This window comes from Orcinus orca, chromosome 10 (genome assembly GCF_937001465.1).
Source record: "Orcinus orca chromosome 10, mOrcOrc1.1, whole genome shotgun sequence".
Classification (NCBI taxonomy): domain Eukaryota; kingdom Metazoa; phylum Chordata; class Mammalia; order Artiodactyla; family Delphinidae; genus Orcinus; species Orcinus orca.
Window position 1 is genome coordinate 35,401,721 of NC_064568.1, and position 131,423 is coordinate 35,533,143.

General features: G+C 45.0%; 2 protein-coding genes, 2 long non-coding RNA genes and 2 pseudogenes across 5 annotated transcripts; 3 read left to right on the forward strand and 3 right to left on the reverse strand.

The window, feature by feature from the left end:
* The first annotated feature begins 6,116 nt into the window (after positions 1–6,116).
* Positions 6,117–67,262, forward strand: DCP1A (decapping mRNA 1A). 2 transcript variants are annotated; one of them, XM_033424606.2, is made up of 11 exons: positions 6,247–6,354; positions 6,910–7,279; positions 9,270–9,310; positions 11,565–11,692; positions 35,843–35,909; positions 40,646–40,784; positions 47,664–47,777; positions 58,077–58,826; positions 60,773–60,838; positions 62,760–62,978; positions 63,283–67,262. In XM_033424606.2, the coding sequence occupies exons 4-11, from the start codon at positions 11,611–11,613 to the stop codon at positions 63,361–63,363; spliced, it is 1,518 nt and encodes a 505-aa protein (XP_033280497.1). In that variant the 5' UTR covers positions 6,247–6,354; positions 6,910–7,279; positions 9,270–9,310; positions 11,565–11,610; the 3' UTR covers positions 63,364–67,262. The 2 variants fall into 2 exon arrangements, with proteins under 2 accessions (XP_004267967.1, XP_033280497.1); XM_004267919.2 differs by lacking the exon at positions 6,910–7,279 and having other exon boundaries at positions 6,117–6,354.
* LOC125960298 (ferritin light chain-like) lies at positions 55,122–55,855 on the forward strand (annotated as a pseudogene).
* LOC117200685 (uncharacterized) lies at positions 67,256–68,769 on the reverse strand. The gene is made up of 3 exons (XR_004482325.2): positions 68,589–68,769; positions 68,188–68,269; positions 67,256–67,521 (listed from the first exon to the last, which is right to left on the reverse strand). It is a non-coding gene; the product is annotated as an uncharacterized LOC117200685 (long non-coding RNA).
* A 10,391-nt stretch (positions 68,770–79,160) lies between these two features.
* On the forward strand, positions 79,161–106,420 carry TKT (transketolase). The gene is made up of 14 exons (XM_004267915.3): positions 79,161–79,409; positions 88,646–88,763; positions 89,577–89,690; positions 90,493–90,590; positions 94,845–95,036; positions 96,907–97,025; positions 98,498–98,691; positions 99,436–99,600; positions 100,762–100,918; positions 102,984–103,114; positions 103,721–103,804; positions 103,912–104,005; positions 105,308–105,430; positions 106,131–106,420. Exons 1-14 carry the CDS (start codon positions 79,303–79,305, stop codon positions 106,304–106,306), a joined length of 1,872 nt encoding a protein of 623 aa, XP_004267963.1. The 5' UTR covers positions 79,161–79,302; the 3' UTR covers positions 106,307–106,420.
* LOC117200684 (dihydrofolate reductase-like) lies at positions 102,277–102,984 on the reverse strand (annotated as a pseudogene).
* Positions 106,157–112,733, reverse strand: LOC125960300 (uncharacterized). The gene is made up of 2 exons (XR_007469855.1): positions 110,216–112,733; positions 106,157–110,185 (listed from the first exon to the last, which is right to left on the reverse strand). It is a non-coding gene; the product is annotated as an uncharacterized LOC125960300 (long non-coding RNA).
* Between the last annotated feature and the right edge of the window lie 18,690 nt (positions 112,734–131,423).

The window sequence follows — 131,423 nt, forward strand, 5'->3', positions numbered from 1 at the left end:
ATGGGAGAAAATATTTGCAAACAAATCAACGGACAAAGAATTAATCTCCAAAATATATAAACAGCTCATGCAGCTCAACATTAAAAAAACAAACGACCCAATCAAAAAATAGGCAGAAGACCTAAATAGACATTTCTCCAAAGAAGACATACAGATGGCCAAGAGGCACATGAAAAGCTGCTCAACATCACTAATCATTAGAGAAATGCAAATCAAAACTACAATGTGGTATCACCTCACACCGGTTAGAATGGGCATCATCAGAAAATCTACAAACAGGGCTTCCCTCATAGCACAGTGGTTAAGAATCCACCTGCCAATGCAGGAGACACGGGTTCAATCCCTGGTCCAGGAAGATCCCACATGCTGCAGAGCAACTAAGCCCGTGCACCACAACTCCTGAGCCTGCACTCTGCAGCCCGCGTGCCACACCTACTGAAGCCCGCGTGCCTAGGGCCTGTGCTCCACAACAAGAGAAGCCACGACAATGAGAAGCCCAAGCACCGCAACAAAGAGTAGCCCCCGCTCACGGCAGCTAGAGAAAACCCGCGCACTGCAATGAGGACCCAATGCAGCCGAAAATAAAAAATTAATTAATTAATTTAAAAAAAAGAAAATCTACAAACAACAAATACCTAGAGACCTAGAGACTGTCATACAGAGTGAAGTAAATCAGAAAGAGAAAAACAAATATTGTATATTAATGCATATATGTGGAATCTAGAATAATGGTACAGATGAACAGGTCTGCAAGGCAGAAATAGAGACACAGATGTAGAGAACAAATGTATGGACACCAAGGGGGGAAAGCGGGGAGGGGGAGGTGGTGGTGGGATGAATTGGGAGATTGGGATTGACATGTATACACTAATATGTATAAAATTGGTAACTAATAAGAACCTGCTGTATAAAAAATAATAAATAAAATAAAGTACACATCAAAAATAAATAAATAAATAAAATACAGAGGTCAGAGGCCTTTCTGGAGAAACTGAAGGAAAGAACTACCATCCTAATCACCTGGCAAGGACGAGGTAAGGAGTTTTATAGTAACTCCACAACCTTTTGGATATCAATCATGTAAAATAAATATCAACAGTGAAACAGCAGCATAAGGAAAACAAATTTCACTCACGTGTATCCAGTGTAATTTAAGAGTGTGCCTGGCAGAATAGTAGCAAGATACATGATCTACCTGGAAACCAAGGCTAGAAGATGCTAATTCCAGCTCAGCAAACGAATCATTATTGGACCTTGGGAAAATTAGTTAGCTTGCTTTCTCTGCCTACAAAGGTAAACAGTAATAAGCAGATACTTTCATTTATTTTTTAAATTATTTATTTATTTGGTTGTGCCAGGTCTTAGTTGTGGCATGTGGGATCTAGTTCCCTGACCGGGAATCGAACCTGGGCTCCTTGCATTGGGAATGTGGAGTCTTAACCACTAGACTACCAGGGAAGTCCCTAAGCAGATAATTTTAGAATAAATCTTTGAAATCTGAGAAAGAGGACTTCCCTGGTGGCGCAGTGGTTAAGAATCCGCCTGCCAATGCAGGGGACAAGGGTTCGATCCCTGGTCTGGGAAGATCTCACCTGCTGTGGAGCAACTAAGCCCATGAGCCACAACTACTGAGCCTGTGTGCCACAACTACTGAAGCCCACATGCCTAGAAGCCCGTGCTCTGCAACAAGAGAAGCCACCACAATGAGAAGCCCACACACTGCAATGAAGAGTAGCTCCTGTTTGCTGCAACTACAGAAAGCCCACACACAGCAACGAAGACCCAACACAACCAAAAAATAAATAAATTTTAAAAATTAAAAAAAAATCTGAGAAAGAAGGGACAGGGAGTAGAGAAAGAGAGAGGAGACAGAGATGGAGAGAAAATGGACAGGGAGAAAGTTGCAAGAGTGAAAAGATGCTGAATTCTGGGCTATACTAAAAGCGATAAGCATAGAGCCTAAGAAACAAAAAATTATATTAATAATACAAGTAAATCAATCATGATTATTTGTTTATACTTATGACAAACAAATGTTTTGTTGGCTGTAGAGCTGAAACAACCATCCCTTCTCTCAGGTTTATGTGGTAGATAGAAATCAACTTAACATTCCATTTAATCCAACAAATACTTATTAAGCCTGGCTTCTGTGTCAAAATGTGATAGTAAACAAGACAGACATGGTTCCTGCTTCACTAAGCTGATGAGACAGACAAAACATAAGTGAATATAATAACTACAACTCACAGATAAGTGCTATGAAGAAAGTGAGGAAATGAGCCATTATTATATCACAGGGATATCAGAGACAAGAATGTTCCAGGGCTTCCCTGGTGGCGCAGTGGTTGAGAGTCCGCCTGCCGATGCAGGGGACACGGGTTTGTGCCCCAGCCCGGGAAGATCCCACATGCCGCGGAGCGGCTAGGCCCGTGAGCCATGGCCGCTGAGCCTGTGCGTCCGGAGCCTGTGCTCCACAATGGGAGAGGCCACAACAGTGAGAGGCCCACGTACCGCAAAAAAAAAAAAAAAAAAAAAGAATGTTCCAGAAAGGGAGAACAACAAGTGCAAAGGTCCTGAGACTAGACTCATTTAGCACATGTCAGTCAGTGGGCTGGGATGGAAAATTTGAAAGAGCAATTCACAGAAAATGGAGATGGAAAGAAAGCAAGAGACCAGGCCCAGCGATGTCTCCTCCTAGGCCATGGCAAGGACTTGGGATTTGACACTGGAGAAATGGGAAGTCTGGGACTGACAAAGCTACACAGCTGGTAGATGTATTTTAGTGCCCTTTACCTTACAGCCCATGATTTTATTTTTTTTAAATGAAAGGTTTATTCAGGGAGATACGCACTCCATAGACAAAATGTGGGCCATCTCAGAAGGTGAGAGGCCCCAAGGTGTGGGGGTGGTTACTTTTCATAGGCTGGGTAATTTCATAGGCTAATGAGTGGGAGGATTATTCCAACAATTTTGGGAAAGGGGCAGAGATTTCTAGGAACTGCGCCACAGCCCACTTATTGGCCTTTTATGGTCAGCCTCGGAACTGCCATGGCTCCTGTGGGTGTGTCATTTAGCTTGCTGATGTATTACAATGAGGGTATACTGAGGCTCAAGGTCTAGTGGAAATCAACTTGTCCACCATCGTGGACCTAGAGCCCATGGTTTTAAATGGCAAGTTTTATTTTCTACCACAGAACCACTCAGAGTGGGAGACACATGGGTTGGACTGATTGGGTTTTAGGTTTTCATATTTTAAATTATTTTTATTAAAAAACTGTCATTCATGGAACACAACACAAATGTTACCAAAGGTCTTCCAGGAGTGCAGTAAGACTCCTTCCCACCTCTGATCACATGATCCCAGCCACCCACCTCCCCACCCCTCCCAGAAGTCTCTTCCATGGCCTTAAGGGAGTTGGGTTTTAAGACAACATTCATTCACCAGTATTTATTGAGAGTCTACTCTTTGCTGGGGCTGTGTTAGGTACTGGAGACCTAATAGACTGAGATAGAATCTCTGACCTCTCAAAGCCTATTGTCTAAAATAGTGGTCCCCAACCTTTTTGGCACCAGGGACCAGTTTCATGGAAGACAATTTTTCCACGGATGGGGTGGGGGGTGGGGAATGGTTCAGAGCAATGGAGAGCAACGGGGAGTGGCAGACAAAGCTTTGTTCCCTAGCCCACCGCTCACCTCCTGCTGTGCGGCCTGGTTCCTGGACCACTACAGGTCCGAGGCCTGGGGGTTGGGGACCCCTGGTCTAAAAGACATGGGAAAGGTCTTAAGGTTTCATTCACAAATATAAGGCAAAGTCAGGCCTCAAAGTAGATGAGAAAGATTTTCAATCCAAAATACTCACATTCTCTTTAATATATCTTAAGAGCTGTATAGGGCATCAAAGTCAACATTAACATGTTTGGGGCCATGCAAACATGCATTTCGAAGCAATTTTCTATTCTGAATATGAAAACTCCCTAAAATAACTTGGTGTTCTTCACTAGTCTAGCCCTGTTCAATCAAAAATATATATTTAATAAATAAAAAAGGAAATATCCTAGATTATTTCAGGAAATCTACATAAGAAAAAAACGAATGAATAAGGCACAAGAACGTAATGTACAGCATGGTAACTACAGGTAATACTGTATTGCGTATTTGAAAGTAGCTAAGACAGTGGATCTTGAACGTTGTCATCATGAGAAAAAAAATGTGTAACTATGTGTGGTGATGGATGTTAACTGGACTATTGTGGTGATCATTTTACAATATATACAAATATCAAATCATTATGTTGCACACCTGAAACTAATATAATGTTATAGGTCAACTCTACCTCAATTAAAAAATAAGAATTAAAAACACCTAAATTCTGTTTCAGGTGTGCCTTTGAATTCTGTACCAAGGGAATGTATTACTTATTAAAAAAATACAATTTAAAAAAAATTAGGGCACAGATTGTTTAAATGTTCCCTTGAAAGTAGGTGGGGGGGAGGGATAGTCAGGGAGTTTGGGATTGACATATACACACTGCCATATTTAAAATGGATAACCAACAAGGACCTACTGTAGAGCACAGGGAACTCTGTTCAATATTCTGTAACAACCTAAATGGGAAAAGAATTTGATAAAGAATAGATACATATATATGTATACCTGAGTCACTTTGTTGTACACCTGAAACTAACACAAAATTGTTAATCAACTATACTCCAATATAAAATAAAAAGTTAAAAAAAAAGAAAAGTAGGTAGAGGGGATGTAGGGCTCTGCCTCCACTATGAAGAAAGGCAGCCATAGTGTGGATAAAAGGACCCTGGGGTAGCAGGCAGTAGTCCCTGGATTCTAATACCAGATCCCCCCTGACTAGTGTGGAACAACTAGCCAGTGATTTCTCCACCCAGCTTCAATTAAATCAACCAGCAAATGAGGATGAACACTTTTCTACCATTAGACTGTGAGATGAAAGGAAGCCCTTGCCTTTCTTCTCTGATGAATTCCTACTCATCCCTGAAACATTAATTCAAACATCATCTCCTCCATGAAGCCTTCCTATACTTTCCTGACCAGATGAAGTTAGTGGCTCCATCCTCTGGGTTTCAAGTGAAAGGTCTCTAGCATTGCCCCTACTTCTTTCAGTTTCTCCCAGAGCTAGAAAGTTGTCTTTGAAGCTTCCAGGGGGCTACCCTTTCACAATTAGGAGTTCAATAAATACTTGCTTAATGAACGGTAAATGAATGATACATGTTTCCTTGTCTGCATTTGTATATGTAACGTGATTCTGCAAAGAATGTAAGACATGAAGTATCTTTCCATTAACAAATGGCCTTGGGATGTAAAATCATCAACAATACAACTACTATCCTTTTTCTTTTTTTTTTGGTCAAAAATTTTCCATTCCATTGTGGTATCTTTTCTATAAGAAAATGGTTTTTAACAAGTCGGCGGTGGGGCAGAGCTCCCTATACCTTACAAGCCTTGTTTTCCTCTTCAGCTAGTACCTGGCCCTTTAAAATGCCTTAAAATGCTCAACAGATGTTTGCTAAAAGAATGAGTTATTGTTTTAAAGCTTTAAACGATCCAAGACAAACTCAAGCCTTCACGGGCTCTTTCCAAGACTGGATAGAAATATTTTCGTGGGATTCAGACGAGGAAAATAAGTAAACGTGGATAATAAAAGACACTCCTGTATAGTTACAGGCGGGTTAGTTTGGCTTTTATCAAAATTTTCCTTCATAAAAACATCAAGAGAGCCGAGATCTGAGGTAATTTTCGGGGTTCCCTCCCTCCTTCCTGTCCGCTTCTCTGTGCTTTCTAAACTGCCCGTGCAGCACTGCCTTGCCACAGCGAGGTTTCCATTCTGCGGCCCTGGGAGCCTAGTCCGGCAGGAACGCTGGAGAAAGCTTCCGAGCAGCCTTGATCCGGGCGCCGGGACCTTTCAGCCAGCGGAAAAGAAGCAACTGAGTCCCGTCCTACCAGCTCGGCCACGCGGCGGCATACGCCAACCCGGACGGTAGGTCCACTGGGACCTGACGACACTGGAACCCAGCGCCCCGGGCGTGGGCGCAGCGGAGCATAATAGCTGACGTACCGCCTCGCCGCGAGGCCCGGCTGAGAGGCGGAAGATGAGGGTGCTGACGCAGCTGGGGGAACTTTGGCTCCATGGCACCTTCCTGTCCGCGACTCCGCCCCCGCCAGAGGGGCTAGGTTCCGGAATTCAAGATGGAGTCGCTGAGTCGAGCTGGGCAAGAGATGAGCCTAGCGGCCTTGAAGCAACACGACCCCTACATCACCAGCATCGCAGACCTCACGGGCCAGGTCGCACTGTACACCTTCTGCCCCAAGGCCAACCAGTGGGTGAGTGCAGCCAGGCCGTTGAAGTCGCCCGCCCGGCCGCCGCCTCTTAAAGGGGCCGCGCGGACCGTTCTGGGTGGGGGCCGATGAGGGAGGCCAGGGCGGCAGGGGCGAGGCCAGGGACTGGAGAAGAGTCCGGCTGGCGCCTGAGGGGTGTCGGCGGAGCCGGAGATTGGGCGAGAGGAGCGAGAGAAGTAGGTCCAAACATCCGGGGGAAAAGCTGATAGAGGGGAGGGTTGGAAGAGGATCAGCACCATGGGGTCCGGTTCGAGGATGTGGGCGACTTGCCTTTTTTGCAGGTGTGTTAGAGGATATGAGACTGGTGGAGTCATAAAGATGCCTGAAAGATTGTGTTTGAAGCTTTGAGGGTTATTAGATAAAGTATATATACATAATCTATAAAATAAACAGTCCTTCTCTCCCCCCAATAGACATAAATAAGGGCTCCCTTCTCAGAGGTCATTTGGATTTAGAGCTTGAAATCCAGTTAGTTTCAGTTATTGGAAGAGAGGGGTTGGGGATAAGTCCTGCATTTATCAAACTACACTGTATTTCCAGAGTTTGGAAAAGATTTCAAGGCGCTTAGAAAAATGACTTCCATGTTAATTGGATTACCTTGAAACCTTTGGAAAAGAGACCCTGTGTCTGTTCAGCAATGCTGCTGGTGATGTCACCTCTGAATGCACCCATCAGACTAAGTACTTTTTGTCTTTTTTGCACGGGAGAGGATCCGAAAAGTTGCATTCAGTTTGTTCACTGACTTGTTAGCCCGTTTGAAGCTTCGTCCGTTGTTTAAATAACATAATTAGGGAATTTCCTGGCGGTCCAGTGGTTAGGACTCCGCACTTCCGCTTCAGGGTGCCCGGGTTCGATCCCTTGTCGGGGAACTAAGATCCCACAAGCCGTGCAAGTGGCCAAACAAATAAAGGTAACGAAATTTCCCTTAAAAAAAAAAATTGAACCTTCTTGATTAACTCATTCAGCTATATAGGCTTTACTTAGGAAATAATCCGTAAATATTTGTTGGATCGAATTAATGATTGACGTTAACGTTTCAGTAAGAATTGAAATCTTTATACTAACAAAACTGAAAGATTATTATCGTAGTATGTCCTTTACAACATAGTGCAGATACATAGGTTATAGTTAATTAGTAATTTTGTGAAAAATCATTTGGCATTTATAAACAGTTAATTCAGATAAAGAGAGTTTTCAAAGTCATCTTGCTTTACTTTATCTTCTTTCCTTCACCTCCTGTAAGAGAAGGAGGTATGGGAAGCTAAAGAGAACAAAATTATAGATTTTTTTTTTAAGTGTGGCTGTTTTAGACATTGCTTTAGTTTGAATCGTTCTTAATCATTTTTCTTGCTCTACGTATGAATTTTTGTAATATGGGTTGCAGACAAATGGTGAAGATTTGGGGCATGGACTTATTATTTGGGGCATGGACTTAGGCTTTTATTTCTAGTTTGTCACAGACTTCCAATATTTTGGAATTTTAATTGTGTTATTCACCTTTAAATATGAAATACAAGCTATAATAACCTGAACTGAAAAATAAGCTGCCATTATTCATTTGGGTCATGGTACATGGAGTATAACCAAAGTCTCTTCTCTCATTGTTATTTTACAGTGAGTTGTAACTTTGCACAGTGGTTTATTTGGGCGTTTTCTTTCATTGTGAAACCATTGATTACCAATTTCTTGCACTAATAAAGTTTGAAAGGCAAGAAAAAGCCTCTGAATTTTTAGTAAGGAAAAGTTTCATTATGATGTTTAAGCTAGGGCAATACTCCTGGAAGAAATCAAGGTGGTAAATATTTTTTAAAATTATTTTTTCATCCCAGCAAATTCAATTTTATATGGCTGACATTTAAGTTTGCTAAGTTTGTTGATTACCTTAAACCATTTAGGTCCTATCTGGGCTGTGAACTGTAGACTAACGTGTTTCTTTTGCTTTTTTAAAAACATTGTAACTGTGTGGTTTTGTTTGTTTGTTTGTTTTTGCGGTATGCAGGCCTCTCACTCTTGTGGCCTCTCCTGTTGCGGAGCACAGGCTCCGGACGTGCAGGCTCAGCGGCCATGGCTCATGGGCCCAGCCGCTCCATGGCATGTGGGATCTTCCCGGATCGGGGCACAAACCCGTGTCCCCTGCATCGGCAGGCGGACTCCCAACCACTGCGCCACCAGGGAAGCCCCTGTAACTGTGTTTAAAACCTAAATACGCTCTTGTCACAGCAAGTGAAGGATGATGAGTTGTACTTTGTTAATCAAAACATTTACCTTAAGCTAAAAAAAAGTTTTTAATTATTTGTAAGACCTATAAGAATTACACTAAGACAGAGTATAGTTTCAATATTCATGATTCTTCAACACAGTTTTAAAAATAACAAACTAATTGTGTTTGACAGTAACTCTTAACTAAATTTGCTACAAAATTTGCTACTCATAAAAATATACCAAAATTCCCCAATGATGAAACAAAGTGTCCTATAAGAAAATGTTTTTTTTTTTTCCCCTAGTAACTTTGATAAACTTTAAAGGTGAAGAAATTGCTTTATACAGGAGCTTGGCTTTAAAATTAAGAAATTTGGCTATAACATTTTAGTTTTAAAAAGTGAAAGCTAATTCTAGAATTTTTCTCCTTTAAATTTTAAAAAAGGAAAGGGAAATTGCTGCAGATACAGGCGTGTTGCTAGATAGAACATTGCATATCAGTTAATACACATCAATAGAATAGAAAGGATACAAAAGAAACTGGTAATAGTAGTCTGTGGAGAAGACCTACTTGACCTGTTCAAAGTGATTAATTTTAAAATAAATAAGTTGATCTTAAACATGAAGTATCTCTTCTCCATTGGGACTCCTTGGGGTTAGATTATGGGGAAAAAAACTAATCGTCTCATTGTCTGTTATAGGAGAAGACTGATATAGAAGGGACCTTATTTGTATACCGAAGGTAAGCTTTTTTAAAAAGATTTTTTTTTAATTTTTTTTTTTTTAAATTTGATGGTGAATGGTGTCATATGGAGTGATTCAACCCTATTGTATATTTGTCTTTGGGACCTTGCTGCTTGACCCTTCAAGTATTCATCCATCCCTTGCTGTGAGATCCTTACCAAGTAATGTCCTTTCTTTGACACTTCCCGTGATTCAGAATCAAACAGAACTAGAATTTATTTAGGAACCTAGCAAAATGGAAAACATTTTCTAGTAATGAATGAGTCTAAAGCAGTTGCCTTTCTCCCTCCCCCCATATTAAGAAAAATAGAATACATTGAGAAAAATAGTTGAGAAAAAGAGAATAGATGGACTAGCTGTTGTGTGATTACTAAACAAAAAGTTATCTTCTAAGACTCTGGTTCTGTCCCCTTTCCATCTACCCGCAAAAGTTTTGGATTTTGTCAGTGTTTGTAGTAATATGTATTTTTAGTTTGAGAGTCCTTTAGAAAGCCTAGATTATTCATAATTGCACATTTTTTATTTTTAACTTTTCTGAGAATTATTGTCTTAAAACATGATTTTTAAAAAAATGATTGGTTTGTAAATGCAGCTTGTGTTTTGTTCGGCAACTTTCTTGGCCTAAAGGCAGCTGACAGGGTATGTTAGTCATTGGAGTTCCTTGTTTTCCTGGATCCCTCTTAGGTCTTGCTCTGACTGAGGTAGGTTCCTTCCTTTGGTTTCTAAAGCTTAGGGAACTCAGCAGGAGTTATTACTGATACCTGGTTCTTTTCCTGTGTGTGTGTATTGTGAGTTATCTTTTATGATTGCTTTTCTCCATTTCTCCACTGATGGTTATTAACAAGAATTTGTCAAATATTCTTCTAAATTTTGCTGTACAACTTTGAGATCTTGTCTAAAAATACTGATCTTTTTCTTCCTTTAAATGTATATGCTTTGATGTTACTTTTTATTTTTTGACATTTTGTTTGCTGTTATTCATCTTTCTCCTTTAAAAAAAAAACACTTTACCCTTCACCTACTTCATTAGTCTTCATTACCAATATAAATGTCTAGAAGCTCTTCAACTGTTGTTAGAATGTTGGTACTTGGAAAGTGCTTTGCTGGCCTTATTGTTACAGTAGAGTACACATCCACCGGTTATAGAAGATGAAATTTAGTTTAGTGAGCGACTTGATTTGATGAAATTTATGGAGGCTTACACAGTATTGATTGTAATAAAAGGAGACCAGAGAAACTCTATTTGGGAAATGTGAGAACATCTTATATACTTTGGATAAATATATACCAGGATGTCAGAATGTCGATTTGGAGAGACCTTAGTATAAAAGAAGCCTGGATTTGGAATCAGAAAACCTAAAGGATTCAGTGAAACAAGTGTATACAGAGAAACAAGTGAGAAACCGTAAAGTGTTGTATACAAGTGAGAAATATCTAAAGGATCGTATGCTGAATCATCCTGATATGAGAACCAAGGGTGTTTCTTATTGTAGGATTCGAAGCATTTTCTTTGTAACTCAGGTTTTTCCATAGTTCTCACATTTGATGTAAGAAAAATCATTGTAATGGTGGGCAATAATTATAACCAATCCTGCAACATATTTAAAATAAATTATATTTTTATTGAGCATATGTTTATTAAACATATACTATATGTCTGTCTTGGGACATATCTAAAAAAATGACAACCCTATTTTCATGGAATTTACAGTTTAGTGGAGAAGGACAATAAATACAAAAAATAATAAGTGGTATGGAAAAAGAGAGAAGAGGATTAGAGATATTGAGTTTGGGAGCATTAAAAAGGGTAGTTCTCTAGTAGGCCTCAGTGAGAACAGGACAGTTTACCAAAGGCTTGTGGGAAATGGGATAACTCTAGATTCTAGGCCAGTGGCCCAGGCAGAGGTCTTTAGGTGGAAACATACCTGTAGGAAGAATGGCAAGGAGCCCAGTGTGGCTGGAGCAGGAGGAACAGGGAAGAGGCATAGGAGATGAAGTCAAGGGGGTGCACATCACCTGAGGCCTTGGTGGCCTTAGACAGGACCTTGGTCTTTACTCTGATGGACCGAGAAAGCTTCTGAGAGGAGGAGGGGTATGATCTGACTTAGATTTTTTTGTTTACAATTTTAAATGCCAATAATACTATATAATGCAATATTGTATTCATTCTTTAAAATGGAAGTAAAGAGGTAGATAACATTTCTGCAAATGAACAATGACAACAGATTTTTTTTTCTTCTATTAAATCTAAGGTCAGCTTCACCTTACCATGGTTTTACCATTGTGAATCGACTGAATATGCACAATCTAGTTGAACCAGTGAATAAAGACTTGGAATTTCAGCTCCATGAACCATTTCTACTATATAGAAATGCAAGCTGTGAGTATCTATCTGTTAATTACAGTGCATATGTTTGCAGTTAAAATTGAGTGACTTCAGTTTCTGTCAGCACGTTATTCTTGGAAATTAAAGGTACAATAAAAAATATGGTCTATACTCTTGTGGTTATAAATGAGTCTCTTAGTAAGATCAGAGCTTTTAAATTGGGCTTCTAAAATTGAAACACTCTTTTGTATACAGTAACTTATTACATTATTTTAGTTAACTATACTATTCCATATAATAGCATTACATTATATTCCTATTGTTTGTTCTCTGAAAATAAGTTTCACCCTTTGTTTTTGTTGTAACATGTATTATTGGCTGCCCATGCCCCTGAGCAACAGAACTTAGTTTAAGAGACACAGGACAGATACTGATATTTCTGTCCACAAAGAAAGTACTATCTTTGCCCTGATTGTGGTATTTTTCGATCTGTTTATTTAGTTGAGTATCTGTTGGGTAAAAGTGCAGGGCCAAGAGCTATTGTACTTTAATGTTAATAATATAATAACCTATGGGGTAGGCAGGCAGTTAAGTCAGCTGAGACTCTGAGGTGAGTGGCGGCTATTCAGTTGAAGAGCGAGGATTGTAACCCTTTTTTCTGCTTCCTAGTCCAGGGTTCTTTCAGGCATTTTATAGACTCTAAAAATGGTTGGGTGTGGTCAGCAAAGCTAGAGTGGCCCTTTCAAGAAGGAAAGCACTAAAAAGTATACCTGGTTCCTGTACTTCAGCATGGGTATTGAAAGTATGAGTGTTTGAGGAAAGAAGATGGGCGATTTGTTTGGCATTGATGGTAGAGATATCAAAACTGGTTACGGTGGTAAGGTGATTGTGCTGTAACCATAATCTAAGGAGATTGCTGGAGATAAATTTGCTCCTGAAGTAAAAGTTTGAATTTCACTTGACTGGGAGGTAACTGGTATTGGGGGAATGTCTTCAGTATAAAATGTAAAAAACTACTAGAAATTATGCATCTTTTCATTCCCTGAATGAGAAATGACAAGGTCTGTGTTGAAGCTAGAAACCCCAAATTCTTCTCTGTAGCTCACTTTTAAGTGAAATAAAATCTGTCTCTTGACTTTTCAGTAAACTATTTGTCCAGATAATTACCTCTCTTAGATGGTTTGAATGGATTTATTTAAACTAATGTCACAGTAGAATTACTTCAAATAGCTGTTTTCTTTATGCTGACCATTCTGTTAAAGGGGAAATTCTGCAAAGTAACACAGATCTAATTTTTTTTTAAGGAAAATTGGTTTAATTCTGCTTTTTATTACCTGAAAGTTTAATCTAGCTATTGCCTCTAAGAAAAGTTTGATTGGTAAAGTAGTCAGTAGGGGAAATTATCAGAGGCCCATGGACTTGATTACCATTTAGCATAAGCCTGAAGTGAATCTCATTATATTTCTTTAACAAGTAAAGTTTCCTGTGAAGTTGAAAGTGCAAGATAACACAAATATAAGTGAACCATGATTAACCAAAATTTTTTTAATTAATTTTTATTGGAGTATAGTTGATTTACAGTGTTGTGTTGATAAAACAAAATTTAATCGGAGCCTAAAATATCTGGAAATATTTCTATAGTCCATGTGTGGAAGAAATGAAAGCAAATTGTAAAAAAAACAAGCTAATGTTAGGTTTTATTTTGTGAAAATCTAGTAAGTTTCTCATGTGTTACTTGGGATCAATACTATAGCTTTAACCGCACTATAGTGTCATAGATTGATTTGCTGTAATGATAAGACCTTAAATTGTCAGGAGTGTTTTTTATATTAATTAGAATATTCTTGAGGGAAAAAGTGCACTACTGCTTTTTATTTTAGAAAGATTTTCAACAAGAGGTTGAAACAAAGGTTTCCTTAGTTAAACAGAAGACTCACTTAACCAGGTCATTCGCTTCCTCGGTTAATTGAGGCACTGAATCATCTCAAGGGCCTTACAGTTTCTGATATTGCTAATTAGAAATTCAAGAGCACATCAGTTTGCTTTCAGACCAGAGAAAAGCCTGAAAAGGTCAAGCACAATACTGTGGATATATTAGAAACAGTCCAGAGGAGGAGCTTGGGGAAAGTATTTAAAGGAATAGCTGTATCGGGGAGAAGTGACAAAGGCAGCATAAAGTGATTCTGGGAGTGTTAAGGCCTCTCTTGAGTATATGTTTTGTCTACCTAGTCTTAAAAGTAAAAAGCAGTCTTGTCAGGTCAGCAGGCTATTGAGTTGTTTAGGTATTGTTCTTTAAATAAAAAGTTAATTAGTGTCTGATTGTGTATACAGGTAATTGTACATGATTCTGTAGCTGCTCTTCTGTTGTTTTCTTTTGGAAAATACCACCAAGACACCTGACCCATTTTACTCAAGTTACACCCTCAGATCTAGTTCCACTTAAATCAGTTTTTAGAGTTGAGAGAACATTGAGCTATAACTTTTTCCAGTTCTAAATTGTTTGTTTTGCTTTATATATATTTTTTGAGTGGTTTTTCTTGTTTGTTTGTTTTGGCCATTCTTTGCGGCTTGTGGGATCTTAGTTCCCCGACCAGGGATTGAATCCCGGCCCACAGCAGTGAAAGCGCGGAGTCCTAACCACTGGACCACCAGGGAATTCCCTAGGTTTTCTTTATACACTCCCCACACACCCTAGCCCCACCACCCCAAGAGAAATGTAAAATCTTACAGAGGAAATGCTTATGCCTTCCAGAAGCTTAGCTTTGGTGGTTCTCTTGAACCTTTTGGAAGCAGTATATTTTTGTATACTGTGCAAGGACTTTGGGCAGCCACAAGACTCCAATGAGGGTTGTGGAGACTGCAGATTCTGTAGTTATTAAGCAAAAATGATGTTCCCAGCACCTTATTTCTGATTCCCAGCTTACAGATGAGGAAACAAGAGTCCCAGAGAAGTTAAGAAATTTGCTCAAGAGTCACAAAGGTTATAAGTGACAGGCAGAAGTCAAATCTAGGTCTGTTGAGCTTCAAAACCAATGTTCTTTCTACTCTGCTACAACAATAACATTACTTCATCAATCCACATTCTAGAGCAGTGCTATCCAACAGAACTCTGTGATGATGGAAAGATTCTATATGGGTACTGTCTCATATAGCAATCGCCAGCCAGCCACATGTGACTGTTGAGCACTTGAAGTGTGGCTGGTGTGACCAAGAAAAAAATTATTTTTAAGTTTATTTAATTTAATCAATCTGCCTTTGAATAGCCATACGAGACCAGTGGCTACCATATTGGACAACAGAGGTCTAAAGCATGGATCCGTGCAGAAACACACCCTTTTGTTATGCCATACCTGAACTGAACAAGCACTTGGGAAGCTTTAGATTAGATTTTTATGCCTCTCATTTAGTAATTCCTTTTTAAAATTTACAAATGATTTCTAGATACAAAGGCTGCAGAAGATATCCCTGAGGGTGGCTTTGCCATGGTAACACTCTTCTGCGTGGAATTTAGTTTGCAGACAAGAATTCTATTCTAGGCTTTGCCATTTTACCAACTGTAACCTTGGATAAATCACTTAAACCACTGATCTGACCTGCTTATCTTAAGAGAGCACCATATATGTAAAGGTTTTTTGTCAGGCACTTACAAATATAAAATATTATAGACTTTGTCTCCATCTTGGACTTAAGCCAAATGATCTTATTAGTGAAAGAATCATAAAGACTTTAATATTATACAGGCTCTCTTATAACCTAGGCCCATAGTGTGCTTCTTTCCATCCCTTCTGATTAGCACCATGACAAGCTGGGAACTCTGTTTACCTTTACAAATATTACATTCAAATGTTGTAAGGGCAATTACTAGACAGCCTGAGGTATGATAAGTTGAATATATATAAATATATGTTAAAGATGAGAAATCTTGGAGGCTACAAATTTTTTAAAACTCATCAGTGGGTCATGGTGTGCTGGAACACACAGCCCCCTCCTGGCTAAAATTTTGTAGGATAATGTAATGCTGTTTTAATCTGTGGACACATCTCCCTTAAAAACACTTACGATAGTTTTCATTTTATCTGTGATTAGTTGAAAAATCATAATTCTTTTGCTGTGTAAACATATGCATTACTACCAATCTGCTGATCTTCTGTTTTCATTTGTGAACAGAATCCATTTTGCTAACTGGATTATAAAACCATTCTTGCGAACTCTGAATTTCGAGGAGTTATGGCATAGGCACATCAAAGAAAAACTCCTGTCCAGCAATATGATGTCAGAAAATCTTCCTCCTATAAACACTTAGAAATGCTGTATAAAATATTAAATGCATAGTATAGCCTGAAAGGGAATGGGGGCATTTTAATGGGTCAGCATCAAAGTGAAAACTGAAAGCCAAAATGGGAAGCTTGTGTGCTGACACCAGCTGCCAGCTGCTTAAAGGGTTCTTGGGGATAGGGAACGTTCCTTAACATAAGGACCCCATTATAATTACATGGGATCAGGAGACAAGACCTTGACCCCTCACGAGGTGGCTCATTGGAGCTGAGACGTGCATACCAACGTTCACCCAGGTGCCCTAATGAGTTATATATTAATAAATTAGAAGGATATCAGACATATCCCCACGAACCTAGGGGGATGACAGGCAAGCTAATCTACCTCAGTCTAGGCTATGAGTTAGAGGGAAAATGTCTCCCCTGAAAATTGTAACCATGAGCTCTCTCATGCAGATTTGAGATTCAAGTTATATCATTCATTTGGTATAATTTCTTACCCAGGCCAAAAAATTAACATAAAATTGATCATCAACTGTTGAGTACTCTAGAACATCTGGCAAAAGCAAATACAAAACTTTTCTGGAGAGAAATATTCTTAATCCAGATTGCCCAGGCATCTTATTGACAAGCCTCGTGGTCCAAAATTACTATATATACAAAGAAATAATTCAGTCAGTAAAAGTTACAATAAAACAAACAGCCAACCCTTCGCAGAAACTTTGGGTAATGAAATGATCAGATAGAGACTTTAATGGATATGAATATCCGATGTAGATTATAAAATAAAATGATAGGTAGATTTGAAAAATAACCAAGTAAAACTTCTAGAAATTAAAATTTTAGTTATTGAAATAAACTCTCTACCTGGACTCAACAGTGAATTTATAACAACTGAAAAGAGAATTGGGGAACTGGAAGAGACATCTGAGAAAATTATCCAGGATGCATTCCAGAAAGGGAAAAAATGGAAAATTTGAAAGAGAGGATAGGATAGGAAAGTCTTAGAAAGTTTAACATATGACAGAGAAGAATTTCAGAATGATAAAATATATAGAGAGGTAATATTTGAAGAGATTATGACTGAGAATTTTCCAGAATCCATGAAAGACAGAAGTCTCAGATTTAGGCAGTGAAATAAGGCCCCAAAGTAAATAGAGATAAATACACACCTGGACAGATGGTAAAACATCAAAGGCAAAGACAGAAGCAACCAAGCTTGAGATTGATTATTTACAAAGAGCACCAGTTTGACAGCATATTTAATTGCAGCTACTGAATTTGAAAGACAGGGGAATAATATATGCAGAGTACTGAGGAAAAAACAAACAATTCAGTAATTCAAGAGAGCAAAATAAAGACATTTTTCAACAAAAACAGAACTGTTGTCTCCCCAGACCCTTGTTGTATACACTTCCAAAGCAATACTGTCCAGTATGGTAGCCACTAGTCACATGTGGCTATTGAACACTTGAAATGTGCCTAGTACAACTGAGTTTTTAATTGTAAATTAATTCTTAATTTAGTTTAATTAATTTAATTTTACCAGTGCAGTTCTAAAGGCTATAGTTCAGAAATAAGGAAATTGAACACAGAAGTAATGAGATTTAAGCAACAACCATAATGAGCAAAGAAAAGAAGGTACATCAAAATAAGCATTAACTGTATAAAACAATAAAATGACTAGTTTGAGTAGAGGTATTAAAAAGGTGAAGCAGGGCTTCCCTGGTGGCACAATGGTTGAGAGTCCGCCTGCCGATGCAGGGGACACGAGTTCGTGCCCCGGTCCGGGAAGATCCCACATGCCGCGGAGCGGCTAGGCCCGTGAGCCATGGCCGCTGAGCCTGCGTGTCCAGAGCCTGTTCTCCGCTACGGGAGAGGCCACAGCAGTGAGAGGCCCGCATACCACAAAAAAAAAAAAACCAACCAAAAAAAAAAGTGAAGCAAAAATACTAGACAGCAATAATATAAGATAAAAGCTTTCCAAACATAAAGCATCCCAAGACTGAGAAGAGGGTAAATAAACTGATGAACAACAGACTTTTAAGTCAAGTGATTACCCAAAAGATTCAGGGTAATCACTGCAGAACAAAAAATAGGATGTCTTGATTTTAAGCCAGTATAAGTCAAGATAGGAAAACCATAAATAGAAACCATGGGAAATAGCCCAGTTATAATAAAATGGCAGAAATAAATAAATCAGTATTTAGAACAAATGTTAAGTGAACTGTACTTGCCAGTTAAAAGAGATTCTGAGATTGGATAAAGATACAGAATTTGCCTAAAATGCTGTTTTCAAAAAACTTAAAACTCAAAAACCAGGATAGGTTGAAAGTAAAGGGATAGAATGATATATATAAGGTAACTATTAACCAAACAAGGCTGATGTAACTATGTAAATCACACATGATAGATTCTAAGGTAAGAAACATCATCAGGAATAAAAGTTACCACATAATGACAAAAGGAGTAAATAACCTGCAAGATAAAACAATTCCAGACTGGTATTACCTTGTGTTAATATTTGTCAGAATTACATATCAAATGTTTAAAATCCATAATTATAATGGGAGAGTTAAACAGGCCACCTCAGTAATTGACAGATAAGGCAGATAATTTAATAAGGTTATGGGATATTTAAACAACACAGTTAGGCTTGATCTAAAGGACATATAAAGAACCCTGCTTCTAGCAGTTCAAGAATTTGCATTTTTTTCAAGTCTGTATAGAATTTTATAAAAAATACCATATGTAGGCTACCCAGCCACAAAAGTTATAGAGGAAAAAAGAAATCTTTTAAGTTGAAGGAAAATATAGATGAGTAGAAATTAATTGCAGAAAGTAGGAATTGCAATAGAACAGTAGAGCAAATCAACAAAACAAAAAACTCTCCCCTATAACTTGATTGATCCAACAACAACAACAAAAAAAGAGTAAGGAGAGGCATAATAGGCAATACTAGTAATAATATATACTGTATATATAGAGCAACTAAATATAGAGAATAAAATAAGAAACCACTGCAAAGAACTTTTTAAAAATAAGAAACCGCTATGAAGAACTTTCTGCCTGTAAGTTTAAAACTTGGATTATATGGACAATTTCCTGGAAAAAACACAGTGTAACAAAACTTAGGAATAAATGGACTCAGTAAAATAACTGGGTCAGTAGTTTAAAATCTCTTCCATCACATCTTAAAAAATGCTGAGAAGAATGTTCTGTCAGGTTCAGTAAATGGTACTAGAGTAGTTCTCCATATAGCAACCGGCCTCTGAGAAAGCATCCATACGATCTATACATTTCTGATTTTATCACAGGACATTTATCTCCACAGTGAGGAAATTGTGCTTCTATTATCCACTCTTCCTTCAAGCATTTGGTGAGCACCTGCTACAAGAAACATACCTCACTAAGTATGTTTCTCTTAGAAGGTTCTTTTCCCCAAGATCAATGTCAGGGGTGCTTTGATTTCCACTTCTGTGGGTATCTCTCAGGGTGAACGTGGCAACCTGGAATCTGTTATTTATATGTATGCGTGTGTGTGTGTGTGTGTGTGTGACTTAATTATGACATGCCCCAAGGCCATTTTGTAAGGTAGGTTCTGAGCAGTTTTTTTAAATACAAAATTTGGTATGTGAATCAACAAAAAAGTGAAAGCAAGCAAAACTGGTTTTTCTTTGTTACAGCTAGACAGTTCACAGTATAACCTGGTTAATTGAAAATATTAAGATAAAGGTTTGTGGTACCACTAAGCTCTGTAAAATCGATTCTAGCATTTAATGATTTTCTTTTGCAAAAACTATTTATTTTGTCCTTTACTTTGTTTTTAAACAAACAAGGTGATTATTTAATTCAGATGCACATCTTAATTCATTAATGTTTATTAAATATCTTTTGCTAAGCATTTTACCACATGGTATATCATTTTGATTAACAGTATTGTGTACTTTTAAAGAATTTTATGTATGTTTCTAGTTCTGAGATTCTGTTTTATTTTCTTAGAAAATTATAAGCAGAAGTCTTTAAATTGTGTTAGAACTTTTAATGTCAGACCTCTGCCTTCCTGGTAAAGGTCAAGATTCTTAAAGAAATATGCTACTATATTAATCCCAATGCTGCGCATATTTATTCCTGAAACAACCCTGTTAATTAGTGGTAAAAATTAATGATTTAAGATCTGTGATTTGAGACTTACCAGTTGCCAATTTGAATGATTAAGCTCGTTACAGTGAAAATGTGATCCACCAGAGGGATTGTGAGGGTATTTACGTGTTGTTTTTCCTGGTCATTTTTAACAGCAATACTGATTCATGAATTAGAAGTATACAGTCTAGATTTTCTCTTCTCACACCTAACTTTATTCTGTCCTTAGACAAGTTGGTGGTGGTGGTTTTAGCCAGAAGAGAAGCAATTATCTTACTTTGTGTGCATGTTAGACTTGACATCTTTTTACTGAACTATAATCATTTTAACAAAGACAACTCCGTGTTTCCTCCACCCAACACCTTAAGGCATGGATCTCCCACTGAATGCCACTTTTCATTTTAAAATGTTTTCTATAATCCAGAAGTACTTTTGAAAAAAATCAACAAAGCTTCACTCTGTAACCAGCTTAACAACAACAGATCACCATAACCAAACAATTGAATATAAAAATATTATCGCTATTTAATATTTTTAAGAACTTACCTCCAAAAACCTGTGCGAAGTACCCCTTCGTTTCCGTTTCACTTGTAACTTTTCCTTTATATCGGGCATCAGTCTCTTGATATAGAGCATTTTTAATTAAAATTAGATCACTAGAAAAAGCAGGGAGATTCATTTCCATAGCGTTGAAAATGTAGCTGCCAAATGGAAAGTTTTAGTAGGAGAAATACTGTAGTGTGTGTTTGTGTGTGTTTCTTGGTCTCTGCTTGTCCTTTCTCAGTTCAAGGGCAAGACTCGGAACAGTAGAGGTGCTAGGTGGCTGCTGGCATTTGGCGCAAATCTTCAGACTTAAAGCACAGTGCAGGAAATTTCCTTGCAAGAGAAGTTTACAATTTGTCAACTCAGAAAATGTGAGTTCTACGTCGAGACTGAAAGAGGAATTTATAAACAGTTTTTAAAGTTACACAGTTCATTCTTTGTGATCTTTGAATCCAGCACACTGCTTCTTACTTAGCCTGAAGAAAGGCAGGCAGTCTTCCCCCATCAGCAGCAGCTGCTGTGGTTGGTATGATTCTGCAATCAGTGAAAGAAGAAGGATCTGTGGCGCTGCATTAGTCTGGCCTTCTGAACCAAGATAAAGAGCCTTGCTGTTGCCACCTTTGTAGATTGAAGAGGTAAAAACACCATGAAAACAGTGACTTAGACTCTAAGGCTGATCTGGTGACACTGTTAGGTCAGACATATCAAAAATCTTTAATGCTTCCTGTCATAGGCCACCACTTAGTATTCTAGTAGAGCTCCATCAGGTACCTTCTTGTTAACTTCGTGAGCCTGTGAATGTGTCAGAATTTCCAAAGTAGGTTCTTTTCATTATGCCTAATTAATTACTGGCTTTCCCACCCCCCCCCCCGCCCCGCCCAAAGTAGTGTTGTCAGGGGAAAAGCAATTTTTTTTTAATTATAGTGTTATCTTAATTGTAAAGATTTAAAAAGTTAACCATGTATGCTCCACTTATTTCTTTTAGGTAATTAATGTTTTCTCTTTCAAGAACTCAAAAAGGAAAGCAACATTTACTTATAGCTAAGTGGCAGAAACTTCTTACTATGTGTTGTATAGGTTTTCACCTTGTGTTAATATAGGGAAGCACACTGTGGAGGTGAAAAATTGAAACAGAGTAACCACTTGTCCAGGAAGATTTGAAGCCACTCTGGAGTGGGCAGAATAAACCTCAAGACAACCCTCTGACATTCAGTCCCCTGGAGGGTCCAGGCAGATCTGAGCTACTTGCAAAGTCACTGCTTCTAGGCATGCTCAACTTTTTCTTTTTGTTAGAGGAAGGCATAGGATAAGCATTTACTATCAACATTTTAAAAATTAGGGCATTTGGGCTTCCCTGGTGGTGCAGCAGTTAAGAATCCACCTGCCAATGTAGGGGACACGGGTTCGAGCCCTGGTCCGGGAAGATCCCACATGCTGCAGAGCAACTAAGCCCGTGCACCACAACTACTGAGCCTGCGCTCTAGAGCCCACGAACCACAACTACTGAGCCCATGAGCCACAACTACTGAAGCCCGTGTGCCTAGAGCCTGGGCTCCACAACAAGAGAAGCCACTGCAATGAGAAGCCTGCGCACCGCAACGAAGAGTAGCCCCTGCTCGCTGCAGCTAGAGGAAGCCTGTGTTCAGCAACAGAGACTCAACGCAGCCAAAAATAAATAAATAAATAAAACTAAAAAAAAAAAATTGGGGTATTTTATACACACACATCTGGAGTTCTACCTTTTCTTGTTATGATAAAATGGCATGTATGGCCACACAGCACCTGCATTCCTGCAAGCACTAACAGTCAGCAGAGCGCTGGGTAGGGCCTGCTCACTGGAGCCTCGCTGATCCATCACACCCTGAGGTCTCTTATACCCGCTTCGGCATTTGCCTTACAACCCTGGTTTGGATAATCTCTTAGTAAATTGGTAGAAAAACATGTAGGAGAGAAGTTAGAGAAAGGAGAGAAAAGAAGTTCCCCCTTTTCTTACACCACTGTCTGACCTGTTTCCCAAACCCCTAAGTGTAGATTTTTAGAAGCCCAGGAAACAGGAACTTGGCTGCATGGAAGCCAAGGGCCATGCTTCCCACCCTTTGTTGTCCCTTGTGATACATAAAAATGATAATATGGATTTGTGTGGGACACTGGGATGAATAGACCACTAGTGGGGGTTGGATGAATCCAACATTTTGGCACACCCATAATCACTTGCAGCTCAGGGGAAGCTCTGCCTTAGGGAGTGGCAAGTACTGTGTGGCAATAGTGGCGAAAGATCCTGACAGCAGAGGTGAAACCCTAGTGTGATTCACTATTTTATTCCGGGTTGCCCATCATTAAAGAATAAAAAGTTTATAAATAGGAATCATCAGTTGTGATATTTCGGGGTTTATTTTCCTAGTCCCCCAAAACATTCAGTGGTCATTTCATGTGTCTGAATCCTATACTGAAATTACAGTGTTAAAAGGGACTTTGGAAGCAGTATTGCTATTAAATATTTTTGGACTTGATTTAATTTAGAGAGGGGAACCAAATTTAGAAACAAACCAAAGAGCTTGCAAAATAGCATTTTTAATTTCCTGGCCTAAGTCTTTTAATCAGTGTTTACTAAATGGACATTATAATTTAAATTTTAGAAGGTGTGCTCTTTCTCTGCCATGTTAGTGTTCAGTGGTGTTTTAATATGTGTGTTCTTTTGTCCAAAAAAGGTAAGCTGCTGATATAACCCAGTTACACTTACCAGCCTTACTTATAGATTCACAGCATTGCCTCACCTGCCTGTTTGCCACCTACCACAGTCTCCAGTCGTAATCCCAGGTCCGCAATCTTTGTCTCCATACCCCTTTTCATGTGTGTGTGTGTGTGTGTGTTCTAAACCCTACCCCACCTCAGAGACTTCCTCTTCTCTCTCTTTCCCAACCTTTTGATACTGATAAGGAGCCACCAGGCTTATTCTTGTCTTAAAGGAAATGATCTGTCAAGGCATTTGCTTTTTCACTTGTCAGGGCAGGCTTGTGTTTGTATCATCTACTCCATTCTTAACAGTACTTTTATAATCAGAAGGGTCTTTCTCATTCTAGGGTAAATATTTTTGGTTATGTTGAAAGTACATTTTCTTGTTTTTGTTCCCCGGTCTCGGGGATCTTTGTGGGTGTCATCTTCATAAATTTTATAATAATTCTATAACTCAACCCCAAAAAGCTTTATCAAACCCCTTTTTCTGCTTGGCACCATACTGAGAAAATCTTCAGCCTCCTCACATCCTTTTAGAAAGTAGATCAGATCTAAATAATAAATGAATAAAAAGACAACGTGCATGAGAGTGATTCCCAGCTCTGTGACAGTTCACAGAATCTCTAGAAGTCTCAAGGGATTTTATAAAGGCTCCAAATTAATTTGGGTTTCCTTGATCTTGTGTGTGCCATATGCCACTGCAGATGAGAAGCAAAATGAGGTATAACATCAAATCATAATTGACTCCTGGATCTTCAAACAGGACTCTCTAGGGAAATGGATGTCTTGCCCTTCAGCTTTTTAAAATTTATCAGTATTAAACAATCCAATAACTTTAATCTTTGTCGATTGTATTTTTCATACTTTCAAAAGAAAAGGGCTGTCACTTGAAAAGCAATGGAGAGTTTCCCTGGTGGCTCAGTGGTTAAGAATCCGCCTGCTGATGCAGGGGACACGGGTTCAAGCCCTGATCTGGGAAGATCCCACATGCTGCAGAGCAACTAAGCCCATGCGCCACAACTACTGAGCCTGTGCTCCAGAGCCCGCGAGCCACAACTACTGAGCCCGCGTGCCTAGAGCCCGTGCTCTGCAACAAGAGAAGCCGCCGCAGTGAGAAGCCCATGCACCGCAGCTAGAGAAAGCCCGCACATAGCAACAAAGACCCAATGCAGCCAAAAATAAAATAAATAATTTTTTTAAGTTATAAAAAGAAAAAAGAAAAGCAATGGAAAAGTTTAATTTTGAATATACTTTTCTGCACTTTGCTATTTTTTTATGGAAGTACAACATAAAGGTATTTAAATGTCCTGTCACACCCCCTAACTCTTCAGTAACAGCATGACTTACTTGGGACAATGGTTAACAGCCATGATAGGTGATGGGTGTCCAATAACTAAATAATTTGCTTTCATATTGATAAAAGCCACTTATAAAGCAGGATGCCATTATTATTTACCATAGCAAAATTATACGGTATTGCCACATCCCTAAATCCTCTGTGGTATAATTAATCAAGATGTTTCAGCAAGCAAATTGTTGACAAAAATGTGTTGGGCCTTAGAGTGTAAGTTCTCTTGAGGGAAGAATACTTAGCTTTGGTTTAGAGACAAGGTCTTCCATGGTTTTATCTATCTGGTGAACTTGTCTGTCTTTCCTCACCAGTGACAGTGACAGGCTTAGTGGCAGCTCCCTGGGCCTCCTTGCCAGTTGCATGCACTGAGCATTTGATATGTTGGCAGACAGAGCTGATTCTTTGATGCGTGTCTGAACCTCTACAGGTCTGCTTTTGGCAGAATCGAGTGTGACTCTTATCCTTTACCCATTAAGCTATCATTATGGCTTCCTTATCTTTATTTCTTCTGCAGCATGCCTTTGAAAGTGTTTGGCTCTTTTTTGGCCGTTTACTTGATAATGTACAAGCGTGGAAAGTGTGCATCTTATTTCTAAATTAAAGTGTATTTCTTCAAAGGAAAGGGGGTAGGGCTTAAGTAAAGATTTGTCAAAGTAAGTTGACAGCTTGGGTGGACTTACTTTGATTATTGATATGGAATTCTTTCTTAAGAGTTTCGTTTGCAAATCCCCTATGAAAACATACTTAAATGCCTCTGCTTAGCCCCCAGTAATATTGTGTGTTCCTCTCTGAGCCTGATGTACTGCATATCATCCTTTTTTCTCATCACTCTAAGTTGTATGGGGTTGTCTGTTAGAGAAATATTGGTATCTTTTGTATTTGGCATCTTGTATTTTGTGTGTTCTTTAGCCAAGGTCAGATGAGGCATATTTAGAGAAAGGTGTGTGATTGCCATATATGAAGTCTTTTCAGAACCCCAATCCAATTTACTCTATGTTGGAGCAATTCTTAGCTGCAAGGAACATAACTTAAGAGCCTGTGGTAGATAATGCTTAGCAATTATCTCCTCTGTAACAGGGTTGCTTCTGTGCTTCTTCCATTGGGATGTCAAAGGTAAGTTTAATCTGTCGACTTACATCATATAAAATATTCCAGAATTATCTATTATTCAAGGATATTAACTCTGTTTGAAGCATTGGTAGTGTTTTGAAGTTCTGTGAACAGAAGAGGGGCAATGAAAATGGATTCCAAACACAGGGAGCTATTCACAGCAGGCTGACGGCTCAGAAAACAAAAGCAAGCCTGGGCTGCTTCATGGTAGGACGCATGGCCAGATGTGGGGTCAGAGAAACCCCCTTGTGACCAGAGTAGGGAAAAAAAAAAATCCATGTTCATGATCTTCATTGATTAAAATGAAACCATTCACTTACTCTGTATATCAATGTTTTATCTCACTCTACAATGGCAATAAAAAAGCCAATTAAACTTTTATTTCCATTGAAAAGAAACTGTTAAAGTTGTGATTGGCCACGAAGTCTTTTATAGAATGTAATGACCTTAATTCAGGGTGAAACAAAAAATTCGCCATTAAAATAGCTTTCAGTGTACACTGAAAACTATGACATTAATCAAAGAAATTGAAGAAGACACATTAGACTTCCCTGGTGGCACAGTGGTTTAGAATCTGCCTGCCAATACAGGGGACACGGGTTCAAGCCCTGGTCCGGGAAGATCCCACGTGCCGCGGAGCAACTAAGCTCATGCGCCACAACTACTGAGCCTGCACTCTAGAGCCCGCGAGCCACACTACTGAGCCCATGTGCCACAACTACTGAAGCCTGCACGCCTAGAATCTATGCTCCGCAACAAGAGAAGCCACCGCAGTGAGAAGCCCACACACTGCAACGAAGAGTAGCCCCCTGCTCGCCACAACTAGAGGAAGCCCGCATACAGCAACAAAGACCCAATGCGGCCATAAATAAATAAATAAATTTATAAAAAGAAAAAAAAGATATCCCATGCTCATGGATTGGAAGAATTACTAGCGTTAAAATGTCCATACTACCCAAAGCAATCTACAGATTCAGTCCCTGTCAAAATTCCAATGACATTTTTCACCAAAATAGAACAAACAATCCTAATATTTGTATGAAACCACATAGACCCTGAAGAGCCAAAGAAATCTTTTTGTGTGTGTGTGTGTGGTACACGGGCCTCTCACTGTTGTGGCCCCTCCCATTGCGGAGCACAGGCTCCAGATGCACAGGCTCAGCGGCCATGGCTCACGGGCTGAGCCGCTCTGTGGCATGTGGGATCTCCCCAGACCGGGGCACGAACCCGTGTCCCCTGCATCGGCAGGCGGACTCTCAACCACTGCGCCACCAGGGAAGCCCCCTTTTTTTTTAATATTTTATTTATTTATTTATTTGGCTACATTGCGTCTTTAGTTTAGGAATGTGAGATCTTTCCTTGCAGCATACAGGCTCTCTAGTTGTGGCGTGCAGGCTCCAGAGCACACGGGCTTAGTTGCCCCGCGGCACGTGGGATCTTAGTTCCCTGAGCAGGGCTTGAACTCGCGTCCCCTGCTTTGGAAGGTTGATTCTTAACCATTGGACCACCAGGGAAGTCCTGAGCCAAAGTAATTTTGAGAAAGAACAACAAAGCATTACCCTCCCTGATTTCAAACTATATTATAAAGCTGTAGTAATCAAAACAGTATGGTATTGGCATAAAAACACACATAGGTCAATGGAACAGAATAGAGAGCCCACAAATAAACCTAGGCATGTATGGCTGATTAACTTATGACAGAGAAGCCAAGAATACACAATGGGGAAAGAACAGTCTCTGATAAATGGTATTGGGAGAACTGAACACACAATGGAATATTATTCAGCCATAAAAAAGAATGAAATCCTTCCATTTGGTTGGCCTTTGAGGGCATTATGCTAAATGAAATAAGTCAGATGGAAAAAATAATACCGCATGATCCCACTTATATGTGGAATCAACCAAGAATGGAGATCATAGATATAGAGAACAGGTTTGTGGTTGCCTGAGGTGGGTAGGTAAAATGGGCGAGGGAAGTCAAAAGGTACAAATTTCCAGTTATAAAATGAATAAGTCATGTGAATGTAATGTACAGCATGGTGACTATGGTTAATAGTAATGTATTGCATATTTGAATGTAGCTAAGAGAGTGGATCTTAAAAGTTCTCATCACAAGAAAAAAAATTTTTTGTAACTGTGTATGGTTGATGGATGTTAACTGGCCTTGTAATTATTTTGCAGTGTACACAAATATCAAATCATTGCACTGTACACCTGAAACTAATATGTCGTTTATACCTTAATTTTTTTAAAAAAAAAGCTTTTTATTAACAGTGGCTTCCTAAATGAATGTGTATTGGTAATATCAATATATGTTAATGTGTATTGATGAAATTCAAATCGTAGTTATAAAAAAGGATTTTTAATTTATTTAAAGTTTCTTGTGCTAGCATTTATATTTTTTATATTCTGTCAGTCTTTTAGTGTATAATTTTTAACTTATTCAGTTATTTATACTTTATTCTTTTATGTGTTGCTTTAGTCTTCAAGCATAATTAAAGCCCATTAACTCTTTTGTTTCTACAAAATATTTTACATTATTTCAACTAATGAGGCATTGGGTGTATAGCGGCAGGATTATTGGCCTAGGAATGAGAAGACCTGAATTCTAGTTATAAGGCTATTTTTCTCTGATTTATTAATGTCATGTAGTCTTTCCATGAGCTTCAGTTTTCCATCCATAAGCATACATAATGAGACTAATGATCCAAACAAAATGGCATAGATTTGTCTTTCTTTGCTTCTACCCTGTTAAGTACAACTATAAAAACCAGAAGTAACACAAAAGACAATCAGGAAAACTCTGAACAGTAGAAAGAGGAAGATGATCTGGTGCAGGACCCAGAACTCAAAGAACAACACAGCAGCAGGTTGTCTTACAACCCTCCCACCCAACAGAAGAAGGGGACCCAGGCCTGGTGTTTCTTGACCTCCAGTGTAGCAAAGGAGGGTGCCCCAGTTTGGCTCATTCCTCTCCCAGATCAAATGGGAGTCCTGTCAACAATACCAGGTGAGCCCAGCAAAACTGGCAGGAAGGATTGGAAGCCCTACTGACAATAAGTGGCCACTGGGGTAATATGTTCCCTCCTTTTCATGAAGGTGTGGTGGGAGCAGGGGAGGAGTCACATCACAACCAGCCTGGCCTGGGTAGCAGTCTTCATCTCTGAAGGTCAGAGGCTCCCCACTAAAGGCATACCAGATGGCCTAGCCATGGGAAACTTCTCTCACCCCTTCAAGCAACGCTGCCTAGGAGTCCACTAAATTCCCACCTCAAGAAATTAGGAAAAGAAGAACAAAATAAAATAACTCAAAGCATACAGAAGTAAGGAAAGAACAAAGATGAGAACAGAAAAATCAGTGACATTGAAAAGATGAAAATAGAGAAAAACCAATGAAACAAAAAGTTGATTCTTTGAGGGCTTCCCTGGTGGCGCAGTGGTTGAGAGTCCGCCTGCTGATGCAGGGGACACGGGTTCGTGCCCCGGTCTGGGAAGATCCCACGTGCCGTGGAGCAGCTGGGCCCATGAGCCGTGGCTGCTGAGCCTGTGCATCCGGAGCCTGTGCTCAGCAACAGGAGAGGCCACAACAGTGAGAGGCCCGCGTACTGCAAAAAAAAAAAAAAAAAATTCTTTGAAAAAGTCGATAAAATTGATAAACCTTTAGTAATGACTAACAAAAGCAAAAACACGACACAGATTAGCAATATCAGGAATGAAATAGTGGACGTTGTTACCCCCAAACTGGGTTTGCCTCTTGGTGGGTGTCGAGCCAAAAGACAAAACCAAGCCAAAGATCAGTAGAAGGAAGGATTTATTGTTTTTGTTTTTGTTTTTTTGTTTTTTGGGGTTTTTTTTTTTGCGGTACGCGGGCCTCTCACTGTTGTGGCCTCTCCCGTTGTGGAGCACAGGCTCCAAATGCGCAGGCTCAGCGGCCATGGCTCACGGGCCGAGCCGCTCCGCGGCATGTGGGATCTTCCCGGACCGACCGGGGCACGAACCCATGTCCCCTGCATCGGCAGGCGGACTCTCAACCACTGCACCACCAGGGAAACCCGGAAGGATTTATTATTACTTGCAGCAATTAAGAACTACTGGGCTTTCCCAAAGCAGGGTTCCCTGAACAGCAAAATTGGGGGAGTTTTAAGCTAAGGATACATGCATATTCATGAAGGGGCTTGAGTGGTCCACAGAGTCCAAGCTTCTATAGTTGATTGAGGGTCAGAAAAGGTCAACATCATCATTCCTTAGGTTTCAGTTGATCTGGTGGTTGAGCTTTTCAGGCTAGTCTTACCATTGAAACAGAACAGGGAGTCTAAGACTGATATGTTATCTTTGTTATTGTTACTTCTCTTGCCTGATAATAGCTTATTTCTGCATTCTTTTGTTCCCTTAAGATCATTAGTTACTGGGACCTGTTCAGGGGCAAGCATGATGGCCAGGCTTAGAACACAAAATGTCTTAGGCCAAAAATGGCTTCTCTTCTGTCAAGAAAGCTGTGCCTGGTTCTCTTTCTCCTGGGACCTCCTACCGTATCTGCTTACAATGTCACTACACATCCTCTGTAATAAGAGAATGCTATTAACAACTTTATACTCATAAACTTGACAACTTAGAAGAAATGGACCAATTTCTTGAAAAAAACAAACTGCAAAACTCAACCAAGATAAAATAGATAACATGAGTAGTCCTATAGCCATGAAAGAAATTGAATCCATAATTTTAAAGCTCTCAAAAAAGAAATCTTCAGGCCCAGATGGTTTTACTGGAGAATTCAAAGAAGAATTAACACTAATTTTACACAGTTTGTTCCAGAAAACAGAAAAGGAAGGAACTCTTCTCAACTGATTGTGTAAGACCAGTATTTACTCTAATACCCAAACAAGACAAAGTACAAAAAAAAAAGAAGACCACAAACCAGTATCTCTCATGAACTTAGATGAAAAAAATCCTTAACCAAATATTAGCAAAGCCAACAATATATAGAAAAGAAATATAAATTATGCCCAAATGGGCCTTATTCCAAATCTGCAAAGCTTGTTCAATATTAAAAATCAGTCACTCTAATCCACCATATCATAAGTGAAAGGCTGAATGTCTTCCTTCTAAGATTGAAAACAAGACAAGGATATCTATTGTCATCACTGCTATTCAACATAGCACTAGAAGATCTAGCCACTGCAATAAGGCGAAAAAGAAAAAAGAAGAGGGCTACAGATTGGAAAAGAAGAAATAAAACTGTCTCTATTCACAAATGACATGATTGTCTATGTATAAACTCCTAGAGCTAATAAGTGAGTTTGGTAAGGTCTGAGGATACAAGATCAACACACAAAAATCAATCAGACTTCTACATACTAACAATGAACCTGTGGAAACCCAAGTTAAAAACAATACCATTCATAATCTCTACAAAGAAAATTAAATACTTAGGGTAAACATAACAAAAAATATACAGGGTATGTGTGCTGAAAATTACAAAATGAAAGAAATCAAAACCTAAATAAATGGAGACATGTGCTATATCTGTGCATTGAAGGACTTGACATACTAAAGATGTCAGCTCTTCCCAAGTCCTGTCAAAATCCCAGCAAGGATTTTTTTAGGCATAGACAAACTTATTCTAAAATTTATATGGAAAGACACAGACCCTAGAAGCTAAAACGATCTTGGAAAAAGAAGCATAAAGTGGAGGAATTATTCTTCCTGATATTAAAGCCTAATATATAGCTGCAGTAATCAAGATGATGTGGTATTGGTAGAGGGATAAACAAATAAATAGGACAGAATAAAGAATCCAGAATAGACACACACAAATATGCCCAACTCATATTTGACAAAGGTACAAAAGATCTCTCAATAGAAGAGAGCATTTTCAACAAATAATACTGGAACAGTTGCACCAAAAAGAAAAAAAAGAACCTTAACCTAAACCTTTTTTTCCCCAAAAAAACTTCAAAATGGATCACCATCTTAAATGTAAAACTATAAACCCTTTAGGGAAAAAACAGGATAAAAATTTTTATTTATTTTATTTATTTTACCTTTGGCTGCTTTGGGTCTTCATTGCTGCATGCAGGCATTCTCTAGATAACAGGGCTTACTCTTCATTGCGGTGCATGGGCGTCTCATCGCAGTGGCTTCTCTTGTTGCAGAGCACAGTCTCTAGGCGCTCAGACTTCAGTAGTTGTGGCTCACGGGCTCTAGACCGCAGGCTCAGTAGTTGGGGTGCACTGAGCCTGCCAACTAAGTTGGGGCTTAGTTGCTCCGCATCATGTGGGATCTTCCTGGGCCAGGGCTGGAAACCTGTCCCCTGCATTGGCAAGGCAGATTCTTAACCACTGCGCCACCAGGGAAGCCCAGGATAAAATTTTGAATCTAGGGGTCAGTAAATAGTTTTTAGACTTGACATCAAAAGCATAATCCATAAAAGGAGAAACTCATAAATTGCACCTTGTCAGAATTAAAAACTTTTGCTCTGGAAGGACCTCGTGAAGAGGATGAAAAAAAACAACAAAGGAGAAAATATTTTCAAACCACAAGTCTGACAAAGGACTGGTATATTGAATATATGAAGAACTCTCAACAGTTTAAAAAACAATCCAATGGGTCAAAAGACATAAACAGACATTTGACTAGAGAGGATATACAGATGACAGGCAGATGAAAAGACATTCAGTAACGTTAGCCATTAGGAAAATGTAAATTAAATCCACCATGAGTTACCACTATGCACCTATCAGAATGCATAAAGGTAAAAATAGAACAACAAATGCTGGCAAGGATGCACAGAGACTAGATGTGTCATCCACTGTAAAACTGGAAAGCAGTTTAACAGTTTCTCTTTAAAAAACATGGAACTACTGTGACTCAGTAACTGTACTTTTGGACATTTAACCCAGAGAAGTGAAAACTTAGGTTCACAAAAACCTATACCCGAACATAGCAGCTTTATGCATAATGGCCAAAAACTGGAAACACTCCAGATGTCCTTCAGTGGACAAATGGTTAAATAAACTAGTACATCCATACCATGAAATACTATTCAGCAAAAAATGGGAACAAACTATTGATGCAAGCAACAACTTAGATGAATATCCAGAGAATTATGTTGAGACAGAAAAGTCAGTTGCAAAAAGTTGCATCTTCTATGTTTCCATTTATAATACATTCTTGAAATGGCAACATTATAGAAATGGAGAACAGATTAGTGTGCTTGTCAGGGGTCAGAGATGGGGGAGGGGTATCAAGGGAGATGGCTGTGGCAATAAAAGGGCAACAGGGATCCCTGTGGTTACAGAAATGTTCTGTATCTTTTTTTTTAATATATATTTTTAAAATATTTATTTGGTTTTGCTGGGTCTTAGTTGCAGCAGGTGGGCTCCTTAGTTGTGGCTTCCAGGCTCCTTAGTTGTGGCATGTGAACTCTTAGTTGTGGCATGCATGTGGGATCTAGTTCCCTGACCAGGGATCGAACCTGGGCCCCCTGCATTGGGAGGGCAGAGTCTTAACCACTGGCCACCAGGGAAGTCCCAAAATGTTCTGTATCTTGATTTTATCAATGTCAGTAGTCTGGCTGTGATATTATGTTATAGTTTTACAAAATGTTACCACTGGAACAAACAAAGGGCACACAGGATCTCTGTTTATTTTTTGCAGTTGCATGTTAAGCTACAATTATTTCAAAACTAAAAGTTTAATTTTAAAAAATAAAAGCATATCTGCCCTTCCTGTGCCAGACAGTCACAGTAAGTATGAAAGGGGGTGCAACCTGGGATGTGCTGTGTCACAGTGGGTGCACATTATAGCAATGAGCCATGCCTATCGCTATGTTTATTTTGACTTATGTATTCAGTATATCTACCTTATCCAGAAAGTATTTATATGTACGACACAGAGAATACAGCCAAAATTTTGTAATAACTGTAAATGGAAAGTAACCTTTAAAAATTGTATAAAAATTAAAAGTTCAAGTAAAAAAATAAATTCAAAAAGTATCTGGGGCTTCCCTGGTGGTGCAGTGGTTAAGAATCCACCTGCCAATGCAGGGCACACAGGTTCGAGCCGTGGTCTGGGAAGATCCCACATGCCACGGAGCAACTAAGCCCATGCACCACAACTACTGAGCCCACGTGCCACAACTACTGAAGCCCTGTGCTCCTCAACAAGAGAAGCTACCGCAATGAGAAGCCCACGCACCGCATCAAAGAGTAGCCCCCGCTCACCACAACTAGAGAAAGCCCGTGCAGCAACGAAGACCCAACACAGCCAAAAATAAAAAATAAATAAAGAAAATAAATTTTTTTAAAAAAGCATCTACAGTAGTTTTGGACTTACCTGGTAGCGCAGTGGTTAAGAATCCACCTGCCAATGCAGGGGACAAGGGTTTGAGCCCTGGTCTGGGAATATCCCACATGCTGCAGAGCAACTAAGCCCATCCGCCACAACTACTGAGCTTGCACTCTAGAACCCGCAAGCCACAACTACTGAGCCCACGTGCCACGACTACTGAAGCCCGTGCTCCACAGCAAGAGAAGCCACCGCAATGAGAAACCTGTGCACCGCAACGAAGAGTAGCCCCTGCTCACCGCAACTAGAGAAAGCCCGTGTGCAGAAAGGAAGACCCAACGCAGCCAAAAATAAATAAATAGAAATAAATAAATATTTTTTAAAAAGTATTTACAGTAGTTTTATATTTAGTCATCTTTATAAAGTTCATCTATCCATTCACCAGTGTTTTTCTTTATTTTTTTATTGAAGTATAATTGATTTACGATGTTAATTTCTGCTGTACAGCAGTGTGACTCAGCTATATACATATATACATTCTTTTTTATTATCTTTTTCATTATGGTTTATCCCAGGATATTGAATATAGTTCCCTGTGCTATACAGCAGGAGCTTGTTTATTATTCAGTGTTTTGTGGGGGCTTTCTTAGTGGTAATCACCATACTGGGAATAAAAGATTGGAAAAGAAGTGTGATATGGAGCTCAGCCTGGGCACTTCCATTTCACGTGTGAATAGAGTCGATCATAGGATGGGTCTGGAGTTAGTGTTTGTTTTTTAAAGCTTTGTTTTTACTGTAATGTGGTATTAATTTTATATTCTTAAATTTCAAGAGACTCATAAAGGTTCTCGTGTTTGGTTTTGGAACATGGTTTTCAACGATTAAGACACCTTTTTCCCCACATTTGACTATCAATTTGGAAAGCATTTTACAATTATCAAGTGAAGAAAAACGAAACCTAAAAGTTGCAGGTTAAATTTTATTGAGACCTTTCTGAGGACTATTGCCCAGGAGATAGCTTCTCAGATAACTCTGAAGAATGCTCCAAAGAGGTAAGGGAGGAGCCAGGATATGTAGGAGTTTTTGCTGAAAACATGTAGTTGAACATCAAAATATTACTGCTAATCACAAAAAGTAGATACCTTAAGTTAATGATTTTTGTGCTTTTGTGTGTACGGGAAGATGCAAGGTCTGGGCCCATTGAAATTATTCCTTAGATAGACATCTTAGATATGCAACTATCTAGGGCCAGTATCCAGAGCACACAATGTTTGCTGTTTGTCTCCATCCTGAATTTGCCTTAGGGCTCACCATAGGGGGGTAGGGGGCGCTGCAGTGGCTGATGGCTTGATGGCAGGCTAGGGCAACATAAGATATTTACTGGAATGGTAGGCAACGTTCCCTTTCCACACAATCAATGTTAATTCTTAGTTTAATTGGCAGCATTTTTTTTCTTGATAATACATAAAATAATAGTTTATCTTGTACTTTAGTGGTATCTTAAGCTTGATGAGATCTGGTAATGATGTCTAAAACCAACAATTTTTGCAATTTTCATCTGAATATTTTAGCTGTCCTAATTTTATTAATAATTTTATTATTAAACAGTTTGCGGGGAGGCTTTTTTTTTCTTTAGAGTAACTGTTAACAGTTTGAGGTCCTCATGGTAAATTCTGTGACATTTTATGGTGATAATATGTTACTTACATATTACCCAAGTATTGAAACCTCATTTCCCCTTATTTTTTTTTCTTTGTTTTTCAAGTGTCAATATACAGTATCTGGTTTTATGACAAGAATGACTGTCACCGCATAGCCAAACTCATGGCCGAGTAAGTATTTCTGTTTACACCATAGATTTAATTAGTGATATATGGGAGATGAAAAAATGACTTTTCCCCTTTCTCTTTGTTACTGGAGTCCACTAACTCGTATTTTCCCCTGATTTCCTGTTATTGTCAAAGTTTTGAAAAAGGCAGCCAAGCTTAAAGAAATCTAAAATTATCTATAATCCTACTACTTACTAGCATTACCCTTTTTGTCTGTTTGATTCCAGTCTTTTTCTTTACGTGTACCTTGGGTTGATGTGTGTGATTGTTTCTTACGTCCACTGAGAGAACAATGCACAACATAAAAGTTGTGAGTTAATTTTTATTCAGTGACCTTACTGAGCACTATAGCCTGGGAGATAGCCTCTCAGAGAGCTCTGAGGAACTGCTCCCAGGAGGTAAAGGAGGAGCCAGGATATATATGAACTTTTTTTTAATATACATACATCAGAAAAAAACATCTACTTAAGATGTTACCACCAAGAGGAAAATACCATAGGAAAAAATATATTTACATAATTGAAACCAGCTAAAGACTACTTTGTTTTTAAACCAAAAAGGTAAGAAAAAAAAGAATTCAAAATATGACCCTCAGCAATAGTAACAAGAATTTTAAAATACTTTAATTAAAAAAAAAAAAGGAGCTAGAGAATGGAATGCCAAAAGAATGAGGATATATGAACTTTTTTGCTGAGAAAAACATGTAGTCAAGCATCAAAAGATTACTGCCAATAGCAAAGAACAGACATCTCAAGTTGATGATTTTAGTGCTTTTCTGTGTATGAGAAGATGCAAGAATCTGGGGTCATTGAAATGATTCCTTAGATATGCATTTTAATCTAAGGACCAGTATATCCAAAGCACAGAATGTTTCCTGTTTTTCTCCATTCTGAATTCCTCTCAGGGCACACTCTCTGTGGGCAACTGCAGTAGCTATAGGCTTGATGTTTCTTGAACTGGAACGGCAAGCAACACTTTTTTCTTTACACTTACAAAAGTAAGATCATACTGTACATCCTACTTTTCATGTCAACAGCATTTTTCCAGGGCATTCTAGTATTTATAATGACTGCATTGTATTCAGTCCTGCAGACAGATCATAATTTAACTGTTAAACATGTGGTTAGAGCCATATGAACTGCCTAGCTCCAGAGGGTATCCTCTATATCCAGTGCACAGCCTAACCAGCACATGCAGTGGATCTGACTTAGGTTCTCTCCAGATATCCACTGTAGCAGATAGAACTGTGTTCAGTAACTGATAGAGAACTTCTGCACACATCCGTGGCTACTTCCTTTAAGAGAACTTATTTTTGACACAGATTCTAGGTTTAGTAGTCCCCAATCCTCTAATGGATTATGTTCCAGGAGAGTTCTTATAAACCAGAATCTTGGAATTTGGAAAGTAATTTTCATTGGATTGATGTTCTGAGGGATGGTTCATCGACCTTTCTCAGACTGGCCCACAGAAGCCACCCCTCATGTGGCTTATCTGTATTGCTGGTATTGCCATTCTGGTTTCTGGGAGCCCAAGACACTTAGGTGCTGGAGGGGCCTGAGGTGCTAGAGAGCTCTGGACAAACTGATGCAGTGGGTGGCAAGTTCTGGTGCACTTATATTTCCTTTGCAATTTTTGCCTGAATCTCCTCAGAAATGCAGACCTCTCTTTCCCCTCTGTCAAATCAAAATTCCCTTTGCTCTCCTGCAAGGTTTTTACCTACATGCCTGGGGGAAAACAGTCTTAATTTTCTTTTTAACAGTCTAATTTTAAACTAATTCTTGTAAAAGTGTAAATAATTAGGCCCAAAATCTCAGTTCCAGGTATATTTGCATTTTAAAAGAAGTGCACATGGCTAAGGCCACGTTTTAGTCCAGGACTGCTAACATGTCTCAATTGGATGTTTATCTGCTTCCTGCTTTGTTTGCTGTAGCTATGAGCCACTGGCAGGCCATGTTTATTACTGTGTGCACCCCAAGGACATTGTTCCTTATGAACTTGTGTCATTCATTTGAAAATGTGTTGTTGGCTCTCTAGAACCAGACTTTCTTTTTAGAACAACTTTTCTCTAAAAAAAAAAAAAAGATAAACTTTTTTTTACAAACCCATTTATTTGACTATTTTGTAGTTCTGAAAGTGACAGCAGAGGCAGCTTCTGATAACTTAGAAGACAAAGATTTGTTGATTCTTGGTTGTCCTGAAATCCAGAATATTTTTCTTAAATATCTATGCTTTGGAATATATTAATATATAGACTTTCTCCTGCAGATTGAGAGCTTTTGGGCCCAAAGTGAGAGAACCTGGCTCTTGCAGAACTAACAGCTATTTGCAGGAAACCATTTTGAGCTTTCTTCTCTCTCAGGGCAGGTGGTACACCTAAGGCAAGGCTTCAGAATGTAGATAAAGCAGAAGACTGAAGGCCTATCTGAAACTATTGTATTGAGCCTAGGATGAGAAAGTAGAAACAGGAAGCAGAAAGAAAAAAGAAGGACATTCAGGGTTCCTTCACTAGAAATGCCCAAAAGAGGGACATTTGCTTAAGCTTTAAGCTTGTTTTACTAGAAGCAGGGGTGGTATTGAAACTGATTAGTGAATGCCCTCATGAAACTGTTGATAGTGAGTTTTCAAGTGTCTGGCCTATTTATGGCTGAAGAGAATACCTAATGTTAACATTAACTTTGTGATAAATGGTGTTCTGGTCACCAAAGATAAAAAGGTTACTTTATCCTTCTTTGCTCTAACTTTGCCTGCATACAGCCTCTATTTGCTACATATTTGAGAATATCACCTCTCTTAACCAGAAATACAGGTAAAATTCTTTTGGGCATATTGTGCATCTAAATAAAAGTGCCCATTATTGCCCATTCTGTTAAATCTAGTTCTTATCACTGTTTTGACAGCCACAATATAATAAAAATTCTTCAAGTAAAAAATTGATTTATTCCGAAAGGTGTTACTAAGAACTGAGAAGCTATGTAGGAGAGCAAGAAGGTGGATTCAGGCTGATGTGGCCTATAACTGAGTATTAACTAATTAGTCATTTTTAATAGTACTCTTTTTTCCGATTATTAAAAGAGTGCCTGTTAATTATGGAAAATGAAGAGAAGTACAAAAAAAGAAAGTGAAATTGCTTGTAATCTACCATCAAGAAATAACCAATGTAGATCTCTGCAGTCTTTTTTTCCTTTGCAACAGGCCTCACAGTTGTCACAATACAGTATTTCTTTCCCAAGAGTTGATTACCAGTATGGATATAAATGAAACAATATTCTAATTGGTCTGATCCTCATATCACATGCCTGTCTTCTTTCAGTCTGCCATCAAGTCCATGATTCTACATTTGTTTTATAAATAATAATCCTATTAAGAGCTGTAAGAATCTAAATAGAGAAATGATACCATTACCTTAAAGCAGCGTTTTCCAAATAAGAATCCTGCTTCAAGAGAAGATTCTACGGTCAAATAAATTTGGGGAAATCTATAAGCCCATCCTTGGAGAATCATAATACATTTTAGCATGTTAAAAACTCAGAATGTTTTTGCTGTTTAAAAAAAAATCTGTTTAATATTGTTTAACCCAGTATTTTCAAATAAAAGAACCATCCCACACACACTACTGGGAGTTCCTGGACAGGCTGTTTTAAAGCAGTAAAGCTGACACTGGGTGGCCTGTTGTTGTCCTACTCCTCTTAGTCCATAAAAACAAGCCTTTTGCTACTGAATTGTTTTATTGCCTGTCATCATCACTGTCTGAAAGTTCTCAATTAATATGATTATCAAGTTGTGGCTGTACCTATAATACCCCATGGCAGGTAGGCCTATTCATTACAGTTGGGATTGAAACCTGAATGGATCTTTAAAAGAAAAAAAGACTAGTTGCTTCATTAAAATTTATTACTTTTATTTCAAGCTTGAAGAAAAATATAAGAAACAATAAAATATCCATGTGCTCACCACCCAGCTTTCAGTTTCTCACATTTTGCTATAATTGCTTCAGACTTTAATATGTGGCAGGTGAGAGAGGATGTTCCTAAGAAATGAAACCCCTCAGATAGATTTGAAGACCACAACCCTCGACTTAGACCTTGACTTTTCATGCTTTATATATTTTCAAGTGCAGAATTAGTTTAAGCAGCACCAATCAAAATAAAGAGCATCACCACAGTCACCCTAACCTCAGTCACCCACTTAGTGATTTTTTTAAGGAGAGAACAAGGGAAATCTTTTGTTTGCTTGTAGTGCTATCGTTAACTTTTGAAGATTCACCAAGACCTCCGTTTTCAAGAAGCTGATCTTTCTCCTTGCTACCCCATTATCAATACACACTCTCCCCAGGGGTTGTTCAACTGTGCAGCCTTCCTTGGTCTTGGTGGCATTGTCCATTTTCAAATTTACTTCACCAGTTAGTTTGACTGATTTTGACATACTTTTAAAAAAGAGAGAGAATGAGATAATTCAGTAGAGTTTTAAAGGTACCTACTTCTACCCACTCTGGAAAGGAATTCTGTATTTTGGGCCTTCTGACAGTTAAATATATTGGTTGGTACTGTTGTGAGTGAGGTGGTGAAGTAGGTAGTTGAATACTCCTGGGATGGGGTAGCCGAGGCTCTGTGTTTTGTATTGTGAGGACAATGTTACCATGTGGCATTCTTCCTGTATCCTTGGAAGATGGACACCAAAAGAGTTCTTGGGTCAGATTGTATCAAAAGAGGTCTTTCTAAAACCTGGTTCTCCTCCTGTAGCGTGGTAGAAGAGGAGACACGGCGGTCCCAGCAAGCAGCTCGGGATAAGCAGAGTCCCAGCCAGGCCAACGGCTGCAGTGACCACAGGCCCATCGACATCCTGGAGATGCTAAGCAGAGCCAAGGATGAGTATGAGAGGGTGAGACTCTGCATGCTGAGTGGGAGAACTAAAGGGAGGAGGAGACCTGCGGGGGGCTCGTGGGCTGGCGAAGTCACCTCCAGGGCCAGCGGGAATAAGTAGTTCAAAAAGAAAACATGTCTTATAGTTTTAAGCCTAAAAGATAAGGAAAGACATTTTCTTACCTCAGAAAATTTAGAATGCTCTTTTTCTATTCCTGTAAAATTACTGTGGGAGAAAATGATCTTGGACTGCAGGAGTTAGCCTGTAGCAGGTAGTTCTGGAAAGGTTTTATGCCTCTTCTTCCACCCTGCAGGCTCTGCTAGGTCTTAGGAATTTATGTAGTTTTTGAAAAGTACTCTGATAACTTGCACCCTGTAATACCAAAGAGTATAATTTATGATCTGTAATTGGTGCTAGGTGCACAACCCTCATTAAGCATCATTTGGAATATTACCCAAATGAGAGGCTCTTCTAGAATGCTTTTTTTTTTCTTTCTGTTTTGTATTTTAGTTTATTTATTTATTTAAGCCTTGCCACATGGTTTGTGGGATCTTAGTTCCCCGACAGGGACTGAACACAGGCCCTCAGCAGTGAAAGTGCAGAGTCCTAACCACTAGACCACCAGAATTCCCTGGGTTTTGTTTGTGTGTTTTTATTTATTTATTTATTTATTTGGCTGCGCCGGGTCTTAGTTGCGGCATGTGGAATCTAGTTCGCTGACCAGGGATCGAACCTGGGCCCTGTGCATTGGGAGCACGGAGTCTTAGCCACTGGACTACCAGGGAAGTCCCTCCCTGTATTTTAGTTTAAAAGTTAATCAATAACATTTTCTCCCCAAAGTTGAATTAAATGGAAGTTGTGGTGCATTCATTAATTTATTCAATACATACTTATGAACTGTCCACTATGTGCCAAGCAGTGGGCAGTTCCTCAGTGGTCTTCATACCTTGTGGCTTTGGAGCTGTCCTGGCTTTTCACCTGACATCGGCACTTCAAAGCCCCACGCTTCCTTGGAGTGAGGTGGAAGGTTTCCACTGCTGCACTTTGTTTCAGCAGAATTGTAATTGTCATCTTACTCTTTACTAACATTGGGTTAAGTTAAGCTTTTTTTGTTTAATCTTCACCTCACCAAAAGTTAAAGGAACAAGGTGTGAAAAACGCTAAGACTGTAGCTCCCTTAACAGTTCTCTAACACTAGCCTCTACATTGTTAACAGGTGGTCCTTGAAAAGAGGTTCTAATTGGTCAAATGAGTTAAGAAAACATTGTTAGAATGGCTTCTCCTCCCCCATCTTCTTGGGGCGTTACAGTGCTCAAGACTCTGAGAGGTCCCACAGTAAACAAAACAGTAACCTCAAGTTCCAGATTGACTTGACTACAGGACCATTTTTCACATACTGCCCTTTAACATCTCAAGAATCTAGAGTTCGGGGAACAAACTTTGGAAGCAGTGCTCTAGAAGGTAGTTGCCCCTAATTAAAAACAGTCATATTCACCGTAAACTACAACAAATCTTCATGTTCAGACACCAAAGGTCCCACCTCCTGGGCAGAGAAATGTACTTAGAGCCCATGAGAAGTTTCAGTTTGTACCAGATTCCTCAGTGTCTCATACAGAATTACGAAGAATTTGTGGATCTGTGAAAATTAATATAGGAAAAGCAGTCATCTCTACAATGAATTCCTTGATTCTTCGGAAACTAGATGAGATTAAATTCAAGAATCATTTGTGAACTTTTAGGTTACCATATATTACCATAAATTCCCTCTCATATCCTTAATGAGATATGGGTTATCTACATAGATGCCTTGTTCTGTTTTTATACAGACCTTTTGGTGTTCTGACAACAAGTAACTAATAAGTTCCGAGCTCTGTCACCTCTTCCCAGTGATGAGTAGATCAAGGTGCCACACAGGATAGGAAGTATAGGCACTGTACACTAGAGCAGACACTCCAGGAGATGGCTCGCCTTCCCCCTCAGGCTGAGAAGTGAGTAATCTCCAAAGGAAAGAAAGAACTAAAGCCTTGTTTTTCTACACAGAGCTGTAAAGGAACTCTAGGTCACATGAGCAGAATAAAAATCTGACACGGGGCTTCCCTGGTGGCGCAGTGGTTGAGAGTCCGCCTGCCGATGAAGGGGACGCGGGTTCGTGCCCCGGTCCGGGAAGATCCCGCATGCCGCGGAGCGGCTGGGCCCGTGAGCCATGGCCACTGAGCCTGCGCGTCCGGAGCCTGTGCTCCGCAACGGGAGAGGCCACAGCAGTGAGAGGCCCACGTACCGCAAAAAAAAAAAAAAAAAAAAAATCTGACACGATTTCTAGTTAATAAACATTGCAAAAGTAGAAAATATGGAAAGTGCAATAATTACCGTTGTAAAGAAAATTCTTCCATCGTGTGGAATAAATGAAATTACTGTGGTTGGATTAAGACTAAACCTTTGGGAATTTAGTTAAATCTTTGATATTTACTTCATAATATGTTCTTTCTAATTTTGAAAACCGTCCATAAATAGGTGGCGCTTCCTTAAACAAGAGTTTCGTTTCTTGTCTGCACTTGCCTATCATCTAATCAAATGGAGTTAGTATTAGCAGTGGCCCATGAATTCCCATCTTAGAGTTTGGATGGGCTCTTCTCTGGTGCTGATGGTTCCAGATGGACCCTTTATCTTTAGGTAGAGACTTGGGAGATTGATAGTTTCAAGAGCAGGGGTACAAGCTAGGCCTCAGTGATGGAATTTAATCCCAATTCTAAATCTCCCCTGTCCAGTGTATATAATACAGTGAATGAAATTCCAGACTTTTTTTTTTTTTTTTTTTTGGCTGCGTCGGGTCTTATTTGCGGCACACGGGCTCTTCTGCTTTGTTGTGGTGTGCAGGCTTTTCTCTAATTGTGACATGCAGGCTTAGTTGCCCCTTGGCATATGGGATCTTAGTTCCCCAACCAGGGATCGAACTGGTGTCCCCTGCATTGCAAGATGGATTCTTAACCACTGGACCATCAGGGAAGTCCGGAAATTCCAGACTTTTGAGTGAAGAATTTATAATAGAGACTATTTGAAAATAAAAACACTTTATAATAAACATTTTCTCCCCAAGTCCTATAGTAGTTTGTTTTAACCAACTTCCTGGGTTTTTTAATATTTATTTATTCATTCATTTATTTATTTATTCATTCATTTTGGCTGTGCCGGGTCCCAGCTGCAGCACACAGGATCTTCGTTGTGGCATGTGGGATCTTTTTAGTTGCAGCACGTGGACTTCTTAGTTGCGGCATGCGGACTTCTTAGTTGCAGCATGCAAACTCTTAGTTGCGGCATGCATGTGGAGTGGAATCCAGTTCCCCAACCAGGGATCAAACCCAGGCCCCTTGCATTGGGAGTACGGAGTCCTACCCACTGGACCACTAGGGAAGTCCCCCAACTTTCCTGTTTTTAATGTAAAGAAAGATAGCTGAAACACAGGCCTTGACTAAGGTTGGCCCATTCTGAGTCACATCTAGCCACAGGATGTAATCCTAGATTTTGGTAGGGATTTTTTTGTTCTTAAAAAAAAGGAACACTTATTTTTCTTATTATGTAAGCAGTGCATATTAATTATAGAAAACTTTATATTTTAAAATTATAATAAACGGGAAAAAAAATAATTCCACCACCTAGAAATAATTGCTACTAATGCCTTGTTATTTATCCTTCTACAAATTTGTCTAAATATGTCCCAATGTGTGTGATAATATTTAAGTACACAGTTTTATTAATTAGTTTTAAAACTACTTTTTCATTAACTTTTTTGTAACCTATTTTTTTTGCAAAGAACAGTATCTTTTTGTGACAATATTTATCTCACAGGGAGTCCCTGGGAAAGTTCATTTGGTAGAATGAAAAGCTTTTGAAAAAGCAAACTGTGATGTTAATAGTTGTATATTTTTATTTCTGTGCCTTATATAAACAATATCCTAGATTTTTCTAATTCCGTTTAAGAACTCAGAAGTATACCTTTGGTAGCTGTCTTGTTATTAATTAGCATTAATTTTCTCTTAAGATAAGTTACTTGAAATGGGATTGGTAAATCAAAGGATTTTGACATTTTTAAGGTTTTTACCAAATACTGTAAAATTATCTTCCCAAAAGTTTGTTTGTGGGACTTCCCTGGTGGTGCAGTGGTTAAGAATCCACCTGCCGGGCTTCCCTGGTGGCGCAGTGGTTGAGAGTCTGCCTGCCGATGCAGGGGACACGGGTTCGTGCCCCGGTTCGGGAAGATCCCACATGCCGCGGAGCCTCTGCTCCGCAACGGGAGAGGCCACAGCAGTGAGAGGCTCACGTACCGCAAAAAAAAAAAAAAAAGAATCCACCTGCCAATGCGGGGGACACGGGTTCGATCCCTAGTCCAGAAAGATCCCTCATGCCTCGGAGCAGCTAAGCCTGTGCACCACAACTACTGAGCCTGCACTCTAGAGCCCGCAAGCCACAACTACTGAGCCCACATGCTGCAACTACTGAAGCCCACATGCCTAGAGCCTGTGCTGCACAACAAGAGAAGCCACCGCAATGAGAAGCACGTGCACCGCAACAAAGAGTAGCCCCTGCTCAACAACAACTAGAGAAAGCATGTGCGCAGCAATGAAGACCCAACGCAGCCAAAAACAAAATTAAAAAAAAAAAAAAAAAACGTTTGTTTCTGATTGTCCATTTCTCCCAATTCTTATGAATACTGGTTACTATCATTAACAAACAAACCCAAAATAAACCCTCAAAAATAAATAAATAAACAAACAAACAAACCTTCCAAGAACAGCCCTGCATAAGTGTAATAAAATATTTGAAGTTCTGGAAACCTTTTAAAGTACAACCCATCTTATAGCTTATGTTGAGTTAAGTAAGTATTGCAGACTCACATGTCCCAAAACCAGGTGGGCCACAGTGGCACCCACAGTGAATCAGAGTGGAAGTAAAACCAACAGCGAGCCTGTCCCTGTGTCATCTGGTCAGTTGCAGCTAAGCTATAACCAGTCATTACCAAATGGGCTGGTGTGCCAAATTATTCAGCTTCTCTCTGAAAATGACAAGCCAGGATTTTTATGTGAAAACTCCCAATTTTAAAGATGCTCCTGAACATTTGCACCTTCCATCTTAAGAACTTGTTGTGAGCAGTGTTTTCAGTTTATATTGGGTTGGCCCAAAAGTTCGTAACATTTTGTGGAAAAACCGGAACGAACTTTTGGGCCAACCCATTATATTTTCTCTAATACAGTTCAGTTCCAAGGATTCCCCATAAGGTGTTGATACTGGTTGATGGTGGTGTTGCATAAAGAGGTATGTTAGAAGATAAGACAGTTTATAAGCTTTCACAGACTATTTGACCTCTGCTTAAATGCGTAACATTGAGTAAATGGTGTTCTGAAATAATACAAGGACTAAGTCATTTGAATAGGAAAAAAATGCATATTATCCATTCATTTCACATTCAGTACCTACTCCTGCACTAGGCACATATCTTTATAATATGGTGTCAAGAAAGTTAATCTGTCTCTGAACTAAAGTTTGGAGCTTCTGTTTTTAAAAAGTCTGGTCCCTTGACTGTTCTAAACTGGTTTTGGTGTCTATTTTGACACAGATAATGCTCACTAGATGCTCGATTATATAGCCTAAATATATAAGTTTCTAAAAATTCCATGTCCATCTAGTGATCTTTTTTTTAGGATTCTTTCTAAGAACAAAGATACAAGTTAACAGGAATTTTTAAACACTTTATTACAATGTTTTGTCATCTGTGGTAGTGATGTTTAGAGACTTTTTAATTAATTTATTTATTTTGGCTGTTCTGGGTCTTAGTTGCAGCATGCACGCTTCTTAGTTGCGGCATACATGCGGGATCTAGTTCCCCGACCAGGGATTGAACCAGGCCCCCTGCATTGGGAGTGCAGAGTCTTACCCACTGCACTACCAGGGAAGTCCCTAAAGACCTTTTTAATTCAATTTTTAAAATATATGATGGTATTAGAGTACTTGTACATTCATATGTCCAAAAAAATGAACCTCAACCTAAATGTAACACCTTATATAAAAATCAACTTAAAATGGGTCAGTAGATCTAAATGTAAAAAATAAAAGTACAAAAATTTAGAAGAAATATATATTTACTATATGACCCAGAATTACCACTCCTAGGAATTTACTCTAGAAAATAAAGCTTTTGTCCACACAAAAACCTGTACATGAATGTTTGTAGAAGCTGTATTCATAGTCACCAAAAACTGGAAGCAACACAAATGTCCTCCTATAGGTAAATGGTTAAAAAACTTTAAGACCGTTATGGAAAAAACCCAAACGAACTTTTTGGCCAGCCCAATACATACAACAGCTTGGATGAATCTCAAAGGCATTATTCTAAGTTAAAGAAGCCAGCATTCCATTTATATGACATTCCCGAAAAGACAGAATTAGTGTCTGTCTTTTCAGATCACTGGTTGCCAGGAGTGGAGGGAGGGCATGACTGCATTGGGATAGCACGAGGGAGTTTTGGGGGGTGATCAATATGTTTTATATCCTGATTGTGGCGATAGGTGGTACACAGATAGAACTGCGCACTCCAAAAGTTAATTCCACCATATATTAACTTAAAAAATAAAATGGAAAAGAGTACATGATAAAGTAATGCTATTTGCTTTTCCTTAAAGGGGTTATAAAAATAGTAGTTGTTACTAACACTATTGTCTAAAATCAGGTGCTCAGCTTTCTAGAAATTTTATTGTACAGGTTAATTTACATGTAGGTCCAGAGCAAACATTTGGGGGGATTTTATGCTTGACTTTTAAAATAATATTTCTAGTAACCTTGAATGCTGTTTTGTGAGCCAAAGAATAGCAAGCTTTTCACCTGATATACTTTTCCTTCTAATTTAAGAATCAGATGGGCAATTCAAATATCTCCAGTCCTGGGTTACAGCCAAGTACTCAGATCTCCAATCTGGGAAGCACCGAGACTCTAGAAGAGACGCCATCCGGGTCCCAAGATAAGGTTTGTACAGCTAAAGCCCTAACTTCACCTAAGGTAACCTAACAGAGTCAACATTTTGTAAGGATTTTAATGCAGTACAATTTTGATTTGTTGTTCATCTGTCAAAGTATGTATGTACAGGCAGCCATGTAATGTCATCCTCTTATGTCATATCCCCTGGTCCATGTAAAACTATCTTGCATCTGGATTTTGCCGTAGCCTCTTGTCTGGTTTCCCAGCATTTGCCCTTGCCACTCCCTCCCCTATTCTTAACCCAACAGCCAAAGTAATCCTGGTATAACATAAGTTAGATCATGGCCTTCCTCCAGTGGTATCTCATCTCACTCAAATAAAAGCCAGGGTCATGGCAGTGGCTTACAAGGCCCTACCTGATCTGGCCCCCCTAACCCTGGCCTCATCCTCTACCTTTCTGCCTTGCTCCCAGCCTCATTGGCTTTCCTGCCTTTCCACAAATGTGCCACACATGCCCCTGCCTCAGCACAGGCCTTTGCACTTACAGTTCCCTTGGCCTGGAAGACTTCCCTCCTAGAAGTAGCTTGCTTCCTTTCTTCCTTCAGATCTCTAGTGTCTTCCATAAAGGTGAGAGCCTCTCTCACCACCCTATTTTATTTATTTATTTTTTAATAATAAATGTATTTATTTATTTATTTATTTATTTTTGGCTGTGTTGGGTCTTTGTTGCTGCACGTGGGCTTTCCCTAGTTGTGATGAGCAGGGGCTACTCTTCATTGCGGTGCACGGGCTTCTCATTGTGGGGGCTACTCTTCATTGCGGTGCACGGGCTTCTCATTGCGGTGGCTCCTCTTGTTGCAGGGCACGGGCTCTAGGCACATGGGCTTCAGTAGTTGTGGCGCACGAGCTTAGTTGCTCCATGGCATGTGGGATCTTCCCAGACCAGGGATCGAACCTGTGTCCCCTGCATTGGCAGGAGGATTCTTAACCACTGCGCCACCAGGGAAGTCCCTCACCACCCTTTTTTTTTGGCTGCGTTGGGTCTTTGTTGCTGCGCGCGGGCTTTCTCTAGTTGCAGCAAGCAGGGCTAGTCTTTGTTGTGGTGCACGGGCTTCTCGTTGCGGTGGCTTCTCTTGTTGCAGGGCACGGGCTCTAGGCGCACAAGCTTCAGTAGTTGTGGCTCACAGGCTCTAGAGAGCAGGCTCAGTATTTGTGGCACATGGGCTTTGTTGCTCCATGGCATGTGGGATCTTCCCTGACCAGGGATCAAACCTCGGCCCCCTGCATTGGGAACACAGAGTCTTAACCACTGGACCACCAGGGAAGTCCCAGAAAACCATAGTTTTTTAATTAAACTTTTTATTTTGAGATAATTATAGATTAATATGCAGTTGTAAGAAATAATACAGAAAGATCCATGTCCCCTTTATCCATTTACTCCATTGATAACAGGTTGTAAAATACAGTACAATATCACAACCAGAATATTGATACAATATACCCATCTTGTTCACATTTCCTCAGTTTTATTCATATTCATTTGTGTGTATGTGCATGTGTTTATTGAGTTCTATGCAATTTTATCTCATGTAGAGCTTTGTATGTCTTCCACCACAGTCAAGATACAGAAGACTTCCATCACCACAAGAATCCTCTGTGTTGCCCTTTTGTTATTGCACAAACTTATATGTCACACCCTCCCAGCCTTCTTCTGGCATTCCTAACCCCTGGCAGTGACTAATCTGTCTCCAGGTCTGTAATGTTGTCATTTCAAGAATTTTCTATAAATGGAATCATATAATATATAACCTTTGGGGATTATGTTTCTTCACTCAGCATAACTCCTGGAGATTCATTGAAATTGTTATGTATATCAGTAGTTCCCTGTCATTGCTGAGTGGAATTAACATTTTTAACCATTAACCTGTTAAAGGACATCTGAGTTGTTTTCAGTTTGGGACTATTATGAATAAAGTTTCCATGAACATTTGTATATAGGTTTTTGTACATAAATTCCCTTTACTCTGGGATAAATGCCCAAGAGTGCAAATGTTGGGTAATTTGGTAATTGCATGTTTTAGTTTAATAGGAAACTGCCCTGCCATACTGTTTTCCAGAGAGGCTGTACCATTTTACATTCCCATCAGCAATGTATCTATAAAGTTTTTAGGTATGTAGATGGTAATTAATTTAAACCCATTTTGTATACCACATTCCTTTGCTCCATTTTTACTGTGTTTGGACTGAGGATCCTAAAGGTCAAACATATATTAGAAGCAATGCTGTGTTTTTAAAAAATCAAAGAAAAAAGCAGTGCTATATAAAACTTAATTTTTAAAAAATATATGTTAAGAGAGGCAGCAAGGGAAGGAGCAGATTCCTTCTGGTCTGGTTTATCAGCCAGTGGGCCAGTCACTTCCCCTTTCCTTCTGAATCATGGGATTAAGGATTCTTGGCAGTGCCTAACTCACAGACTTACTGTGAGATCCAAATGAAGAAATGGACCCCCAGAAACTCCATTTTATAGCCAAAGTGACAGCATTTTGTAAAATATTGAGATCTGGATATTGTCAGAGCCATGTCTAAAATTAGCTAAAATCCATAATCGGCCCTGCATGCAGATTGTATGTTGGTTTAGTAACACTGCCATCTAGTGCTGAGGAGCAAGTAATGCTGTCAAGCCTTACTAGTATTATATTTTATTTCAGTTTCATAATTTACTTATTAAAATTCCCTTGGGACTATTTCTCTAGTTTGTTTTGTATTGTTTTTTTGGTTCCTGTGGTTAACAATAATCGTATCTTCTAGTGTGCTCAGGGCACTATCAGGTAGGAAATCTGACATGGACACAATAAATCCAAACAGAAATATGAAGTTCTCTAAATAGCAAGAGCTATGGGGTGAGGAAGGAACAATGGAAAACCTGATACAGTTTTGTTGTTGTTTTGTTTCTTAGGGGTTTTTTAATATTTATTTATTTATTTGGCTGTGCCGGGTCTTCATTGTGGCACGCGGGATCTTCACTGCAGCATGCAGGATCTTCGTTGCAGCCCGTGTGATCGTTTAGTTGTGGCAAGCGGGATGTTTAGTTGCGGCATGTAGCATCTAGTTCCCTGACCAGGGATCGAACCCGGGCGCCCTGCATAGGGAGCTCGGAGTCTTAGCCACTGGACCACCAGGGAAGTCCCCTGATACAGTTTATTAGAATTTTTTTTGAGTACCATACATGGTGTCACTCATTGAATTCCATTTCCCAGGGGCATGGTCAGACTAAAACTTGATTTAAGTGAGGCATTACAGAACTCAGAATCCAGTCTTTAAAGATGAGTAAAGAATAAAATTTCACCTTTTCTATGGATGATGGAAGATGAATCCATGAATAAATAAGCCCAGCTACTAGAGGAATGCAGCCAGTTTTTCTTGTCAGAGGCAGAGAAGCATAGAGAGGGTCCTGTACAACTCAGAGACTATAAAGCTTTGGGGAGTTTGTGTGGAGACGCATGCTCTGCCTACTCAGCCTCTTGCGACTGATTCAGCCAGTTACATATTTCCAAAAGTTGGTACCTTTTGACTTGTATCCACCTCTTATTTATTCAAGTCTTAGCTGCACCTCTGTTCCCCAGAGGATCATATCACCATTCAGTTGAGTAGGTAACCTATCATCTACTTGATGGACATCTCAGGATGGTGGCATAATGGTTAAGAATATGGACTGTCTTGTTAGAACTAGGTTGGAGTCTGGTTCTGTTGTTGTACTTGGTCATCATCTATAAAATGGCAATAATAATAGTACTGCCCTCACCGATTAATAGAGTAATGCGTGTAAAGTGTGTAGCACAGGGCCTCATGTGTAATGAGCGTTCTGTCTATGATAGCTCTTATTGCCCTCGTAACCTCATTTATTCTGCCTCATGTGAGATACCTCTGAAACCCTAAAGCTTTACCACACACCCTATTCCAGAGAAAATGTGAGAATCTGTCTCTGGCCTGGCAGAAGCTGCAGGGAGGCAGCATGGAGAAATTGGAAACTTTCTGCTGCTTTTGCCGTCAGAGTTCAGCATTCTACCATATGGTTTCATTATTTATTTACTTATTTATATTTATTTAGGCTGTGCCAGGTCTTAATTGCGGCACGAAGGATCTTCATTGAGGCATGCGGGATCTTTTAGTTGCAGCATGCAGACTCCTTTGTTGCGGTGTTCGAACTCTTAGTTGCAGCATGCATGCAGGATTTAGTTCCCCGACCAGGGATCAGACCCGGGCACTCTGCATTGGGAGTGTAGAGTCTTACCCACTGGACCACCGGGGAAGTCCCATTTTTTAATATGAAGTAGATTTCATACCATTAGAAATACCAGTTTGGGGGACTTCCCCAGTGGTCCAGTGGTAAAGAATCCACTTTCCAATGCAGGGGACTTAGGTTCGATCCCTGGTCAGGGAACTAAGATTCCAACTAAGATTTGTGGGGCAACCAAGCCCGTGTGCCACAACCACCAAGCTCTCGTGCCTCAACGCTAGAGCCCGCCCTCGCGCCACAACTACAGAGCCCACACACTCTGAAGCCTGCACACCACAACTAGAGGGAAGCCCACGTGCTGCAACGAAAGATCTCGCATGCCTCAACAAAGATTCTGTGTGCAGCAACTAAGACCTAACGCAGCCAAAAGAAAGAAAGAAAGAAAGAAAATAAATAAATATGTATATATTTTTTTAATGGAGGATTTAGAGAGACTTTTAAAAAAATACCAGTTTTTTTCAACAGTCTTAGATGTATGTATTAATTCAGTAAATATTTATTAATATTTATTAGTAAATATTTATACAGTAAATATTTATACTTCAAAGTAAGCCCTGTTTTTCTATACTGAAATAAACATTATCATCAAACCCCATAAGACATTCACCATTCTAATCATCTTGGAAGGTAATTTATTTTTTTTAATATTTATTTATTTATTTGGCTCTGTCGGGTCTTAGCTGTGGCATGCGGCATCTTTCCTTGCGGCGTGCAGACTCAGTTGCGGCCCGCGGGCTAAGTTGCCCTGCAGCATGTGGCATCTTAGTTCCCTGACCAGGGATCAAACCCATGTCCTCTGCATCGGAAGGCAGGTTCTTAACCACTGGACCACCAGGAAAGTCCCTAGAGATACCAGTTTTTAAGTGTAAGTGTAGAAACATTTCACATGTAAATGTGGGTAATGTTAGTTGTTCAAAAGTTGATTTGTGTTCCACTAGATAGATAAAAATTGCTACCTGGATCGTGTCATTTACAAAGCCTAAGGTGTATTTCATGGTGAGGCGTCTCCATGTCCTATTGTTGGATTGCTCCTTTCATTATAACATAAAATAGTATTCTTCCCTGGAAAAGACTCTTAAGTTTCTGCAAGATAGTCCCAATGTGGTCTGTGTTTTTTAAAGTAGGTATGTCTAAATGTTGGTTTGTGCGTGTTTTTATATATATATATATATACACACACACACATATATATAAAAGAATATGGTGGTTAAGATCTACGTAATTGGGAATTCCCTGGCAGTCCAGTGGTCAGGACTCCGCACTTCCACTGCAGGGGGCACAGGTTCAATCCCTGGTTGGGGTACTAAGATCCTGCATGCCGTGTGGCGTGGCAAAAAAAAAAACTACATAATTTGCATTAATGAATAAGAATTAGTGTAGTTTTCCAGCACTTCTTTTGCCAAGCAGTCTTCACCATTTTGTTCTAAACATGATGTGTAAAAAAGGAATTAACCCAACTCAAAAATGGGCAAAGGGGTAACTTCCCTGGCAGTCCAGTGGTTAAGACTCCGAGCTTCCACTGCAGTGGGCATGGGTTCAGTCCCTGGTCTGGGAACTAAGATCCTGCATGCTGCATGGTGCAGCCAAAAAATAGTAAATAAATAAATCAATTTTTTAAACGGGCAAAGGGCTGAATAGAAACTTCTCCAAATAACATACACAAAAGGCCAACAAGAGTTATGGTAATGTAAAATGGTACAGCAGCCCTGGAGAACAGTTTGGCGGTTCCTCAAAAAGTTAAAATGTGGAATTGCCATATGATGCAGCAGTTCTGTTCCTCAGAATTGAAAACAAGGACTAAAACAGACACTTTTACACTAATGTTCTATGAAGCATTATTCATAACAGCCAAGAGGTGGAAACAAATTGTCAATCATCAGATGAATGGATAAACAAAATGTGGTATATACATACAATGGAGTGTTATTCAGCCTTTAAAAGGAATGATATTCTGGGAATACCCTGGTGGTCCAGTGGTTAGGATTCTGCGCTTCCAGTGCAGAGGGCACAGGTTTGATCGCTGGTTAGGGAACTAAGATCCCGCAAGCCACGAGGCGCAGCCAAAAAAATAATAATAAAAATAAAAAATAAAAAGGAATGAAATTCTGATACCTGCTACAACATGGATGAACCTTGAAAACATGCTAGGTGAAATTAAGTCAGTCACAAAATGACAAATATTGTATGATTACACCTAAACAAGGTAGGTAGAGTAGGCAAATTTATAGATACAGAAAGTAGAATTAGAGATTACCAGGGTCTGTGGGTGGGGCATCGGGGGTGACCGGGAGAGAAGATAGGGAGTTGTTTAATGGGTACAGAGTTTCTATTAGGGTTGATGAAAAACTTGTGTAAATCGACAGCATTGTGAATATTCTGAATGCCACTGAATTTTACACTTAGGTATAAATATGGTTAAATATGGTTAAATTGGTAACTTTTGTTATGTATATTTTACCATAACTTTTAGAAATGGGAAGGGGGAAGGAATTGTCTCTCTGCTCATCAGCAGACATTTATGATGCCAGGGATCCAAAAGTGAGTAGATCACAGTGTTCAGCCTGGGGTTGGAACCTGTGCATTCTACTACAGTTATGTGGCCTGGACAGAGAGAAAGAGACATCTGTCCCATATCAGAATTCATTGTCTATTTCAGATTACTTTGAATGGATTTGAAACATTACCAGTGAATTCTAAACAGACAGCTGTGTCTTTAATGACTCCTTGCCTCAGGGAACAATGGGGTGATTTATAATAGCACAGCCTCCATATCCCATCAAGTGGTTTTGTTATTATTTTGCATTATAGGGGATGATATTCTAAAAGGATTTAATAGATTTTTAATATCCCCACATATTATTTGATATTCTTTAAAACATATCCACACACAGATTTATCATAATTGCTGTTAAAGAGTATATGTGGGGCAATGTGCTCACCAGTCCCGCAGATCTGTCTCTTGCTTCAACAGTGTTTGGACGGAAGAGACCCAGGGACGCCTCTTGCTCCAGCCTCCGACCACCCTCCAACCTTTTTTCCAGTCTCAACCTTCAGAATCAGCCACTCAGCTATCCTTGGCCACCAGGACCAGCTAACACCATTTTTTGAGCATAACTCCTCATTACCGATCAACCCTGAGCTCCCAGATTCGTCAGAATTATTCCACCAAGGTGGAGGCTGCCATCAGCTGCCTGGTCAGCATGCATCTGCGGGCTTCCTACACCTACCTCCTCTCTGGGCTTCTATTTCAACCACGACAACGTGGCTCTGGAGGACATGGGCCACTTTTTCTGTGAATTGGTGGGGAAGAAGTGCAAGGGCGCCCAGCGTCTCTTGAAAATGCAAAACCAGTGTGGCAGCCGTGCCCTCTTCGAGGACATGCAGAAGCCATCTCAAGATGAGTGGGCTACAAACCCAGGACACTTTGGAAGCTGCCATTCTCGTGGAGGAGAACCTGAACCAGGCCTTTTGGATCTGCATGCCCTGGGTTCTGCCCACCCAGACCTCCACCTCTGTGACTTCCTGGAGAGCCACTTCCTAGATAAGGAGGTGAAACTCATGAAGAAGATGAGTCACCGCCTGACCAACCTCCGCAAGCTGTTTGGTCCCCAGGCTGGGCTGGGCGAGTATCTCTTCGAAAGTCTCACCCTCAAGCATGATTAAGAGCCTCCAGAGCCCAGCGGCCTCTGAGGAGCCCCTCTGGTGTCAGGGCTTCTGCCTGAAGCCCCTCTCTGCAGCCACTAGGCAGCTTTTTAACCACCCTGGACCCATCTCCCAAGCCTTGGACCAAATGGAAACAATAAAGCTTTTTGCAGCAAAAAAAAAAAAAGACTGTATCTGGGTTCATATAATGATGATAATAGCCAACTCCCAATTATTGAATGCTTGTTGGGCACCAGACATTATATCGAGAACTTAATTTTTACAACAGCTCTGTGAGGCAATTAGCCACAGTTGCCCTCAGTTTTCAAATGAGCGCACTACATAGAAATGCTGTAATTTTACGAGTTAACAGCTGGGACTTGAACCTAGGTACTTGTTATTTCAGACCCTAAGCTCTGCAGTTTTCCAGAAGTAAAAATGTAAGGATATTAAACCATATAAAGTCTTTTGCAGTTCTTCACATCCACAGTTTATGATGAGGTGTTAGTGCTGCCTAGTATTTAGAGTGAGACTGTGAATCTGGAAAATCCCTTGAAGTGCTAGAAAGTGTTGTGACAAGACAGTCTTACTAGTCTCGCTACAGCATTGTTAGCGGGGGCCTGAATGTGCCACATGAGAGTTCCTTCACCTAAACAAAGCCTCTCGTCACATTAACTTGCCAAGATACATTATGTTAGCTTTAATATTAATAGAATTCTCTTCATTGACTATTTTCTAAGATATAATGAATGGTTTGGTACGAAGTTGTGATTTTTTTACAACTTGAGGAGGCTCTGCCTCTTCCTCCACAACAGCTATTCCGCACTACCTACGCTGTCCCGGCCACCTCTCTCTCACCCAGCAGGTGCTTCTGCCCTGACACCAGGGAGAAAGTGCACAGCGGCGACCCCGAAACTTTTTCTGTCCCTTATGTGTAAGCTCCCCTGCATCCTCAGTCCTCCCTTCCCTGTTGTCTCTCAACAGAGGGGATCCCTAACCCCCTTCCCTTAAGAGCCTGCTGCCCAGAAGCTCCCTCTCTCTTCTTCTCCCCACCCTTCACAGCCCAGTGCCCCTGGCACCTGGTTAACACCATTAATTATTTGTCAAATGGACGCAGCAAACTTTGGGGGAAAACTGAGCTTGTTTTCCTATAGAAATGGGATCATACCATAGTGTTATCATCATTGTATTTCAGATGCAGTGTACTTTAAGGCCTTTATAGACTTTCTGGGGCCCTGAAAATCATGTGTTTTCAGTGAATTTTTTTTTCATGTAAACATATATGTAAACAACTAAGAAGTCCATACACTTTAGGGATAAAACCGTAAGTTGAGGCTGCTTGTGTTCTCAGAGTACTTTGTCTCCCATGAGAATGTAAGCTCTGTTAGGGTAGGACTCTTTGTCATTACTTCCTGGTATGTCCTTTGGGCCCAGGTCAGAGCAGGACCTGCCACCCCGTGCATACTCAGCAAATAAAGGTTAAATGAATTCAGCAATAGTCCTTGAAGGGAAGGGGCAGGAAAGCTCACAAGTGGGAGGCACGAATATTTCTCCTTTGAGTCGTTGCAGTGGCGTCAGTAAACCAGATCACTAGACTATATGTAAATGTAACGTGTTCAGGCTTAAATGCTTCGCTTTTTCTTAAGGATTCTGTGATTCGGGAGTAGGAAGGAGGAATGGCTAGCTATTTAAAAAATGATTAAATTGGGAGGGGCAAGATCGCGGTAGGGGATTAAGAGGTACCAACTACTATGTATAAAATAAATAAGATATAAGGATATATTGTACAGCACAGAGGACATAACCAATATTTTATAATAACTTTAAATGAAGTACGATCTATAAAAATATTGAATCACTATGTTGTACACCTGTAACTAATATAATGTTGTATCAGCTATACTTTAATTTTCTTTAATAGTTAATTTTATTTTCTGGTATTTGAGGCCTAGTCCTCAAGGTGCAGTGCCTACCTTTTAGTCAAAAGTCATGAAAATAAAGGTATGATTGCTTGATCAGCATTTGGTCCCTCTGTCCTCTTGAGTGTAATTTCCCTACCATGTGTGACTGACATAGGGCAATTAGGCACAATTAACTTTGAAGTAAAGTAATTGCCCCTTCACCTTATATCTGTTTGCCAACAAAAAAAAGGTGAATTCTAAGCTACCACCTAGAGTCCGGAAAATTGGAATTTTACTATTAATGCAGATTTCTGTCCACCACCTTGGGGAGACCAGATAGATGTACCTAGGCCTTAATCCTGAGAACATCTTCAGTTTGTTCCATTTCCTATTTTCAGACTCCACCCAACCTTGCTTCTGCAAACTGTTTTGGTTGATGGAAAGGAAGTTTAGATGCGCTGGTTTGCAAGAGATTTCTTTCATTGGGTGGTTTGATTTGTTTTTCAGTCTGCTCCATCTGGACACAAACATCTGACAGTGGAAGAATTATTTGGAACCTCTTTGCCAAAGGAACAGCCAACAGTTTTTGGTCTGGATTCAGAAGAAATGGAGAAGCTGCCAGGAGATGCCTCCCAGAAAGAGCCCAGCTCGTTCCTACCATTTTCCTTTGAGCCAGGAGGGGCCCCTCAGTCGGAAAACCTGGGTGTCCATCCTGCTGCCCACCACTCAGTCCAGCCTGAAGTCACCACCCCGGTGCTAATCACTCCTGCCTCCATCACACAGTCCAGCGAAAAGCAGGCCCCAAGCTATACGATCCCGTTGCACCCTGTGCTTAGTCCTACTCTACCAGCAGAAGCTTCTACTGGACAGGCTCCCCCAAGCCTACCCCGAAACACCACCATGATGCAAGCAGTGAAGACCACACCTAGACAGAGGTCTCCACTTCTGAGTCAGCCAGTCCCTGAGCTGAGCCACACCAGTCTGACTGCCAGCCAGAGCCCATTCAGGGCCCCGCTGAGTGTGACAAACACAGCCGGTACATCCCTCCCAAGCGTTGATCTTCTCCAGAAACTCAGGTTGACCCCACAGCATGACCAAATACAGACACAGTCACTTGGGAAAGGTGCAGTGGCACCCAGCTTTTCTGCAGCAGCTGGCCAGCTGGCCACGCCTGAGAGCTTCATAGAGCCTCCCACGAAGACAGCAGCAGCGAGAGCCTCCGCCTCCCTGAGCAACATGGTGCTTGCTCCCCTTCAGGTACTGGCAGGAGGGTGGGTGGCTGTAACTGGGTGGGATGAAACTGCAAAGACCTGGATTTTAATTGACAGGAGACAGTTGTTTAAAGAGACAGCTGTTGAGTGTGTCAGGAGCTAGAAGAAAGGAGAGAGAAGCCCTGCAGTGATCAGCCAGACCATTGGTAACTGGTGTTGTAACTCAATTCACTTCCCAAAGTTATTTCAACTGATAAAAGCTAAGAAACAGTATTTGTATTTTCCTTCCCGGGTGTACATTTTAGGGTTTTTTGTTTATTTTTGCCTAACAGTTCCAGAAGTTCTTATTTGACTTGGGACCACAGATCCAGATTATCCCAATCTTTGTTCCATCCCTGGCTCCCTCAGTACTCTCACTGAGTGCCTGCCTTGTGCCAGGAGCGTTAGGGCTGCCATCAGACCATCCCAGATTTGGAGGTCTGGGGTCAAATAAAGCTTCCTCAGGAAACTGATGTTCAGCTGAGATCTGAAGACTCAGTAGAAGTTAGCCAGACCTATTCTAGAGGTAGGAAGAGTATGTGGAAGCAAGGAAAATAGCACATACAGAGGCCTGGACATGAGAGGGCATTTGCTGAACTTGCACTGTGGCTGGATCTACATGGAAAGAAATGTAGGGGAGCAGGTATTTGTTGATGAGCAAAACTTTGTAAATTGTGTCAAGGAGTTAGAGGTTTGTTCTAAGGGCCCTGGGGAGTCTTTTAAGTGCTTTGAGCCAAGGGTGGCATGCCGGGAAAGGAGAAGATGGAAGTAGAATGACCCATCAAGAAGGAGGCTGGGGCAGTCACCCAGGCTTGAGCTGGTGGGGGCCTGCACTGGGGAGTGTGGACCCGTGGATTTGTTAAGAAGTAGGGTCAGTGGGACTTAGTGGTGAAGTGGGTGTGGGGGTGAAGAAGAGGCTTGTCCCTCAATTTATAAGGTCGGTGAGTTTACAAGTGAGGAAGTCAGGTCAGAGTTGGAAGTGACTTGTGCAAGATCAGAGAACTGAAAGGGAGTAGAACCTTTCAGGGTTTTAGTCTCATGCCCTTTAATAATTATAATCCCCAACTCTTAACATTTTACCAAATAATATTATATAGAAGAGCCCATCATAATAATTGAATATTATTTCTTAGTTAATGGAGTATTTTTTCCATTCCATTGAAATTCTGTACAGAAAAAGAGGAAACCTAGTGTCCCGGTTACATCATTAAATTGTCATTTTTTGCCGTTTCTGTCTGCAGTATAAGGAGGAGAGAAAATGTTCTATTTAACAGTAAGGTATCACACCCCTGCAGTGTGTCTGCCGCCACTGTTCCTGTTGTTCTGGAAGTACAACCAGCAGTGGTTGGGGATGCTACCCGCTCCAGATTTTGCCTTCTGGGATGGCACCCTGCTCTCCAGCATGCCTCCTTGCAAAGGAAGCTTACAAACATGTACATTTTCATTTATGTGGCAGTATTGAATTTTAGGACCTTGGGCTTTATTGAGTTCCAATGTATTTGCTCTGCACAGGAATGGGGATAAAATTTAACATGTGGAATTGTGACTCTGTATGAAGACTATTTAGTGCCACCTGTCCAAAGTTTAAATCACCTTATCAGGAGGTATCACACTGCCAGGATCTTGCATCTCTACAGCCTCAACAGCAAAAATAGGCTTGGGCTGTCCCAGCTCTTATAAGAGACACAGGTTTCAGCTTTTTCCTTAGAGACACTTTCAAGGCTTTGCACGCACCCCTGTTCTTGGGTGGAACTGAAGGGGGTCGGGTACTGTCCCAGAGCTCTCATTCTGCATTGTCACAAGTTCTGGTCAGCCTCTCCCCTCAGGAGTCTAGGAACCAGATCATGTCTGAACTATTCCTTACTGCTGCTAACCTAGATTTTTCCACAGTAACTAAGAAATCTTAATTGAAACTTGCTACATCTGTTCATCTTTTCTTTTTAAACGTTGCAGTCTATGCAGCAAAACCAGGATCCTGAAGTTTTTGCCCAGCCTATGATGTTATCCAGTGCCATCCCGGTAAGGATTCCCTTTTTCTGAAGAGCACAGTATGTTTAAGTTCTTCTGCTGAGTGTGAAGTAAAACATTGTCACTTGAGTGAAAAGTTTCGGCTTTCAAGCCTAGGCCCATCTTAGACGCCCCCTCCTGCTCCCCCAGGCAGAGTTCATTGCTGTGGCCTTTGTAGGCCTCAAGGCATCTGTCTGCAGTGATGTCTTCCCTGACTGTGTGTATGGGAGGGCAGGTGGGCCACAGCAGGGGCAGTCACTCAGTGTTTGTGAATGGGCGACTGCTGAGAGCAAGTCAGCCTGGTCCCTATGAGTAGGAGATTGTCTTTGCCCTGGAAGAGCTGTGGTGTCTCAGTAAACAGAGGGCAGCATCACTACGATGCTCTCATTGGCTTCCCGTTGCTCTGATGACAAAGCCTCCCAGGGCTGTGTGCTCTGGGTCTTGCTGTGTCTCCCCTGCCTCATTTTTTAAAAGTTGCCCTCATCCTCCATTACCTACCAGCCTTGACATGCACACTTACTTTTTTCAGTTCTTAAACTTTTACATTCCTTTTGCCTTTGAGCCTTTACACTGCTCCTCAAGTCTCAGAATTTAAAGTATAGCCAGCTTCTGACTGGTCTTGTTAACGGGTCTTTTCTGTAGCTTGTCCGCTGCATGGTGATCGGCGGGAGCTCTCAGCCTGGTGTTGCACCAAAAAAACAAACCAAATGGCTCAGAACCCAGAAACCACATTCTCAAAACTATGGCTAGCTCTTGGCTATTTGTAAATGAGGAGGGTGACAGATAGGAGGAAAAAAATATATAGCTCTCTGTTGATTGTATCAAAATGTGAGAGTTATTTAAAATACTAATTATTACTCTTTTGTGTATTCTGATGGTTAGCCGTTATTAGCCCAGAAGTACATCTAAATGAAAGGAGATAGATATTAGATTTATGTTTTTAAAATGTATCTTTGGGGGCTTCCCTGGTGGCGCAGTGGTTGAGAGTCCGCCTGCTGTGATGCAGGGGACACAGGTTTGTGCCCCAGTCCGGGAAGATCCCACATGCCGCGGAGCGGCTGGGCCCGTGAGCCATGGCCGCTGAGCCTGCGCGTCCGGAGCCTGTGCTCCGCAACGGGAGAGGCCACAACAGTGAGGGGCCCGCGTACCACAAAAAATATATATATTTATCTTTGATACCTGTAATGATACAATAAATACGTTGAACACCACCAAAGAAACTAAGGCTCAGGGTTTCCCTGGTGGTCCAGTGGCTAAGACTCCGCACTCCCAATGCAGGGGGGCCCAGGTTTGATCCCTGGTCAGGAAACTAGATCCCATGTGCCACAACTAAAAGATCCCACATGCCCCAACTAAGACCCAGTACAGCCAAATAAATAAATATTTTTAAAAAGAAAGAAACTAATGCTTCATATAACTGGGTTTTTTTAAATTCTCTTTTTATTGAAATAAAACTTACATATAATAAAATGCAGATTTTTTAATTGAGTTTTAACATACGTATATCCCTTGGGTAATGACCCAGCCAAGGTATGTAACATTTCCATCACCTCAGGAAGTTCATTCACGCCCTCTTCCAGTCATTTCTGTGCCCCTCATGGAAAAACTTTACATGTTTGATTTATCACAGGACTATTCTTACTGTACATACCCTGCTGTTATTTATCAGGTCCCCCTTCTGTGATGATCGGGCCTGGCTTCTCATAACAACTCTAGAGGATCCTTATCATATAAATGGACTCTTTATCCTTCAGCTAACAAGCTTCCTAACCAGATGTAAAATGCCCAGATGCTGCTCCTGAATGTTTATCTGAACCCCAAACAGTTAGCACTGGACTCTGGGCTCCAGTCTCCTGCTGCTTATGCTTGTTATCAGGCGTCCACTAATCAACGTGGCTGCTGACGGTGCAAAATGACCATTGTTCCCCTGCAGGTGGCAGGCCCCGCACTGGTTCCTGCAACAACTTCGGCAGTGTCCTCAGTCCTGCTGTCCCCAAGTGTTTTCCAGCAGACAGTTACAAGGTCCTCAGACCTTGAGAGGAAAGCAAGCTCCCCTTCTCCTCTCACTGTTGGAACATCAGAAAATCAAAGAAAGCCTTCCATTATCCTCAGCAAGTCTCAGCTCCAGGATACATTAATACATCTAATTAAGGTATGTAGGGCATCAATTTCATCTTTGAATTTCATTCTTTAAAAATAAAAAAATTGTATGACTTCTTAGAAAATCAGCTCATAAAGAAAATTCACGACTAGCCAGAACCAGTGTTTCTCTCTTCTTGGGCATATGCTCCAGGTGGAAGAATATCTGAGTGAATTCCAAAATATTAATGGTTATCTCTGGGTGGTGGGATTCTTTGGGTAATTAGTTATACAGATCATGTGTACAGCTTCTTCCTAAGCGGTTATCAAGAAAGTAAGCTCTAGTGAGGTAAATGTGACATTACCATCTCTTCCAGAATGATTCCAGCTTCCTTAGTACGCTTCATGAAGTCTACTTGCAGGTTCTGACCAAGAACAAAGACAGCCACAACCTATGACTGGAGCAGAGTCGATCCAAAGGCAGAATGGCGACCTCAGAAACAATAGGCCTCATCATGGAAACTTCTAAACAGAACATTGAGTTTTGAGAATCCTGAAATTGAGCCTATGAGAAAGAGACTCATTCCTTAAGAATGTTTTCCAAGTGACGTTCCCAGTGATAATGGAGGTTTCACTGTGAAGCATCACCAGCAGACCTTTGTTTTGACAAAAAAAAAAAAAAAAAAAAAAGACCATTGTGTTGAGTTGTGTGGGTGTTTTCATCAGATCTAAGCAAGTTTGTGAAATAAGGAATCTGATTTTCAACTCACTTTCACGTTCAAGGTCTTAAGGAAAAGGGGTCACCAGCCTTGCAGCAGTCAGAGTTCAGCCCAGTCTGCACCCCTCTCCCCTCCACTCCCCCCCTAAAAACTTGAGCATTGGGCTGGTATTCAAGTTCAGAACAGAGCAGAAGTCAGCTCTGTGCAAAGTAGCTTCGTGTTTTAAGGGTCAGAGTTTAAGCTGGCAAATTAGGACTGATTTGTTCAAGTGAAGTATGTTTTATATGAATGCCTCACTTGGGCCTTAAAAGTTCTGAAATTTCTTAATTGTGTTTTGTTTTTAAGTGTCCCCAGTGCTGCCATGTGGCAGGCTCCCAGTGTGGGGATACATTGGAATCAGGCCCTGCAGGCCCTGTCATGGTATGGGAGCAGGCGTGGCACATCTTTGAAATAAAGGCTGGGACTGGTAAGGCCCGAATTCTATCAGAAATCTTCACTTTAAGTTACTCTCCAGTGGTTTTGAAAATGTTACATTTGTGTGTGAATCATAGCCTTATTTTCCTTTTCTGTCTAAACACAGTGAGAAGTCATTGTTAATTGTTTTCCTTAACACTTTGACAAAAGGACCAGTGGACCAATCTGACAAAGCCATTCTGGTTCCATTCCTCAAGTCTACTGAGAATAGTTTTAAAGCTATGCAGAAAAGGGAGCTGTTATTCACACTGCCCTTACTTTATTATAGAATATGGAGTTAAAAACAAAGTGTGAAATTCAGAACTTTACCAATGTATTCCTAGGCTGTGAGTACTTTTGCAGCCCGAAGTGTGAAAATATGTAAAGATGCTTTGTTATGCTGCTATTGATCTGCCATGATTTATATTTATTCTTTTATGGCATGTAATGGTGATTAGTAATATTTTAATGTAGATTTTGATTTATTTCAGCAATAGTAATTTTAAGATATTCTTTGAATGAAAATGTCTTCGTTTCTATGATACAGGTCATTTTGTAGTATTTAACCAATTAAGATGCACTGCTTACTTTTCTGAGCACTATTTAATGATGGGGTAAAACCCAATTGGCTCAACCAGCTAGCATAAGGATTAGCTGTGAATAATGCTGACAGATGTAATGGTTCCTCGGGAACAATCATTTAAGCTTTAATGGTAACTCAATCATAAGTCCACAGATTTTTTTTTTTCTAGCTGAGATTTTAGAAAATTACTTGTGAATTACATACTTGTTTTAGTTTGCTCTTAGTTTTTTAGCATAAAGAATACCTTGATTGGCTTTTGTTAATCTAAACATGCTTCCTGGGCAACTTTTCTGCTTCCCAATTTAGTGTCTTCTATTGCATTTACCTAGTTATTTGTGAATTGCGCAGAAGCCAGGGAAGCTTTTAAGTTCTCATACTCCATTAGGAATAGTTTGTTTTCAAAGGTAGTGTGTAAATTCAGCAACCAAAAATGAATTGCTTGCGTGTCACCTGGGAAAGAGAAGGTACAGTAAGACGTGAAGTGTTGCTGACACCAGGAGATGGTGTCCCGGGAGCCACGTGACTGTTCTCAGAAAACAGTTGCCCTGGTAGGTTTGCTCGCATCCCAGGTGTAGTCTCAGTGGGCTTTGGTAAGTGGAAGAATCGAGGGATTCTTGTTATGATAGACATTTGAATTGAAATGATGATTTGAGTATGGACAATATTACAAGAGAGTTGAGAGAATATCCTGAAGAGGGTCTTTAATCAGATCTGTTAATTTTCACCCTTTAATCCAAGGAAAGAATATGACAGACAGTAAAGAGAATCTGTGATAAGGTTTCCTTAGTGTGAAAGTAAATTTTTAAGTGCCCAAGTCATGGAGACTTGAAAAGGGTAAACCTGTTTCAACTCCCAGATTTATGTATTCAAAGCATTTTGAAAATTCAGAAGCCAGAAGTCCCCCGTCATGATGACTAGGAAGTTCAGGCCAGAATGAGTCCCTAGAGAAGTCAGGCCAAGCCTGAACAGTTGCAGTTGGATGACCCTGGCCCGAAAGTCGCAGTTCAGTTGCCTTATTCCTCATTCAGGCTTCTGTCCAGAACCTCATGCTAGTTTAGGTTGCATGTTTACATTGCTGCAGTGACTTTACTGGAATCTTAGTTTTAAACCTTAGGTGAATCAAAATGGACACCAAAACAGAGATGCTTCTTGCTAGGTTTGCAACTTCAGGTGACCTGCATTTAGGTCACCGTGACTGTCTGTATGCCCCCCCCCTCACCTGGGTGGGTGGCACTACGTTCTTTGGTTGTAGTTGATGTGGTGTCTTTGAATGGACTCCCACCTCCCAAACAGCCTTGCTCCTTTCCTTTAAGGAAGAAGCTCCTCCTCATTGTGCATCTCTCCCGAGGTTTGTAAGGTGTGACTTTGAATCCTAGGTTTTCAAGTGACTGTCAGTTTCAGAAGCATTCATGCCGTCTGCATGTGAATGTGAGTGTCCATGGCTTACTTTGGAAGGCTTTTGGGAGTGGGGTTTTGTTAAGAGCCCAAGTTGACCTGGGTCCTTCTCTGCCGGAGGATGCACAGGCTAAGTTTAGAATATGACCCGATTTTGCATGTCAAGAATTGTTCTTTTTCCACCCATGTTTTCTTGTAAAAATTTTAAACCCCATCAAATCTTCTACTAGGTAAATATTTTTAAACCACGCAGCTTTATTACTCTCCTCCCCAAAGAATGTAGTTTGAAATTTTCTCATTTTGGTAGTAGAGGCCATAACTGCCATTGTATTACTAACAATGCAACATGAAATTGAAGGTGCCTAACTGCTTAAAAAACAAAACTAGCCATCATACTGTAACTCTGGGCAAAATGAAACACAGAGGAATGAGAGGCAGCACAGGCACGAGTGGGCTCAGTCCACGTGAGTGAAGACGAGGAATCACACGGACGTGTGTCCTGCATTCTTGCTGCGCGTTTGCTGCTGAGCACGTGTTTCTTTCTTACTTGTCTTTGGTTTTCTTCAGTTGTATTCAAAGGGCCTTCTGGAACCAATAGTGCCCTGTGTTTTCAGGTGTCTAAAACGTTAAGATCTGAAACAAGTAAAGCAACTTACACTGAGCTTTTTAAAGCTGTGCTTGAGAACATTTCCCTGAGTGGGCCGGGGCCTCAAGGAGCCTGTTTTTCAGCAAATTCAGCAGGAGAGATGTGTGCAATGTTTCACTCAGTTTTGTATTTGACATCTTCATTTGAAATGCTATGATGCAATATCGTTCACTTTGAATGGGGAAAATGCAAAATTGTGTTTCCCTTTTATCTGTGTGATTCCTTAAGAAACGTGTTTTTAACAGTATGTGTTCTAAATGGTTTTTTATTCTGTATTCCTGCTTTGGCCATGTGGCTCTCATGACCTTCAGTGTACCAGAGTCTCAGCGCCCTGAAATGTGAGCATGAGAAGCTCTGGGGTTACAGCAAGATTTTTGTTCCATGAGCGCAATACAGCATCATTAACATTTTTAATGGTATGGATTTTATACCATCTGTGTATGTTTGCAAATATTAAGTTATTACCTGTTTTCAGATGAGCATTTTTCATCCTAAATTTTATATGTTTGCAAATATATTTTTTTAATAAAAGTTCAAAACCAAGTTTTAGCACCTACTAAATTTTAATTGTGTTTTTATTGAATTTACAGAAATAGGAACTTTTGAATGAGTTGCTACACTTTTCCAGAGTCTCCTACTGCTGAGAGGGAGTGAGGTGAGAGAACAAAACAACTCCGTTTATTCCTCTGAGTTTTCCCCAGATGGAGGGTACAGGTCTAATCATGACCAAAAACACTGTTTTACAGGGGACTTAACCTTCCAGGTCACTTCCCAAATTCACTCAGTTTATGTGTGTTGAGTTGTCATATGTGCCAGGCATCTAGGATGATAAGGAAGGAAAGAGGGAGGGAAGAAAGTAAAATGTCATCATTATGGGACATAGGGAAAAGGAAAAAAGTGTTAATCATATATCTCCCTAGTAATTGTTCACATTAAGTGTGTTTCCAAATGAAATTCTCTCTAAAATGTTTGACATACCTGCCTGCTTTTTTAGAGCAGAGCATATGCTTAACCCTTGCTTTATGACTTTCGTACACACACCCCAGTCATCATTAATGCATGCTCATTCAGCACTTAAGCATTGCTGTCCATTATTTTCCTGATCTTCACAATAACCCATTTTAGGGAGAAGGGAGTTGAAGCTGAGAGTGACAGGGCCTGCTGCTTATTAAGCCAGTACTGAGTTAGGGACCCGAAGCCAAGCAGACCAGAGGGCTGGTCTAGAACTCCTTTCTTGACTCCATTGCCTCCACGATAAATTATTCTAGATTGCTTTCTATAATTCCTTAGGTCACACATTACCACTGTTTATTAAAAGCTAGTTTGACCTACTCACGTGCTGCTTTTCAGCTGTCATGACCTAGGAAACCAGGTAACCAGGTTCATTGGAATTTCGTGAAAAACTAAGGCCACTGGATCGTGAACAAGAGCCATAGGGTTTGGGATTTTAGGCTTCCTGGTTGTTTCTAATGATGTTTTCACTCACCGTTTATGGATCCTGGTTCATGCTGTTGCTAAAAGATATCTCGTCTTAGGCTTCCCTGGTGGCGCAGTGGTTAAGAATCCGCCTGCCAATGCAGGGGACACAGGTTCAAGCCCTGGTCCGGGAAGATCCCACATGTCGCGGAGCAACAAAGCCCGTGTGCCACAGCTCCTGAGCCTGCGCTCTAGAGCCTGTGAGCCACAACTACTGATCCCCGCGTGCCTAGAGCCCATGCTCCGCAACAAGAGAAGCCACCGCAATGAGAAGCCCACATACCGCAACAAAGAGTAGCCCCCCCCCCGCAACTGAAGAAAGCCCGCATGCAGTAACAAAGACCCAACGCAGCCAAAAATAAAATAAATAAATATTAATTGATTAATTAAGTGATAAACTTTAAAAAATACCTGGTCTTTGAGTAAGTGTGTGAGTTAGAAATTGCTGAGGCTTCTGTGTTTGTCAGAGCTACAAGAACCAGCCTGTCTCCTGGATGAGCAGCTAGAAATCCGGCCATGGGGTTTCCTCTAAAGATGAAGCCAGGTTCTTGGAAAGCTGAAGGGAAGAGCAGCAAAACAGTCACTAAACCAAGCAAACCCTGGAGCCCAGCCTGCATTCTCTCCTTTAGGCCGTGTCTTTTGGGGTCTCTGTTACCCCCAAATGTAATGGGAAGACGCCAACAGGTTTCTAAAGGGCTTAGATCAATTCAAGATTCTCCACCTGTCTACGTTTGCTGCCACGCTCATGCAGACGGAACCCATGGCAGGGTGGGCGGGCGGATGGGGCTTACATATATCTCTTCAGTTCACCAGGCAAATTAGCTAAAAGTAAAGCTGACTACTAAGAGGGCTCTTATGCCCAGCGGTAGAATGGCTCGGAAGGAGGTGATACAAAGGCCGCATGACAGTCACATCATGTTTCACAGGTACTTCTTTCACGTAAGTTTGAATATATTTGAAGTACAGTCCCACAAGTAATCATAACCGACGTTTGTTGTGTGCTGTGTGCTCTGTGTGCATTCCTTAACCCTCCCCACATCCCTCGGAGGTGGAGGCCATTCAAAGTGCAGCCTTGGGAAAGGGCCACTCACGACACCAGCTTCCTGTCATCCTGGGAAGGGGCAGAGGCCCTGGCTGTGGTTAGACTGACGTCAGCCCGTCAGTCCAAAAAGGGTCCCAGAATTTGGAGCTGAGAAGGCGGCCACAGTCCACAGGAACTGCTGCTTGCTTACCGTCCCTGCCCCTCCAGAAAGATGGGTCTGGTACTGCCTGAGCCCTGGGAAAGCTCTAGAGGCAACCCAGCAAACCACCCACCATGTTCTGTGGAATTTCTCAGTGTTGGCAATGGCGCCCTGGCTTCTGAAGCATGTACAAAAATCTGGACCCCTACACATTTTGCTCGCGAAGCCCCGTTTTGTTGTTTCTATATCTGACACGTTCCTGCCCCCACAGACTGCCCCTCCCAGCCTCTCCCAGGCAGGGGTCTTTCCCCTGGACAGAAGGGCTAACATCCTCTCCCGTCCTGCTGGCACCGAGAAGCTTCCCTGATTTCTGTTTGACCCTTACCCCGACAGGCCCCCTGATGGGAAAGGGGATGCTAGCAATGTTGCCGGCCAACACCCCCATTTACTGTGTGGTCTCCACCCTAGCAGGCACCTCACCCCCTTTTAAATAAACAAATATTTTGTCATTTCACCTTTACCATTTTGACCTAGAATTCATAGAGAATGTAACCTATGCCTACATAATTTTTAAATAAGACCTTAATTGTGATCTAAAGGAGAAGTTTTAAAGTAATTTATAATCAGATGCTCCATATTAAATATGGAAATGCTTGGGCATGACTACACAAATTCTCAGAATGCCCCCGTAAATAGGAGCCCTGGTCTTCACTCTGACACAGCTCCCCTTCACCCAGAAGACGGCCGCTCTCCCACAAAGGGCCCGTCCAGGGCTGACACACCTGGGAGCCAGCTCCCGCCCCCCTCCATCGCCTGCCCTGACTCACTGGGCTCCTGCCCAAAAGGAGACCGAGGAGCTGTTTGCGCTCCAGCCCAAGATGGCGAGGTTATTAATTAACGTTCCCCGAGGACTTTGGAGCCCTTAAATGATGGGCCGGTGCGTCAACCTCAGAGAGAGGTAGGAGGGAAGGTGGGAGAGAGAGACACACACACACACCCTATTTGTTGGTCCCCATCTGACCCTTGGGGCTGGGGGTAGCAGCTGTTCTGTCCCAGACTCAGTGCTGGACACTATGGGCACAGCCCCACACACGCCTGCCCTATCCCCTTAGCCTGGGCTCCGTGGTAAACTGCGATTTCGGGAGCAGGGATGCACGTCACTCTGGAATAGAGTGACTGTGACCGTCCTGACCACCTGGGGGACACATGTCATTGCCTCGTTTTCCAGGTGAAGGAACTGACCACTGAGTGATTTGCCGAAGGCCATCCGTCCAAGTTCACCCAGCTAGGGGGCAGCAGAGGCAAGAGTTGACCTGGACGTGTTCAGTTCAAACCTCCCTCTGGGTTTATGGAACGTGGAAAAAGCTTTCGGGTCCCTGGAGAATTTTGAAGCACGTTTGGAAATGACAGTGGCGTTGCTGCCAGTCACCTGTTGTTATCCCTTCCTCCCAGGTATGGCTCTTCAGAGGGCTTTCTCAGCCCTAGGCCGGGGGTGGGGGGGTGGGGGGTGCGTCGGAGTGGCTCAGGGGCATCCTGCCAGGATACTGGCCAAGCTGGGAAGCCGAGGTCCAGATCTGAAATGGGTTTATAGTCTCAATTCCCATCACCCATGCCAGCATGACACAGGTACAGTTTGGTGGCAGGGAATACTGTTATTTCAAAATTTGCTGTCGGTTGTCACTTCCTCCTTGGAGCCTTCCCTGATCTGCAGTCTCAGCAGGCAATTCTTTATACAGATCACAGGACAGGGCCGTGTGGCCCCTGCCGACCTGTGACCTGTGATCTGAGAACCAAGACAGGATCATCTTCTTCCCCAAACATCTAGCACAGTGCTGGCACACAGGCCTTGGTAAATGCAACAAAGGAGTGAATTCATGAGAGAATCAAAGGGTCAATTGAGGCCTCATCAAAGTCACCAGAAGGAAGGCTGACTAGATGTCATTGCTAATTCTAGGGGTGGGGTGGGGAGAAAAAGCCATTGTGTTTGGAGGGCAACCAACCTGGGTTTGGGACTTCCTGTGGCTGCTGACTCTTCCTCCCAGCCAAACACTGTTACGGCTTCGTGTTTCCCAGGAGGAGCCGTGTGGCTCTAAACAGGGAAAGGATCCCTCTCCATGCCTTTCTCCAGACTGCTGCAGCCCTACCCTAAATAACCACCACTTCAGCTATTCAGCAACTGCCCAGGAGAAAATCCACTTAATCTCCCCACAGCAAAACAAAAATGTTCATCTTTAATATCCACAGGAACAAAAGCCACCTCTACCACCCAGCTTGCTCAGGGGAACCAGGAGATATCAGAAGAGGGAACAGGGTGACAATCTCTCCCCACTCTGTGCCGCAGGCCATGCAGGTGGGCCCGGCTGCCCTAGAAGTGCCCTGACTGTCAATAGCACTGCCCAAGCCCTGCCTGGCATGGCACACCCAGACAGGAACTGATGAGGGCTGTTGAGGCAGCTCCTTACTCCCCACCCAGGGAGGTGCCCAGGCTCTGCTACTCAAACCGCAAGCTGCAATGACTAGGCACTTTTCCTTTGTGTGCAAGGAAAGCAGGCCTGGCAGGGCTGCGCTGGGCTCCATGCTGGTGCTCACCTTTCAGGAGTGCCAGGTGCCTGCAGCCCCAGCCTTTGGGGGTGACTCAGAGGTTCGACCACCCAATCTGGTCCTGGGATTGGCCAAGGACACACAGTGATGACCAGAAAAGAAGCCCTCTCTCCCAGAAGCAAGTGCTAGCTATAGTGAAAGCACAAGTATTGTTTGATACAGTATAAACGCAGAAGCAACGCAAACGTCCAACCAAGGGGGGGCAGTGGATGACCTTCCTCTTCGCCAGTAATAATTCTGGGGGAGAAAAGCATGTGGACTCTGTGGGAAAGCATTTAAGATGCACAGTGATATAAACCAGAGGGATCATGACCTTACTTAAAATATTCATGTTCATGGATAAAAAGGGAAAAAAAAGGCTGGAAGGAAATAACCAGAATGTTGTCCTTAGTGACCTCTGGATGGTGGATTATGGGGGATGAAGTTTTCCTCTTTGTGTATCAGTCAGGATACAAGCAGAGAAGCAGAACCTGTAGGTCTATATTAAAGATTTGTGGCAAAGAATTGGATTGCTCCAAGGTGGTGGGCCGAGGGGACTGATAGGTAAGTCACAAACTGCAGAGGAGGCTGGAGCTGCCACAGAAGAAGTCACTTTTCTTCTTCAGCCTTTCAACCAACTGAATCAGATCCACCCAGTTATCTAGAATAATCCCTTTTACTTAAAATCAACTGATTATGGGATTTAATCACATCTACAAGATACCTTCACAGCAGCACCTAGGTTAGTGTTTGATTGAATAATTGGGGACACAGCCTAGCTGAATTGAAACAGGAGGGAAGGGGGGCAGGGCACAACCTTTGAAAGAATGACATAGCCCGAGGACATGACATAAACGGATTAGAACCAAATGGGTCCAAGATGGTGGGCAAGTCGACTTCCACTAGACCTCGAGCCTCAGTATACGCTCATTGTAACACATCAGTAAGCTAAATGACAAACCTACAGGTGCCATGACAGTTCCAAGGCCAACCATAAGGATGAAAAAGTGGGCAGTGGCCCAGTTCATGGAAATCCCCGCCCCTTCCCGGAATAGCTGGAATACTCCTCCCGCTCATTAGCCTATGAAATTACCCACCCTTATAAAAACTGACAATCCCATACCTTGGTGCCTTTCTCACCTTCTGAGATGGCCCACACTCTGTCTGTGGAGTGTTTCTCACTTCTTACCTATTACTTTGTCTCACTGAATCCTTTCTGCAATGAGACATCAAAAACCTGAGCTTCATTAAGTCCTGAAACCAGGTGTGCAATCTCAGTTGGAAGACTGGGAGTTTGGTCTGGGTTCTAGTCCCGGCCATGTGGGTTCAAGTCCCAGTCTGGGTTTTGGCTGGGTTTGAGTCCCGGCACGTGAGTTCAAGTTCCAATTTGGGGTGCACGGTTTCAGAATGACATATAAAACAGACTGTCAGAGTATTTTGCTATATTCTCAAATTTTCTACAAAGAACATGTGTTGTCATTTGTATAATTTTTTTTTTAAGCAGTAAGTGACAAAACCACCATGAGATACCACTTTGCACCTACAAGGCTAGTTAAAATAAAAAAGACAAGAGGATGGGCTTCCCTGGTGGCGCAGTGGTTAAGAATCTGCCTGCCAATGCAGGAGACGTGGGTTCAGGCCCTGGTCTGGGACGATCCCACATGCCGTGGAGCAACTAAGCCCATGCGCCACAACTACCGAGCCCGTGCGCCACAACTACCAAGCCTGCGTGCCACAACTACTGAAGCCCGCGCTCCTAAAGCCCGTGCTCTGCAACAAGAGAAGCCATCGCTATGAGAAGCCCGTGCACCACAACAAAGAGTAGCCCTCGCTCACTACAACTCGAGAAAGCCTGCGTGCAACCACAAAGACCCAACGGAGCCAAAAATAAAAATAAATAAATTTATTTTAAAAAATTATTAAAAGATACATTTCTGCAAGAAGAAAAGTGAATCCAGAGAGAAGATTTGGGAGTAAAGAAGCAAACCCTGACTGGTTCGAGTCCCAGCGCATAGGTTCAAGTCCCAATCTGGGTTTAAGCTGGGTTTGAGTCCCGGCATGTGGATTCAAGTCCCAATCTGAGGTGCACAGTTTCAGTACCACGCGGCTTACGGGATCTTAGTTTCCAGACCAGGGAATGAACCCAGTCCCCCGGCAGTGAAAGAGCTGAGTCCTAACCACTGGACCACCAGGGAATTCCCAAGTTGTGATTTTTTTAAAAAAGCAATAAAATGAGAAAGGAAGGAGAGAGAGCCATGTGCACCGGGGTTAGAGCTGACTTCTAGCAAAGTCGAGGAGCTGGTGAGTTATCCCCTGTGTCCAGGTTCCCTTTCCCCACCCCTGCCTCCCTGTCATGGGGCTCTTGCCCAGTGCCCACGGTCCCAGAGTCTGCAGGTGTCCTGGAGAAAACCATCCATAAAACTCATCTCAGAATTCTCTCTTCTCATTGATTTTCCCTTTGCTCACTGGACAAGGGGGTCTAATACATCCTGCTGCCTACATACCACTGCCAGGAAGAGCTTACAGCTGTGAAAATGAGGGTAGCCTCCCCACCTTGAATTTGCTTTCCCCAGGCAGAGAAAGGGAAAACAAGAAGAAACCTCTGTTTGTTGTGAGAATGAGCCCATTTTACAAATGTGAGGAAACAGAGGCCCAGAAACATGCAGGGATCCACTCAAGGCTATGCAGGTCTTGGATTCCCTCCCTCTGCCCTCTCCCCCAAGCACATGGCTGAGAGGCAGAGGTGACTGAGTCACAACCAGACTTCCTGGAGAGCTCATTGCCAAATATGTATCAAGGGCTTTAGAAGGGTTGCCACCCTCTGACCTAGCAGCTTCCCATTGAAAACTCTGGGAAAACTCCCAGCTAAGCTGCCAGGAGGACAAGGATTTAGGTACCACATGTTAACTGCAGGGTAATACATCTTGGTGAAAACCCGGAAGCACTCCAAATACTCATCACTAAGGGATGGTTAATAATGAGGACATAGCTCCATGATGGGACAATACACAGCTAGTAAAAACGATGTCTTTGAAGAATTTGGGAATGCTAATGGGAAAATGTAAATGAAAAATGGAGAATTTTATGTGATCCTGACAATAAGAAAACAAAAGAAACTATAGTAGCAAACACCTATTGAAGGGTCCCCCACTTCTACTCTCCAGCCCCTCTCCCTGACCCTTGACCCTGTTTTATTTTCTTCAAACAATTGTAATAAATCAGTATTTGTCAAATGAGGGAATTCCCTGGCGGTCCAGTGGTTAGGACTCCGAGCTTCCTCTGGAAGGGTCACAGGTTCAATCTCTGGCGGGAGCTAAGATCCTGCATGCAGCGTGGTGCAGCCAAAAAAAAAAATTTGTCAAACGAACAAATGACTTTACCAGTGGTCCTCTTTGGGTGGCATTACATACAATTTTAGTTTACTTCTAAATTTTCTATACCTTCCAGGTTTTTACAATGAGTGTACTTTACTTTTACCTTTGGAGGGGGGGGCAGTGTTTTTAAAAAACAAGAACAAAAACAAAAGTTAAATCAGAAAAATCAGAGGTTCTGTGAGTTGAACTGTGTGTCATCTCACGTCCCTGGGGGCAACATTATCAAAAGAAACTTTACCCCAAAAATGCCTCTGGAAGGAAATTTCCGGCATTGAGAGGAGAGATGGATTTATTAAAACTGAATTCTTCATCAACCTACAAGCCCGTTAGACAGTGTCCAACGGGCCCTCTGCTACGCATTGGTGGACACGAGGCTGGACACATCCTCACACAAGGACCCATCCCAGGTCCCCACAGGCTTTGAGCCCTGGATATGAGTCAAAGACAGTGTTCTGAAGACCCAGACTGGGATGTTGCCTCCACTGCAAGCCCCGTGCTGACTGTAGGGCCCCCAGCACTAGCCCAGGCCTGCCCCAGGAGCCGCACATGGGCCAGACCTGCCAAAGTGATGCCCAGTGCTGTCATTCAGGAACACAGCTGCTCGGGACCCGTTCACGCCTCATTGGTGTCCACTCAGGGGATGTGCAGAAGCACATCAGGATAGCTCTGCCCTGAATTTCATGTAGATAGCAGAGCAAGGGCAGGAGGGACCTCCCACTGGTGAGCACCCACCGCCTGGAGGTTTGCTCCCAACTCAAAAACATCCAAGGAAACAGCCTGGCTTATGAAACACAGAGGCAGCTTTACATAATCGTGAGAAATTACAAGAAAAAGCGCATTCATAAAAATGCATCTCCAGGGCTTCCCTGGCGGTACAGTGGTTAAGAATCCACCTACCAATGCAGGGGACATGGGTTTGAGCCCTGGTCCAGGAAGATCCCACATGCCACGGAGCAACTAAGCCCGAGCGCCACAACTATCGAACCTGCGCTCTAGAGCTCGCGAGCCACAACTACTGAAGCAGGTGCGCCTAGAGCCCGTGCTCCACGTCAAAAGAAGCCACCGCAATGAGAAGCCCGCGCACGGCAACGAAGAGTACCCCGCGCTCACCACAACTAGAGAAAGCCCGCGCGCAGCAATGAAGACCCAAAGCAGCCATTAATTAATTAATTTAAAAAATTAAAATAAAAAAAAATGCATCTCCCAATCTCAACAGTGCTTTTTTCAAGATGGAATTTTGTTTTGCTTTTTTTTTGGATTATAAAAGTCAACAGTGTTCACTAGCACTAAATTCCAGCCAAAGAGAAATTCGTAAAGTAGAAACCCAAAGTCTCCCTCAGTCCAACCCTCCAAAGTCCCCCATGGCTTGAAGTCTGTCCTTGCAGCCTCTGTTCTGCCCAGACACACTTACGAACACACACATGCATGGGTACACACGCATGCACACACACACACATGCGTGTGCACACTTTAATTTATTTTTGACAGAAATAGGATCACACTCTACCTGCTGTTCTATACCTTGCTTTACTCTGTTTACATGTCACAGACATCTCCCCACCACAGCTGGACTTTCAGTGCTTCACTTAGCCCCATGGCGTAACCAGCAAGGCGTTGAACTCAGGTCTGTCCAGGTCTCCCTGATGTTTTTCTCTGGAGAGTTCTCAGAGCTCCAAAACAGAATTGCCTGAGTGTCTTCTTAGAAATGCAGAGCCCCAGGCCCCACCCTAGGGATTCTGATTCAGAAGGTTAGATGTGGTGACCAGGGATTCGTGGGTAGAATAACTGTTTCAGGCAATTCTTATGACTCAGCCAGCTAGGGGACTGTCATGTCTGGTGATTGGGACCCTTAGGAGCTACAGTTCCCCACAGGCCCTTCCAATTTCTGTCCGCAAGTCAGAAATGGGGATACTTTAGAGTATCCCCATTTCTCAGGAGGCTTGGTCTTCACACCGATTGGGTGAAATGACCACGTAGGGCCCCACCAGCCCGTGCCTGCTGCCATTGCGGACATGCTTGCCCATGGAACTTCCCTCAACATCATCTCCCAGGCACAGAGTTCCTAGTGGAAGGGCACGAGCACTGTGGAGGTCTTCCTGTCCAAGGGTCTAGTTGGGTGCCCAGGTCTGAGCAGCAGGAGGAGCTAGACCTTGGCTCTGCCCTGTGCCTTAGCTAAGGCGCCCAGACCTTGTAGGCCAGGGGGGGGTCGGGGAGCGGGGCAGGAGGAGAAGGCTGTGGTGATGCCAAACTGGGTCTTATTCACCTGGAATCCTGGGATGACAAGAAGCTGCCCCGGGGTCCCTAGAGCCCCACAATGGGGCAGGTGGAGGGGCATTTTATTCCATCACTGCTGGATCCCCAGAGCCATGGAGAGAACTGTGCCACCATTAGAGACCAGGGTGGGTGCAGAATGGCAAGGATTAGTCCCATTGGGCAGAGGGAGAAATTGAGGTTTGGAACAGGAAAACACTGCTCTAAAGGCCAGAGTTGGAAGGCACAGAGCTTCCAAAGGGTTTCAAAGGTATGTCCTTTCTTATCAGACTGAGGGCAGAGGCACACGTCAGGTCTCTGACATGGCATACCCCTGGGGCTATCTCACTCCAATCCAGCCTTCAGCCCTTGCCGGCTTTGGACCCAACCCTGGGTGGGCAGGCCTCCGTGGGCTGGGCCAGCAGGACCCAAGTGCTATGAGATGCACTTGGCTTAGGGTCTGGCTGGGCATCTGGGAGCCAGGCCAGCAGAGGAACAGCCAAGGAGCACCCAGAAGTGGGGTGGGGGACTCAGTCACATTCAGTCCATTGTCCCTCATGACCCAGAGCTCTGAGTGTTGGCAAAAGACACAGAGGGGACACAGGCAAGGAAGGCCTGGCCACTTGCCTCCCTCAGCTTGCTCAGGGGCTCAGCATCAGACAGATCTGATGCAGCCCCCTCCTCAGCCACTGATTTGAGGGGATACCTTTCTCTGTCCTCTGTAAAATGGAGCTTCTTCCTGTATAAGACGTGGTAAAGGGTATCAGCCTCCTGGGGCATGTGGGGTGGGTGAACTCCACCGACAACATCTGTGATGACGGTCCCCTCCCTACTCCCACTCGGGGGACCTTCATCCCCCTGGGGGCCAGGGGACCTGGTAAGAGCAGAGGTGGGTTCTCCTGTCCTTACAGACCTGGAAACCAGATCTAGTGATCTCCCTAAGAGTCAGCAGTGTTATTAGGCCCTAATAACTTGTGAACGGTTTGCCTCTAGTAATTTCTCAGTTAACATTAACTGATATTATCATTACTACTCATATGTATTCTCATTTTCATAATCCTCATCCTCCTACAGGCTCCTCAAGCCCTGGGGTCCGTCTCTGGGGCTGGGGCTTGAGGATAGGGCGTGTTTGCTAGGGCAGAGCTCCCTGCACGCACCAGCCCTGTGACCTTAATTGACCTTACCAGTTTCAGTTTGCTCATTTTTACTAAGGTACAATCAATGAAGCCTCCCCTCTCAGTTTCACTCCAGGGCTTTGTGGAGGAAGGAGAGCGGTCTGCAGTGAAGATGCGAGTCAACAGAAGAACCCTGAGCCGGGCCTAGAACCTGCAGTTATTATCACATTATTTGTGTCGGTGGTTAATCCCGGCATGGCAGTGCAGCCTGACTCACAGGAGCCTGGCAGCCCGCAGCTGCCCCGCAGATTTCGGGGGAAGGAAAGAGGGACGGAGAGGTTAGGCGGGCGGACAGCATCGGGCTGGGTACAGAGACTCCCAGGCTCCCGAAGGTCTCGGTTTCCTAACAGCGCCGGAGGGCTGGGGCGGGGCTGCCTCCGCTGGTCCGGGGGCGGGGCGGGGCGGGGCAACCTGGGGTGATGCCGGCGCCCCGCCCCCGCGGGCGGCTCCCGGCACTCTTAACGCGCCCCAGTGCTGCGTCCGGCCTTAGCAGTTGCCGGCAGCTCCGCTGCGCTGCGTCTCCGCGTCCTCGGCCTCCCCACCCGCCCGTTCGCCCGGCCGCGCCATGGAGGCCTACCATAAGCCAGACCAGCAGAAGCTGCAGGCCCTGAAGGACACAGCCAACCGCCTGCGCATCAGTTCCATCCAGGCCACCACGGCGGCCGGCTCGGGGTGAGTGAGGGCGCAGGGCGAGGGCGCCGGGGCCGCGGGCACGCCGGCTCCGTGTCGCGCTGCACGGTGCCACCACGAGGGAGGCGGCCGGGGGCGCGGTCACATGGCGGAGCGCGCGCCTCGCAGGTCAGCGCCGGAGGAGCCTTCCGCCGCGCCCGCGCTCGACCCGGCTTCCGCCCGCTGGGGCCCGGCTCCCAGCAGGCCTCAGGCCGGCTCGGCCCCTCATTCCCCGCTGCTCAAAGGCGCAGGGGACGCGCGGCTACGCACTGCGGAGGTCCCTCGCCGGCCGTGCCGGGAAGGCCACCATTAGTGCCCACTCGCCGAGAGACAAGCCCTGTACCGTGCCCTCGGCACGCGCGGCCCCAGGACCCTTTCCTCCCTGGTAACTGGTAACGTTCCACCCACATGTGAGGAAACTGAAGCTCCGAATTTGTCAGTTGCCCGAGGTCGCACGTGGCGACATCTGGAATTTGAACCCGTGCTGCCCAACTCGAGAGCGCCTGTTTTAACCCCTCATCTTGCAGACGAGCCTGGGGGCCCCGGCCTTGTCCCTACCTCAAACTACCTGTCCCCTTCTCCACCTCACATTCCTGTTCAGAGTCACATTCCTGCCACTCTTGGCTTTGGAGCAGGGGTGCTGAGACTCCAGGAGTGGAGAGTGAGGAGGAAGGTGGCCACGTGGATGCAGAGCCCTGGCATCCCTTGTGGAGGGAAGGTCTAAGATCTCCTCTGGGGTGGGGGCAGGAGGAGGGGATGGGGTGGAGGAGGGGAGACTTGGAAGGTTAAGAGAACCAAGAACCAAGCCCCAGGGCCTTGGGGTGAACATACAGGGCCAGCCTCCAGGTGCACTTTCCTCAAGTCAGAGGCCCATCCCCCAGCGTTCTTTCCCGACAGCCCTAATGGCTCAGAAGATGGAGAAAGGCTGTTGCCCATCCCAAGGAGCCTTCTCTGAAGATGGCCAGTTGCAAGGGACAGTAATGATAACTGGCCACTTTGCAGCTGGAGGCATCAGGTGGGGTAGTTGAGAGGGTCAGCTACTGAGTCGCTTCAGAGCCTGTTTCGCCGCTCTGTAAAATGGGAACAGTAGTAGTGCCTACACACTGAGTGGTTTTCAGGATTCCAGCCCTTTGGGGCGGGGCATGAGGCTGCCCAGACAGCATGTGATGGGTTCATGAAATGATTTTGAAGTCTGGCTGGGGAATGGTTTCCAGAAACCTTCCCAGCCAAGTCTTCTTGCTTCTGGCTGGTACCCGATCATGTGGGGTACCCCTTGGCCAGGCAGGGACCTGGCTTACTCTTGGTGCCCTCTCCCCTGCCTGGCACACAGTAGGTCTGCACACCTATATTGCTTGGTGAGTACTACTGGATCCCCTTCCCTTGACCACTTTAGGGGATCATTTGCCCTGCAGAACCTTGTTGAGCCCTGCTGTATGCTAGGAGCTCTCTAGCTAGATTCCTGACGGTCTAGCTGGGGGGACACAAAATAATGTTACACTTCCGAGCATCTTACAGGTCTAGATAAAACCTGTAGACAATTACAGGGATCTTGAGTGGTCAATAAGTATCCCTGGTGTGACACAGAGCATCCTTTATTGCTAATATTATCTTATGGATTCTGAGAATAACCCTATGAGACAGATGCTGTCATATCACATTTTATAGATGAGGAAAGTGAGGCTAGTGTGTTGAGTGACTTGCCCAAGCTGGTCATTGGTAGCTGTTCCATGCTGTCCAGTGAGGGGCTCCCATTAACCAAGAAGACTTCTTGGGCAGGCAGGCAGCACCAGGCCAGAAAATGGAGAGAAACTAGAAAGGGGAAGATAAGGCACAGTGATAAGGGATCTCAGTCAGTTTGAAGGCACTTGGAAAGAAATGAAATAACATTTACAGCTGGGGGAGGGGGGCTCCCAAAGGGAGAGGGTGTCCAGTGGGTCTCCTGGGTCTCTGTTAGATAGTTAAACTCTGATTTCTATGGGGAAAAGATACTGGATTGGCAACTAAGTTACACCCAGGTTTACACTGTAATGCCTTAGGGAGGAACTCACTGAACTCAAAGTGTCCATTTACAAAAAGAAAAAGTGCAAGATACAGTGATTCCTGTTCATTTTAAGCATGCGTAAAAAGTGCAGGAAAGAAATACTTAGGAAAAAACATGCTGCAAGGCCCCCCCCAAAAAAAGAAATACTTAGAAAAAACTTAATTTTTCAGAAGGAAGTAACATTACTATTACTACCTCTTTCACAAGAGATTTTGAAAGGCATGTGCCAAGAGCTGTGTGCACACACACACAAAAAAAAACAGTAAAGGAAGACTTGAACAGGTCTCCAGATGTTGGTTTTGAGGCCGGCTATTCCCTCACAGCAATGGGTGCGGTCCATCAAGTGAAGGCTCAGCTTTGAGGCCCCGGCTCTGTGCAGTCGCGGCCAAAGTGACCATCCTGTCAGGTTGTCTCCTTTCTGGGGGAGCTTACACCCCGGTGGTGAAACAGCACTTAGGCCAAGGTCTTTTCATGGTCACTGTGGAGGCTGGACTGACATTGGATCAGTGAGGACCAGGCCATGGTGTTCAGGATTCGGTGAAGTCCTGATATCTCGGTAGCTTTCCCCTTCCTGTGCCATCACTGACCAAGTGACAGTGGACGTCACCAGGCCCGGGAAGTGAGGACACTGGCCTCTGTGTCCGAGGAGCTGAGGGACAGAGACTGCACAGAGGGCTCCTTGTGGCAACACCCACAGCTTCTCCAGGTCACCTGCCCCTCCCTCCGCGTGCTGGGGGAGCTGTGGCAGCCGTGGCAAGGGTCCAGCTCATCCAGGCTTTAAAAGATAAGACTTGATGGCCTTGTCAGAGGGGCCCTTCCTGCTGAGGCTCATGGTGGAGATTTCTGAGTTCTCACCAAGTGGGCTAGACTGGCATTATCCAAACAGTGCTGAGTGTCATCTGAGGACGCCGTCAGAGTCAGGCCCGGGTCTGGCGGTGCAGGCTGTGCCTAGAAGTCCCTGGGACTCTGACCCACAGTGTTGGGGTGGATACTCAGGAACGTAAGGTCTGGCCAGGCCTGGCTGGTGGGCACAGGGAGACGAATCTAACCCTGGCTGTGTTCCGACTGGCTGTGCCCTTGTCAGAAAGACCCTTCCCATCCCAGGGCCTCAGTTTCCCCATCTCTAAAGGAGAAGTTCACAGATAGGTGGTTTTTGAACTGGGTTTCTCCGGGGTGGGGCTGGGGGACCAGAATGAGCAAGCTCTGGGGTCCTGCCACCTCCTGTTGTGGGTTTCATGTCCTGGGGGATTCACGTGACCTTGAAGTGGCTGGAAGTACATCCCTCCCTGCTACCCAGCTCTGGTGCTCTGAGAGGCTTTGAGTGCTCTCTCTGGGCAGAAAACTGCTGCCTGGGCCTGCTTCTCCATTCTGGCTGTCTTCACCCCAGCCTGGCCCTGACTGAGGCAAGAGCAAGCCCGTTGAGATTACCCCAGCAGCAGCATTTCCCAACTCTGTGTGAGGACACCCGGCTGTCCCGCAATGACCCTGTTCTTTGCCTCTGAACTCAGCAGGGCTGATGGACAGTGCTTCCTGAAGCTGGGAACCTGGTGCAGCCACCTGGCTAGGGTCTGAGATGTTCTCCTGTCTTCCCGTGAGCTGATCACACTGTGGCCCCTGGACCACCAGCTCTGACTCCCCTTGACTTTGCCTCTTTAGGCAGAGGCCTGTTGTCACTAGAGCCCAGTCTCACAAAATCAGGAACTCCCTTATTGCCACAGACAACAGCTACCAGCCCTGGACGCTGGGTCCTTAGGCAGACTCTGTGCTCCCGCCCTGAACAGTGAGGTGAAGTCCACTCCATGGGGTGGGCTGGTGGGAGCTGGCGGTCGCCCCAGCATGTGGGTCTAGCTGGTGGGGGCCTGCACTGTTTGGCCTTGTGCTCAGAAGTCAGTCTCACCCATGGCCTGGCTGTAATCTCTGAGGGCTGCACAACTGGCTAAGGGAGTGTGGCTGCTCAGGTATTTCCTCTGCTGGGCTCTGAGCACCTTCTTCCTTTTAAAGATCATCCTGTTATAGCTCTAGTGAGGTATAATTTTCATATCATAACATTCTTAGTGTATGGTCCAGTGGCTTTTAGTAAATTTAGTATATTGACAGTGACTTACAATAAGTTTTAGTGAATTTACCACTTCCCATTTTAACTCTAATGGATATTTCATATAAATGGAATCCTACAGAATGAGGTCTTTGGGGGTCTGGCTTTTTTTACTTAGCACAATATTTGGAAGGTCGTCATGTTGTAGCATGAATTAGTACTTCATTCCTTTTTATGGCTGAATAGTCCATTGTTTGGATATACCATTTTGTTTATCCATTCTTCACTTTCTCTTAGCATTTTGCTTTTCTCCTAGCTCTTCTGATGGTAGACTGTGTGACCCTGGGCAAGGTACTTCCCCCTTTTGTGGACCTTAGTGGTCCCATCCTCAAAATGAGAAGGAGGTTCGACTTTGTATCTGGTGTCTTTAGAGCTGATATTTACTGAGCAATTGCCATTTTCCTGTGCACTGTGTCAAGCTCTTTACACACAAATACTACCTCATTCAGTCAGATTCTGCTACTGTCTCCATTTTACATTGAGGAAACTGAGGCTCAGAGAGGTGACATCCCTAGAGTCTTGGAGCCAGGATACATCATTTATGTGTGCACTCTTTGTTCCAGATGCTCTTCAGACCCGAGGCTACAACAGTGAAAAGACTCAAACTCCCTGCCCTCCTGGAGCTGGAGTTGCAGCTAGGATAGACAGGCAACAAATAGCCACATAGTGTCAGTTGGCGGCAAGTATGAGTGAGGGGAAAAAGGTTTATTTGTTTTTTTTTTTAACGCAGTATGCGGGATCTTAGTTCCCCGACAAACCCACTGCAGTGGAAGCGCAGAGTCTTAACCGGTGGACCGCCAGGGAAGTCTTGAAGAAGGTATTTTAGATCGTGAGGTCAGGGAGGGCTTCTCTGAGGGAGTGGTGTGGGGCATAGCTCTGTTTCTTCACAGTCTGAGGTGTGGAGGCAGTCTTTCCAGACAGGAGCCAGCCCAGGTGGTTCTAGGAACAGGAAGAACAAGGATGGCTTGTGTCCTGGCATCCTGCGATTCTCTTGCCTGAGTATTTTCTTTTTTAATGTTTATTTTTTAATATATAAATTTATTTATTTTATTTATTTATTTTTGGCTGTGTTGGGTCTTCATTGCTGCGCGCGGGCTTTCTCTGGTTGCGGTGAGTGGGAGCTACTCTTTGTTGTGGTGCATGGGCTTCTCACTGTGGTGGCTTCTCTTGTTGCAGAGAACGGGCTCTAGGCGCGCGGGCTTCAGTAGCTGTGGCTCGAAGGCTCCAGAGCACAGGCTCAGTAGTTGTGGCGTACAGGCTTAGTTGCTCCGCGGTATGTGGGATCTTCCCAGACCAGGGATCGAACCCGTGTCCCCGGCATTGGCAGGCGGATTCTTAACCACTAGTTAAGAATGCCACCAGGGAAGTCCCCTGAGTATTTTTTTTTAATACATACCTAAAAAAGAATACAAATGATGTACATGTTATAAATAACTATCCTGGGTGTACCTACCTCCAGGCCTAAGAACTAGGACGTTATAGTGCTTTAGAACCTGCTGGGTGTCTCTCCCTACTCACAGAAGGAGGGTTTCCCCCAGAAAGAACTATACACTGAGTTTTGCATTTTACTGTTTTCCTTATAGTCTTATAATGTTTGTATAAATTCATAAACAGTGTGGTCTTCCCTGCTGTAGAGATCTGTCAGCAGTGTGCTTTGTTCACGTGTTGTATTTGTGAGATCTTGTTGAGGTTGTTGCATAGTATTCCATTATAGGAATATATTGTCATTAAATATCCTCTTTATTTCTTTTTGGCTGCGTTGGGTCTTTGTTGCTGTGCGCGGGCTTTCTCTTGTTGAGGCGAGCGGGGGCTACTCTTCGTTGCGGTACGCGGGCTTCTCATTGCGGTGGCTTCTTTTGTTGCAGAGCACGGGCTCTGGGGTGCATGGGCTCAGTAGTTGTGGCTCACGGGTTCTTGAGCGCAGGCTCAGCAGTTGTGGTGCACAGGCGTAGCTGCTCTGTGGCATGTGGGATCTTCCTGGACCAGGGCTCGAACCCGTGTCCCCTGCATTGGCAGGCAGATTCTTAACCACTGTGCCACCAGGGAAGTCCCTTTTTTTTCTCTTTTGAAGAGCTAACTCTTGACTTCGATTTTTAAAAATTGTACATTTGCTTCCTATTTCATAAATTTCCATTTTTTATCTTTCTACTGTCTTTGAGCTCACCATATTTTTTAACTTTTTAGGTTGGACCTTAACTGTTGGTTTTCAACTCATATTTCTTACTTTTTCCTTCAGGGACTTATTTCTTCTTCATAACAGATTATTTTTCTTTGTATTTTTAAGCATGGGAGAGGCTGTTGTAGTGCTCGCCTCCCTGGTTCATTTTCTGAGGCCTTGAGGCATGTGTAGGACATGTGTAGGGTGGGAGAAGGGCCATCTTCCAGCAGCTGGCAGCATTATCTGTTGATAATGGAGAGGAGCCCAGCCAGGGGGTGAGGGATCTTCTCTGCACTTTTTCTGCAGGGAAACCTGTGAGCAAGCAGAGTGAATGCTGAAGGGAAGGGTGGTGGTGGGGACATCTGGAAGAATGTCCTCCCAGAGGTGGGGGGCCTTTGGGAGACTTACCTAGGCCCAGCTGTAAGGCCTCAGCACCACCTTCATAGATTGAACTAATTAGGAGTAAGTGGACAGGTTTTGGAACAAACTTATAACCCCCATGCGTCACAAAGAGTTGCTTAGTGGATAAAGTTCCCTGCAGCCTCCCACCTTGCCCACACCCCTCCCTGCCTCTTGCCAGTTTACATTCATGGGTTTGTCCTGCACAGCACCTTGGGGTGGGCCCCCGCCCACAGTTGTACCCCCAGGGCAGGCTGGGGTTACAGGAGAATCTCAGGCCCTCAGACCACAGACTCTGTACACTGAAGTTCCTCTAGTAAGTTGCACCTAAAAGTAACTGTCTCCTGTGTGTTCAGCAGTTTACGGTTTGCAGAGCCCCATCTCAATTCTCAGCTCATTTCTTCCCTCCTGCCTGCCCCGTGGTCCGCAGAGGGTCGCGGTCCCAGCCTGCAGATGAGGAGTTGGAGGCCCTGAGAAGTGTGGCATCTGGTCTTCCAGCAGATGGTGGTGGCCGAAGGTCACCTGGGGACTTTGAGTTCATTGTCTTAGGGACCCCCCCGCCATCCCCACACAGCACCCCATTTGCAAGTGAGGAAGCTGAGCCTCAGGGAGGTGAAGCATGTGCTGAAGTCACAGCCTGAGTGGCCCATATCCCCACCCTGGGACACCTCTCAGAGGGAGTTCCCTGAAAGCTCTGGGGTGCGGTGGAGCAGACACCTGGCCCCCAAGGATCCCTTATTCCGTATGTTTTTATTTGGCAGGTATGAAGGTAGGGCTAGTAGTGTGTCCGGGATGCAGGCTTTGGAGGAAATATAGGCTCAACCCCCATGGGTCTCGCAAGGAATGGTTAAATCAACTACTTCTCAACTTCTGGTGTCTCTTCGTGGGTGACCTCCCTCCTACCACGTCAGCTTTGCCTGGGCCAGGCACACCTCCACCATGTGCAGAAAGTGCTTGTGTCACAGCCCTTTCTCCCTGAAGCCCCTTCCTGGGAACCGCCAGGTGGGCAGGGCAGGCCAAGCTCCCGTCCGTGTCTGCCTTCTTTCTCTTGGAGCAGTTTGGCCTGCTCTCCACCCACATCCTTCCCCCGCTGTTCTCCTAACAGGGTCATGACTTTTGAAAGAGGGTTCCTCAGGGATGGGGCTGCCCTAGGAGGGGAAGGGCAGGAGGTCAGCCTGGCTGGTGTTGACTGGGGTGTCCCCCAGCTGAATTCTGCGCTAGCGACAAGGGAGTTGGGTTCCTGCCAGGCGGGGAAAGGTTTCTCGTTCACATTTCCTCACCTCCCTCTTTCAGGTCTAGTGTCTTTCCCCATGACCAGGAGTTCGTAGAAATGGTTAAGTATAAGACGATTGTGTGCTGGGGATGTGGGTACTAAACCAGCATGGGCAGTTCCGGATTTCTCTACTAATGTGTCTGCTCTGGGAGTGACTCACCCCTAACCCGTGGTGGGAGCCGGCTGGCAGGGAGGAGGGAGGCCCACTGAACTCCAGGTGGTGCATGTGCCCTTGGGTTTGGCAGTGGGCATGTTTTAGTGTGAAGGGCCTCAGAGCAGCGGCAGAAGGCTGCGCTGAGCTGGCTGAGCTGCATGGAGGGAGCGGCTGGGAGGCACGTGCCCTGAGGCTGACATTGTAATCAAACTGTGGACCAGAGGCCTTCAGGAATCACAGCTGTCCTGCCGGGAACTCCAGTCTCCACTCCTGGGCGCTGGGGCTGAATCAATCAAGTGGGTCCTAAGAAACCTGAATAAGTCACATCTCTAAGACATAATCCTTGTACGTTCCCTGGTTAAGTCCTTTGCCCAGTAGCCATTCAAATAACTGCAGCAAATAGAACAAGAGCCTGAAAAAGGGAGGCCCGTTGAGCCACCGCCCCAGGCCTGTCTCAGGCAGAAGGAGTTTTTATTTTTTCCAGGATTGTAGCCTTTGTAGAAGATAAGAGATTGCTTTGCCTTTTAAATTCTGTGCAGAAACATGGTTTCTGGTGGCTGTACCAGCCCTCAGAATGCCCATTAAAAGCCTGCCGAGTAGCCCAGTGATGCTCTTGGAGAGCCCGAAGGCCCAGTTTTCAGACTACCAACCCTGCGGGTGGAGGCTGCTGGGAGCCTTCGTCCGTTAGCCCCTGCCCAGGGCCGTAGGAGGCCCAGCACCCCTGGGGGCCTAGGAGGCCAAGTTGCCCCGACAAGTGGGCAGAGTCCTGGGCAGTCCCACTGGGACTTAGCTAACTGTTCATAGAGGGGCCACCGCAGTCTCCTGGACCCTTCCTCCTTTCTTACTCTAGTCCAGCCCCAGAATTCTTCAATTACCGTGACTCTGAGGGTCCAGACTGTTGGCCCCTGGGAGGGTGCAACCCCCATGCTGCCAGCAGTGCCTCCTTGAGACCCCATGTAACCCTCCCAGGAGGGAGGAGCACGTGGCTCTCTGACAAGCCAAGCCCGTGACTCCTTGGGACCTGCACCCCCAGGTCCCTGTCTGTGGGCGTGAGATAAGCCCTGTAGATCAGGGGTTCAGGGCTGTGATGCATGCGTTTGTCTCTCTCCTGGGCCACAGCCACCCCACGTCATGCTGCAGCGCCGCCGAGATCATGGCTGTCCTCTTCTTCCACACCATGCGCTACAAGGCCATGGATCCCCAGAGCCCTCACAACGACCGCTTTGTGCTCTCCAAGGTAGGAGGCCAGCCCTCTGTCCTTCACCTGGGGCTGGGTGGGCCCTGAAATGGTGAGAAGGGGACCTACCTCCCTGGTGTGAACCCAGCCCCTCACCACTCTTCTCCACCTGCTCCGCCCGGCCCCTCCCTCGGTCTTGCTCTGTGCTGACCCAGCTGGTAAACTTAACCCCAAGCTAAGGAATAAACAACTGAATTAGGGGATAATGGAAGTGGTCTGGGTGTTCCACCCATGTTTGGTGTTGACAGGCAGGACTGGAGTCCAGGTCGGGAGTATAGCTTTGTGGCTTTCTACACGCGTCTCTGCTGTGCCAGTACCCAGGCCACGCTCGCTCCCTCAAGAGTGGTGATGCCCTGCAGTAGGGTTTGGGATGGGGCGCACTGACCACCTCCACCCGCCGCCCTGCTTGAGAACCATAGCCACAAACTATGCCATGAAACCCCGAAATCCACCTGTACCCAGGCCTGGCTCCATGGCCTCTGGTCTCTTGGGGTAGGCATGAGAGCTTAGAAGTCTGTCCAGGTCCACTCACACGCCAGAACCCAGGGATTAGGGCGGCCGGCTGCCTGCTGGAGTTTTGGCCTCGGGCCTCACAGCTGCGCTCCCCCTGCACCTGTCCTAGGGCCTGCTCCGCCTTGGCTGTGGGAGCCTTGGGCTGGAGAGGGATGAAAGGAGGAAGGTAGCCTTCACTTGCTTCCTTTCCTGAAAGGGATACCCAGGCCGGTAGGTTCGGTTTGGCCAGGCCCCGGGTTTCGGGGCGTGGCGGGAACAGCTCCTCATCTGACCCATCCCCCCACCGTCCATCCCCTGCAGGGCCACGCAGCGCCCATCCTGTATGCCGTCTGGGCTGAAGCCGGCTTCCTGCCCGAGGCAGAGCTGCTGAACCTGAGGAAGATCAGCTCTGACTTGGACGGGCACCCTGTCCCGGTAAGTGCACCCCACCAGGAGCCTCTCCAGGCCTCTGGTTCCACTTCCTGTTTCTCAAGGCATGCGGGAGGGGGGCAGGGCACCCACTGAGGAGCTGAGGGTGTTGGAGGGCAGAGGAGGGCATTAAAGGAAGGAAGAAGCAGGGGTTTGGGGGCACGCTGTTTACCCCAAGCTTGTGCTGAAGGGTGCGACTTTTAAGGCCCCAGCCCAGGGCACTCTGGGTCAACTGCAGGGAGGGCCTCTCCCCAGGTACCAAACACCGGCTTCCCTTCCCTGCTGGGCCTCCCTGGCCACTTAGACACAGCTTGGGCGAAGAGGTTCACCAGGGATTCTCTAAGGGGGTCACAGCAGGATGCTGGTGGCACCCACGGAAGGGGCCCGGTGTGCTCCTCGGGCCGCTGCAAATGTTTGGAGTTCATGGGGTTACCATGGAAACTGTGACGCCCCATCTGGGCACCCACTAGAGCCAAATACTTCAGTTTTGTCTTGAATTCTCCCAACCACTGTGTGAGGTGAATAATGTGGGCTCTGTTTACAGGTGAAGGAACCAAGGCCCAAAGAGATTCAGTCTGTGGCCTGAGGTCACACAGCTCCCTATGGGCCGAGCTGGTATTTGAACCACACCCACAATTACTGCTGTAGGGGAATAATGAGAAGTCACACTCTGCCTTCTGCAGACCTGCCTGCACCCCGGGTATGGGTGGGGTGTGGCTTCGAGGCTCCCAAGGCCACAGGGCTAGAATCCTGGGAGGCACTTCTGGGAAACATTGCCTGTGGTAACTGTAGCCCTCTGTCATGACAGAAACAAGCTTTCACCGACGTGGCCACGGGCTCCCTGGGCCAAGGCCTCGGGGCCGCTTGCGGGATGGCCTACACCGGCAAATACTTGGACAAAGCCAGGTAACACTCCCACTCCCCATCCCCACCCACGATGGTTTGGGGAGGGGTCCTGGTGGTCCAGCTTTACTCGCTGGCCCCAGGCACCTCCTTGCCTGCCCAGGGCGGAGTCAGAACTGAGTAACTAACCGTGTATGTGTGGCATGAGGCTGGTACCAGGACCAGCTCCCTTTTCAGATGAGGAAATAGGCTCAGAGGAGTGAAGGGACCTGCCCAGAGTCCCTGGATAGTGACCGGTAGGGCCAGGCTTGCGTCCAGAGCCACATGCTCTTTGGCCAGAGCACTTTGGCTCATGAGTTCCCGTGTTCCCCCCAAGCCTGGCACCTGGACCCTGGAAGTCTTAGGTGGGCCCACCTCTCGATGCCTGACTAGGTGCCGAGAACCCAGGCCGGAGCCACTCGCCTTTACCTCGGGAAGGAGAAAAGGGGGTGTTCCGGGGGTGTTTCTGGGCCTCCCTGACCCCTACGTGGCAGCCAGGGAAGAGGTGAACCCTGGAGAGAGTGGCCTGTGGAGGGTGAGCAGCCTGGTCAGAGAGATTTGCTGCTGCAGCACCAGGCAGCTTGGGAGAGAAGCCCTCGAGGCAGGTTTCAGCTGCAAGGCCGTCCGCCGTGGCCTGCAGACAGGCGTCTGCTGCGGAGGGGAGGCGTGTCGGCTGCAGGCTGTCCGAGCGGTTTCTTCACTCCTTTACCGTTTAGGGCCCTGCGCTCTGTGCTTTATAGGGTTTCACCTTGATGAGGTGATAAGGTGCGTACAGCTGCCCCTCTCACAGGTGGTGAGACCGAGGTAAGGTGTTTGCCTTATGGTGGAGGCAGGATGTGAACCCAGAGTGTGCATCTGGAGTCCACATTCAGGGTCCCCAGGCTGCTCTGAGGGGCCTGAGGGAAGCACAGCAGGCTCGGGGAGCCCTGTGGGCGGGAAGCTTCCCAGAGGAGAGGCCGAGGGAGTCTGGCCTGCAGGCGGCAGGTGGCTGCAGGGAGCCTGACTGGATGCTCCACCCCAGTGAGCGCCTCCTGTGTGCAGGGCAAGCTCCTGAGACAGCTCTCCAGGAGGTGGGCTGGGGCTGCGAGGCCTTCCAGACTCAGGCCAGTGTTACCTGACGGCAGAGCCTCCCGGGCTGGGCTCTGGGGCCAGGCTCAGCTACACCCAGAAGTGATTCACCATGCAGTGAAGAAAGTCACAAAGAATGGGATGTGTGTTTAAGAGTATTTTATTTGGCACAGAACCAGAGCTGTGAGTTAATTATTCTCTACAGTTGCTTGAAATAATTCCTCGTGAAGGGTCGTTTCCTGACCCTAACATAATGGGAAAAGCCAGTGTAGGGAGATAGCGTTTAGCTGGGTTCTCAGTGGCCAGGGTTGGCTAAGGCTGAGGGGTTAAGGGAATTACCAGGCTGCGCCAGCTGCCAGAGGTCCTGGATCCAGCCTCCAGTCAGGTCTGTCCAGCCATCAACCAGAGAGCACACATCCAATTGGGTCTCTTCCATTTCTCTTTTCTTTTTTTTTTTTGGTTGCACTACATGGCTTATGGGATCTTAGTTCCCCAACCAGGGATCGAACCTGGGGCCCCGGCAGCGAGAGCACTGAGTCCTAACCACTGGACCTCCAGGGAATTCCCCATTTCTCTTTTAAATATTTTTTTTTATTATAAAATACATACTAATCTAAAATACAGGAATGCATTAAAAAGAAACGAGGGACTTCCCTGGCGGTCCAGTAGTTAAGACTGAGCTTCCACTGCAGGGGGCATGGGTTCACTCTCTGGTCGGGGAATGAAGATCCTGCATACTGCGAGGTGTGGCAAAAAAAAAAAAAAAAAAAAAAAGAAACAAACTTCTTCCTTATTCTTAACCACCTCTCCCCCATTTCAGTCTCACTTAACAGTGTATCCTATTTCCTCCATGTTATTGTGAGAAAAAACTTAATGGATTTATAATCCTAGTATTTATACAATTTTACCCAATGCTTTTTAGAAAAATCTGAACACTTTCTCACACCCTGTCAAGAGCTAGTGTTTGTTTTTTTTATCTTATTTTTATTTTTGGCTTTGTTGGGTCTTCATTGCTATGCGTGGGCTTTTCTCTAGTTGCGGCGAGTGGGAACTACTCTTTGTTGCGGTGCGCGGGCTTCTCATTGCGGTGGCTTCTCTTGTTGCAGAGCACGTGCTCTAGGTGCGTGGGCTTCAGTAGTTGTGGCACTCGGGCTCAGTAGTTATGGTACGCGGGCTCAGTTGTTGTGGCTTCCCGGCTCTAGAGCGCAGGCTCAATAGTTGTGGCGCACGGGCTTAGTTGCTCCGCGGCACGTGGGATCTTCCCGGACCAGGGCTGGAACCCGTGTCCCCTGCATTGGCAGGCGGATTCTTAACCACTGTGCCACCAGGGAAGTCCAAGAGCTAGGTTTAATGACTGGATACTGTTCTGTTTTATGGGGATGCTGTAACACGTTTAGACCGTCATCTGTTGTTGGATATTTGAGGTGGTGTCCCAACTCCTGCAGCAAATGTTGGCCCTCTCGTTAGGGTCTTTTCTCTTCATGGTAATTCAGGACTGTGGGCATTTGTAGCCCTACCCTGAATCTAACAGCTTCAGGAAATATGCGGCCTCGGGTTAGCCCTGGCTTCTGCAGGGCCCCCTTTCCTGTTCACAAGCACCCCCAGTGTCTCCCCACACCACCTTCCTGACTTGAGTCTGAGGCTATGCTGGAACTCCACGCTTGGCCCCAGTTCAGGTTCCTTGGAAGTGGGTGTGGGGTTGGGAAGGCAGCCAGTCTGCTTCCTTGGAATCCCTTTTTGGGGAAGTCGAGTTCCCTACAGGTTTCTCTGGCTTAGCCCCATCAGGCTGGTCATTTTCGGGAGCTGCTGTGCCAGACCCCACCCTTGCAGTGTCTTTGGGCCCCCCCCTTGCAGCCTGCAAGACCCAGTTTAAGATAAGCCTCTGTGAGTGGGACCTTCTGCTCCTTGTGGGGGAACCAGTGGCCTAGCCTGCTGGAGGCCGCAGAAGCGAAGGTACGGGCCTGGCGTGGCAAGGGGAGGATGCAGGAGCCCTCCCTGACCTGGAGGCCTGCAGGGGTGCTGAGTCATGCTGGCAGCACCACAGCCGTCCCCGCCTCTCTTCAGCTCCCCCTGCCTTGGCCCTGCAGCAGGGAGGCCTGGAGGCCCAACCCACTCAGCAGCAGGGCGGCTGCATGCCTCCGAGCCGTCCAGGCACCAGCCTCGCTCCCTGGGGTCATGCATCTGGACGCTGGGCGGGGGAAAGGGGGTCTCGGCATCCTGCTGCCCCTCCCCCTGTGTGCGATCCTAGTCAGCAGGGAGTGGACAGTCTGGGCTAGGCAGTCAGGCCTGTGTTTGGATCCTTGCTCAGCTGCTCCCCAACTGCATGATCTTCAGGCAGGTGCCTTGACCTTTGAGCCTGTTTCCTTGTCTGTATGTTTTCTTGGGAATAACAACTGCACTTACCTTCTCTGAGAGGGTTACTCAGTGCTAAGCAGAGTTGGGGGGTTGGGGGTTGGGGTCAAGGTCCCTGAACTGGCCTCCCTGCCTCCAGCCTCACCCCTTGGCTCCACCCTCCCCAGCCAGGGAAGGTTCTGTTTCTGGGTAATTTATCGCAACTTTATTGCTCTTTTTACCGTGTCACACTGCCTTTGGAACAATCATGGCTGCCTGTTTTGAGGGCAGGAGATAGCCCCTGGGGTGGAGAAAGCCTAGGCCCAGCTCTAGTCTTGGGTAAGAACCAGCCCCAGAAGTTTGGGAGGAGACCATCCTTCGAGGCACCTGCTGACACCGTGATCCCGGCCTTCAAGCCCCCTCGTGCGTGCTCATCTTCACCTGAAGCCTCCCTCTAGGGTGCATCACAGATGGCCTCCCTGGCCCAGCTCCTCTGAGCAGAAAGGTGCTCTGTCTCTCTGGCCCACTTAGCGAGTCCCAGGGCTCCCCCAGCAGTCCTGGTTCACGGTGGGGTGGAGAGAAGTGGGTGCGCTCCGGCAGCGGGCGGCTCAAGGCCCTCCCGCCCAGCGTGATAGTCAGCCCCTGCGAACCTCACCATTTTCTTCATGCCCTAACCACTCCACACTGCTGTCTGAAGCTGTTTCTTGGCAGCTGGTACTACTTTCTGGAGCTCCTGACAGCTTCCTCCACAGCCCCTTCCTCACTGGGTGTGGACTTGGGGTGGGCACAGCTGTTGCACGTCCCAGAGGGAAAGGCCAGGGGCACGTGGGCCAGGCAGGGGGGCCGGTCTCTAACTCCCCCACCCCCACCCCCCCACAGCTACCGTGTCTACTGCCTGCTGGGAGATGGGGAGCTGTCAGAGGGCTCCGTGTGGGAGGCCATGGCCTTTGCGGCCATCTACAAGCTGGACAACCTCGTCGCCATTCTTGACATCAACCGCCTGGGCCAGAGCGACCCCACCCCGCTGCAGCATCAGATGGACGTCTACCAGAAGCGCTGCGAGTCCTTCGGGTACGTACGAGGCTGTGGCCTGAGCACCCTCATAGCAAAGGATACCTCTGTGCCAAAAGCTTTGCAGATGCAGGGGCTGAAGCCAGAGGTTAAGCCCCATCAAAAGAAGGGCTCCCTTCAGGGTCTGACTCACAGGGCATGTGGCCGCCCTGGCCAGTGCCATGGATCTGTGGGCTGAGGCCCAGCTCTGAGCAAGTTCCTTTATTTGCACGTTGGGTGGTGTGATGGCTCTCAGAGCTTCCACATAATGTGATCTCACACATCCTCACCTTGTTCTTGGGTGAGGAGGCAGGAGGTGCACGGTGTGGACCAGGCTCGCTCAGTACGTCAGGCCACTGGTTACCTCCTGTGACAGGAGGAGGAACAGGCCTCTCATAGGGAAACGGGAGATAGGATTTCCAGATTTCCCCCATGGGCCTTGGATGGTTGTGAATTCAGAGTCACGTGTTACAAAGCAGGGAGGTCCATCTGGGCGGGTGTCAGCCAGAGAGGGCCTCACCTTGATGTCCCTCCCCTACCCCAAATACAAGTTCTGCAATTGGGCTCTGAGGGCCCAGGGCCTTCAAGGCCACCCTTCATAGATGAGCCGATGACCAGGGAAAGTCGAGTTGGAGTTGCAGTACCTGATCACACAGCAGACACAGGGCTGTTATCTCTGAGTGACCTTACAGAGGGAGAAAATGAAGAGAAGAAAGATTCTCTGTTGGACAGGGGAAGAAACAGCCACAACATGCCTCAGGGACAGACCTCCTCAAGGCCACATCGGGCTGGGGACTTGGAGTATAACCCCGGCAGCATCCCTGGGTCTGTGTCCATAACCTTGTGGCTACGAAGCCAGATTCCTTAAGTCCTGGCTTCATCACTTAACTTGCTTTGCGGCCTTGGGCAGATTACTCCACCTTCAGTATGTCAGTTTACATGTCTATAAAATGGGGACAACAACAGGTTTTTGTTTGTTTTTAATAATTTGCTTTTATTCTTTTTTTAAATTTATTTTATTTATTTATGTTTGGCTACGTTGGGTGTTCGTTGCTGCGCATGGGTTTTCTCTACTTGCATCAAGCGGGGGGCTACTCTTTGTTGCGGTGCGCGGGCTTCTCATTGCGGTGGCTTCTCCTGTTGGGAGCATGGGCTCTAGGCACGCGGGCTTCAGTAGTTGTGGCTCGCAGGCTCAGCAGTTGTGGCACATGGGCTTAGCTGCTCCACGGCATGTGGGATCTTCCAGGACCAGGGCGCGAACCCGTGTCCCCTGCATTGGCAGGCGGATTCTTAACCACTGCGCCACCAGGGAAGCTCAACAACAGGTTTAAATGGGTTAATATGTGCTCAGCCCCGTGCCTACATAGAGTGGGCACTCAGTAAGTGTGAGCTGCTACTTCTGTTACTATTAATCTGCCAAAAAGTGTCCCAAAAGGGATTGCCTGAAAGAGAAGGGCTCCTTCCTCTGGATGTTTGACAACATGACTCATTTTATACAAGTTTCTGGCACCACGTCCACCATCTATGGAGTGATCGGATGTGTCCCTTAAATAAAAATTCATCAAAAATCTAGCAGTAGATTCCAAACCCACTGCATTGTCCTAAAAGCAGCTTTCAGTAGGAAATGAATAGCTCAGGAATGAAAGACAATAAGTAACTAGGCTTTGCATTACTTAGGAGAGAGGAGGAAAATCTGTTCAAAGGCAAACAAGAGGAAGTAAAACAATGTGAAAAGAGAAAATTAAATGCAAATCGGAATCCGGCAGGTTTGAGGCGCCCCAGCTCCTCCAGCTCTTTTCCAGATCGCAGCCGTGCAGTGCAGCGAGGGCAGGGCCTTTCCCCAGGGCCCTTCTCAGGGCCCTCGCCCCTCACGCCCTCTTTCTGTCCCCAGCTGGCACGCCATCATCGTAGATGGACACAGCGTGGAGGAGCTGTGCAAGGCCTTCGGGCAGGTCAAGAACCAGCCAACGGTCATCATTGCCAAGACCTTCAAGGGTCGAGGCATCACAGGTCTGTATGCTCGAGTCTCCTCCCACCCACCACCCCGGGACTGGGCCCTGCGGCTGACTGAAGAGGGGGTGGTTTAGGAGGCATATGCCTCTGAGAGCCCGTGCCTGGGGTTGAGCCAGCCGCTTCCTTCCTCAGCAGAGTGCACCCAGTCCAGGGAAGGGGGAGCAGGAGACTTGCTGGGCAGCGTGGCTGAGCTGGGATTTAGAGCCTGGTTTGGCTGGTCTCGACTGGGGGTCATGTGTAGGCAGGAGGAGAGGGAGGACTTGGGAAGGACTGTGGGTAAGGAGAGAGGACACTCCCTGCCTGGCATCTGCAGAGCGACCTTGACAGCTCCAGTTGTCTGCCCTGAGCCGAAGGGCTGATGCAGGGAGCCCCAGGAAATCCTGGGGAGACCTAGATTCCTCCCTAGGAGGCAAGCAGGGTACCCCTCATGCAATGGAAAAGTGATTCCAGAGGCCTGTGCAGGTGGGCAGCCCAGGAGCGTCTGGAAGATGGTTCCTGTGCCTGGCCTGAGAGCCGTGCAGACATAAGCCCCTCCCTAGCACCTAGGCACGGGCTCCAGACCCTTGCTTGGGGCTGGGATGGCCCTTGCCCATTGTAACAATGGGAAGATGGGGCTAGAAGTGGCCAGGGACTTGCCCAGGGATACAGGGAGTCTGGCACTAAAAGGGCTAACTGCAGGCTCTGGGCTGGCTTCACTGTGCCATGTGTCCGGCTCTCCCCCTGCCCACCAGGGGTCACGTCCCCCTCTGCCTGTGTGGACTTGAGGTAAATGAGGATATTCACTGGTATCTGGGAAGAAGTGCACAGCTCTGGAACCTTCTGGGAGAGGACTCTGGGATACAGTCATGGCCTCAGTGCCGCTGATGCTGACTCCTCAGGTGTTACCACCACGTGGGATCTGGAAACCTCAACTCCTGGGGGCTGCTTGGTTAGTTCTTGGCTTTTTCCAGGCTGTGGTGACATCTGAGGTGACCTTAGAGGAGAGGGTTATTAAGTCTCCCTGGTCCCCACACGGCAAGATGCCCCCCCACACAGGGGTTGCACCTGGGGGCTTACAGAGCCCTGTCTGCTGCTCACTGATGCATAGGTGACCTTGGCGGTGCTCCCCCCGCCCTAGGCCTCAGCTTCCTCTCCCAACCTATGCAACAAACTGAGTGTGATTTCTACAGCAGACCCCACGCTGTGCAGGCTTGGGGTGGGGAGGTGATGCAAGGAGAATGGGATGGGGTGGCATGCCAGCAACATTCATCTACCACACATGCCCCCTCCCCACTGGGAGCTCCTGGGGGACTGGGCTGCTACTCAACAGGGGCCTGCAGTTGAGTGCTGGTCAGCATGGTCCTCCTTCCCTGACCCCCATGGTGGCCTGCCCTTGACGTGTGGAGGGTTAGGCCCCCTCGAGCAGCTTCCTGGCCCTCTGGGAGCTTTCATCTTACCTGTCCCTCTGCCCTCCTACGTTGTACCCATAGGAATAGAAGATAAGGAGTCTTGGCATGGGAAGCCCCTCCCCAAAAACATGGCTGATCAGATCATCCAGGAAATCTACAGCCAGATCCAGAGCAAAAAGAAGATCCTGGCAAAACCCCCTCAGGAGGACACCCCCTCGGTGGACATTACCAACATCAGAATGCCCACCCCACCCAGCTACAAAGTTGGGGACAAGGTACCCAGTTGGGCCTCACTTTTCTGGACTGATTGGGCTAGGGTGGCAGCGGTTCTCTGGTTCCCCAGGGCTGGGGCTGGGAAAGAGAAGAGAGATTAGATTAGTTCTGGGTGAGGAGGAACCCTGAGATGTTGCTCCTGCCAGTTCTTTCATGGGGTCAGCCAGCTCTGGAATTATTTACATGCAGAGAGGCTCAGAGAGGGCAAGGGATTTGCCCATAGTCACACAGCAAGCTACTGGGATCAAAGCTGACAGCTTCTGAGTCCCCCCCCAGCCCCAGTCCATCATGGCCTTGGCCTGCGCTCAGGACTCCCCCACTTCTGGCCAGGCAAAGGCAAAGGGCAGGCCTGCCCGGCTCTGGGCACTACCCCTTGTGGACCCATCAGTGCCACCTGAGTCAGGCTTTCTGACTCCCAGGCCCTCAGTGTATTCTCGTGCAGAGTGGGGCGCGTTCACAGGCCTCTTTCACAGGGCTGGGGAAATGGGGTTGTTAGGACATCTTTTCCAGCTCAGATGGTTCATAGCCGGGCTGGAGACAAGAGGCTGCACCCAAGACATTCATCGTTTTAAGTTCTTATTGGCACCCTTACAGAAGTTTCCATAGGGCCGTATGCTGCTGGGCTTCCTTTTTCTGCTGTTTTTTACCCTTTTCCTCCCTGGTGGAAGCTATGGCCCAGAGGCTGAGCTGGGCTCCAGGCCACATGCCCCCCGAGGTGCTCAGCCTTCCCACTCTCCTCCCTACAGATAGCCACCCGCAAGGCCTATGGGCAGGCCCTGGCCAAGCTGGGCCACGCCAGCGACCGCATCATCGCCCTGGACGGGGACACCAAGAATTCCACCTTCTCAGAACTTTTCAAAAAGGAGCACCCAGACCAATTCATCGAGTGCTACATTGCTGAGCAGAACATGGTGGGTGCAGCTGGGGTCTGAGGGGTGCAGGGGCAGGGCTGAACCCCTCCTGTTCCCTTGAGCAGCCGTGTTTGGCAGTGCCAGGTGCCTGCTAGGCCCCAGAAACAGCTAGGACCCAGCATTGACCCTTGACCTCCAGTAACTGGTGGGGGAGGGGTGTTGTGACACCTAAGGGCTGGGTGAGTGCACACGGGGGAGCTGAGCAGGGGATGCTGCACGCAGGCCAGTCGTTGTGGTGGAGGGGCTTTCTCTGGGGGTAAAGGGCCCTCCAGGCGGAAGGGCAGGCACAGCCAGGAGGCTGGAACTAGCAGCCAAAGTCTGCTGGGCCCTTTTATGCACGAGGCTTTGGCCCTTGCTACCCTGTGGAATACAGAGATGAGAGAACTTTGTGGACCCCTGTCATGCACACAGTTGGGTTAACAGCTCCTTGTCAGGATCTATGGTTGTTAAATAAGGAACAGTGTTTTGTCCTGTTTTTCAAAATATCCTGGCCGAGGAGCCCAGCCTGGCCTGCAGGCTTCTAGGAACTGGGAGCTTCCTCCCCCTGGAGACCACCTGACTCTGCTGCATCCAGAGTTCTTCCTCCACCTGAACCTGAAGTTGTCCCTGGCTTCCAGCCTTGGCAGCTGGAGGGGCTGGGGCTGGGGGGTGGGGGGCTGGGGAAGGAGGGCTCCTGTCAGCTGGTGGGTTTCAGAGCTGTGGAGGCGATGCCAATTTAGAACCAGTGCCTGCACTCAGTGCTTCTGGGCCAGCATTTGGGGCCTGGGGCCTCTGGGCATACAGAGGGCTTGCGAGGGCTGGTCTCTGCAGAGGCCTTGGGGTGGCAGGCAGATGGTGGAGGAGACTTGCAGAGGCCTGGGAAGGGTGGACCATCCATGCTTAAGCTTACTGACCTGCTCTGTGAAAGGCTTTTCTTGCTAGAAAAGTGTTCCCCAGGAGAGTGATTTTAAGAGAACTTGTGAAATTACGATTTCAAGTTGAAGGAGTTTGGAAACAGACTGTGGAGTCCGTGGGCGCACAGGATCACTTGCATGGGAGGAGGAGAATTAACAGTTACTAGGATGACGGAACCCTCACCTCCCAAGAGGTGGCCCTGGGGGTCCTGGGCCCCCTGGCCACCCTCTCCCTCCTCTGGGCTGACACCACCCACTCTGCCCCCAGGTGAGCATCGCCGTGGGCTGTGCCACACGTGACAGGACGGTGCCCTTCTGCAGCACCTTTGCAGCCTTCTTTACGCGGGCCTTTGACCAGATTCGCATGGCAGCCATCTCCGAGAGCAACATCAACCTCTGCGGCTCCCACTGCGGCGTGTCCATCGGTAAGGAGCTGCGGCCGGGTGTCACACCTGTGACGTCCCCGGAGTTCTTTTTATTTTATTTTATTTGTTTGCTTTTTCCCACACATGAACATTTATTAAACATTTTGAGTACTTTACACAATTTGCTTCTTTTACTTAGCAATTTTTGGCATTTTCTGTCAGTACTTCATTCTTTTTAACTGCTGCAGATGTTACATTCTATAGACATATTGGTTATTTCTTATTAATCAACATTTGGGCTGTTTCCAAGTTTGAAAAAGAAAGTTGCAAGAAATACTCTTGGGTCCATTTCTTTGTTCAGGATTAATTTCTAGAAGTGGAAGTTCTGGGTCCAAACCCAGAATACTTTGAATTTTAATTGATATTGCTAACTTATACTCTAAAAAGGTTGTACCAATTTATAAGGCAGAAAATGCTAATTTTTTTTTTTGGATACTTAATCTAAATCTTTGCTAAAGTGATGGGTAAAACATGTTTTAATTTTCTTTCTTTTTTTTTTTTTTTTTTTTTGTGGTATGCGGTCCTCTCACTGTTGTGGCCTCTCCCATTGCGGAGCACAGGCTCTGGACGCGCAGGCTCAGCGGCCATGGCTCACGGGCCCAGCCGCTCCACGGCATGTGGGATCCTCCCGGACCGGGGCACGAACCCTTGTCCCCTGCATCGGCAGGCAGACTCTCAATCACTGCGCCACCAGGGAAGCCCTTAATTTTCATTTTTTAATTCTGTGAAGTTTAGTTTCTAACTTACTAATTTTGGTTTCTAGCAATATTCATTCTCAATTTTCACCTCTTTGAATTTTTAATTTTAGCCATTATGCTTGATATTAGGTTATTCTTTTTTGTAAAGAGCAGCCAATTCTTATTCTATCATTGTAACATCCCATGCAATCTGATTAAAGATCAGAAACAAAGTTTTTTAAGGTCTCAGACCTTCTCCTTTAACCACCGAAAAGGTAGTCTCGTACCTGCCTCTTTACTATCTCTGTGGAGTATCCTGGAGTTTTCAACTTATTGACTACTAGTCTGAGTGAACAGAATTTTTTTCAAAAGTGTGATATAAAGTAATTCACAGTCCCTCTTTTGATGTAATTTTAATAACTGAATGCTAACTCTTCTGTTTATAATCTATTTCTGACCTTTGGACCCATCTGCCTAGCTCCTAGCTCTATAGGCTCTGGTTTCAACTCATGCTGCCAGGGGACTCTGCCACTTTGGGCTGTCTTGGTAGATATTCTACCCTAGGCACGTGCTGGTCACCTATTCTTGACTCTTGATGGGCATTCAGGCATTTACAGCAAGAAATGTTTCACAAATGGTATCTGATACAGTCTAGTTAAGATTAATGGGGAATAAAAGTACTTTGCTTAAAAAAAAAAAGTACTTTGCTTAGAAATAATTATCCATAGATCTAAAGTCAACAACAGTCTCCACAACAAAAAATACATAATTTTTTTTGCGGGGGGGAGGAGGAGGCTTTAAATAGATCAGAAATCACTTTCACATTAATTGTTCTTTTTATATATACTTCAGATGTGTACTTAATGCCTTTCTCCTCCTGGACATCAGAAGGAACACCTGGATATCTTATAAACGGAACTGCCTCCCACTATCCAAACCCCGTCCACTTTATTTGTTAATTCTGGTTGCTCAATAAATTTTAAGGCATCATCCAGACTTTTAGCAAGAAAACGAGCTCCCTGTGGAGGTTCCGTGAGTTCTCTACTGAGAACTATATTAATTCTGTCCTTCTAAAGGTCGATTCTTCTCTGGAATGGAGAACCAGGTTTTCCCACCCATAATCACCAAATTCTGTTTACCTGAGCAGGGGCCAGGGCAGGTCCCCATTCTTGCCGATGCCCATGTTCTGGGACACAGCGACAATGCAGTTTAGCAGACGAACCATGACGGTGGCAGAAAACACTTCCAAGCTAGCACGTCACACTGCCGGGGATAGCCTGCCAGCTTGGCGCGAAATTCTGTCCCCGGACTTCTGAAACAGGGTTTGGGGCCAGGATTCCATTCCACGCATGAGGTCTTACTTCAGCATATCCTTTCCCACACCCCAGGGGAAGATGGGCCCTCCCAGATGGCCCTGGAAGATCTGGCTATGTTTCGGTCTGTCCCCATGTCAACCGTCTTTTACCCAAGCGATGGGGTGTCTACAGAGAAGGCAGTGGAATTAGCAGCCAATAGAAAGGTAGGTCACTTAACTGTTCTTTCTTCGCTGGCAGCTAGCGCTTCCCTAAAGGGACGGGAAGGGAGGCCAGTATGCAGGCCCAGAGCTGATCATTTGCTGCCCCAGAGTGGTGTCTCCTGACCTTGCACTGGTGTTGTGGCTTGGAGGAGTTAGACCAGGAAAAATGAAATACACACCACCTTTCCTGCTGCGTGGCAGACATTGCTAATTGATCACCGCTCTCTTTCACCACTGAGCATCCTGGCAGCCCCTGCCAATCCAGCAGTTGATGCCTGTCTGCCCTCCCTGAGTTGAATTCTCCAAGACGGAATGAACTGAGTCCTGAACAAGAGCCACGCTGCCATTGACTGGAATGTCTCACATGGCTCTCGTCCCTCTGAGGGCAGGGGGCGAGCCACAGCACTCTGGGGCGGGGGGTGGGGGTGGGGGGTGCAGTCCTTGGGGGCCAGTCTACCTGATGGAGAAGTTATCTTCCATCTGGGGCTTGGGGCTGGCTGTCACGCAGGAGGAATATTTGGAGAGGCACGTGCTGCAGAGGAAAGACTCCAGTCCTCAAGGTTGGAAGTCCTGCGTCCTGAAATCCTCAGTTATTCTGTTTCATTCCAGGGCATCTGCTTCATCCGGACCAGCCGCCCAGAAAACGCCATCATCTACAACAACAACGAGGATTTCCAAATCGGACAGGCCAAGGTCAGTGTGGTTTATGCCCCAATGAGACCCCGCAGAGAGAGCCTGAGGTCGGGACCCACCCCAGTCTACCAGACTCTGAGCCTCACTGGCCCCCATGTTGCCCCCAGGTGGTCCTGAAGAGCAGGGACGACCAGGTGACTGTGATCGGGGCTGGGGTGACCCTGCATGAGGCCTTGGCTGCTGCTGACCTGCTAAAGAAAGGTAAGGAGGGTGGGACCCACATAGTCTTAGATGGGCTGCTAACTGCAGACCCGGTCTTGGGTGAAGAAAAATCTCGTCGAATTAAATGATGAGAATATTACTAAAAGCCAGGCTTGGAGCACTCACTGTGTGCCCAGCATGGTGGCCAGATCAGAGGCCCTGGAGCCTGAATCTACTTAGCTGGCTGCTAATTAAGTCTGTTATTCAGCATCGTTGTGCCTTGTTTCCCCATCCATGATGGAGGTACTATCACCTTCCCCACGGGGCTGTCCTGAGGATTTAATAAACGTGACCTGGCATTATTATTATCATTGCGAGCTCACAAGTGTTAGCTGTAGGGAAGACAGGCATTAGCCTCCCCTGCAGTAGAATCACAACAGATTTCAGCCGTGCTGAGCACCCAGCAGAGGGTGGACATGGGTGTCCTTAGGAAAATGACCTCAGGGCTTCCCTGGTGGCGCAGTGGTTAAGAATCCACCTGCCAGTGCAGGGGACATGGTTCAGGCCCTGGTGCAGGAAGATCCCACATGCCGCGGAGCAACTAAGCCCATGCGCCACAACTACCGAGCCTGCGCTCTAGAGCCTGGGAGTCACAACTACTGAGCCCATGTGCGACAACTACTGAAGCCCATGCACCTAGAGCCCGTGCTCTGCAACAAGACAAGCCACGGTGACTAGAGAAAGCCCGCGCGCAGCAACGAAGACCCAATGCAGCCAAAAATAAATAAATTTAAAAAAAGAAAAGAAAATGACCTCAGATGTGAGTAGGAACTGATAAGCAAAGAGGGTATCGAAGAGGCCCAGGCAGAAGGAACAGAGCTCTGAGGAACTGGGGGGAGGGCCAGAGCAGGAGCGAGACGGGCTGGAGATCCAGGGGGAGGGTTGACCCATCCTCCTGACCTGACACTGTCCTGCCTGTAGCCACAGCTCCCCTCCCCACCACCCCACATGCCCTCACTTTACCTCAGGGCGGACCCCTGGAGGCGGCCGTCCCTCTGGCTTTCCCTGACAGTCGGTCCAAAGGCCAAGATACTGCAGCCCAGGGCGTGAGGGGAGAGAGGAGGCGCTCCTTTTCCTGCCTGAGACCTGCTGCTCCTGTTAGGCCAGGGAGGCTCCGAGGTGGAGGGGTGGGTGTGGAGGACACGGGCATCACAGATCAACAGAGGAGGTGGCCGAGCCATCGGGGGTGGGCAGCTGTGTGACAAGCCCCCTCGCAGGGTGCCCATCAAAGGCCCCCAAAGGGCAGACCCATGGCGCCCAGCTCCTTCCCCTCAGCCCGCCCCGCTTCTCCTCCCCTCACAGAGAAGATCAACATTCGCGTGTTGGACCCTTTCACCATCAAGCCCCTGGACAAGAAGCTCATTCTCGACAGTGCCCGTGCTACCAAGGGCAGGATCGTCACCGTGGAGGACCACTACTATGAAGGTGAGAGAGCCAGAGACACACAGGTTGGGAGGGCTGGGGGCGTAGGGCTGGACATCCTCCTTTATCCCAGCCCCAGGAGGGTAGCTGCGGCCCAGGAAACCCAGAGCAGCTGGGACTTGGCCTCTTAACAGACCTCAGGCTTGGCCTGGGGACCCTTGAACTCAATGGCTGGAATGGCTCCTTGGATCCCTGCCTGACCCAGGAAGCCCGAGAGGGTTCCAGCCGTGCTAAGAGCACACAGTGGTCATGTCCCTGAAGTACCTGAAAGTTAAGGCTGTTGTGCAGAATCAAACCGGGAAAGCAACACAAATTTCTGGCTTTAATGAGTTTTTCACAAAGCCATCCTCTACAAATACACACTACTCTCTCCTCCAAAGCAGGCCCCGGGGGAATAGATGGGCTTAGACCCTGAGATCAAGTGCAGATGTCGGTTGATGACAGCTGCCCAGAGGATGGTGTTAAATATGATTCAGAGGCCATATTTGGGCTTATGAAAAAAATAAGTACTGTGATTGGTGATGTCTGCTCTGGCTACAGGCATAGGGCACGGTGGTTGGTATATATGCCATCCCCCCATCCTTGGGAAAGGGAATAAACTCAGACTGATTCAGGGCCCGGGGGGGCAGCTAGGGGCTCTGGGGACCCGCCCACTGCTCACCTGAGGCTGCATCACCTGACTCACCTCCTTTCCTTTGTCCAGGTGGCATAGGTGAGGCAGTGGCCTCTGCAGTAATGGGCGAGCCTGGCGTCACTGTCACTCGCCTGGCTGTCAGCCATGTGCCAAGAAGCGGAAAACCAACAGAGCTGCTCAAGATGTTCGGCATTGACAAGGACGCCATCGCGCAAGCCGTGCGGGGCCTGGTCACCAAGTCCTAGTGGGGGGTGTGGGGTACAGCGTGGGAGTGAGTTCTACACATTCCTGAGATCCCGGCAGAGGTGCTCAAAGATGTACCAAGAGGAGTCATAAATATATGTTTTGAGAAAAATGAATTGGCTCCTGAAATGTTTTTTCTTTGATGTGAATGCAGCCAGTGCTGGTTCAGAGGAAGAAGGGTGGAGGGAGAAGTAGGGAGGTTGGCGCAGTTGGTTCTGAGCTGCTGCTGCTGCTTCCCAAGCACCACCAGGTTCGCCTGCAACCTGCCTTCCAGCCCAGAGGTGGAAACTCTCACCCTCAGCTGGCCCGGCCCCAGGGGTCTAGGGAGCTGCCTTATGGTCTGACCTCTGTGGTCCGAGGTCTCCTGGGGTAGGGAGGACACTTGCTTATTGTTCCAGTTCCTTCCCATGCCTTCTTAACCAGCAACCTCAGAGAAGCAGAGGGAAAGAGAGAATGAAGCTCTCAGGTTGGCATCAGAGCTGCAGGCTTCAAGAAAAACAAGAATCTCCCACCCAGCACCACAGACCCAGCAGTCCTCAATTCCAAGTGTGCAGAACTGCCTCCCCACGACTTGTGAAAATGCAGTTTCCTGGGCCTTGCCTCTGGGGCCGGACTCTGTATTTGACAGCTGGTCCAGGAGCTTCTGCTCACACTTAGAAAGCTGTGCAGGCCCGAGCTCCAGCCTCTACGTGGGGCTGGTTCCCTCACCCCCGTGACCACAGCTTATTTCTCCCTTGCTCCCTGGGCTCAGCTACGGTAGGCCTTGCCTGTAGCCAAATGCATAGACCCTTATCCCGACCTAGGACAAACTAATGCCAGGGAAAGAGAGCTGGGTGCTCTCAGCCACTGGTGGGGTTCCCAGGAGATCCAGAGTCCTTGGGGAGATGAGACACTCACAGACATGTCTATTTGTCCGCCCAGCAACCTGGACAGTATGAAGCAGTCACACCCACAGTCAGCTCGCAAGGCTACTCAGCCAGGTTTGGCTGGACCAGAGGCTGTGTGCCTGCGTTTAACACCAATTCCAAAGGGTGCCAGGAAGAGCAGGGGCGGGGAGGAGTCCTGAGCCAGGGCTTATCAGCCTGCTGGCACCAACTGGAGGCAACTTAAGCACCAGAAGCGGACATCAGGGCAAACACCAGGGAGGCTGGCCCCAGGCACTGCAGGAAGCCCACATGGGTAGCGGGAGGAGGAGAGCAGGCAAGCCCGCTCTTCCTGCCTGGGACCAGTGGGGTGGGGGGAAGAGGATAGCTCTCAGCCAGAGCTCTGGGTCCTGACACAACTCTGATGCCCCTTCTTGTATAATCCAAAATAAACTACAGTAAACCAGAAAAAAAGAGTAAGGAAATCCATGGAGGTCTGCAAAGCAGCAGCCTGGGGACAGGGAGCTGGGGTGGGTGCCACCTGCTGGTCATCCCTGGTACTGTGATGCCTGAAATGGATCCCCAAGGTGGGGCTGAGACGAGGAGTGGGAGGCGGCTGTTGTCCCAGGACTGGGCTGCAGCCAGCCAGGACCAGAGGAGTGGGAAGTGAAGGTGACATTGCTGAACACCTCCTGCAAGCCAGCGCTTTATGTGTATACATCTATTTAGCCCTTCCAACTGGATGAGGTAGAACTGAGGCTCAGATGAGACACCAGTTACTCCAGCACAGTAGCAAAAGGCAGAGCTGGGATTGGAACCCGGGTCTCTCTCACTCCGAGACCTCAGCCTCTGCACCCTCAGCCCCCTGGAGAAGGGGTTGTGCAGCGGGCACCTGGAGAAGGGCCTTGGGTCCTGCAGCACCATGGCCATGGGGAGCGTGGACAGAGCACGCTGGAGCTCAGATTCTGTACAGCTGTCAGCAAAGCCCCCTGTGGTCCTTGGGGCCTAAGGCCCATGCACGTAAGTTTCTAGAAGCAAATGGTGGGAAAAGGGCACCTGAGCCAGGGACACAGGCCCAGGCCTGCAGGGAGGCTGGGGTAGACCTGCTGGGCCCACCTATATGCATCAGCCATGGCCCCAAGGACCTGGGCAGCCCTGGATAATCCAAGCAGAGGGACAGGACAGGCAGCTGCCCCAACACCCCAGCCTGCTAAGCCTCTTGAAACCCACACAGCTTGTGAGGGAGAAGACAAAGGCCTGGGCGGGCAGGCCCTTGGGGCTTGGGCAGGATACGGAGGAAGTGACAATACCCCCAAGGCCTCAGACCTAGTCCTAAGACATCAGGGACACAGGAAACTGGGACACTTATGGACCCAGAGCCCATGATGAGCCTTTGAAACCCTGCTTCCTCTCTTTGGCTGAGAAGACATAGTATAAAACGTGCTTGGTAGGGACTTCCCTACGGGTCCAGCGATTAAGACTCCGCACTTCCACTGCAGGGACGGCGGGTTTGATCCCTGGTCAGGGAACTAAGACCCCACATTCTGTGCGGTGTGGCCAAGCACGTGCAGGAAGCCCAGTCAGCTGGGCCCTCATGAGAGTCCTAGGAACCTGTTATTTCCTCCTCAGCCCCTGGCCAGGGAGGATGAGAAGCCAGGACACAGTGTCCAAGGCTCTCCTTGGCCTGACCTCCCAGCCAGAAAGGCCTGGCCAAGCCTCACAGCTTAGGCAGCTGAGTGGGAGGTCAGTATGGCCTGGGGAGGGTCAGCTTCAGGGCCCCACAACAGCCTCAGGACAAACTCCTGGCACCAGTGAAGGGCCTCCCAGCCCAGCTGGCAGGGAGGGGAGGCCAGGGACCACTTTTCTTCACACCACCCCACAGCCGTGCATGTGACATGGCTACAGGGGTGAGGGGTGCCCTGGGGACTTCTCGGTTCTCAGGCGAGGCTGAGCTAGGTGAGCCTGACAAAATCATACAGGTCTTTTCTGCCTTCTTCTACTTACCATATGTTTTTAAGGTTCACCCATGTATCAGAATTTCATTTCTTTTTATTGCCAAATAATATATATTATTGTATGGTTATACCGCATTTTATTTTTCCATTCATCAGTTATTTCTTCTTCTTGTCTACTATAAGTAACGCTTCTATAAACATTTGTGGTCTGGGGGGACATATGTTCTCACTTCTCTTGGGTGTATACCTAGGATTGGAATTGCTGGTAACTATCTATGTTCAACTTTCTGAGGAACTGCAAGGCTGATGGCGGTGCCATTTTACGTTCTCACCAGCAATGCATAACAGATCCAATTTCTCTTCACCCTTGCCAACACTTGGAATTATCTTCTTTATTACAGGTGAGGTGGTATCTCATGGTTTTGATCTGCATTCTCACGATGGATAATGGTGTGGAACATCTTTTTATATGCTTATTGGCCATTTGCACACCTTCTTTGGAGAAATATCTATATGGATTCTTTGCCTATTTTTAAAATTGGGTTATTTTTCTTCTTATTATTGAATTGTATGGACTGAATGTTTGTATCCCGTCAAAGTCCATATATGGAAATTCTCATCCCCAGTGTGATGAAATTTGGAGCTGGGGCCTTTGGAAGATAATTAGGGTTGGATAAGGTCATGAGGGTGGAGCTCTTACAATGGAATTAATGCCCTTTTAAAAGAGGAAGCAAAGGGGGCTTCCCTGGTGGCGCAGTGTTTGAGAATCTGCCTGCCAATGCAGGGGACACAGGTTCAAGCCCTGGTCTGGGAAGATCCCACATGTTGCGGAGCAACTAGGCCTGTGAGCCACAACTACTGAGCCTGCACGTCTGGAGCCTGTGCTCCGCAACAAGAGAGGCCGCGATAGTGAGAGGCCCACGCACCACAATGAAGAGTGGCCCCCGCTTGCCACAACTAGAGAAAGTCCTCGCACAAAAACGAAGACCCAACACAGCCAAAAAAAAAGAGGAAGCAAATAAGATCTGTCTTATGTTATGTGAGGACATAACTAAAAAGCCATCTGCATACCAGGAAGAGGGCTTTCAGACACCAAATCTGAGGGCACCTTGATCTTGGACTTTCCAGAACTATGAGAAATAAATAATTGTTGGCTAAACCACCCAGTCTATGGTAATTTATAACAGTAGCCCAAACTAAGACAAATTGTAAGAGTTCTTTATTTATGTAGTCCAGATACAAGTCCCTTATCAGAATTATGATTTGAAAATATTTTCTCCTGTTCTGTGGGTCTGCCATTTTTTTTAAATCTTTTTTGTTGAGATAATTGTGGATTCACAAGAAGTTGCAAAAAAAGAAGAGGTCTCATGGCCTCAACCAGCTTTCCCCAGTGGTGGCATCTTACATAACTATTGTGCATCACCAAGACCAGAACATGCACGTTTGTACAACGTCTCAGGTGACCACAAACCTTACTCAGATTTCACCAGTTCCTGTCTTTTTCATAGGACTTGAAGGCCTTCATTTCTTGTCCTTTCTGTGGTGAGGACAGGGGGGCAGAATGTGAGATGTCTCACTGCAGCCGGGGACCAAATGCTCCTTTCTCTCCCAGTGAGGACACCTGTGCTTCCAGGATCTCCGTGTGGAGATCCACACAGATGCCTCTTGCAGCAGAGCTGGGGTCACAACCATTCCCTCATCTCACCAAAGATCACCTCCCAGGATGTTGTGTGTAGGGGGATCCAGGTTCTGCCACAAAGAAAGCTGCCACTTAAAACAGCCTGTCCTTCCCAGCCTCCGGGACAATGGGTTTTGGGGGTGGGTATTACTTTAATAATTAAAGCATTTCAGAGACAGGTTCCAGCCCTCCTCCCCAAGATGAGTCCCTGCCTGGGGCTCCCCTGTGCTCTTCTGTCCCCTTCGGGGTAGGGGGAGAGGTAACAGAAGAGCAAGGGGACACTGGCAAGTGCTCTGGGCAGGATTCCAGAAATCACTAACTCTTGGGGATCTGGGTGTTACAGACATGGGGATTTGAAGTATGAATCTGGGAAAATACATAAGGGCAAAGACAGGCTGCCCACTCTCACCACTATTATTCAACATTGTTTTGGAAGTTTTAGCCACAGCAATCAGAGAAGAAAAAGAAATAAAAGGAATCCAAATCGGAAAAGAAGAAGTAAAGCTGTCACTGTTTGCAGGTGACATGATACTATACATAGAGAATCCTAAAGATGCTACCAGAAAACTACTAGAGCTAATCAATGAATTTGGTTAAGTAGCAGGATACAAAATTAATGCACAGAAATCTCTTGCATTCCTATACACTAATGATGAAAAATCTGAAAGTGAAATTAAGGAAACACTACCATTTACTATTGCAACAAAAAGAATAAAATACCTAGGAATAAACCTATCTAAGGAGACAAAAGACCTGTATGCAGAAAACTATAAGACAGTGATGGGGCTTCCCTGGTGGTACAGTGGTTAAGAATCCACCTGCCAATGCAGGGGACACAGGTTCAAGCCCTGGTCCAGGAAGATCCCACATGCCGCAAAGCAACCAAGTCCGTGCGCCACAACTACTGAGCCTGCGCTCTAGAGCCCGCGAGCCACAACTACTGAAGCCCGCACACCTAGAGCCTGTGCTCCACAACAAGAGAAGCCACCGCAATGAGAAGCCCATGCACTGCAACAAAGAGTAGCCCCCGCTCGCTGCAACTAGAGAAAGCCCGCGTGCAGCAACGAAGACCCAACGCGGCAAAAATAAATTAATTAATTAATTTTTTTTAAAAAAGACACTGATGAAAGAAATTAAAGATGATACAAACAGATGGAGAGATATACCATGTTCTTGGATTGGAAGAATCAACATTGTGAAAATGACTCTACTACCCAAAGCAATCTACAGATTCAATGCAATCCCTATCAAACTACCACTGGCATTTTTCACAGAACTAGAACAAAAAAATTTCACAATTTGTATGGAAACACAAAAGACCCTGAATAGCCAAAGCAATCTGGAGAAAGAAAAACGGAGCTGGAGGAAGCAGGCTCCCTGACTTCAGACTATACTACAAAGCTACAGTAAACAAGACAGTTTGGTACTGGCACAAAAACAGAAATATAGATCAATGGAACACAACAGAAAGCCCAGAGATAAACCCACGCACATATGGTCACCTTATTTTTGATAAAGGAGGCAAGAACACACAATGGAGAAACGACAGCATGTTCAATAAGTGGTGCTGGGAAAACTGGACAGCTACATGTAAAAGAATGAAATTAGAACACTCCCTAACACCGTACACAAAAATAAACTCAAAATGGATTAAAGACCTAAATGTAAGGCCAGACACTATAAAACTCTTAGAGGAAAACATAGGCAGAACACTCCATGACATAAATCACAGCAAGATCCTTTCTGACCCACCTCCTAGAGAAATGGAAATAAAAACACAAATAAACAAATGGGACTTAATGAAATTTAAAACCTTTTGCACAGCAAAGGAAACCATAAACAAGACAAAAAGACAACCCTCAGAATGGGAAAAAAATATTTGCAAATGAAGCAACTGACAAAGGATTAATCTCCAAAATTTACAAGCAGCTCATGCAGCTCAACAACAAAAAAACAAACAACCCAATCCAAAAATGGGTTGGATAAATAGACATTTCTCCAGAGAAGATATACAGATTGCCAACAAATACATGAAAGGATACTCAACATCACTAATCATTAGAGAAATGCAAATCAAAACTACAGTGAGGTATTACCTCACACCAGTCAGAATGGGCATCATCAAAAAATCTACAAACAATAAGTGCTGGAGTGGGTGTGGAGAAAAGGGAACCCTCTTGCACTGTTGGTGGGAATGTAAATTGATACAGCCACTATGGAGAACAGTATGGAAGTTCCTTAAAAAACTACAAGTAGAACTACCATACGACCCAGCAATCCCACTACTGGGCATATACCCTGAGAAAACGATAATTCAAAAAGAGTCATGTACCACGATGTTCATTGCAACTCTATTTACAACAGCCAGGACATGGAAGCAACCTAAGTGTCCATCGACACATGAATGGATAAAGAAGATGTGGCACATATATACAATGGAATATTACTCAGCCATAAAAAGAAACGAAACTGAGTTATTTGTAGTGAGGTGGATGGACCTAGAGTCTGTCATACAGAGTGAAGTAAGTCAGAAAAAGAAAAACAAATACCGTATGCTAACACATATATATGGAATCTAAAAAAAAAAAAAAAAGTCATGAAGAACCTAGGGGCAGGATGGGAATAAAGACGCAGACCTACTAGAGAATGGACTTGAGGACACGGGGAGGGGGATGGGTAAATTGGGAGAGTGGCATGTACATATATACACTACCAAATGTAAAACCGATAGCTAGTGGGAAGCAGCCGCATAGCACAGGGAGATCAGCTTGGTGCTTTGTGACCACCTAGAGGGGTGGGATAGGGAGGGTGGGAGGGAGGGAGATGCAAGAGGGAAGAGATATGGGGATAGATGTATATGTGTAGCTGATTCACTTTGTTATAAAGCAGAAACTAACACACCATTGTAAAGCAATTATACTCCAATAAAGATGTTAAAAAAAACACATAAGGGCAAAAAGTGGGAAAGGATGAGGCAATAAAAGGGTGTGAACTACAAGGCTCCTCCCCCAAGTAGTGGCTCAGTGGGGGCCACTAAGACCCGCCAAACCAGGTCTTGTGCCCCCACTATCCACTCTAGAGAAAGGGGGTCATGCAGATGTGGCCCTAAGGGCAAGAGAAGGAAAGTGTCTCCTTTGAGTTGTGTCCTGGATGGAGGCACAGGGTCTGCATTGGTGCTGGGCTTGGTGCTGACTCACTCTAGGTCAGGCGCAGCCTTGGGGAGAGTGAGCCTTTGGTCAAGCTGGCAAGGCAGGACAGGGTCCTCAGGGTCAGGTGTCTTGCTACTGCCTCTATAGCCTAAGCCTGAGCCAGGAGATGTCCTGCTCCCAGCCATCTGGGAACGGGGAGGGACAACGTCATCATTAAGGAGGACCCCAGGGCTTCCCTGGTGGCGCAGTGGTTAAGAATCCGCCTGCCAATGCAGGGGACACGGGTTCCAGCCCTGGTCTGGGAAGATCCCACATGCCGCAGAGCAGCTAAGCCCGTGTGGCACAACTACTGAGCCTGCGCTCTAGAGCCCGCGAGCCACAACTACTGAAGCCCGCGCACCTAGAGCCCGTGCTCCGCAGCAAGAGAAGCCACAGCAATGAGAAGCCCATGCACCACAACAAAGAGTAGCCCCCACTCGCCACAACTAGAGAAAGCCTGTGCACAGCAACAAAGACCCAATGCAGCCATAAATAAATAAATAAACAAATAAATTTATTTTAAAAAAAAAAGAATTAAAAAAAAAAAAAGGAGGACCCCAAAGCTGCTGAAGCCCCGGTCTTAGCTCGGGCTGCATAACAAAATTCCTCAGGCTGGGTGGCTTAAACAACAGAAACTTATTTCTCACTGTTCTGAAGGCTGGAAGTCCAAGATCAAGGTGCCGGCCAGTTTGGTTTCTTGTGAGGGCCTACACTGTGGCTTATAGATGTCCTCACATGGCCTTTCCTCCCTGTGCCAGTGGAGACAGACAGTGCCCTTGGTGTCTCTAAGTAAGAGGACACTAACCCTATCTGGTCAGGGTTCCACCCACATGACCTCATTTAACCTTAAATACCTCCTTAGAGTCTCCATCTCCAAATATGGTCACATTGGGGGTTAGGGCTTTAACCTATGAATTTGGGAGCAACACAGTTCAGTGCATAGCAGCCCCCAAATCTACCCAGTTCATGGTTCACCCATCATCTCCCAGGGGAACACTCATCTGGACATTAGAACTTGAAGTTTAAGAGAAAAAGGAAAATATCTGGGATTTAAAGGGGAAGAGGAGGGAAGGTTCTTTAAAAAGGGAGCAGAAATTCATCCACAGGTCACTGACCACCTCCCTACACACACCCAGGCCAGGGTGGAGGAAGCCCAGAGCCCCCAACCTTCATCCCCATCTCACCACAAAAAAAGAGCAACAGAGTTTCCAACATCGACAAATGCTTTTCCCCAGAAAATGTCTCTTTCTACCTCAGTATTCCTCAAAGGACAAAGGGTGAGTTTATTAGTACCCAAGTCATACATGGCCCATTTTTATGTTGCCTTCAGTGACCTCAGATCTGAACATGCAATAAATGTTTTTCTCACATTTTCATGGGGGTAGGAGGCAGCTGATCAGAGTTTTAACAAAAACTTCCTAACCATACTCTGCACCTTAAATTCAAGACGTTTCCACCTCTGCTCCTCCAAGCTCAAAAGATGAAGAAAACCATCACACAGCTCAGAACTGGACGAGCAGCTCTATCCTTACAAGAGGTATTTGGACACAAGCCAAGGCCTCTGCATGTGCTTGAGCCCAGGTCCACCAGGCTGGGGGTGAGGGGCGCTGAAGTTTAGACCCACCAGGAATTTCATTTTAGCTGATCCCAGGAACACAGACCTCAGCAAAGAGCCTGTCTCTCCATCACCTCAGAGGCCCAAGTCACATCACTTTGTAGGAAAAAGTGGCCCATGTGGAGGAGTAGCCTGTACCTCCACCTGTAAGGACTAGGGAGGAGCTGACTCATGGACCAGAGACCCTGGGCTGCAGCAATGGCTCCCAGTAGTCACACAGCACTGAAATTGCAAGATGCATGCTGGGATGAAGAGGAAGCTTTGGGCAATTACCCACCCCCACTCCGCTCGTGGGACTGGACAGGGTTCTCTCCCAGTAACCTCAGGCCCCATGGACTTTGCTTCCTAAATGATCCCAAATATGCCAGCTTCTGCCTTCATCCTGGTCCAGACCTCCATCACCTCTTCTTCTTCTTTTTCTTTTTTTTTTAATAAATCTATTTATTTATTTTTGGCTGCGCTGGGTCTTCGTTGCTGCCTGCGGGCTTTCTCTAGTTGTGACAAGCGGGGGCCACTCTTTGTTGCGGTGCGCGGGCTTCTCATTGCAGTGGCTTCTCTTGTTGCGGAGCATGGCCTCTAGGCATGCGGGTTTCAGTAGCTATGGTGCACGCGCTCAGTAGTTGTGGCTCACAGGCTTAGCTGCCCCGCCGCATGTGGGATCTTCCTGGCCCAGGGCTCGAACCCAAGTCCCCTGCGCTGGCAGGCAGATTCTTAACCACTGCACCCCAGGGAAGTCCCCATCACCTCTTCTTATACAGAGCACAGCCAATGGCCTCCAGATGCCTTCTGACTTCTGCCCCTCCCCCCCAGCTCATTCTCTACACAGCAGCCCAAGGGAATCCTCTAGAACCTGACACAAGCACTTACTGTTCAAGCACATCCCCTCCCTCATGACTCCCACTGGATGAAGCCCTGAATGGCCTCTTCCTGCCCTGCTGCAGCCTCACCTCAAACCATCTCCCCCTGTCTCTCCAGTGCCAGCCCCGGCAGCCGAGCTTCTGTCACTTCCTCCATGGTCTCTCCCACTTCCTCTTCTCCCTCCCACCCCGTCCCCAGGCTGCGCTGGTGCCGATCACTTAGTGCTGAGAAAAACACAAGGCAGTTTGACAACAGGAAGAAAACGGGGGGACTGAGGAGGAGGAAGAGAAAGCTTGGGTTGGGGGGCAGAGGCCTCTCAGAAGGAAGGCACAGCCTATCTGGGTGACAGCCCATGCCTAGTGTAACTAGAGGGCACACACGGTGGGGGGCTGGGGGAGGAAAGATGCAGCCTTGAATGCTAACGTCAGTAATCTGGATCTCAACTATGCCTGAAAAGACTTCCAATTTTACTTTCACAGGAAGAGGAACTTCTTTTTTTTTCCTTCTCCAACCAATATTTTATTGAATGTTTTCCATGGCCCGGGTCCTGTGAAAAGAGGAATCCAAAGCTGGACCAGCCCTAATTCATGTCCTCCGGGCCAGTGATTCCCCAAACCCGGCTAATGAACAGAATGGGAGATTTCCACACACACGTGAAGCCCCAGGCCCAGAATATCACCTTTCTGTGGCTTTCCTTAGCAAAGACAAGATGGGCTGAAATTCTCAAGAAAGGGTCCACTAAACCAAGAGAAAACAAAAAGGATATCAATGCATAGAGTGCTTGAAAAATTAATCACACTTCTCCACGGATTCCAAAGCTCCCAAACCAAAAGGCCGTCTTTCTGTTCACACCCCCTACACACCTGAGAAATCTGCAAGCAAGCCCAGTTACAGTCGTAGTTTCCAAGGCCACTCACCCTGCTACCAGCGGCCTTTGGAGAATATCGAGATATTCTGGTGGTGAAAACTACCTTCCTCCACTTTGCTGCTTCACCATCCATTCTGTGTCTCTCCCCCTCCCCCTCCCTCTCCATGCTCCTCCAGTTTCAAACACGGTAGAGTAACAGAGGGCAGGGGCATGAAGCAGGAGGAGAAATTTTATATTTTAGCCAGAAATTTAATATTTTCATCAGAAGTTGCCAACACTTGACACATAAGCTGCAGCCTTTCTTAACTAAATATTTCTAAATTCTCACGCTTTGGAGGGTTACCTAGGAAAGGGCCTTCCTTAGATCTCTGGTTGGGAGGAATTCCTCCCTGCCTCTTCTATATTTCTTCCTCTCATAAGGCAGTTGTATTTATTACTTGCTATTATGGCAATTGGTTCTAGACTGTGAAATCCTTAAAACCTGGGTAATTTTCTGGTTCGTCTTTTTCTCCACATAGGCAGTTGCAGTGTTGTGCATGGGGCAGATGGCACATGAATAGCTGTCCAACAAAGTGGGTAAATGAGAAATGAGTAGCAAAAGAGTACAATTAACCTGAGAAAAACTTCACTGTGGTGGTTGCGAAAGGTGTATGCAGATGCACTGCTCATTTCCTGCCCTTCATTATCTGCAGAAACAGTTTTCCTGCCTTGCGTCCACCCCTAGAGGAATAAGGACATTTTTATAAAGAAATGTTAAATCATGTCACCTCTGGAACTAATTGCCCTGCATGTGCAATTCCAGAAAACAGTTCACCAAAGCTTCATTACTATTCCAAATCATCCATACTGTTCGTATTTCTGGTATGCTTTGTTCCTTTGTGTAGATCCCTGTTTCCAGCTGGAATAATTTTCCTTCTGCTTGATGGGCCTCTTTTAACATTTTCTGTAAATGCTGGAGATGAATTATTTTAGCTTTGGATGTCTGAAAAACTCTTGACACCCTTGCTGGCCATAGAATTCTGAGTGTGTGTGTGTGTCTTTCAGTATTTTAAAGGCTTGCCCCCTTGTCTCCTCACTTGCCTTGTTTCCAAAGAGAAATCTGTTGTCATCCTTATTTTTTTTTTGTTCCTCTGCCTGTAACATGACTGTTTTCTTTGGATATATTTAAGATTTTCTCTTTATCACTGCTTTTTAGCAATTTAATTATGATGTGCTTTGGTGTATTTTCCTTGTGTCTGTTGTGCTTGGGATTCATTGAGCTTCTTGGAGCTATGGATTTATAGTTTTCATCAAGTCTAGAAAATTTTCTGCCATTACTTCTTCCAATATTTTTCCTGTACCATCATCCCCTTATCCTTCAGAGATTCCACTTCGATACAGATTAGATTGCTTGAGGTTGTACCATGACTTACTGGTGCTGTTAATTTTTCCCCCACTCTGGGTTTCATTGTGGGTACTTTCTGTTGCTATGTCTTTAAATTTTTATCTGCTATGTCTAATCTGCTGTGAATCCCAGTCAGCATATTTTAAAATCTCAGACATCATTGTGTAATTGGGGTCTTTTTTTGTATCTTCTATATTTCTGTTTATTTTTTTTAAATAGTCTTCATTTTTAAAAGCAGTTTTAGGTTCACAAGCAAAACTGAGTGGAAGGTAGAGCTCCCATATACTCCCTACCCCAACACATGCACAGCCTCCCCAGCTATTGACATCCCCCACCAGCGTGGTACAACTGTTACAATTGATATGAACCTATATTGACACATCATTATCACCCAAAGCCCCCATTCACATTAGGGTTCACTCTTGGCGTTATACATTCTATGAGTTTGGACAAGTGTATGATGACATGTATCAATACATTGACATATAGAATAGTTTTACTTACTGCCCTAAACATTTGTTGTGCTTTGCCTATTCATCCTTTACTTAACATTTTGAAATATGGAATAGTTATAATAATTATTTAGTTAATAACTAGTTTTAATGTCCTTGTCTGCAAATCTTAATATGTCTGTTGGTTCTGGGTCAGTTTCAATTGGTATTTTTCCTGTTTCTTTTCATGCCAGGTAATTTTTTTAAAATTAATTTATTTATTTTTTGCTGCATTGGGTCTTCGTTGCTGTGCGCAGGCTTTCTTTAGTTGCGGTGGGTGGGGGTTATTCTTCGTTGCGGTGTGCGGGCTTCTCATTGCAGTGGCTTCTCTTGTTGCAGAGCACGGGTTTTAGGCACACGGGCTTCAGTAGTTATGGCACGCAGGTTCAGTAGTTGTGGCTTGAGGGGTCTAGAGCACAGGCTTAGTAGTTGTGGCACAAGGCTTAGTGGCTCCACGGCATGTGGGATCTTCCCGGACCAGGGCTTGAACCCATGTCCCCTGCATTGACAGGCGGATTCTTAACCACTGCGCCACCAGGCAAGTCTCCATGCCTGGTAATTTTTGATTGGATACCAGACATTGTGGATTTTATGTGATTGGTTGCTGGATACTTTTTATATTCCCATAAATATTCTTAGGCTTTGTTCTAGGATGTGGTGAACTCTGGGTACTCTACATAATGACCCTGAATCATGAGGTTTTCCAGTATGGCTTCTGAGAATAGCCACTGTTCCCAACACCCTGTGAGTTCTAAGGATTGTTCCCTTTTATCCACTCAGATAATCCTTTCTCACCTTGGAGCATTTCCTCACACACATGCCCTGATGAGTGCTTAGCCAAGTACTCCAGAAGGATTCTCTGCAGACCTCTGGGCCTTTCTCCCTCATCTCCAATAGGCTACATTCTGAATTCCAGCCCCCTTGGCATGCCTGATTTCCCAGCTTCATCTTCCCAGCTTGGGGAGTCCACGGGGCACCACCTGGTTTCCCCTCCGTAAGCCTCAGCCTGGAGACTGTCTCCAGGCAGCAAGCTGGGCAAACACGGGGCTCACCTCCCATGTTTCCCATCTCCCAGGGAACACTGCCCTTTGTTACCTCATGTCCAGAATCTTGAGAACTGTTGTTTCATTGATTTTATCTTGTTTTTGGTTTTGTTTTTTGTTTTTTTTCTTTTTTCCTCAGGCAGGACAGGAAGGTAAATATAGTCCCTTCTACTCCATTTGGCAGGATAAAAGCAGGATTCTACATCATTTATTTGGATAAAGTGTGGTCAATATATATGATGGGATATCATACAACCCTGATGGGAATTCCTTAACCAGTCACAAAAGATTACATATTGTATGACTCTATTTATATGACACATCCTGAATAGGCAAATCTATACAGTCAGAAAGTAGATTAGTGGTTGCCAAGAGCTGGGGATATGGGGGAAGTGGGAGGCTGAAGGCTAAAGGGTATGGAGTTTCTTTTCTGGGTGATGAAACTGTTCTAAAATTGATTGCGGTAATGATTGTATGACTCTATGCACATACTGAAAACCATTGAATTGTACACTTTGAATGGGTGAATTGTATGGTATATGAATTATATCTCAAAGCTCTCACAAAAGGAAGGAAATACACTTGAGCTACAGGGCTTAGTAAAGGTCAATTTCAAAAACATGTGTGGGTTGGCGGGGTGGGCAATCAGGCGGCAGAACGATCCTCCTGTGCACAGACACTGTTTATAATGAAGTTTAAAAACATGCAAAACAATTCTCTAGGGACTTCCCTGGTGGCACAGTGGTTAAGAATCTGCCTGCCAATTCAGGGGACAGGGGTTCGAGCCCTGGTCCGGGAAGATTTCACATGCCGCGGAGCAACTAAGCCCGTGCGCCACAACCACTGAGCCTGCGCTCTAGAGACCGTGAGCCACAACTACTGAAGCCTGCACACCTAAAGCCCGTGCTCCGCAACAAGAGAAGCCACTGCAATAAGCCCACGCACTGCAACGAAGAGCAGCCCCCACCCGCCACAACTACAGAAAGCCCACACGCAGCAACAAAGACCCAACACAGCCAAAAATAAATTAACTAATTAAAGCAAAATTAAAAAAAATTCTCTAGACTATGCTCAGGGTTGCCTATGGTACAGAGAAATGGTCCACACAGTAAAACCAGGTGCTGGTTCCCTCTGGAAGAATGCAGAGGAAATAAGGGTGCGAGGTACAAAGGGTGGCAATTTTATCTCTACATTTTTCTTTAAGAGCTTTGTTTCTTTTTTTTTTTTTGGTTGGGCCACAGGGCTTGTGGGATCTTAGCTCCCCAAGCAGGGATCCAACCGGGCCCCCTGCAGTGGAAGCACGGAGTCTCACCCATTGGACCACCAGGGAAGTCCCTTTACGAGCTTTCTTAATAAGATTACTTGTCAGATAAATCACCCACATTTCCCCTGATGTCAGTGCCTCTCCATCCCTGCGCAGGCCGAGCACCTCACAGCGAACGCCAGCCCCACGGAGCCTGACTTCCCATCTCTGATGCAGAAAGAACGCCGGAGAGTTTAAAAAAACAACACTTGAAGCTTGTTTTTTGCTTCCCTTGGGAAAGCGCAACTATCCCACCACACTTGCCCGTGCTGCGTCTCCCCCAACCTTCCCAAAGCCCCAGAAAATCTTACCGAGCTGGTGCAGGCTGCAGTCAGCGGAACCTCGCGGGTCCAGCGGGGTAGCTGCTCCTCCGCGCCCACGCCCGGGGTCCGCATCACTCTCTCCGCAGCCCCGCCGGGCCGCCACGCCCCCGCCACGAGCTCCCTCACTAGCTCAGCTGCAGCCCGCCCGCAGCCTCCAACAAGTAATGCCAAGCTCATGATAACCCACACCTGCGGGCCGCACGCCCACCTCTTAACACACCAGGCGGGGGTTAAACCGTTCATCAAGCCTGTCCTCTCACTCCAGCTGGCGCCCCTGCCTGAGCGCTCACTTTCTGCCAGCCTGGGCCCCCAGTGCAGAGAGCCCGACCACCCACGGGTGGGGGCTGGGAGCAGGGCTGTGCTCAGGGGACCACGCATCCTTAGGGCGGGACTCCAGGACCCTGCCCGGCGCCCAGGCCTTGGCTCTGCCAGTTCCTCTGCCTGGGACCACTTCCCCGACCCCACCCTGTTGCCTACTCATTCTTTTTAATTTCTAAAAAACTGTGAAATGTCACCTCCGTAAAGAAAAAGCACATAGCACAAATGTACAGTGTAACAAATCATTAGAAAGGGACACCTGGGTAACCGGCAGTCAGGTCAAGAGACAGAACACCTACCTGTTCTTTAAAAAAATACTTTTAAAAATTATGAGACGTTTTGAGCATAAAGCACAGAGAATAAAATAAACATCTGCAGACCCTCCACCAAGCCCTATGAACCTCTGATGGTTTTCTGTACATGCTTCAAAATTTTTTTGAAAGAGGTAAAGCATTACAGACAGAAGCCAAGCCCTTCGGTAGTCTCTGGAGCCCAGGTCTCCCCCAACCCCTACCCTTCAGAGGACCCAGCGTCCTGCGTCCTGGTTGCACCCTCTGACTCCTGGAGTTCTGGGCGCTTCACACAGAAGCTTGCATCCCTGAGCTCGTGCAGCTCTGCGCTGCCCTATTTCATCACCCCACACATATTCTTCCACATTTCCTCTTAACGTGGGTTTGAGAGTCAGTCGGTGTTGAAGCTGGCAGCCCCGACCACTGTGAAGGCAGAGGCTCCATACCCACTGCACGAACTCACCTCCACTTCTCCATTTAGTCTCCTGTGTGGACATTCGGTTGTTTCCAATTTTGCACTTTACAGTGTGGCAATGAACAATCTTACCTGTGTGGCTCGCAGTGTCGCGACCAAGACTTTCTCCAGCAAGAAGCCTGGGTCTTCAGCAGTCCCAAAGGGTGCCAAGTTGCCTTCTGGGGGAATGAGGCCAATTACGTTCCCACGATTGCTAACAGGGACCTGCAGCTTTGCATCTCAGCAAAACTTGGTATTAGCAGACTTTAAAAGTGTTGCAGGTCCGACAGTGGGACCTACTCATTCTTTGGATCTCAGGATTAAATGTCTCCTCTTCCAGGAGGCCTTTCCAGTCCCTGTTGCCCTCCCAGGAAGAGCCGGTACTTCCTCTGTCCACCCACAGCCCCAGCGGACACCCTGACCCCCACCCTCCCCTGTACTGTAATTTGCTTACAGACCTGCCTCCCCCAGGAGACCATAAGCCTGTTCCTCATTTGCACAGTTTCCCACCATCCTGCAGAGCCCTGACATGCAGTCAGTGCTTACTAAATGCTCACAGAGTGAATTGACGAGTCCAGCCTTCATTTCAGAGACATGACCACAAATACACTAGAAAAGCCTCCAATGCAGGATCTGACCTTAGTAGCTGCTCAAGAAACATCAGCCCAACCTGTGTATCTGCATCCTGGACGTGATTTGGGGGCTCCCAGGAGGCTCTCCAGCTCTGCCTCTGGAACATGCTGGGCAAGGTCCTGAGGAGTGAGGGAGAGGTTTTAGTGTGGCCCTAAGACCAAACAAGAGGGGGTGGAGAAAGGGAGACCTCCAGGCATCTGTCGCTCCTTCTGCTGCTGTGGCAACTTGCAATGGAATTTTGTGACAGTGGGAATTACTACCTTTCATGTCATTTGATTTTAGTTTTTTCCAAGAACTGGGGCTTTTTTTTTTTTTTTGAATTTTCTTTTATTTTTTTATACAGCAAGTTCTTATTAGTCATCCATTTTATACACATCAGTGTATACATGTCAATCCCAATCTCCCAATTCATCACACCACCACCCTCACCCCCACCCCCCCCGCCGCTTCCCCCCTTGGTGTCCATACATTTTTTCTCTACTTCTGTGTCTCTATATCTGCCCTCCAAACCGGTTCATCTGTACCATTTTTCTAGGTTCCACATATATGCGGTAATATGCAATATTTGTTTTTCCTTTTCTGACTTACTTCACTCTGTATGACAGTCTCTAGATTCATCCACATCTCTACAAATGACCCAGTTTTGTTCTTTTTATGGCTGAGTTATATTCCAGTGTATATATGTACCACCTCTTCTTTATCCATTCATCTGTCAATGGGCATTTAGGTTGCTTCCATGACCTGGCTATTGTAAATAGTGCTCCAGTGAACATTGCGGTGCATGTGTCTTTTTGAATTATGGTTTTCTCTGGGTATATGCTCAGTAGTGGGATTGTTTGCTCATATGGTAATCCTATTTTTAGTTTTTAAGGGAACCTCCGTACTGTTCTCCACAGTGGCTGTATCAATTTACATTCCTACCAACAGTGCAAGAGGGTTCCCTTTTCTCCACACCCTCTCCAGCATTTGTTGTTTGTAGATTTTCTGATGATGCCCATTCTAACTGGTGTGAGGTGATACCTCATTGTAGTTTTGATTTGCATTTCTCTAATTATTGGTGATGTTGAGCAGCTTTTCATGTGCTTCTTGCCCATCTGTATGTCTTCTTTGGAGAAATGTCTATTTAGGTCTTCTGCCCATTTTTGGATTGGGTTGTTTGTTTTTTTAATATTGAGCTGCATAAGCTGTTTATATATTTTGGAGATTAAACCTTTGTCCTTTGATTCGTCTGCAAACATTTTTTCTAATTCTGAGGGTTGTCTTTTCGTCTTGTTTGTAGTTTCCTTTGCTTGGGAAAAGCTTTTAAGTTTCATTAGGTCCCATTGGTTTATTTTTGTTTTTATTTCCATTACTCTAGGAGGTGGATCAAAAAAGATCTTGCTGTGATTTATGTCAAAGAGTGTTCTTCCTGTGTTTTCCTCTAAACGTTTTATAGTGTCCGGTCTTACATTTAGGTCTTTAATCCATTTTGAGTTTATTTTTGTGTATCGTGTTAGGGAGTGTTCTAATTTCATTCTTTTACATGTAGCTGTCCAGTTTTCCCAGCACCACTTATTGAAGAGACGGTCTTTTCTCCATGGTATATCCTTGCGTCGTTTGTCATAGATTAGTTGACCATAGGTGCGTGGGTTTATCTCAGGGCTTTCTATCCTGTTCCATTGATCTATTTTTCTGTTTTTGTGCCAGTACCATATTGTCTTGATTACTGTAGCTTTGTCGTATAGTCTGAAGTCAGGGAGTCTGATTCCTCCAGCTCCATTTTTTTCCCTCAAGACTGCTTTAGCTATTCGGGGTCTTTTTTGTCTCCATGCAAATTTTAAGATTTTTTGTTCTAGTTCTGTAAAAAATGCCATTGGTAATTTGATAGGGATTGCATTGAATTTGTAGATTGTTTTGGGTAGTATAGTCATTTTCACAATATTGATTCTTCCAATCCAAGAACATGGTATGTTTCTCCATCTGTTCGTTTCATCTCTAATTTCTTTCAACAGTGTCTTACAGTTTTCTGCATACAAGTCTTTTGTCTCCCTAGGTAGGTTTATTCCTAGGTATTTTATTATTTTTGTGGCAATGGCAAATGGGAGTGTTTCCTTAATTTCTCTTTCAGATTTTTCATCATTAGTGTATAGGAATGCAAGAGATTTCTGTGCATTAATTTTGTATCCTGCAACTTTACCAAATTCATTGATGAGCTCTAGTAGTTTTCTGGTGGCATCTTTAGGATTCTCTATGTATAGTATCATGTCATCTGCAAACAGTGACAGTTTTACTTCTTCTTTTCCAATTCGGATTCCTTTCATTTCTTCTCTGATTGCCGTGGCTAGAAATTCCAAAACTGTGTTGAATAAAAGTGGCAAGAGTGGACATCCTTGTCTTGTTCCTGATCTTAGAGGAAATGCTTTCAGTTTTTCACCATTGAGAATGATGTTTGCTGTGGGTTTGTTGTATATAGCCTTTATTATGTTGAGGTAGGTTCCCTCTATAACCACTATCTGGAGAGGTTTTTATCATAAATCGGTGTTGAATTTTGTCAAAAGCTTTTTCTGCATCTATTGAGATGATCATATGGTTTTTATTCTTCAATTTATTTATATGTTGTATCACATCCATTGATTTGCATATATTGAAGAATGCTTGCATCCCTGGGTTAAATCCCACTTGATCATGGTGTATGATCCTTTTAATGTGTTGTTGGATTCTGTTTGCTAGTATTTTGTTGAGGATTTTTGCATCTGTATTCATCAGTGATTTGGTCTCTAGTTTTCTTTTTTTGTAGTATCTTTGTCTGGTTTTGGTATCAGTGTGGTGATGGCCTCATAGAATGAGTTTGGGAGTGTTTCTTCCTCTGCCATTTTTTGGAAGAGTTTGAGAAGGATGGGTGTTAGCTCTTCTCTAAATGTTTGATAGAATTCACCTGTGAAGCCATCTGGTCCTGGACTTTTGTTTGTTGGAAGATTTTTAATCACAGTTTCAATTTCATTACTTGTGATTGGTCTGTTCATATTTTCTAGTTCTTCCTGGTTCAGTCTTGGAAGATTATACCTTTCTAAGAATTTGTCCATTTCTTCCAGGTTGTCCATTTTATTGGCATAGAGTTGCTTGTAGTAGTCTCTTAAGACACTTTGTATTTCTGCGGTGTCTGTTGTAACTTTTCCTTTTTCATTTCTAATTTTATTGATTTGAGTCCTCTCTCTCTTTTGCTTGATGAGTCTGGCTAATGGTTTGTCAATTTTGTTTATCTTCTCAAGGAATCAACTTTTAGTTTTATTGATCTTTGCTGTTGTTTTCTTTGTTTCTATTTCATTTATTTCTGCTCGGATCTTTATGATTTCTTTCCTTCTGCTAACTCTGGGTTTTGTTTGTTCTTCTTTCTAGTTCCTTTAGGTGTAATTTTAGGTTGTTTATTTGAGATATTTCCTGTTTCTTGAGGTAGGCTTATATAGCTATAACCTTCCCTCTTAGAACTGCTTTTGCTACATCCCATAGGTTTTGGATCATTGTGTTTTCATTATCATTTGTATTTTTTGGTTTCTTCTTTGATTTCTTCAGTGATCTCTTGGTTATTTAGTAATGTATTGTTTACCCTCCATGTGTTTGTGTTCTTTACGGTTTTTTCCCTGTAACTGATTTTTTAAAAAATTTTATTGGAGTATAGTTGATTTACAATGCTGTGTTAGTTTCAGGTGTACTTCCCTCTGTTTCATTTTCTTTTTTAAAAAACTTAATTAGTTTATTTATTTTTGGTTGTGTTGGGTCTTTGTTGCTGCATACGGGCTTTCTCTAGTTCCCTGTAATTGATTTCTAATCTCATAGTGCTGTGGTCAGAAAAGATGCTTGATATGATTTCAATTTTCTTAAATTTACTGAGGCTTGATTTGTAACACAAGATGTGATCTATCCTGGAGAATGTTCCGTGCACACTTGAGAAGAAAGTGTAATCTGCTGTATTTGGATGGAATGTCCTATAAATATCAATTAAATCTATCTAGTCTGTTGTGTCATTTAAAACTTGTGTTTCCTTATTAATTTTCTGTTTGGATGATCTGTCCATTGGTGTAAGTGAGGTGTTTAAGTCCCCCACTATTATTGTGTTACTGTCGATTTCCTCTTTTAGAGCTGTTAGCAGTTGCCTTATGTATTGAGGTGCTCCTATGTTGGGTGCATATATATATTAATAATTTATAATAATTTATAACATTTATAATTGTTATATCTTCTTCTTGGATTGATCCCTTGATCATTATGTAGTGTCCTTCCTTGTCTCTTGTAACATTCTTTATTTTAAAGTCTATTTTATCTGATATGAGTATTGCTACTCCAGCTTTCTTTTGATTTCAATTTGCATGGAATATCTTTTCCCATCCCCTCACTTTCAGTCTGAATGTGCCCCTACGTCTGAAGTGGGTCTCTTGTAGACAGCATATATATGGGTCTTGCTTTTGTATCCATTCAGCAAGCCTGTGTCTTTTGTTTGGAGCATTTAATCCATTCATGTTTAAGGTAATTATCGATATGTATGTTCCTATTACCATTTTCTTAATTGTTTTGGGTTTGTTTTTGTAGGTCCTTTCCTTCTCTTGTGTTTCCCACTTAGAGAAGTTCCTTTAGCATTTGTTGTAGAGCTGCTTTGGTGGTGCTGAATTCTCTTAGCTTTTGCTTGTCTGTAAAGCTTTTGATTTCTCCATTGAATCTGAATGAGATCCTTGCTGGGGAGAGTAATCTTGGTTGTAGGTTCTTCCCTTTCATCACTTTAAGTATATCATGACACTCCCTTCTGGCTTGTAGAGTTTTTGCTGAGAAATCAGCTGTTAACCTTATGGGAGTTCCTTTGTATGTTATTTGTCGTTTTTCCCTTGTTGCTTTCAATAATTTTTCTTTGTCTTTAATTTTTGCCAATTTGATTACTATGTGTCTCAGTGTTTCTCCTTGGGTTTATCCTGTATGGGACTCTCTGTGCTTCCTGGACTTGGGTGACTATTTCCTTTCCCACGTTAGGGAAGTTTTCGACTGTAATCTCTTCAAATATTTTCTCAGGTCCTTTCTCTCTCTCTTCTTCTGGGACCCCTATAATGCAAATGTTGTTGCGTTTAATGTTGTCCCAGAGGTCTCTTAGGCTGTCTTCATTTCTTTTCATTCTTTTTCTTTATTCGGTTCTGCAGCAGTGAATTCCACCATTCTGCCTTCCAGGTCACTTATCTGTTCTTCTGCCTCAGTTATTCTGCTATTGATTCCTTCTAGTGTATTTTTCATTTCAGATATTGTGTTGTTCATCTCTGTTTCTTTGTTCTTTAATTCTTCTAGCTCTTTGTTAAACATTTCTTGCATCTTCTCGATCTTTGCCTCCATTCTTTTTCCGAGGTCCTGGATCATCTTCACTATCATTATTCTGAATTCTTTTTCTGGAAGGTTGCCTATCCCCACTTCATTTAGTTGTCTTTCTGGGGTTTTATCTTGTTCCTTCATGTGGTACATAGTCCTCTGCCTTTTCATCTTGTCTATCTTTCTGTGAGTGTGGTTTTTGTTCCACAGGCTGCAGCATTGTAGTTCTTCTTGCTTCGGCTGTCTGCCCTCTGGTGGATGAGGCTATCTAAGAGGCTTTTGCAAGTTTCCTGATGGGAGGGACTGGTGCTGGGTAGAGCTGGCTGTTGCTTTTGTGGGCAGAGGTCAGTAAAACTTTAATCCACTTGTCTGCTGATGGGTGGGGCTGGGTTCCCTCCCTGTTGGTTGTTTGGTCTGAGGCGACCCAACACTGGAGCCTACCCGGGCTCTTTGGTGGGGCTAATGGCTGACTCTGGGAGGGCTCACACCAAGGAGTACTTCCCAGAACTTCTGCTGCCAGTGTCCTTGTCCTCACGGTGAGACACAGCCACCCCCTGCCTCTGCAGGAGACCCTCCAACACTAGCAGGTAGGTCTGGTTCAGTCTCCTATGGGGTCACTGGTCCTTCCTCTGTGTCCCGATGCGCACACTATTTTGTGTGTGCCCTCCAAGAGTGGAGTCTCTGTTTCCCTCAGTCCTGTCGCAGTCCTGCAATCAAATCCCACTAGCCTTCAAAGTCTGATTCTCTAGGAATTCCTCCTCCCGTTGCTGGACCCCCAGGTTGGGAAGCCTGACGTGGGGCTCAGAACCTTCACTCCAGTGGGTGGACTTCTGTGGGGTATCTTTTTTGGTGAGTTCCAGTGTCTTCCTGTCGATGACTCTTCAGCAGTTAGTTGTGATTCTGGTGTTCTTGCAAGAGGGAGTGAGAGCATGTCCTTCTACTCTGCCATCTTGAACCAATCCTCTATTTGTACTCATTCTTCAATCCAACTCAAGTTCTGAAATCAATAATGAGTCGTACAAGATTTGAGACATTCCTTTTTCATTTTCCTATGACTCATACTTCTTTCTTCCTGGCAGTTTGTTGGGGCGGGGGTACGAGGAGGAACTCTCCAAACTCCGGAACTCCACACTCCAGAGGCAGCCCTTTGGACGTGCTGCCTCTCCACTTCTGGGCGGGTCTTAAGCAGAGGCCCCGCCCCACGCTTGACCGTTACCCCACCTAGCAACAACTGGGGCATTTGACATTCAACTTTTCTTTTTCATAATTTAAAACCACATGAGACCCACCTGCCACTCACATCAGCCTTAGACTCTCATTTTCCTGCTGTGGAGCTGGCTGATGGCCCAAAGCCCACAGTAAGGGAAGCGGAGACGGACCCTGCTGCTAGGTCTGGAACCTACTCCTGACTCGCAGTCCAGGGCTCTTCACTCCATTCCCATCCAGGAAAATTTTGTCCCCTTTCTACAAGATTCCCGGACACTAGCCTGGGCCCAGCCATGCCTTGTACCTACAGCACTGCTGTGAGGCAAACATGCTTGGAGACATGGAAGATGTTCACAGAGTGAAGAATAAGAACAATAGTCTTAGATTTCCTGAGTACTCACTGTGTGCCAGGCTGCACGAAGAGTTTTCCAAGCTTCAGCCTCATAACAACACTGTAAAGCAGGTATTATTATGCCCAAGCTATAGGGGAGGAAACTGAGGCTCAGAGAGGGCAAGTAACAGTGGAGGGATGGGACAGGCAGGTGTAGACCCAGATCTGACTCCAAGTCTGCATCCCATAGTTTGTCATCAGTGCTGCCACTTCCTGGCCCACGCAAGGTGAGTCTGAGTATGGGTCCAATATAAAAAGGAGCATTTGATATCCAGCTACTGCAAACCTGAGCCAGGGTTTAAAGACAATCTTTCTTTCTTTTTTTAAACATACCTTGTTTCCAAACAGAGCGCTCAAGAACAATTAAGTTAACAAGATCCTTTTCTTTTTCTTTTTTTTTTTTTTTTGCAGAGGGTGTGTTTTCACGTAGAAATGCTTCCAGCAGCAGTTTTGTTTTATATTCTGCAGCCTCTTGCTGTGGTTTTGCAGAGCCCTGAGGCAACAGTTTTAAAGGCCTGGGTTTGACTTCTCTTTGGGCTTTTCAGCTTTATTTTATTTTATTTTATTTTATTTATTTATCTTTGGCTGCATTAGGTCATTGCTGCACGCGGGCTGTCTCTAGTTGCTGTGAGCAGGGGCTACTCTTCGTTGTGGTGCGTGGGCTTCTCACTGTGGTGGCTTCTCTTGTTGCAGAGCACGGGCTCTAGGCGCGGGCTTCAGTAGTTGTGGCACGTGGGCTTAATTGCTCCGCGGCATGTGGGATCTTCCTGGACCAGGGCTCGAACCTATGTTCCCTGCATTGGCAGGAGGATTCTTAACCACTGCGCCACCGGGGAAGTCCCAAGATCCATTTTTAATGGAATGCAAGCATTTTGTGAAATGAGTTATTTTGAACTTATCATTGATGCAAAGTGGGTCTAATTGGCTTAATTTTTGAGA

Bases quoted from the DNA above. Each gene is read 5' to 3' on its own strand.
- TKT (XM_004267915.3), top strand. From the start codon at position 79,303: ATGGAGGCCTACCATAAGCCAGACCAGCAGAAGCTGCAGGCCCTGAAG. The intron at 90,591-94,844 runs GTAACACTCCCA...ACCCCCCCACAG, and splicing joins AAATACTTGGACAAAGCCAG to CTACCGTGTCTACTGCCTGC. The intron at 103,805-103,911 runs GTCAGTGTGGTT...TGTTGCCCCCAG, and splicing joins TCCAAATCGGACAGGCCAAG to GTGGTCCTGAAGAGCAGGGA.
- DCP1A (XM_004267919.2), top strand. From the start codon at position 6,220: ATGGAGTCGCTGAGTCGAGCTGGGCAAGAGATGAGCCTAGCGGCCTTG. The intron at 9,311-11,564 runs GTAAGCTTTTTT...ATTAAATCTAAG, and splicing joins ACCTTATTTGTATACCGAAG to GTCAGCTTCACCTTACCATG. The intron at 11,693-35,842 runs GTGAGTATCTAT...TTGTTTTTCAAG, and splicing joins ACTATATAGAAATGCAAGCT to TGTCAATATACAGTATCTGG.